General features: G+C 42.7%; 3 long non-coding RNA genes across 5 annotated transcripts in view; all 3 read right to left on the bottom strand.

The window, feature by feature from the left end:
* Nucleotides 1–30997: 30997 nt before the first annotated feature.
* LOC135323027 (uncharacterized) lies at nucleotides 30998–56944 on the bottom strand. 2 transcript variants are annotated; one of them, XR_010384109.1, is made up of 4 exons: nucleotides 56043–56944; nucleotides 43466–43561; nucleotides 32872–33106; nucleotides 30998–32042 (listed from the first exon to the last, which is right to left on the bottom strand). It is a non-coding gene; the product is annotated as an uncharacterized LOC135323027 (long non-coding RNA). The 2 variants fall into 2 exon arrangements; XR_010384110.1 differs by lacking the exon at nucleotides 32872–33106.
* A 7097-nt stretch (nucleotides 56945–64041) lies between these two features.
* On the bottom strand, nucleotides 64042–117073 carry LOC135323028 (uncharacterized). Of its 2 annotated transcripts, XR_010384112.1 has the most exons (5): nucleotides 117010–117073; nucleotides 116506–116730; nucleotides 109710–109833; nucleotides 65008–65193; nucleotides 64042–64260 (listed from the first exon to the last, which is right to left on the bottom strand). It is a non-coding gene; the product is annotated as an uncharacterized LOC135323028 (long non-coding RNA). The 2 variants fall into 2 exon arrangements; XR_010384111.1 differs by having other exon boundaries at nucleotides 116506–117027.
* A 19119-nt stretch (nucleotides 117074–136192) lies between these two features.
* LOC135323029 (uncharacterized) overlaps nucleotides 136193–144179 on the bottom strand; it is a 10962-nt gene continuing 2975 nt past the window's right edge. The window contains exons 2-3 of the long non-coding RNA XR_010384113.1: nucleotides 143094–143324; nucleotides 136193–136504 (exon numbers count right to left, since the gene is read on the bottom strand). This is a non-coding gene — a long non-coding RNA (uncharacterized LOC135323029). The remainder of the gene's footprint in view (nucleotides 136505–143093; nucleotides 143325–144179) is intronic.

Here is a 144179-nt window from a genome sequence, read left to right as displayed (position 1 = left end):
AGCCGAACTTCACCTAGCTTGTTGGGAACACAAAGTTTCTTTTCCGTTGCAAACTCCATTCCATAAATATATATGGGGAGGTACTAGCTCCAACTCGGTTTTACAGTGAAAACTGCAGGAACTTCAAACCGGCATTAGGAAACAGACTGAGAAAGCAGAGAAAAAGTGTCTCCTGCAACCCGTTCCCTTGGTGCTAGATGAACGAACGTCTCTCCACTTGCTCAGTTCCGAGAGATAAGTGTGTGTGAAAGCCGTCCTTTACCTATCTTGTTGGGAATACAAAGTTTCTTTTCAGTTGCAAACTACATTCCGTACATATATATGGGGAGGTAATAGCTCCAACTCGGTTTTACAGTGAAAACTGCAGGAACTTCAAACAGGCACTAGGAAACGGACTGAGAAAGCGGAGAAAAAGTGTCTCATGCAACCCGTTCACTTCGTGCTAGATGAACGAACGTCTCTCCACTTGCTCAGTTCTGAGAGCTAAGTGTGTGTGAAAGCCGTCCTTCACCAAGCTTGTTGGGAACACAAAGTTTCTTTTCAGTTGCAAACTCCATTCCATACATACATATAGGGAAGTACTAGCTCCAACTCGGTTTTACAGTGAAAACTGCAGGAACTTCAAACCGGCATTAGGAAACAGACTGAGAAAGCAGAGAAAAAGTGTCTCCTGCAAACCGTTCCCTTGTTGCTAGATGAACAAACGTCTCTCCACTTGCTCAGTTCTGAGAGATATGTGTGTGTGTAAGCCGTCCTTCACCTAGCTTGTTGGGAACACAAAGTTTCTTTTCAGTTGCAAACTCCATTCCATACATATATATGAGGATGTACTAGCTCCAACTCGGTTTTACAGTGAAAACTGCAGGAACTTCAAACCGGCACTAGGAAACAGACTGAGAAATCAGAGAAAATTGTCTCCTGCAACCAGTTTCCTTTGTGCTAGATGAAAGAACGTCTCTCCACTTGCTCAGTTCTGAGAGCTATGTGTGTGTGAAAGCCGTCCTTCACCAAGCTTGTTGGGAACACAAAGTTTCTTTTCAGTTGCAAACTCCATTCCATACATATATATGGGGAGGTACTAGCTCCAACTCTGTTTTACAGTGAAAACTGCAGGAACTTCAAACCGGCATTAGGAAACAGACTGAGAAAGCAGAGAAAATGTGTCTCCTGCAACCCGTTCCATTGGTGCTAGATGAACGAACGTCTCTCCACTTGCTCAGTTCTGAGAGGTAAATGTGTGTGAAAGCCGTCCTTCACCTAGCTTTTTGGGAACACAAAGTTTCTTTTCAGTTGCAAACTCCATTCCTTACATATATATGGGGAGGTACTACCTCCAACTCGGTTTTACAGTGAAAACTGCAGGAACTTCAAACAGGCACTAGGAAACAGACTGAGAAAGCAGAGAAAAAGTGTCTCCTGCAACCCGTTCCCTTGGTGCTAGATGAACGAACGTCTCTCCACTTGCTAAGTTCCGAGAGAAAATTGTGTGTGAAAGCCGTACTTCACCTAGCTTGTTGGGAACACAAAGTTTCTTTTCAGTTGCAAACTCCATTCCATACATATATATGGGGAGGTACAAGCTAAAACTCGGTTTTACAGTGAAAACTGCAGGAACTTCAAACCGGCACTAGGAAACAGACTGAGAAAGCAGAGAAAAAGTATGTCCTGCAACCCGTTCACTTGGTGCTAGATGAACGAACGTCTCTCCACTTGCTCAGTTCCGAGAGATAAGTGTGTGTGAAAGCCGAACTTCACCTAGCTTGTTGGGAACACAAAGTTTCTTTTCCGTTGCAAACTCCATTCCATAAATATATATGGGGAGGTACTAGCTCCAACTCGGTTTTACAGTGAAAACTGCAGGAACTTCAAACCGGCATTAGGAAACAGACTGAGAAAGCAGAGAAAAAGTGTCTCCTGCAACCCGTTCCCTTGGTGCTAGATGAACGAACGTCTCTCCACTTGCTCAGTTCTGAGAGCTATGTGTGTTTGAAAGCTGTCCTTCACCAAGCTTGTTGGGAACACAAAGTTTCTTTTCAGTTGCAAACTCCATTCCATACATATATATGGGGAGGTACTAGCTCCAACTCGGTTTTACAGTGAAAACTGCAGGAACTTCAAACCGGCATTAGAAAACAGACTGAGAAAGCAGAGAAAACGTGTCTCCTGCAACCCGTTCCATTGGTGCTAGATGAACGAACGTCTCTCCACTTGCTCAGTTCTGAGAGTTAAATGTGTGTGAAAGCCGTCCTTCACCTAGCTTGTTGGGAACACAAAGTTTCTTTTCAGTTGCAAACTCCATTCCTTACATATATATGGGGAGGTACTAGCTCCAACTCGGTTTTACAGAGAAAACTGCAGGAACTTCAAACCGGCACTAGGAAACAGACTGAGAAAGCAGAGAAAAGTGTCCCTGCAACCCGTTCCCTTGGTGCTAGATGAACGAACGACTCTCCACTTGCTCAGTTCTGAGAGATAAGTGTGTGTGAAGTCGTCCTTCACCTAGCTTGTTGGGAACACAAAGTTCTTTTCAGTTGCAAACTCCATTCCATACATATATATGAGGATGTACTAGCTCCAACTCTGTTTTACAGTGAAAACTGCAGGAATTTCAAACCGGCACTAGGAAACAGACTGAGAAAGCAGAGAAAATTGTCTCCTGCAACCCGTTTCCTTTGTGCTAGATGAAAGAGCGTCTCTCCACTTGCTCAGTTCTGAGAGCTATGTGTGTTTGAAAGCCGTCCTTCACCAAGCTTGTTGGGAACACAAAGTTTCTTTTCAGTTGCAAACTCCATTCCATACATATATATGGGGAGGTACTAGCTCCAACTCGGTTTTACAGTGAAAACTGCAGGAACTTCAAACCGGCATTAGGAAACAGACTGAGAAAGCAGAGAAAACGTGTCTCCTGCAACCCGTTCCATTGGTGCTAGATGAATGAACGTCTCTCCACTTGCTCAGTTCTGAGAGGTAAATGTGTGTGAAAGCCGTCCTTCACCTAGCTTGTTGGGAACACAAAGTTTCTTTTCAGTTGCAAACTCCATTCCTTACATATATATGGGGAGGTACAAGCTAAAACTCGGTTTTACAGTGAAAACTGCAGGAACTTCAAACCGGCATTAGGAAACAGACTGAGAAAGCAGAGAAAAACTGTCTCCTGCAACCCGTTCCCTTGGTGCTAGATGAACGAACGTCTCTCCACTTGCTCAGTTCTGAGAGATAAGTGTGTGTGAAAGCCGTCCTTCACCTAGCTTGTTGGGAACACAAAGTTTCTTTTCAGTTGCAAACTCCATTCCGTACATATATATGGGGAGGTAAAAGCTCCAACCCGGTTTTACAGTGAAAACTACAGGAACTTCAAACAGGCACTAGGAAACGGACTGAGAATGCGGAGAAAAAGTGTCTCCTGCAACCGGTTCACTTCGTGCTAGATGAACGAACGTCTCTCCACTTGCTCAGTTCTGAGAGCTAAGTGTGTGTGAAAGCCGTCCTTCACCAAGCTTGTTGGGAACACAAAGTTTCTTTTCAGTTGCAAACTCCATTCCATACATACATATAGGGAAGTACTAGCTCCAACTCGGTTTTACAGTGAAAACTGCAGGAACTTCAAACCGGCATTAGGAAACAGACTGAGAAAGCAGAGAAAAAGTGTCTCCTGCAACCCGTTCCCTTGGTGCTAGATGAACAAACGTCTCCCCACTTGCTCAGTTCTGAGAGTTAAGTGTGTGTGTAAGCCGTCCTTCAGCTAGCTTGTTGGGAACACAAAGTTTCTTTTCAGTTGCAAACACCATTCCATACATATATATATTGGGAGGTACTAGCTCCAACTCGGTTTTATAGAGAAAACTGCAGGAACTTCAAACCGGCACTAGGAAACAGACTGAGAAAGCAGAGGAAAAGTGTCTCCTGCAACCCGTTCCCTTGGTGCTAGATGAACGAACGTCTCTCCACTTTCTCAATTCTGAGAGATAAGTGTGAGTGAAAGCCGTCCTTCACCTAACTTGTTGGGAACACAAAGTTTCTTTTCAGTTGCCAACTCCATTCCATACATATATATTGGGAGGTACTTGCTCCAACTCGGTTTTAGAGTGAAAACTGCAGGAAATTCAAACCGGCACTAGGAAACAGACTGAGAAAGCAGAGAAAAAGTGTCTCCTGCAACCCGTTCCCTTGGTGCTAGATGAACGAACGTCTCTCCACTTGCTCAGTACTGAGAGATTAGTGTGTGTGAAAGCCGTCCTTTACCTAACTTGTTGGTAACTCAAAGTTTCTTTTCAGTTGCAAACTCCATTCCATACATATATATTGGGAGGTACTAGCTCCAAATCGGTTTTACAGTGAAAGCTGCAGGAAATTCTAACCGGCACTAGGAAACAGACTGAGAAAGCAGAGAAAAAGTATCTCCTGCAACCCGTTCACTTGGTGCTAGATGAACTAACGTCTCTCCACTTGCTCAGTTCCGAGAGATAAGTGTGTGTGAAAGCCGTCCTTCACCAAGCTTGTTGGGAACACAAAGTTTCTTTTCAGTTGCAAACACCATTCCATACATATATATGGGGAGGTACTAGCTCCAACTCGGTTTTACAGTGAAAACTGCAGGAACTTGAAACCGGCACTAGGAAACAGACTGAGAAAGCAAGGAAAAAGTGTCTCCTGCAACCCGTTCCCTTGGTGCTAGATGAACGAACGTCTCTCCACTTGCTCAATTCCGAGAGAAAAGTGTGTGTGAAAGCCGTACTTCACCTAGGTTGTTGGGAACACAAAGTTTCTTTTCAGTTGCAAACTCCATTCCATACATATATATGGGGAGGTACAAGCTAAAACTCGGTTTTACAGTGAAAACTGCAGGAACTTCAAACCGGCATTAGGAAACAGAATGAGAAAGCAGAGAAAAACTGTCTCCTGCAACCCGTTCCCTTGGTGCTAGATGAACGAACGTCTCTCCACTTGCTCAGTTCCGAGAGATAAGTGTGTGTGTGAAAGCCGTCCTTCACCTAGCTTGTTGGGAACACAAAGTTTCTTTTCAGTTGCAAACTCCATTCCGTACATATATATGGGGAGGTACTAGCTCCAACTCGGTTTTACAGTGAAAACTGCAGGAACTTCAAACCGGCACTAGGAAACAGACTGAGAATGCAGAGATAAAGTGTCTCCTGCAACCCGTTCCCTTGGTGCTAGATGAACGAACGAATCTCCACTTGCTCAGTTCCGAGAGATAAGTGTGTGTGAAAGCCGACCTTCACCTAGCTTGTTGGGAACACAAAGTTTCTTTTTCGTTGCAAACTCCATTCCATAAATATATATGGGGAGGTACTAGCTCCAACCCGGTTTTACAGTGAAACCTGCAGGAACTTCAAACAGGCACTAGGAAACAGACTGAGAAAGCAGAGAAAAAGTGTCTCCTGCAACCCGTTCCCTTGGTGCTAGATGAACGAACGTCTCTCCACTTGCTCAATTCCGAGAGAAAAGTGTGTGTGAAAGCCGTCCTTCACCTAGCTTGTTGGGAACACAAAGTTGCTTTTCAGTTGCAAACTCCATTCCATACATATATATGGGGAGGTACAAGCTAAAACTCGGTTTTACAGTGAAAACTGCAGGAACTTCAAACCGGCATTAGGAAACAGACTGAGAAAGCAGAGAAAAACTGTCTCCTGCAACCCGTTCCCTTGGTGCTAGATGAACGAACGTCTCTCCACTTGCTCAGTTCCGAGAGATAAGTGTGTGTGAAAGCCGTCCTTCACATAGCTTGTTGGGAACACAAAGTTTCTTTTCAGTTGCAAACTCCATTCCGTACATATATATGGGGAGGTAAAAGCTCCAACTCGGTTTTACAGTGAAAACTGCAGGAACTTCAAACAGGCACTAGGAAACAGACTGAGAAAGCAGAGGAAAAGTGTCTCCTGCAACCCGTCCCCTTGGTGCTAGATGAACGAACGTCTCTCCACTTGCTCAGTTCTGAGAGATAAGTGTGTGTGAAAGCCGTCCTTCACCTAGCTTTTTGGGAACACAAAGTTTCTTTTCAGTTGCAAACTCCATTCCATACATATATATGGGGAGGTACTAGCTCCAACTCGGTTTTACAGTGAAAACTGCAGGAACTTCAAACCGGCACTAGGAAACAGACTGAGAATGCAGAGATAAAGTGTCTCCTGCAACCCGTTCCCTTGGTGCTAGATGAACGAACGAATCTCCACTTGCTCAGTTCCGAGAGATAAGTGTGTGTGAAAGCCGACCTTCACCTAGCTTGTTGGGAACACAAAGTTTCTTTTTCGTTGCAAACTCCATTCCATAAATATATATGGGGAGGTACTAGTTATAACTCGGTTTTACAGTGAAAACTGCAGGAACTTCAAACCGGCACTAGGAAACAGACTGAGAAAGCAGAGGAAAAGTGTCTCCTGCAACCCGTTCCCTTGGTGCTAGATGAACGAAAGTCTCTCCACTTTCTCAATTCTGAGAGATAAGTGTGAGTGAAAGCCGTCCTTCACCTAGCTTGTTGGGAACACAAAGTTTCTTTTCAGTTGCCAACTCCATTCCATACATATATATTGGGAGGTACTTGCTCCAACTCGGTTTTACAGTGAAAACTGCAGGAAATTCAAACCGGCACTAGGAAACAGACTGAGAAAGCAGAGAAAAAGTGTCTCCTGCAACCCGTTCCCTTGGTGCTAGATGAACGAACGTCTCTCCACTTGCTCAGTACTGAGAGATTAGTGTGTGTGAAAGCCGTGCTTTACCTAACTTGTTGGTAACTCAAAGTTTCTTTTCAGTTGCAAACTCCATTCCATACATATATACTGGGAGGTACTAGCTCCAAATCGGTTTTACAGTGAAAGCTGCAGGAAATTCTAACCGGCACTAGGAAACAGACTGAGAAAGCAGAGAAAAAGTATCTCCTGCAACCCGTTCACTTGGTGCTAGATGAACTAACGTCTCTCCACTTGCTCAGTTCCGAGAGATAAGTGTGTGTGAAAGCCGTCCTTCACCAAGCTTGTTGGGAACACAAAGTTTCTTTTCAGTTGCAAACACCATTCCATACATATATATGGGGAGGTACTAGCTCCAACTCGGTTTTACAGTGAAAACTGCAGGAACTTCAAACCGGCACTAGGAAACAGACTGAGAAAGCAGGGAAAAAGTGTCTCCTGCAACCCGTTCCCTTGGTGCTAGATGAACGAACGTCTCTCCAATTGCTCAATTCCGAGAGAAAAGTGTGTGTGAAAGCCGTCCTTCACCTAGCTTGTTGGGAACACAAAGTTTCTTTTCAGTTGCAAACTCCATTCCATACATATATATGGGGAGGTACAAGATAAAACTCGGTTTTACAGTGAAAACTGCAGGAACTTCAAACCGGCATTAGGAAACAGACTGAGAAAGCAGAGAAAAACTGTCTCCTGCAACCCGTTCCCTTGGTGCTAGATGAACGAACGTCTCTCCACTTGCTCAGTTCTGAGAGCTAAGTGTGTGTGAAAGCCGTCCTTCACCAAGCTTGTTCGGAACACAAAGTTTCTTTTCAGTTGCAAACTCCATTCCATACATACAGATAGGGAAGTACTAGCTCCAACTCGGTTTTACAGTGAAAACTGCAGGAACTTCAAACCGGCATTAGGAAACAGACTGAGAAAGCAGAGAAAAAGTGTCTCCTGCAACCCGTTCCCTTGTTGCTAGATGAACAAACGTCTCCCCACTTGCTCAGTTCTGAGAGATAAGTGTGTGTGTAAGCCGTCCTTCAGCTAGCTTGTTGGGAACACAAAGTTTCTTTTCAGTTGCAAACACCATTCCATACATATATATATTGGGAGGTACTAGCTCCAACTCGGTTTTATAGAGAAAACTGCAGGAACTTCAAACCGGCACTAGGAAACAGACTGAGAAAGCAGAGGAAAAGTGTCTCCTGCAACCCGTTCCCTTGGTGCTAGATGAACGAACGTCTCTCCACTTGCTCAGTTCTGAGAGATAAGTGTGTGTGAAAGCCGTCCTTCACCTAGCTTTTTGGGAACACAAAGTTTCTTTTCAGTTGCAAACTCCATTCCATACATATATATGGGGAGGTACTAGCTCCAACTCGGTTTTACATTGAAAACTGCAGGAACATCAAACCGGCACTAGGAAACAGACTGAGAATGCAGAGATAAAGTGTCTCCTGCAACCCGTTCCCTTGGTGCTAGATGAACGAACGAATCTCCACTTGCTCAGTTCCGAGAGATAAGTGTGTGTGAAAGCCGACCTTCACCTAGCTTGTTGGGAACACAAAGTTTCTTTTTCTTTGCAAACTCCATTCCATAAATATATATGGGGAGGTACTAGCTCCAACTCGGTTTTACAGTGAAAACTGCAGGAACTTCAAACCGGCATTAGGATACAGACTGATATATAAGAGAAAAGTGTCTTCTGCAACCCATTTCCTTTGTGCTAGATGAACGAACGTCTCTCCACTTGCTCAGTTCTGAGAGATAAGTGTGTGTGAAAGCCGTCCATCACCTAGCTTGTTGGGAACACAAAGTTACTTTTCAGTTGTAAACACCATTCCATACATATATATGGGGAGGTACTAGTTCCAACTCGGTTTTACAGTGAAAACTGCAGGAACTTCAAACCGGCATTAGGAAACAGTCTGAGAAAGCAGAGAAAAAGTGTCTCCTGCAACCCGTTCCCTTGGTGCTAGATGAACGGACGTCTCTCCATTTGCTCAGTTCCGAGAGATAAGTGTGGGTGAAAGCCGTCATTCACCTAGCTTGTTGGGAACACAAAGTTTCTTTTCAGTTGCAAACTCCATTCCACACATATATATGGGGAGGCTCTAGCTCCAACTCTGTTTTACAGTGAAATCTGCAGGAACTTCAAACAGGCACTAGGAAACAGACTGAGAAAGCAGAGAATAAGTGTCTCCTGCAACCCGTTCCCTTGGTGCTAGATGAACGATCGTCTCTCCACTTGCTCAGTTCTGAGAGATAAGTGTGTGTGACAGCCGTACTTCACCTAGCTTGTTGGGAACACAAAGTTTCTTTTCAGTTGCAAACTCCATTCCATACATATATATGGGGAGGTACTAGTTCCAACTCGGTTTTACAGTGAAAACTGCAGGAACTTCAAACCGGCACTAGGAAACAGACTGAGAAAGCAGAGGAAAAGTGTCTCCTGCAACCCGTTCCCTTGGTGCTAGATGAACGAAAGTCTCTCCACTTTCTCAATTCTGAGAGATAAGTGTGAGTGAAAGCCGTCCTTCACCTAGCTTGTTGGGAACACAAAGTTTCTTTTCAGTTGCCAACTCCATTCCATACATATATATTGGGAGGTACTAGCTCCAACTCGGTTTTACAGTGAAAACTGCAGGAAATTCAAACCGGCACTAGGAAACAGACTGAGAAAGCAGAGAAAAAGTGTCTCCTGCAACCCGTTCCCTTGGTGCTAGATGAACGAACGTCTCTCCACTTGCTCAGTACTGAGAGATTAGTGTGTGTGAAAGCCGTCCTTTACCTAACTTGTTGGTAACTCAAAGTTTCTTTTCAGTTGCAAACTCCATTCCATACATATATATTGGGAGGTACTAGCTCCAAATCGGTTTTACAGTGAAAGCTGCAGGAAATTCTAACCGGCACTAGGAAACAGACTGAGAAAGCAGAGAAAAAGTATCTCCTGCAACCCGTTCCCTTGGTGCTAGATGAACGAACGTCTCTCCACTTGCTCAGTTCTGAGAGATAAGTGTGTGTGAAAGCCGTCCATCACCTAGCTTGTTGGGAACACAAAGTTACTTTTCAGTTGCAAACACCATTCCATACATATATATGGGGAGGTACTAGTTCCAACTCGGTTTTACAGTGAAAACTGCAGGAACTTCAAACCGGCATTAGGAAACAGACTGAGAAAGCAGAGAAAAAGTGTCTCCTGCAACCCGTTCCCTTGGTGCTAGATGAACGAACGTCTCTCCATTTGCTCAGTTCCGAGAGATAAGTGTGGGTGAAAGCCGTCCTTCACCTAGCTTGTTGGGACCACAAAGTTTCTTTTCAGTTGCAAACTCCATTCCATTCATATATATGGGGAGGTACTAGCTCCAACTCGGTTTTACAGTGAAAACTGCAGGAACTTCAAACCGGCACTAGGAAACAGACTGAGAAAGCAGAGGAAAAGTGTCTCCTGCAACCCGTTCCCTTGGTGCTAGATGAACGAACGTCTCTCCACTTGCTGTGTTCTGAGAGATAAGTGTGTGTGAAAGCCGTCCTTCACCTAGCTTGTTGGGAACACAAAGTTTCTTTTCAGTTGTAACTCCACTCCATACATATATGTGGGGATGTACTAGCTCCAACTCGGTTTTACAGTGAAAACTGCAAGAACTTGAAACCAGCACTAGGAAACCGAATAAGAATCCATTATAAGTCTTTCTACTGAACCCACTCCCTTTTGTTAGTTGAACAAATATCTCTCTATATGTTGAATATTGAGTTTTAAGTTTTTGGTAAGTCTTCAATGTTCTAAATTGTTTAGAACACATTTTTTTTCTGTTGTAATCTGCACTACATACATATATATGGTGATTACTAGCTCCAACTCAGCTTTACAGAAAAACTTCATGATATTTGCCCGGATCTAGGATAAGATACTGATAAACCAGAGTAATTTTTTCTACTACAGTCCATTCCATTTATACTGGATAATAGAACTTCTCTTCTCATTCTCAATTCTGACAGATAAATATTTGTGCATGGCATCAGAAAGCTTAATTGTTGGAAAAACCGTTTCTTTTCAGTGGGTAAATACACTACATGCATATATATGGGAAAGTACTAGCTCCAAGTCGATTTTACAGTGAAAACTGCGTGAACTTCAAAGTGTCATTCTGAATCATACTGTGAGTCCAGGGTATGTGATTCTATTTCAACCCTTTTCCTTTTTATATATGAACGAACTTCTCTCCACTTGCACAATTCTGAGTGTTAAGTGTGTGTGAAAGTCTTCAATTAAATTTCTTGGGAACACACAGTTTCTTATGAGTGGTATAATTCACTACATTTGTATAAATGTGGAGATACTAGTTACAACTCGTATTTACACTGAAAACTGCATGAACTTCAAACCAGCACTAGGAAGCATAGTCAGAATCCAGTGTAGGTGTTTCTCCTGCACACCATTCCCTTTATGCTAGACAAATGAATATCTCTCCACATTCTCAATATTCAAAACTGAATGAGTGTTGAAGCCATCCTTCATCTACCTTGTTGATAACCCAGAGTTTCAGTCCAATGGAAATTACTTTTCTTTCATATATATAGGAACTTTCTAGCATGGACTCGGTTTTATACTGTAAACTTCTTTTATTTGAAACCGGCTTTGAGAAACATGCTGACAACTCATAGAATCTGTTTCTGTATATCACTTAACCTTCAATGCTGGATGAAAAAGCTCCTCTCCACAGGCTTACTTCTGACATCTGAATTTGTTTTGGAGACGACCTTCACTTAACTTGATTGAAAACCAGAGGTTCTGTTGTAGGGGAACTGAGCTACTTACGTATCTAAGGGCAGGCGTTCACTCCAACGTGGTTTTCCACACTAAATCGCTTTTACATTGAAAACGGCGTTAGGAAACATGCTGAAATTTTAGAGAATGTGTGTCTGTAATACCTCTGCATTTTATTCTGCATGAAGGAACTCCTCTCAACATGCTCAATTTTCATAACTCTATGAGTTTGGAAGCTTTAATTCACCTAGCTTGTTGGAAACCCAGAGTTTCAGTCCAAGGCAAACTAAGCTGCTTCCATATATATCGGGACGTAATAGTACTAACTCAATTTTAAACTGCAAATCGCCTTTACTTGAAATCGGCTTTGAGAAACATGCTGAGAAATCAGAGTAATTATTTCTGTATGTCACTTAACCTTCAATGCTGGATGAAAGAACGTCTCTCCACAAGCTCAATTCTGATATCTGAGTTTGCGTTGGAGCCGTCCTTCAGCTAACTTGTTGGAAATCCATAGTTTCTGGTACAGGGGAACTACGCTACTTACATATCTAAGGGGAGACACTCGCTCCAACGTGGTTTTCCACACTAAATCGCTTTTACATTGAAAAAGGCGTTAGGAAACATGCTTACAAATCAGAGAATTTGGTCTAGAATACCTCTGCCTTTTATGCTGCATGAAGGAACGCCTCTCAACATGCTCAATTATCAGATCTGTACGAGTGTGAAAGCCGTTCTTCACCTAAGTTTTTGGAAAACCAGTGTTTCAGTCCAAGGTAAACTACTCTGCTTTCCAATATATGGGGATGTACTAGCATGAACTCGATTTTTCACTGCAATCGGCTTTTACTTGAAACCGGCTTTGAGAAACATGCTGAGAAATCAGAGTACTTGTTTCTGTATGTAACTTAACCTTCAAGGCTGGATGAAAGAAGCCTCTCCACAAGCTCACTTTTGACATCTGAATTTCTCTTGGAGCCGTCTTTCACCTAACTTGTTGGAACCCCAGAGTTTCTTGTATAGGGTAACTATGCTACTTACATTTGTAAGGGGGGGCTTTCGCTCCAACTTCGTTTCCCAGATCAAACCGCTTTTACATTGAAACCGGCATAAGAAACACGGTCAGAAATCAGAGAATGTGTGTCTAGAAGTCCCTCTGCCTTTTATGCTGGATGAAGGAACGCCTCTCCACATGCTCAATTTTCAGGAATATAGGAGTGTGGAAGCCACCTTTCACCTAGCTTGTTGGAAACCCAGATTTTCAGTCCAAGGTAAACTTCGCTGCTTTCATATATATGGGGACGTACTAGCACGAACTCAGTTTTTCACTGCAAACCGCTTTTACTTGAAACCGGGTTTAAGAAATATACTGAGAAATCAGAGAACGTGTTTGTACATCTCACTCTGCCTTTTATGTTTACTGTGAAACGGTGGTTTGAAAGAAAAATCACTTTGCTTTGGTAAACTGCTTTGAATCGAGTTCCTCCGCTTTGATATGTAAATTGGGTAGTTCCCGTTTTCCAGAAGCTCTGGTTTTCCAACAGGTTAGGAGAAGGACGTCTCCAACACAAATTCAAGTGTCAGAAGTGATCTTGTGGAAAGGCGTTCTTTCATCCAGCATTGAAGGTTAAGTGACATACAGAAATACTTACTCTGAATTCTCAGCATGTTTCCTAATGCCAGTTTCTAAGGAAGAGTGGTTTGCTGTGGAAAACCACTTTGGAGCGAGAGCCTCTGCTTAGATATGTAATCAGCGTAGTTCCCCTAGACCAGAAACCCTTGTTTTCGAAGAAGTTATGTGAATGGCTCCAACTCACATTTAGATGTCAGAAGTGAGCATGTTGGGAGGCATTCCTTCTTCCACCATTGAAGGTTAAGTGACATACTGAAACACTCTGATTTCTTAGCATGTTTCTGAAATCCGTTTCAAGTAAAAACGTCTTGCAGTGGAAATGAGAGTTGGTGCTAGTTCGTTCGCATATATATGAAAGCAGCGTTGTTTCCCTAGTCCAGAAACTGTTGGTTCCCAACGAGTTAGGTGAAGGACGGCTTCCATACATATACAGGTTTGAAAATAGAGCATGTGTAGAGGCCTTATTTCACCCAGCATAAAAGGCAGAGTGACATATAGAAACACATTCTCTGATTTCTCAGCATGTTTACTAACGCCGATTTCAAAGTAAAAGTAGTTAGCTGTGGAAATCCACGTTGAAGCGAGTGCCTCCCCTTAGACATGTTAGTAGCGTAGTTCCCCTAGACCAGAAACAATGGGTTTACTGCAAGTTAGGTGAAGGACAGTTCCAACACACATTCAGCTGTCAGACGTGAGCATGTGGAGATGCGTTCTTTCATCCAGCATTGAAGGTAAAGTGACATACAGAAACATTTACTCTGATTTCTCAGAATGTTTCGCAAAGCCGGTTTCAAGTAAAAGCAGTTTGCATAGGAAAACCGAGTTGGTGTTAGTACATTGCCATATATATGAAAGCTGCGTAGTTTCCCTAGTCCAGAAATTCTGGGTTCCCAACAAGCTTGGTGAAGGACGGCCTCCACACTTATACAGATCTGAAAATAGAGCATGTGGAGTGATGTTCTTTCATCCAGCATAAAAGGCAGAGTGACATGTAGAAACACATTCTCTGATTTCTCAGCATGTTTACTAACGCCGATTTAAAAGTAAAAGCTGTTTGTGTGGAAAACTGCATTGGAGAGAGTGCCTCCCCTTAGATATGTAAGCAGCGTAGTACCCCTAGACCAGAAAATCTTGTTTTCCAACATTTTAAGTGAAGGACGTCTCCAACACTCATCCAGCTGTCATAAGTGAGCATGTGGAGAGGCGTTCTTTCATCCTGCATTGAAGGTTAAGTGACATACTGAAACACTATCTCTGATTTCTCAGCATGTTTCTCAAAGTCGGTTTCAAGTAAAGCGGTTTGCAGTGGAAATGAGGGTTGGTGCTAGGACGTCCCCAAATATAAGAAAGCAGCGTAGTTCCCCTAGTCCTGAAACTATGGTTCCCAACAAATAGGTGAAAGAAGGCTTCCATACATATACAGATTTGAAAATAGAGCATTTGGAGTGGCGTTCTTTCATCCATCATAAAAGGCAGAGTGACATGTAGAAACACATTCTCTGATTTCTCAGCGTGTTTACTAACGCTGGTTTCAAAGTAAAAGTGGTTTGCTTAGGAAAACCGCGTTGGAGCGACTGCCTCCGGTTACATTTGTAAGTAGCTTAGTTCCCCTAGACCAGAAACTCTGGGCTTCCAACAAGTAAGGTGAAGGACACCTCCAACACACATTCAAATGTCAGAAGTTATCATGTGGAGAGGCGTTCTTTCGTCCAGCATTGACGGTTAAGTGACATACAGAAACACTTACTCTGATTTCTCAGTGTTTTTTTCAGAGCCGGTTGCAAGTAAACATGGTTTGCAGTGAAAAACCGTTTTGGTACTAATGCATCCCCATAGATATGTATGTAGCGTAGTTTCCCTACCCCAGAAATTGTGGGTTCCCAATTAGCTAGTTGAAGGACAGCTTCCAAACTCATACATTATCTAAAAATTGAGCATGTGTTGTGGAGTTCTTTCATACAGCATAAAAGGTGGAGTGACATATAGAAACACTAACTCTGATTTCTCAGCATGATTCTGAAAGCTGGTTTCAAGTAAAAGCTCTTTGGAATGGAAAAGCCAACTGGAGCTTGTGCCTCACCTTATATAAGTAAGTACCGTAATTCCCCGAGACCAGAAACTGGGTTCTCAAAAACCTAGGTGAAAGTTGGCTTCCACTCACATATGTTTCCAAAATGGAACAAGTGTAGAAGAATTCCTTTGTCTCACCTAAACAGCAAGGCTAAATCTCAAGCACTTACCATGATTTCTCTGCATGTTTACTTGAGTAGATTTAAAGCTAAAAGCATTTTTCACTCAGATACCTAGTTAGAGCTTATTCCTGCTGTTATATATATCGGTCGGGCAGTGCCCCAACACCACAATTCTGTTTTCCAGCAGTGTTGGTGAAGGGTGGCTTCCACACATATTCAGTTTACTCTCATCCTCATTCTTCTGCTTAGACATCAATGCAGGTTGTGTATTGTGGAAGCCAAGGAAATTTTTTTTCATTTAGGATCAGCCTCGGAGAAAACTGAGACCTGCTTCTGCTTCTTTTCCCTGCTAGATTTCCTCTTGGTGCATTACCAATCCTCAAGAGTGAGTTCCTTTAACCAAGTAATTATTTCAAAAAAATGAGCAGGTTTCCATATGGCCATTACTTCTTTTATATTCTTGCTTTTTAATACCTCTCTTCCATCTCTTTATCTCCAGGTGTCTTATTTCTATGTCCTTTGGTTTGGGCTGATGGCTAATCAGCATTAGTGTAGAAATTGTTGCTTGATATTACTGATCTATATTCTTTCCATGGATATTTGATTTATCATTGGATTTTAGGGAAGATAGTTTCTTTAAAAATTCTCTGGTAAGTAACTTGCGGAGGACCCTGATTCTGTTGGTCTAGAACTATAATGCTTAATTTCTGAATAAGTGATACTTTCACAGAGCTCAAAATTCCAAAGGTTTGCGTGTCACCTCTGTCCCGAAGACTTTCAAACTTTTCTTTGGGGGCACTCAGAACTGAGTGTGTGTGTGTGTGTGTGTGTGTGTGTGTTTGTGTGTGTGTGTGTGTCCTTCTGGACTTAGTTTAGCCTGAAATGAGCAAAGGCAAGTACCCCCCATTTTACACAATCAATAGACGACTTTCACAATTTGATACCTTTTAAAGATATATGAACTGTAATGTTGTAGAATTTTACAAGAGGCAGTGACCTTCAGGACTGTCAGCAATGGAGGCAGAACAGTTGGAGGGACAGCAGGTGCTCGTGCTCAGTGGCTGAAGTCACACAACATCCACGGCCACCTCTGGTTAATCTTATAGAGTGGGTGCTGTCTGCAGGCTTTCAGGGCTGTGCCCCCTCCCCACCAAACATATATATTAGGAAAAGTGGTGAGCCTCAGTATGAGAAACAATAAAGAATTAGTAGGGGAAATTGAGTTTATTGTTTTTAAAAGAAAAATTAACATCCAGGTAGTTTAATTTCAGCTCCTAATAGACTGATGTGTTGACATTCACAAGGATGCGTAAACACCTGCAAGATCATGGGGCAGGACCGGAGACTCTGAAGCAGCAATCACCACACACAACTTCCACTGCTGTCCTTGATAGCCTTATAGAATTACTTGATTAAGAAAAGGCCATAGATTTTAAATATCATCATTTTGAGAAACCAGTACTTTTGAAATCTTATATACTAATGTAACTGAATTGGATAAAGAAATGTTAAATGTGTAATAAAGCATCCAAAGAGGTAATGATTACTGAAAACACCACAAATTGAAGAGGACCACAGCATAATGTGCATATATATTTTAATGATCTGGAAGAATCAGCTCAGCAGTCTATTCGAGACATCTAGAGATGATGTCAAAAGTGGGTGTCCTTGGATAGCTTTTTGTGAATGTTAGAGTGAAGTCAGGGTCAGGTACACAAAATTAGTTTAAAAACAAAAGGTGAACCAGATTTCTTTTCAAAAATCTATTGTGTCTTGTTAGAAATCATCAAATCCAGTGTCAAGGGAAGGAAAAAAAAACCTAGTGACCACGTGACTGTTTCAGGAGCTGGTAGTAAAATGACAGTTGACAATTGTGTAAATTAGATATGATCTTGATGTCCAACTGACCCAAAGATTTTTAGTCCATGTGCCAATAATATATCAAGGAATAAATAGTGATATATGTTTTATCAGCTCTGTTATCCCCCCTTCAAGCCTGCATTTTGATTGGGAAACTAAGAACTTCTACTGCAGGGAGGGGGATTTTCAAAAATGGAGTGTCCCCCAACCGAGAAAATTAAGAAAATGTAGCCATACACTGTAGAGACACAGGGAGATCTGTTGAGCCAGATGACACTTGCTTTACTGTCAACTAGTGGAGGTGCAGCTTTTTGAAGACTTGGGTACCACGTTGCTGCCTTTCTCAAGGTATTGCCGACGGCTCTTGAGAAGCGATGAAGTGAGGCCAAGGAATTAGCCTCCGAATGCCCTTTGCCATGGATGTTGTCTCTATTCGCCACTTTTAAGCTTTAGCTTAGACAAGTTGCCGTGTCTTGCCAAGTGAGCTAAATACAGTAAGTACATCTTGAAGCACACGACTCTTTCCTCCTCACTGCAGCAGAGGACCTCTGCATTGGAGCATCCTGAGATGTCATCAATTGTCATTTTTTATGTTCGGAATCAGTAAGGATGCTATGTCCACATGGATGAGGAGGGTAAGATTTCATTCTCTAAAGTGGCAATGATGGGTTGACCTTTTCACTTAAAGGGTCTCACATCAACAAATGCATGTCTGTTCTGGACCAAGAAGAAACAAGTGTTTGAAAAAGAATAGCTTGAAAGGTCAGTGGGACATGTCAGGCATCTTCTTCATGTCCTCAAGTTCGGGTATCCAACATGGTTTTCCTATCCTGAGTGATACTGACAATTTGCCGTGCTCTGTGCCACATGTATACCAAAGGCTTTCCTAAATAAAATATCTAGAAATGGTAACATTCTTGATATGTGTTAAACCGGGGGATGTGAAGGATTTAAAATTAGTCCCTAATGTGCATTGATTTTTTTAAAGACATCAATTTTATAGAAACTTTTGAAGAATTAAAGTGACAGAAAATTACAAAGCACCTTTTCCTTCTGGTAAGAAAGGGTTCTGTATTCCTTTATTGATGAATGTAACATAGAATCAGTACTAATATTGTTTGTATTGTACTTAGTGTTTACAGAGTGATTCACAGATATTCTCCTATTTCATCTGTGCAATGACCTCTGGAAGATAAGATTTCCTAGTTATGCTTTTTAATGTCTATTTTTAACTCTGTCTAAAAGCAGATTGAGCCCCATTTGCTCAATTTAGAAGGCTGGACTGATGTTGTGTCAGAACATTCCATGAGGCAGAGGAAAGGAAGAGACTGGGGTTCTACATGATGGAAGCTGCTCCTGAAATGATTTGACCAGCAGTCTTATCCATTTTTCCCAAGGCTGCAAACAAAACATAACCCAAGACAAGGAAAACAAGGATCCCATGTGACTCCAGCCTTGGCACGTAGAGTCACTGCTGTCTTTCTGTGCCTTGGAGAGTAGGATGCTTTGGGACTGTGTTCTACAAACTCTGTTTTGTTTATCTCCACAGTGTCTTGTTTTACTGGCATATGCTGTAACTTGATTTAAATTTCATAGCTTTAAAACAAAAATCAAGATCTCTTTATCATTTATTAACTATTTGGTAAAGAGTTTTTGGTGAATATTGAACTTTATTATTAGGTCTTACCATGGCAATGCACAACACCTAGTTCCCCAGATAACAGCAGTGGCTTAAACATGCTAAAATTGTATTTCCCTCTTACATAAAGAAGTCAAGCAATCGGTAGCCCAGGGCTGGTTTGCATGATGGCCCCTGGGTCAGAGAACAAGATGCCTGTTATCTTCAGCCCATCAACCTGATGGCCCAAAGTGGCTGCCTGAGGGTCAACCATCAGGTCCACATTCCAGGCAGCAGAGAGGAGGGAAGAAAGGTGCTTCAGTTCCCTTTTGGGATGGTTCTGTAAAGTCCCAGGTAGTTTTCCTGCTTTTATCTTGCTTTAGACAGAGGGCTGAGAGACAGCTTGCTATGAGGTAAGCTCAACTCAGGACCAGCCTTCTCCCTCGTGGGGAGGGGAGGGAGTGCGCGGGGAGGAACCGATCATCCTGCACATGGTGTAAGACACCACGATGAGCCGCCGGGGGCCTCTGCAGTCCGCCCATTGCTTTGGGCTGCACTGAGCGGTTGGTAACGGTTGAGATTTTCACGTAGAGGTGCGTGTATGCTTGAACAATTGCTCGGTTCATTTAAACTAGTGGCTACCAGAGCACGTTGGAGAACACATTTGTTCTCACCTTCTAGCCAGTGACCCTCCCGCCAGGTTGCTGTCCTGCTGTTCATTTCCACGTTATTTTCCAAGACTTCCAGAGGAAATGTAAGCAGCCTGATGCTCAAATGCTTTTCTGTGTGATTCCCCCCTTGTTCTTTGAAGGAAAAACAAATTGCCTAGAGAAGAGTGGACAAAATTCCAACCCTCCATTTCTTTAAAGCTCTGAGATTTGGTGTTAGGAAATAGAAGAAAATTCCAGAAACACCCTTAAGAAACATTATTTCTTTCAAATGTGATTTTTAACAGCAAAGGACAATATAATTTATAGAACAACTTTTAAGACAATTGAATTGGCAGTAAGTTCACATAATGAAACTTCCAACAAGTCTTTATATTTCTCCTGGAAATTCCTTGGCTATTGGTGTAAATTATTAATAATTAATATCAGCTTTCTATTCTTTCTCTTCCTGTAGTTGTAGAGTTAATTTGAAAATAGCTTGTTGTGTCACTGAGAAAGCCTCCTGGTCAGCCTTCTAGTTAAACAGCTTGTGTGCGTTTCGGTGGCAGGTGTGCTAAATAGTAGTTTTCAGGCACTTGGGGGATGCCCATCACACCAGCACTGTGGGAGCCTATTTCTCACCCACGACCAGGTGAGACCCTCCTTTCCTCCACTGCCTCGCCCAGCCCCCCGCATTCTGGTTATTTCTCACCACCCAATTTCATCAGATTCAGCCCTGCACAAGCAGAGCAAGTCTTGGTTTCTCAAAGACCAGGATCTTAGTTCTAGGTTTTCTGTTAAAGGACAGTGTATAAAATCAGGCAAATTTATGTGTCTATTGAGGCCTCGGGATCTCTGCAATTAAAACAAGAAGTTGAGTTACAATACTATTCTTTTCCACTTCTGAATTTCTATAACTCCACACAATAGCTTTTTTATTAATTAGCTAAAAATTTTTCCAGAATATATTTTCCTAAGATTCACAAATATCTGTTACTTTATATTTAAAGATGCTATATTTAAAAAATGGAATAATTATTTACTTTTAAAAAGTAATTTAAGTCAAGAAATGTTTGATACTGAAAGTTTACTATGAGTTCAAGTATGTAAGCTTAATTTTTGTGGTACTGTCGTTAAAACACCCAACGTGAGAGTTGTGGGTTAAGTTTTATCTGGGGCAAAATGAGGACCAGAACCCAGGTGTCAGCATCTCAGAGAGCTCGGAGGAACTGCTCTGAATTTGAGGGGGAGTTCAGCATTATATGAGATTTCATTGAATGCGGGCGTGCAGTCAAGTATACGTTAAGTCAGAGGCTGCTGCTATTCGAGGAACAGGTGTCTCTGTTAATGATTTTAGTGCTTTTCTAGATAGGAGGATATGCAAGAATTTGGGCTCATAAAATTTCCTGAAAATGTCTAACTATCTGAAAGATTTTCTGCCCATTTTCCCAGAGCACAGAGCGCCCCATTCCTGATCTCCACCCTGAACTACTTTCAGAGGGTGTTCAAGGTCAGCAGCTGCAGTGGCTCATGACTTAATCAAATCAGAGGCAGATGACAAGTGCCAATTTTTAGTTGACAATATGTATATATTGTAGGAAAAAATGTTACTTTCCAACCCTACCCCTGTTTTACTTTTAGTTAGAGGTCAACTGATAACTGTTAGATGACTTAAGTCAGATGAGGGGTGAAGGAGTCGTCTCGTGAGCCGGCCAGTGCTCTATGTCAGCCTCCTTGATCACATTCAATTTTCTTTCTGTTCAAACAGCATGCATCTGATTTTATGAAGTTTGGAGACTGTCCTGAGCACCTGGGGTCTGGAAGTGGCCCTGTTCCTGTGGTCTTTGTTTATTCTGTGAATTATGGTGTGAATCTTTATGTGCCCAAGCTTCATCATAATTTCAAACTTTAAGGATTTAAATATGGGAGATGGATGCCAAGTTCTGGGAATAGATTTTCAGGATAACAGCCAGGATTGGTAAAAAGTAGGGAGAATGGATACAGCCTTTAAAAAAGAAAAGTTATTTTACAATTTCTGGCAGATAAATTAAAGTCCTTGTTGGGATTCTATCAGGAATGTTTAATTGGGAGACCTACCTCCCATTTTCATGAAATAAAATAATTTTATTATTTGTTTAGTGCCTACTGTCTAACAAATAAGTATCCCCTTTGCATATATTTTTATCATTTAATCTCTACAAAGATTCCCTGGAGAACACACGTGTCACAGGTGAGGGAACCAATATCATCCAGGGTAAGTGGCTGGAAGGCAGATGGGTTGGAGGGCTTACCCTCCTTCAGGCTGAGACAGAGACACCAAGGTTTATTGACAAGCTTGTTGTTGAAGTTGTTTATTTAATACTTTGCTTCCTTGATGAATTGGATCTCTTGAAATTGTTTATGTCTGGCTTATCTTCCCCTCTCTCCTCTGCCTCAGGACTTCTCCTCGTAAGTAGTATGAATTCAGCCTGAGCTGATTCAGGAAAATCAGAAAATAAAAAATTAGCCCACACAAATGGCTTCTTAGTCCTTGTAATTCAGTACTTCCTAAAATTCTCAGAAACGCAAGGAAGGTGTGTTACCTCGGGGACTGAGTGCATTTGAAGAGTGAGAAATGTTAAGTGTGATATGGTAAAGGCGCAGGCTCTATAGACAAAGATCCGGGTTTGGGTACTGGCTCCATCAAGTACTGGAAACATGACCACCTACAGCCTCAGTTTCTTCATGTGTTAAATGGGCTGATGGAGCTCACGTCCAAGTGGTCAGGTCAAAATGAGATGGTACGAGTGACTCTCAGGCAGAATGCTTGGCAAAGTGCTAGTTGCTCTTGCTGGTTTATAATGTCCTCTTAGGTAATTCCGTTGTCCATTGGCTTGAGAATACCTCCTCATTTGATTTAAGAAAAATAGCATACCTTAAGAATTTTAAAATAAGGAATGAAGATTTACTGATTAATGCTGGGTGTATTTTTATAAGTCATTTATTAAAAAAAAAAAGTAGGAGTTCTCTAAAGAGAATTTATTCAGTGTGCCTAGAATATGATTCAGTTAAAAATGGTTTTCCTTTAAATACTTTTCAGAAATTTTCTGTGATATTTTTCTTGAAAAGTACTTGAAGATTTCTGAGGAGGTTTTACATTTAGAAAAGTTTATTCTTGTAACAATTGACACATTAAATAAATGATTCATATCCCTGGACAGCATAAAGCACTGGCTTTTTTTTTTAATATATATAATTTTGGTGGTTAGTTCTATGACATTTTATTGGGTAGAACTATCTCCCATTTCCATTTTACAGGCAGAGAAGATGAGTCATACGATACTCACTATACAAGAGAAGCAGAGGCTGATTAATTTGGGCAGAAGTGTAAAAGGGTGTGGAGAAAAAAATCGTTGACTCACAAACTGGACGCATTCTGTGGTGCTGTGCAGCTGAAACGGATTTGATTTTGCTTCTGGGTTGTCCTAGGTTTTGGCACATGTGCCTGGAAATGTCTGTCGGGCAAAGATGCTTATTTAAGAAGGTTGTCATTGTAAATGTTCTTAAGAGTATTAAACAAATTCCACAGCAAATAAATGAACATGTTTGGAAGGTTTTCCACCCTCATGTAATTTCCAGAAAACAGACATGATTCACTTGCTAAACCAAACACACAGGTACAGTAATGAGCCTGGCTCACATGACTGGACAGCACGGAGGGAGCCTCATCTATTGGCGTGAGTTACGCTGCAGGAAGCGCAACTGAAATTTTAATTAGAATTTATTTACAGCGAGTGCTGCTTCCGCGTTTTTCTCCCCAAAGTAAGGAAGCGCCCTCAATGCCTGGCCATTAGTCTGCAGAGCCCCGCGGCTCACACACTCCCCTGCTCATCAGGAGGCTGATGGAGCCAGTTTGCTTAGACACACTTAGCTACACTCGCAGCGGGGATCATCAGTCTCTTCTGTGTGTTGATCTCCACGTGCAGGGGAGAAAATCGACTTTTGCTGCCGACAAACGCTAATTGACTACCAGTTGTTTCAGAGGGACTGTGATGTTGAAAACTGGTGTCCCATTCATTTTTATATGTTGGATGCTGACAAATTTCACGGCATCACCTTCACGGTAAGTACACCCACCAGGGAGGGTGTCGGAGTTTGAATCTGTGTGTTTTAGTATTCAGATCCTGGCACTGGTCAGTTTACAGTGTTCTCGCTGGGTTTGGGAGACTGTTTCTGGAGCGATTTCTTTGGCTTCCAATAAATTTGCAAAGCCGTCTCCTTCAGTCGATTTCTGATGAGTTGAGTTGGGAGGGGCATGTGAAATTGGGGCGGGCAGAGAGGTGCAATGAAAACTAGCCACCATCTGGTTACCTTTCATTTATTGTGGGCCAAAAATGCTTGTCTTCTTTTCTTTTCTCCTCAATTCATCCCTTCAGGTCAGGGAGTCGTCTTCAAGAATTTCTTCCTAAAATGTAAAGTAATGATGAAGGCAGTGTGTTTCTGTGGTTGATTTCATTTGATTTGCTTTCATTGTTAAAGATTTTCTGGTGAGGTTTTTATGAGCTCTTAAAAGCTGGAAGAGCAGCAATACCAAGGAGAGAAAGTCAGAGAAATGAGTCAGCGGCCCCTGTGAGGTCTGGGGGACGATGGCAGGAGGTGGGGCGGAGGCAGCACCGTGGCCTCACCTGCAGCCCTGAGGGCAACGTGCGCATGTAAAGCCAGAGTCTCTTGTCACCATGTGTTCTAACAGGACTCCCACTAAAGGAATGCGAGGAGATTTGGGGAGGCCTTAACTTTTACCCTCTTGCCAAACATCTTTAATGCTGACTGTATTTATTCAAGATGACACAGAGATCACCTGCAGAGTGTGAGGAAGCGGTGCTTGCTTCCTGTCTTGCCCGCCCCAGGCTCACTCATCAGACACCTGATTCTTGCAGGCACTGCAGTGCCCGTGGGGGGAGCTCTGCTCCTCGGGGAGCTGGGCACGGCAGTGCGCACACTGAAGCCGGCCGCACCATCGCTGATCCCACTCCAAATGGTGAGATGAGCCCTTTGTGTAAGTAGTAGAGGTGGGATCCAGAGTCTTCCTGTGTTTAAGGAGTTCTGCAGTAAAGCCAACTTGGAGGAAAGAAAGAAAATGCCTACTGTTCCATGACTGTGTCCTAAGGGTTTAAAGCTCACTGTGGAGCACACGTGAGATCTCATTCAGTAAACACTCTGGGGTCTTGATTCTGACTTGTCTTGAATTTGGCATTCTCATGTTATTTCTCTTAAAATATGTCTAAGCAATCATTTTTGTTTGATGGTTATGTGTGCATAAGGGTCCTGAAGAAACTGTTGTGGATGGAAGTGTGGGTACCAGAAGGGCTGGTGGCCCTGGGGGCTGCCCGAGCTCCACACCATTTGTTACCAGCAGTCTTTCAGATTGCATCTTATTCCAGAGCTCATCAGGGCTCCCATCTCTCACTACGTGTCTTGAGAGAATATTTGTTCAGAGGGGAGGGGACGGGGTGCTTCCAAGTTTGGGTTCTGGGGATCCCTGTCTAAAGGTGGCACTGGAACAAATCATTTATTCATGGAGTAATGAAGCCCCCCAGTCTCGTGGCTAATTGGGACTCCCTGTCCTTCTTCATTTTAGGAGCTGGAGGGCTTGGGTTAGGCCCCCAAACCTGTTTTTTGGTGAGCTTTCAGTCCTATAACTCCACCTGGGTTGTCCCGTTTCAGTCACATGACTTTGATTTTTGCAGGTAGGTGTTAATCCTGGATAGTGCCTGGGACTTCCTGGTTTCCCCTACAGTAGGGACACTGAAGAAAGTTCACCCCATAAGGTGTGTTCGGGGGCCTCGAGGACAAGTAGGGACCCACAGACAGATGTCTGGATGGGTGGCGATCAGGCCCAAGTCTTGGAAGAACAGAGATTCCATTACTGTTTTAACAGTGAAATTGAAGGAGTAATTCTGGAAGGTCTGATGCAACTGAGATTAAAATTATTATATGGTTTTTATTGTTAGCAGGAGTGGTTTTTAACCCTTAGACCCAGTCCCCCCTATTGACAATAAATATTTTTTAACCTTTCTTTTCTGGTGCCCGGAAGTGAACGTCATAGAAAATGTAAAGTAACTATAAATATGATAAACAAATAGACAGGTAGATGGAAAGATGTTTTGCCTAAATTCTTATATTATGGGGTATTTTATATTCTATGCTAATTAGTGACCACTCAGGACAAAAGGCACATACAAAGGGAGTCACTTCTAATAAACTATTTTTCCAACCCTTACCTAACTGGGAAACAAGTGGCTTCAGAATGTTAGAGCACCTCCCAAGTCCCTGGGGAAATCTCCTTGTCAGAGTTACACTTGCTGATGGTGTCCTGTGCCAAGTGAAAGCAAATGCGGTTCGGAAGCTGCCCGGAGGCTGACTCCGGGGATTCCTTCTCCGTCGCAGCTGTGAGGGAGCCTTGTCTTTCCTGACCACAACCAAAGAGGCGATTTTGAATCTCTTAAAACTGCCATACCAGTGTATATCACAACCCTCACAAGATACATTGAATAAAGTAGAAAAATTTAAGTGTCTCCTTTTGGATAGAAATAGGGTATAAAAGAAATAAATTAAAAAATTCTAGTGCCCGAATAAGTGCTACATTACACTGGCTGCATTATAAGGTTAGAAAACTTCATTACCGCTTTACATACCACATCTTGTATTTAGATTTTATTTATCTTTTTTTCCCTAAAGAAAAAACAATCATTTGATGAGTTCTTGTGTCAGAGGTGATGAGAAGAGAGCAAGTGTAAAACCGGGAATCGTGGTGCTGGTTAGTCTAAGACCATCTCCGTCACTGCGCAGATCATCTTTACTCATTTTACTGCACTTTTTGGAATCACCTTCTCACTTGGAAAAACTCCCGTGTCAGTTGGATTTGCTAGTAAAACAATTATTTTTCTTACCTAGAACATCAGTGATGTTTTCAAGATGATAAAAAAAAATTTGCCCATGGCATTTAAACAGTTGCTTGTTCTCGTAACTCATGGCTCACGGTCTCGTATTTGTCACAATTGGAACTGTGTTTTCTTTCTGCAAATTCTCATTGCTTTGGTGACGCAGGGACACTTGTCCTTACTGGATGGAGTATGATAGTAGTTTTTTGCATTCTCTCCCTAAATCTGGAGTCCTGTGTTATGTTTCCTGTTAACTTAAAAAATAGGAATATTGTTATTTACCTAAATATCTAACCTCACACCAGTGGTGCATATCAAATTGGTCCAAATAGGAATTCCAATATTAAATGAAACAGTAATTTCACAACCCACTTTTCCAAAAATTTGGATTGATGGTTCAATTATACCAGGGACATTAGCTGTTTTAATTGAATCAATCATTGCTTTCTTCAATAAAATTTTCCATTCCATCTGCTCTTTTGGTTTATTGTTCTTCAGTGTTTCATTTGCTTTCTTTCCCAAAAATATATGATTTTGGCTTTTGTCATTGAAAACCCTTACTGGTTTTGCTACCTCTTGCTGGAGAGGAAGGCTTGTGACTGTTTTATAGTCACTGGTTTCATGGTTGTATGAGTGCTTAATGCCACGTTGCAGGGGTGTGGAGACCTAATGAATTGTGTACATAAAAGGCTTAGTCTACACTGAGTGCAGGGTTAGTGTTCGCAGCCCATGTCATCAGTATCATAATCCATTACAATCATCCTCTATTAATCAGTGTTTTCCTTCTAACGTCTCCAGGAGAGGAAATGTAGTAGTCTAAATGCAAATCTTTGCCAAACTTTCAGTCAATTCAAAACCTTTAAAGCTTTGCTGTCAATAGGACTGTGTGCCTTCTATCCCTAATTCTGCTCCTCCTGACCCAGGACGCGGTCTCCACAGCTGATGATCCATGAGACACTGGATTCTTGGTCCCATGTCTCTGTGTGTTCTGGGACTTCTGGGGACTTCAGCACTGTTTTAGGGGCTTTGGGTCCCACCTCTTCATAGCATTGCTGAGATGAGATCTGTGGGTTCACCCTCATTCTTGACTGTATGGTGCATTTTTTCTAGAACCAACACACGCCACCGTGGCAGCACTACTTTGAACACGTGCTGGGGCAGCGTGTGCTTGTCAGTTCTTGGGTTTAAATTTTCTGTTCTAATTTCTATAATGGGGTATATTGACAGATACACTCCATGTAAACAGAAGCTCTGTGGGGTTTTCAGCAACTTCTAAGAGCATAAATATTCCTGAAGCAGCTAATCTTCCTCCCAACAATTGAGGAGCAAGCCGGCAAGTCCTGGGTGCCTGTGGCGGCCAAGCTGTGCAGCCCAGGCTGCTCACCGAGGAACAAGGAGAAAATCTTAAAAACCTACTTCCAAGCTGTCTTTCACAGAATCTCAGAAATGAACGTTTTAATATCTAAAGAGGGGTGTTTTTTTTAAAAAAATTTTTATTTTTTTCCTTTTTCAGTTTTATCAGGTAGAATTTTTACAGTTCAACTTCACATACACATATTGCATGTAAATACATGTATAGAGCATACTGCAGTTTTTAGTTTACATATATGTACTAATTATTGTTTCATAAGAACAGATTAGAGCTTTAGATTTTTAAAATTAGTTACCAGAGGAATAAGGACATCTACAAAAGAATAAACAGAATATGGTAATCCAATCACAAAGGACAGTCAGATGTGCTTGCATATATTCAAGAAATCAAAACAATATTTAGTTCATTTGTGGTCTTATTATTATTGCTATTAATTTTAGATTCCCCATAAATGAAGTCATATGGCATTTTTCTTTCTCTTTACACCCCACTTCACTTAGAATGACAGTCTTCAGGTCCATCCATATTGCTGCAAATGGCATCTTTTATGGCTGAGTAGTATTCCATTGTATATATGTATCACCTCGTCTTTATCCAGTCATGTGCTGATGGACATTTGTGTTGTTTACATGTTCCTTGTTCTATGTCCCTTCTGGCAACAATTACGGATTTTAAATATTTTCCACCTTAAAATCCTTCCTGAAGGAGATGTGGTAACTGGAATCAAAAACAGTTACAGCACAGGGTTGTTTGTGATGGCCTTGGGGGCTTGGTAGAAAGGTTGGCAGAAAGGATTTCAGATTCTGATCAAATGAGTCCTCCTCTTGTAGCCCTGCTGACCGCCTCTCTCACGGCCTGCCCTACAAGTCTGACCAGTCCCTTCTGTGAATCCTACTGTATTGTGCACAAATTTTGTCCAATTGGTGTCATCCAGTAGGGACCTTAAGTGAGGCACCCAAGCTCCTGTGTTGGTTTCTTCCATCAGCCCTTACTTCCTTGGGAGCCAGGACTGTCTCATTGCCCCAAGGATCCCTAATGCCTAGTGAGATGCATGATAAAGCTGGTACTTAATGAGCACATGGGTCAAATGGAAAAACCTGATCAAAAAAAGGCCCTCATTTTTCAGACATGCCTACTTGAGCACATAGGGTAAAATGACATGTCTTCTTGGATTTGCTGTCAAATACTTCAACAAAGGACAAATAAAAGAACAAAGGTCTGAATAAAGGAAATATGGAAAAGTTTGTGAATTCCTTAATCTGGGTGATTGGCTTATTGTACTATACTTACTCATGTATACTTAAGTTAGTTTATAATTTTACTGTCATTAGCTGAATAGCAAGTATTAATACGTATTAATTGAAATCCTTAGAACTGAACAAACTTACCCCACACAAAATCTTTAATATCCTAGTAGTTTGTCTTTCAGAAATCTTTTCCCACAAAGACAGGAAAAAAGGGAAAGGCAGATCCGTGCAGTATTTCCACGTTGTCAAAAGACCAAAGGCCGATACAAAAGAAGAGATTGTAAAAAATATAAAGAGGCTGAAATCAATGTCCGGAAAACCTAGCTAACAATCCTAAATGGCCCAACTTAACTAACCTCAGCACTGCTGCATCAAGAATGGGGCAAATAGCACCTAGTGGATTTTTTTTTTAATAAATAAATAATAATCCAGTTCCTACCACAGGCAATTATGATAAGACTGAGTATAATTTCTAACACCAACTAGTGTACAAATCATAATTTCTACTTGATTCAAACTGCTTCTTCTATAAAATTTGAATCGTTTTATTCTTAAGACAGATTTGTGGCCTATGACCTAGTGATAAAATTTTCAACTGGCTTGTATTAAAAAAGGTTCACCATAGTGAGAGTTTATTACATCAAGTATTCCTTTTTGGGAAACCCATGTGCCTTGTCACTCTCTTTCATAAGATTTCCTATGGAAAATTCAATCCTTCATTCAGGAAAAGGCTGAGCAATATATCTCATGGGAAAACCTTCATAAACTGCAACACAAGAAAATGAAAATGACAGTGAGCAGCCCGTGAAGCCGGCAGACACGCAGCGCACGGCTGTGTTCCCGCATCGAATTTCTGTAACCAGCAGGGAAAATGTGCATTTCAAGAAATAGACATAAACACTTTTCAGGACCTGAGCACACAATTTCCCTTTCAGGGTTTAGTGGGCTTCCATTTAATTCTATGAGAAATGTTTAAAACAACAGAACAACAGCTGAGATAGGGTTTAAAGTAACTATTATGTCTTAGTGAAAATAAAGCCAACTGATAGTTATCATTTTTACTTTATTTGATCTCACTCTCTTACTTTACCTCCCCAACCTCCTCCAGAAAATGATTGTGAACATCCCCTCCTGTGTCAGAAGGCTAAGTAGAAAGTACCAATCAAATGGAGGTGTGCTTTGTTGTTTTATTTTTCAAAACAAACAAGTTTCATTCATGTGATTTAATAATTTACATCAGAAACAAAGTCTACTCAATAAATGGTAGCCAACACATGTCATCATAGCTGCTCATCAGGTTTGGCCCCACGTTACACACTTTTACATGGACATGTGCCATGTGCTGTCATGGGAAATGGTGAGTGGGGACAGGGCCTCTGCTCTCACAGGGCACACAGCCTGGTGGGGGAGGTGGTGTTCAATCATTGCCCTTTTTTTTTTAATATACTTACAAATTATGGGAAATGCTATTTAAAAAGAACAAAATGAGTCAATGAAAGTGAAAAATACAAGGACAGTATTTAGGCTGAGGGAAGACAGGGAACCTCTTTGAAGAGCTGACACTCCACTGAGACCCAAAGGACAACTCCGGTGCTGCAGGTGAAGGGCAGGGACACATTGATAAGGGGCTGATATCGAGAATATACCAAAATCTCTTTAAACTCAACAAGAAGGATGAACAACCTGATTAAAAAATGAGCAAAATTCCGGACACAGACCTCATCAAAGAAAAAATCTAGATGCCAAAGAAATCTATGGAAAGGTGCTCCACAGCATCTGTCATCAAGGGGATGCAGACTGAAACAGCGAGGTACCACTGCACACCTGTCAGAACTGCCAAAACGCAGAACACTGACAGCACCGAATGCTGGTGAGGATGTGGAGCATAAGGAATTCTCATGCATTGCTGGTGGGAATGTAAAATGGCCCAGATACTTTGGAAGACGGTCTGGCAATTTTTTACAAAACTAAACGTACTCCTAACACATGATCCGGCAACTGTGCTCCTTGGTGTTTACTCGACGAAATGGAAACTTATGTCCACACACAAAACTGCATACAGATGTTAATAGCAGCTTTATTCATAATCACCAGAACTCAGAAGCAACTAAGCTGTTCTTCAGTAGGTGAATGGATTAACTGTGGTCCAGCCAGAAAATGGACTATTATTTGGTGCTAAAATGAAATGAGTTATCAAGGCATGGAAAGACATGGAGGAACCTTAAATGCATATTACTAAGTGAAAGAAGCCAATCTGGGAAGGTTCCGCAACTGTCTGATTCCAACTGTATGGTGTTCTGGGAAAGGGAAAACCACAGAAACTAAAAGATCAGTGGCTGTCAGAGGCTAGAGGGGAAGGAGCAATGAATGAGGTGCAGCACGGAGCATTTTAAGGTCACTAAGACAGACTACTCTGTATGATGCTGTGACGGTGGATACATGTCATTGCACATCTGTCCAAACCCACAGAGTGCACACCACCAAGTGTAAATCCTAGTGTCAAGTCTGGGCTCTGGGTGATGATGACGTGTCAGTGCAGGTTCACCCAGTGTCGCAAATGCATGCTCTGTTGAAGGCGTCAATAATGAGGAGGCTGTGGGGACAAACTGCAGTTCATACACTGAATCCAGCCCCAGACACCGCTGTTAATAAAGCTCTGTGGGTGTGTGGAATGTCCGGCTGCTCTGGCGTCTGAACAGCAGAGCTGAGCAGCTGCACCAGAGATCAGGAGGTTTGCAGACCCTGAAATACTTACTCCCAAGCCCTTGACAGAAAAAGTCTGCTGAGCCCTATTCTAAACGAATCAGAATTCACCCTGATGAGACAGGACAGCAGGGCCCAAACCAGGCATGGTTAATGGGACTGAAGCAATGTTTTAGTTCCAACACCTTTGCTGAAGTCCTGCAGATCCAGCGACAGACTGTAGCCAGGAAGCGTCTGCAGAAGGAGTCGGTAGCAGGCCTTCGCGCCAGGCTCCGTAATGCCGGGGGCCACGCGCTGCACGGGGGCCACCCTCTTGAAGAAGGCGGACTTGTGGTGGAAGCCGATCAACTCATAGAGCTCGGAGAGGATGCTGCACTGCTGAATTCTCTCCTAGGAATGCTGAAGCACAGGGAAAAAAGCAACAAGCATCTGAACGAAACATGTAATGGAAAAAAGACCCGTAAAAAATTTTCCCTTAAAACAGAGACCCAACGATACAGGAAGGAAGAGGAAGGCTGACTTCATGCACTGATGGGACCGGATGCAGAAATGCAGGGAAGCAGCGCTGTGCAGATGCTCCAGACCCACTCTGGGCCCCACCTTTCCGCGTTCCGCCTCTCCTTTTACTAGAAAGGTCCGTATTCCCTGAAACAGAGGAATCTGCTACCTAAACATGGGACACAGAGAAGGGAAATAGGAAAAGGACGGGAAAGTAAAGGAACAACAGTTCATCTACACCCTAGGGTTTGGGCGGGACTTTCACCAAACACACAACCTCTCAAAGCACAGAGCACACAGTGAGAGGCTGACAGAGTGACTGCGACTTCTGCTCCTTAAACACCAGCTACCTGCCAGCACACGCTGTGCCCGTTACTGAATCATTACAATCATTTCAGAAACTATTACTACCCCGGCTCACAGGCAAGGAAATCTGAATCTCGGGGAGGATTTATTATCATCCTGGACAAATTCCCATGGCCCAGAAGTGTCAGAGCCTCCGGCAGACCCTGGAATAAAATGCTCCTCATCACCACGGGCCCTGAGCCCAGGCTGAGGCCACGTTAGGTCTGCACGGGCCCAGAGCATGAGTCTGTGGGACAGGGAGTGGTCCCATTTGAAGTGCCAGGCCAAGGCCCTCAGGAACATATGTAATGAAACCAAATACCCAAACTCATTTCCAAAGCACTTCCCTGTCCGGTAGGACTGCTCGGCACATCTGGCTTATCACCTGTGCACAGGCTGTGCAAGGGGCCCAGACAGTGACGTGACGTCCCCATGGAAGTGGCTCAGAGACCGCTTCATCACAGGACAGACTCTCCCGGCTTCCAACGTTAACTCTCCATTCCATTTCCAACTGGAAAGTAAGTTTAGACTTGTTTTCCTCTCCAGAAACAAAGACAGTGGTAACATCAGCGGGAAACTCAAGACTGAGGAAGAGTCTCCTGGACATTTGGAAGGATAGGCTGGGGAGGGAACAGAGATAGGTATCAGAAAGACCCGTGTTCCAGTCCAAAGTCTGCACATCACTCGCTTTGACAGTTTCCTTATTAATACAGGTGATAAAATCTAATTATGATTGTTTTGAAAACTAAAAGAAATAACGTATGCCACTAGCATAGGTGTAAAATCCTCCATGAGTGTTCCAGAAATGGACGTGACCATGGTTAGATACTGTCTGCCAAGTCTTGTGTGCTAAGCTCACATCAGCCAGCCAGAGATGTGCCAGAGAATGCCTCAACAGCCAGCAGCCTTCTCCAACTTGGAAACTCACAGTGTCCGAACAACAGGCAGTGGTGGATGCTTTGGGACACTGTGGAGGTAGCACTCCAGTGATGACTTTAAAGAGCTGGGGAGAATTTAGGGGACCATACAGTTCAAATACAGTAAACTCATTCCATGTCTACAAATATTCATCTGTAGCCATGATGATTCAGAGAGGAAATACATATTCAAACGTACATCATTTTCCCACATAAGTGCATCAAAACAATTTGGAAAGAATGTAACTTTCTTCTCTAGATCACACAGTGGGGATTACAAGGTTTGTACTGACAGCACTACGTGTAAATCATATGCAAACGTAACTGGGTCCATTATCAGTCATCATCATTTGAAGGGAAGGATGGAAAAGAACAAAGCCAAGCTAATACGCTCCGGTATTTTGTTGGGTTACTATGTCACAGAGGAGACGGACAGGTCATCAAGGAACCACTCTGCCGTGATCACGGAGCCAGGGAACGGGATGGGCGGGAAGATGTATGGCGCAGCCGTAGCTGTGCCCGCCCTTCTAGGCAGGTACCCAGTCACTTTGACAAGATGTCAAAAGTGTATGCCCACGTCCTCATCACCTGTCATGCATTAAAGAGAAATGGAAACCTATAAACGGCCAATAACCTCGGTGGGTACACCGTCCAAAGAGCAACGTCACAGTTTGACAACTGGCCATCCCGGTTCCCTGGGCTTCATTCTTGGAGAACCTTAAAAACCACTCCTCCGTCCTCAAGAAGTGCTGCCTACTTGTCCTATCTTTGGCTCAGGGATACAGCACGTTCACGTTGACTTTAATGTCTGCACAGATTTGACTGTCTTTCTCCAGGTTCACTTGTCCATTCTGAAGAGGCCTGAGTTAAGTCCAAACTCCATAAGATCAATTCCCTCCAGTGACAACTCAACGAGCCTGCAATTACAAACCAACTGAACAGGACTGTCCTCAGCTAAAAATGTCACCCGCCCTTCACTGCTTTCTTAATCTCCTCTCCTGGCTAATTGCAACAGACTAAAACCACCCTCCACCAAGTTCCCTAACTATGTCAAATAGAAAGTAAGGTCCATAAAAGAGGTGACAACTCCATAGTCACCTCTGAATTCCTAGCATATGTTAATGTCAATAAGTAGAACTATGATTATGGCTTCTTTCCTTTAAAACCTTTCTGGTTATTTAAATGAGACCATGGAAGGGAGGAGTTTGGGTTCAGTATCTTGATCCAGTAGACTCTGGAGACATTTTTCGGAATGGCTGTCCACTGATTCATTCAAAACACAACTTCTCTTTCCGGGAGGAGCTGTGATTTTCTGCCAGGAGCTTGTTGTCACTCTCATGCCAGAACAGATTTAAACTAAATACATACATTGGATATGTTATTTTTCCCCGCTTCCAAAAAATTTAACTTTCCTTACTTCCTTGCCTTGAGGAATGCTTTTTTACTTTTCATTCTAATTCACCCTTTTATAAAGCAGGATTCTCAGGATGTGCTTGGCCTTACATAAGAACAGCCATCCAACTCCCAGTGTGAGAGGCCTTGGGCTCATCTCCTGACCTCCTGTCAAGGCAACTGAAACTAAGTTCAGGAGCCAACTGGCCCCCCAGGGCTTCTAAGGCTCGCGTATCTCCCAGAATCCCTGCTTTCTGGTTTGACATGTCTTCTGAGGATTTCCCCTCACTTACTTCACAATTAGCTGTGCAGCTTGAAAGATGAGGAAGGAAGGTCTTATTTCTTAATCAGCATTTTAAGGAACTTATGTAATGAAGGTTTTCAAGACTTTCTAGAACCCTCCATTGCCAAGGCAGAAAACACAATAGATATTTTCTAAATTTAGCTATCATGTGCATTTTTTCTTTGCTTTTGTTTTCTTAACTGCTAACAGACATTTTTTAATTAAAAAATAAAATAAGGCCCCAAATAGGATAGAACATTGAAGAGAAAACAAAATTAAAGGGCAAAGACAGAAAAATGATAAGTACTCTACAAAGTTAATAGAAAACATACACTATGGATCAGATCAGCAATTCTCAGTAACAACTAATTGAAAACTGACTATGAGGTAAAATGTCTCTCCTGTCAGGAGACGGCCAACAGAAAGCAGAATTAAATCAACAAACTAAAATTCTAAGTCTGGCGAAGTAGAGAAGTCTACCAGCTAAATGTGTTTTCTTCTGGAAGAGAGGGAGACTCATAAGATCTTTTCTGTGGAGCCTGAGCCCAGGTGAGGACGGTGAAGTGAGGTCTGTAAGTACCCAATTAGCAAAGTGAGTGATGAATAAAGAGACGTGAGCTTTGATGACAGAGATGATACTACTATTCACTTGTCCTTTAAGTATGTCTTCACGTTCAATGATCAATACCTCGGCGTCCTCAGGGATTGAGATTATAGGAAAATGCACAGCCCGGGCCTAGACCTCCTCTGTGATTGTGGCACTGCACTTAGATGTTTCAAGGGCACCTCCAACTCCACCTGCAAAGAGCTGACTTCATGGTGCTCCTCCCATGGCCGTCCTGCCCAGGGCCCCTTGTCGGGGTCAAGGTCTGTCTGCCTCTCCCAGCTCAGTCCCATCACTCACAGATGTGACTGGACCCCTCCTTCAGGGCCCAATTTCCTCAGTCAACGAGTCCCACCACCCACACCTCACCTACCAGGTTCTCACTGGCACTCCCTCAGCACTAACTCTGTGCTGGGGACCACACTGCACACTATGAACACGTTATCTCACTGGATCTCCACAGCAGTCCTGGGAAGTCGGTATATCACTGTTTCAATTAATAAGATAAATGGTTTCACTTCCTTGAGTGTGTCATCCAAAGTGACACGGCTACTGAGACACAAACATGGGACTGAAAATCACTTGAAAATTGAACACTGCTACACCTCAAAAACACCCTACTCTGACTTATCACATCACCTCCTGCCGAGCCTTCTAAATGTTTCTAAGCATTCTACAAGACAAAAGTGATCTACGAGAGCACCCTTCTCCCCTACTTAAAATCTGACAATGACGTTCCACTTCCCTTAGGAGAAAGCCCCACCGGGCCTGAGCAAAGCCCAACAGCCCGGCATCCGCGTTCCCTGCGCGGCCGCGCCGCCTCACCCACCACGCAGCGCTACACGTGCCGTGTCCAGGACAGGGATGCTGACTCCCTACAACCCGGGGATCGTCTCAATCGAACAATGATCACCCTCTTCAGTGGTCACCCTATTCATTGCTGACTCTCAGAAAAATATTTTCTCAGGGTGAATCAATATCTTTTTCCTTACAACTTCCCATCATTGATAATGAGCTCCCCCCAAAAGAGAGAAGACCTAATCCTCAGTCTCCTTATCTGCAATGTATGAATAACAAGGAAATATGAGAGGTTTTAAGCGAAATAATATTGATATGAAGCTGAGGGACAATTTCCAACATACAGTAAGCACTCAATATGTGCTTACTTAATATTAATAAAATAGATTCCATTCCAGCAACCTTAAATCAATGTTTTATGGCTTTGTCCAAAAGACTACTGACAAACTATTGGACGAACCCCTTTGAGCAGATCCGCCCAAGCGTACTGGGATAGGTAAGCCTTGACTCCAGTTACAGCTGCAGCCAACCAGCACTACGGGGCAGGGGCAGTTTGCTCAAACTCTTACATGTTGTTTGAGCATTTAGTTGTAGTTATTGAATAAAGAGAGGTATTATATAGTCAAAGCTCCTGAAACATAAATCTTCAAAGATTGATTCAAATTAGGTTTCAAGTACAACACTCTCACTAGAAATTATTTGAAAATTATTGTCTTAGCTCCTCTGCACATCAAAAGGTCATGTTCTTAATGTATCTGACTATATACACTGAGAGGATTCTTTAAAAGAAATTAAGATGAAGCCATAATGAATAAGCTTTCATTATAATCTGCACAAAGCCCCACCCAAGGGTCTCACTTCTCACTTCCACATAGGAGTTCAGGTAGCTTAACCTGGGTCTTGGTTTCTTATGACACGGGGGTGGGAAGAATTGTGGATAGATTTATGTAGCAAATATAAATCTAGGGTATTTGCTGTGTAGGAATCCTAGAAATAAATAAATTGATATATAGTCCCACCCTTAGGAAGCTCAGCCTTTCAAATTACAACAGCATAAAAAATGAAATGAGAGATACATTTAAGAAAATTTTACAAGATTTTCACATTGAACATTTTGAAGTATCACCAAAAAAAAATTAAAAGATCTACATATATGGAAGGCATCCCATGTTCATGGAATGGTAGACAATATTGTTAAAAATGTTAAGACTCCCGAAAGTGATCTACAAATTAAATGGAGTCCCTATCAAAATTCCAGCTGACTTCTTTGCAAAAATTGAAAAACTGATGCCAAAATTCATATGTAAGTTCAAGGGGCCCAGGACAGCCAAAACAATCTTGAAAAAGAAGAGCAAATTTGGAGGACTCACTCAAAGGTTACTACAAATCTATAGTACTAAAGTCATTATGGTACTGGCATAAGTTTGAATGCAAAAATCTATGAGACACAATAAAAAATCCAGGGGGGAAACTTACATTTACAGTCATTTTTCCAGAAATGTGCCAACAACACTCCATTGAAAGAATAGTCTATTCAACAAATGGTGCAGAGACACCTGGGTATCTGAAGGCAAAAGAATGATTCTGGAATCTGGACCCCCGTATTTTATATAACAAATAAAATATTAATTCAAAATGGATCACAGACAGAAACGTAAAAACTAAATGTATAAATTTTCTAAAAGAAGACATAGTTTAAATCTTTGTGGTCCTAGGATAGGCTATGGCTTCCTAGATACAATACCAAGAGCACAAGTGAAAAACAAGAAAGATAAGATGGACTTCATCAAAATTAAAACCATTTGTTACAAAGGACATCATCAAGAGTGAAATGAAAGGGGAAGGTGGTAGCTCAAGTGATAGAGTGCGTGCTTAGCAAGAAAAATAAAATGAATAAATCTAATTACCTCCCCTAGAAAGAAATTGTTTTAATGTTTAAAAAAAGTAAAGTGAAACGACAATCTGCTGAATAGGAGAAAAATTTTGCAGAGCATATATCTAATAAGAGACTAGTATCCAGGATATAAAACAAATGCTTACAACTGACCAATACAAAGAAAATCGACCCAATTTTTAAATATGCCAAGTATTTAAATAGATACACAATTGGCCAATAAGCATATGAAAAGATGCTCAGCATCACTTGCGAAATCAAAATCAAAATGATATCTGATTTTACACTCACTAGGATGGTTATAATCAAAACATGGACAATAACAAGTGTCGGTCAGGAGGCAGAGAAATGGGAACCCTCAATATGCAGCCGTTGGAAAGGAGCAATGGTGCAGCTTCTTTGGAAAAGCCTGGTGTTTCCTCAAAAGGTTAGAAATATATGGCTCAGCAATTCCACTCCTACATATAGAGTCATCCCTCAGTATCCTCGGGGGATTCGTTTCAGGAACCCCCCACCCAGGAGACCATAATCCAAGGATGTTCGAGTCCCTTTACAACCAGCCATCTGGATCCATGAAGTGGAAACTACAGATATGGCGGGCCAACTGTACAGCCAACAGAATGAAAATATATTCTCACAAAAACTTACACATCAATATTCATGGCAGTATCATTCAGAGTAGCCAAAGGTTACAAACAATATCCATCCATCAATGAATGGGTAAACAAAATTACCAAGAATAGGCCCACAAATTTTTGGTCATTGAATCTTTGACAAAGGAGGTGAGAACATACAATGGAGTAAAGACAGCCTCTTCAGCAAATGATGTAGGGAAAACTGGACAGCTGCATGTAAATGAATGAAGTTAGACTACTCCCTCACAGCATACACAAAAATGAATTCAAAATGGCTTAAAGACTTAAACATGTAGTCAAGACACTATGAACCTCTTAGAAGAAAACATAGGCAAAACATCTGACATACATCTCAACAATGTTTTCCTAGAGCAGTCTACTCAAGCAATAGAAATACAAGCAAAAATATACAAGTGGGATTTAATTAAACTTGCAAGCTTTAGCACAGAAAAGGAAACAATAAGCAAAACAAAAAGACAATCTATGGAATGGGAGAAAATAGTTGCAATAAATGAGACTGACAAGGGCTTAATTCCCAGAATATGTAAACAGCTTTTACACTTCATAAGAAAGAAAAACAAACAATTCAATCCAAAAATGGTCAGAAGTCCTAAAGAAACGTTTCTCCAATGAAGACATACAATTGACCAAGAGGCACATGAAAAAATGCTCAATATCATTATCAGAGAAATGCAAATCAAAACTGCAATCAAGTATCAACTCTCACTAGTCAGAATAGCCATCATTCAGAAGTTCACAGACAGTAAATGCTGGAGAGGCTGCGGGGAATTGGGAACCCTCCTACACTGTGGTGGGAATGAAGTTTGGTGGAGCCATTGTGGAAAACAGTATAGAGGTTCCTCAAAAGACTAAAAATTGACCTCTTATATGACCCAGCAATCTCACTCCTGGGCGTATATCCAGAAGGATCCGTAATTCAAAAAGACACCTACACCCCAACTTTCAGAGCAGCACTATTTACAATAGCAAGACATGGAAACAACCTAAATGTCCACTGACAGATGACTGGATAAAGAGTTTGTAGTGTATTTGTACAATAGATTACTATTCACCCATAAAAAAATAATAAAATAATGCCATTTGCAGCAACATGAATGGACCTGGAGAATGTCATTCTAAGTGAAGTAAGCCCGAAAGAGAAAGAAAAATACCATATGAGATCGCTCACATGTGGAATCTAAAACAAACAAACAAACAAAAAACAAAAAACAAAAAATAAAGCAAAGAAACAAAAAGATAAACTTATCTACAGAACAGAAACAGACACAGAGACATAGAAACCAAACTATGGTTACCAGAGAGGAGAGGGAGTGGGAAGGAATATATTGGGAGTTCAAGATTTGCAGATACAGAGTATGTATAGAATAAACAGCAAGTTTATACTGTATAGCACAGGAGAATATATTTATTATCTTATAGTAACTTATGTTTAAAAAGAATATGAAAATGAATACAGGTATGTTCTTCTTTAACTGAAGTGTTGTGCTGTACAAAAGAAACTGACACATTATAAACTGACTAGACTTCAATGAAAATGTTTTTAAATAGACCAAAAATGAAAAAAAAGAAAAAGGATATTATCAAACTAAAAGAATAAAGTACTGATTCAGGCTACAACATGAATGAACCTTCAAACTTTATGCTAAAATAAGCCAGACACAAAAGGCCAAATAGTGCCCTTTAAGGTGAACTGTATCTGAGTGTTTATTGTACTCTTCCTGTAAATTTTCCGGAGGTTTGAAGTCTATCAATATCAAAAAAAAGTTTTATTCATTAAAATCATAAAACGCTTCCTCACAGGAGGGCTTTAATTATTAAATGCAAAAATGCATGTAAAGCTCTTGAAACAACACTGCACGTCCACACACAGTCACTGCTTTCACTGCCACTCAGAGGTTGGTACCAGCGCTGATGAGAGCTACCTCCACTCGCTCTCCTGCATACAGGAGTGAGGGCTTGAGCTCTAACAGGCAGTGTGAGCGTGAACCTGGGTCAGACACAGCCACATCCCAGACTCTGCGTTACCCAACTTTCTTATACAAACTGCAACATATAATGTAAACACGCTACAGGGATGTATCTTACAACGCAGGGAATACAGCCAATGTTTTACAGTAACTATAAATGGAGCATCTATTGTACACCTGAAATATATCATATTTTAAATCAGCTATATCTTTGTAAAAAATTAAAAAATAATTTAAAAATGTTATCACTTTAATATTCAATTCAGTTTTTAAGTAACTACTAAACAGCTTAGAATGTATAAAAGCATTTAAGTGTGCTGTTTGTTTACATATTTATTTACTTTTAGCCTCCTGCTAAAAGAGAAATTAAACAATTTTTTCAAACACAGCTTAACAACCATAACAACAAAAAGGCAAAACTGAGAGTGAAGAGAAAATGGAGATTCAATACTTAAATGAAACCATGGGGAGGTAAAGTCATAAAAATGGATTCCATGAAGTCAGGGCAAGTGTTAAAGGCCGACTAGAAATTCAGGTGTAAGATTCTTGACAGATAAAGCAAAAAGAAAAAGATGATGGGGAGGGCGGTACAGCGTGTGCTTAGCGTGCACAGGGTCCTGGGTTCGAACACCAGGGCCTCCACTAACAGATAAATACACCTAATTACCTACCCCCCCAAAGAGCCCCAAAGAAAAGAAAAAGACAAATTTCTTTCCCAAATAATCCTGATATTAAATTTGGATTAAATACTTTAAAAAAAAAAAAAAAACAGAAAAGATGAGTGACACTGTGAAGGAAAAGCCCAGCTGGGCTAACAAGCTAAGTCACAAATCTAAGTGTGATAAGTGTCCGTTTACTGATGTAAGTTTTGCTGGGCTAACTCGTAAATCCGATGTCAACAATTGTCAGTAATGTGATCTGTTCCAAATTGATAAGCTTCAGTGTACTGATTCCTTGCTTTTTGTTGTTGGAGCCTTATTGGCTAATAGCCCCATACTTGTAATTAAACCTATAAAACCTCACGTGCAGGTCTTGGAGGTGCTCAGAGCTTCGGAACAGAAGCCCCTCTGAGCCCGCCGGGGTAATAAATCTCAGTACTCCAACCCTCTGTGTGGTGCTTGTTTCTTGGCTGGCCTGTTGTTTCCAAAACAACACAAGCGACGATGCCCGTGAGATAGTTCTGCAGTGGGTGCTGGCAGGTCCCCATGTCTCACGTGGGAAAATCTGAAACATCCTTCTCACCACTCAGAGTCATCATAAGCCCACACCTCACCTCCCGCTGTTAAATGCAGGAGCACAGGCAGGGCCCGGCCTTTGTTCTCTCTGTGTCATCACAGTGAGATAGGATGGAAGGGGGCAGAGCACATCCATTCAAGGAAGGCCACAACAATTAACATCATAATGGTGAAGGATTCAACCCCCAATAGGCCTTGAGGCACAGGATGAAGAGATTTAACTTCTAGCAGATCTTGAGCTTCATTATGCACCCACTGTAATAGTAACATGGTGAATAACATGCCCCAGGCACCATGGCAGTCCCAAGGCTAGCCACAAAAGGTCAAAGGGTGGGAAATGGTCAACTCTCTGGGAATACAAGCCCCTTGCCCTAAGGCTGATCCTTCTACTTATTAGCATATGAAACCACCAAGCCCAAGAAAAAAGAGCAACAAAACACCACCTCGGGGTCACCACTCTCTCTCCCTCTTCAGAGAAGGCCCACACTATGTGGAGTGTGTACCTACTTTTAATCTGAGCATCAAACCCCCACAACTCGTGAAGTTTCTCTTGCCTTTCAATGTATCTCTCTGAATAAATATACCTTTACTCAACACTGGCTTGCTCTTGAATTCTTTACTGCATGAAGCCAAGGAACAAAATCTGGTGGGGCACATCCCAGGGGCTCATCCAAAGCCTGAGACACAGCCCTTCTCATGCGTCACGTTTTTTTTTCTTGTATCAACAGGACTGGGTTGTGAAGGGAGCTCTGAGGCCCCAGCTAAGGGACAGAAGCAGCCCCCAGGGCTCGAATTGGCGGGCAGCCTCTTCCCCAGCAGGGGCCCTGGGGTCTGCCCAGTTCTGTGTGTTTCCCTGTTGTGCTGACTCCCCAGCCTGACAGCGTTCTCCCTAGGCCTGTCCCCACAAAACCCTTCTCTCCAAAATACAAGCACATCATGTCACAGTCCTCTTGTTCAACCAGGAAATGTTCAACCCACTGTTTCCCTCCCCAGTAAAGTACCTAACTGTCCTCCCTCCCATCCCACCACTTCTTTCTTTGTGACAACTCTGCACTCCCCACCCACCATCCTGAACGCAGGTGCCTTGCTGGCTGGGACCGAGATGTTTCAGTCTCACACATCCTGCGTCCATTCACTTTCCCCTTGTTACCTTATAAAAGCCTTTCCTGAGTCACCCACGAATCTGATACTGAACATCACAAAGTGCTGAGTTTGCAGTCACTGTGTGCATACCTCCCAGGTTTTGAGTAGGTTTCCTTCACAAGATCTTCATTAAGGAGCTGCATCAAGAAGTTTAAAGAGTCTTTTCTTACATCTGAGCTGAGGAGCCTGCAAAAAATTTAAATGGCTTTGAAGAGAGGGTTAACCAGGGACAGAGGGTTCGCAGGTCCTATTCAACAGTGTCATGAGGCAAAATGTTCTTCAAAGGCTCAGAGTGGCTTCTGAACGTGGAGTCAGCAAGGAGGAGGTGACAGGCAGTGAGTAGGGTGGGTGACACTGGGTGCGCTTCCCCAGCTGGGGAAGAATTGGATTTTGTCCTAGTTTTCCAAACAATTTCTTACTACCTTTTTCACCTATTGTCACATACCATTTCCTACGAATTAAGAATATCAATGTCAGTCATTTGGGCCACTTGGGAGAAGCAACACGATGCCATTCACAGGGCTGGGACATGACAGCCACACCAGTCTAGGTTGATAGACCAGTGGGGGTATTTCCAAGGTGATCACGGGCATGCAGCAAACTCCCCAGCTTCAATGACCTCATCTCAAAGGTGGGGCCAATAAAACTACCAAGAAAAGTGCGTGATGATTATTGCCGACAACTGTTTACTAGGTAATTGCCCGTGACAGCTGCAGCTTAATGGGTAATGAGTATGATAACAAGGCCCTGTCTACCTGGCCACACGCTCCCTGCCTTCCTGCCTTGGTGCAGCAGCAGAGTTTGTTTAGCCGATATGAACGCCCCCAGAGCAGCACTGATGGGAAAGCTCGCAGCTCTGCACTGCGAGGTGTGTTCCTTTCCTTCTCAGTGCTGATCACAGTTTGCTGTCATCTGTTTTTATGTTTATCCCTTTTATAACTGCCTCCCCCCGGAGTTTTTGCTCAAGCAGCGCAGGGCCAGTGTGTCTTGCGGCCTGCCAGATATTCTGGGCTGGGAAACAGCTGACCCCACATCTGGCTCTATTGCTGAACGGAGAGGGCAGAAGGCCCTGGGGCACATGCTGAACCGAGGCCACTGCACCCAAAATTATGATCTGACTTTGGGCAAATTACAGTCTTCTTTACCCTGAGATTCCTCATCTGTCCATGAAAATAAATGCCCATGGCACACAGAGTTACAAGGATTAAAGGAAATCACCAAATTCATAACCTAGCCAAGGGGCTACCAGTGCGTCCTCAACAGACAAATGCTGCCTTTACGGCTCTGACACACGCGAAGTGGGGCGGCCGCACACAGTGAACACTGATAAATGCCAGTGTGTTAAGTGCTTCATGTGTGCTACAATACTCTTCAGAACTTACAACAATCCCAGGAAGAAACGAATAATATCATGCCCATTTCACAGATTCACCAACAGGTTAAGAGAGGTTACATTCTAGTCCAAGGCCCTATGGTGAGGAAATGGCGATTTAAACCGGATTCTGGGCCCAGGCCTTGTCTCCAACTCTCTCCCAGCCACCTGATCACTTGCCTATGAATTCCACCTGTCCAATACCTAAGTGTGCAGTCGGCCAGCTCTTAAATGCAATGTGTGCCACCGTTTGTCAATGTTGGTTAATTACCATAAACTGTTCTCAGAAACCACTACAGAAAAGAAAGGTGGACTTAAGGAATTCTGCATTGCGTTCTCCTGTAATGTGCAGAAACCCTTCCCTACACCACCAAATCCAAACGTATGCTTCCTCCATGTTTATGTTTGCACACGGCTTATTAAAGTAGAAGGTACCTGCAGTAATTCCATCTCGGCTGCTTTCCAAGGTTGCAGATTATCCATAATCATTCCGTGAATGAAAATACTACAATGTGAATGAAAATACTGCAACCATGTCAGTAAGCAAAGAATGCTGAAACCAAGTCATTAGCGGCTGCTGCCACCCCCCAGCAAGGAAAGGCCTGCAGCCCAGCCGCTGCAGCAACTCACAATGGTGCCCTCTGAGCAGACTCAGAATAAGAAAGGACAGGATACTGGCCCTAGATAGCTAGGTGCTTGTCTAAAGAATGAATTCAGTGAGTCCAAAATATTTTCTTCCTCCCATATATAGAAAAGCACTAAATTATTGAACTTGAGATACCTGGCTTTCTTTAGATAACAAGCAATCTTTTATTGCTCCAACAACCTTGTCTTTGTTGTAAAGCTCCTATATATCCTAGCTCATCCCAAACCTCTTGGGAGCAGTCCCTCAGAGAGATCTGAGAGGCTGTCATCCCGGCTCGAGTCCTCCCGCAAATAAAACATAACTCTTAAATTTTAGGTGGCACATGTATTTCAGTCAACTGTTTTGGACACCATGAAGGGACCCAGAGCAGACTTTCTCCACCTGAACTCTCTGAGTAACTGGGGCCTTTGTACCAGCAGTGGCCCTTTGTGACCATCCGCCTCCTCGGGGAGTCCAGATGAATTTGGGTGAGTCTCTCCTGTTTCTCGGATCTCATATATTGGTTGATAATCCTGAGTTTTATTTGGCAGTGTTTCCAGGTACCTGGCCCTCCAGTTGAAGGAGACTGGGGGGAATTACCCACCCAGTGGAGACATACTGGGTGGGACCTCGTTGAAAGGTAACGGGAAATACCCACATTGAAGAGACGTCAGAAGTGGGCTGGTGGAAACCTATTAGGAAAATACTCACCCAGTGGAGACGTCCTGAGTGGGTCCAAGTTGAAAACACTGGGTTCAGGACTGAGTGGTTAGGTAAGAGGCTGGTCTAATGTTTTCCTCAATTTGGTTACATCCATTGAATTTTTCAGGATAAAAGTAAAACTCTTACGAGGAACCTTTCAACTCCAAAAATGGGACCATCCTCCTGGCTGGTAACAGCTTTCTCGGGTGACAGAGAATCTTGCAGGAGTGGTAGAGACAAAGACTTCATGCCATAGAGTTGTCCCTGCGGGAAATCTTACTAGCAAATTTATTCTGAGTACCCGACCTTACAATGGGGAATAGAACTTTCAAAAAAAATAAAAAAAAGAAAAGAAAAGAAAAAGAAATGACAGATTGCCAGCCTCCAATTAATACCCCAGCCAGGTTTATGTACATACAAAACTTACAACATTAATTGGGAATTAGAAAAGAAAATCTCAATCTGAAAGTAAATAATCAGGCCTGATAGAAACATTTTTTGGAATTCTGAACTTATAAAAACAAAATCCACTTTAGGGGGAACTTGAATTTCTCTTCCTGTGTCCTTGAAATGTAAACGTTTTATCTTTCTCTGGGTCTTTTAAGTGTGTTTATGTATGTATATGTATGTTTACTTTCTTTTTAAAGGAAACCTTGGACTCTACCATACAAAAGGTACAAGTATTGCGTACATATGGTGGCCACGTAAATAAATTGGATTCTAAGCAATTCTTTGTACCAATTTTCAGATATTTTGCCATCTTAAACTTTGTTGCATCAGCCTGGACCACAAAGGCCTTTAGATTTTGGAGAGTAAAGCTTTGAATTTTATTTAGGCAACACCCCTACTCTCATGTGGAAAAGCCTCTTCATCTTATTCATTTAAAATCACTATATATATATATATATATATAAATTGATGGCCATATGATGGATCCTTTAATTTGGAAAAGCTTTTAAATTTGTGAAAGTTGAAAGAGATCTCATGATAAACAGCTGTTTAATTGGTACCTATTAAAATCAAGTTTAAAGATAGAAAAATATATCTAATTGTTAACCTAAGAACTTAGTTAAAAAAAAAACTGTTTTGAAAAGCTACATTTGTGTTTTTCCTTTCCAATAAATGGTTCTAGAGATGTTAATAAAAACTTAGAATAATTATTGGTAATTAAGTTGAATAACTGGAAAAAGGATTGTAAAAATGTCAGAAAAAAAAAGATAAGGGCTTATCCCAAATGGATAAATATTTTTATATGGTTATTTTGAATGAGATAAATAAAATGGACATTTTTGGAATAGATACAAGGTTTTGATACTACACTAGTAAAGTTAAAAAAAAGGGCCAAAGAGATCACCTACTGTCCCCCAACATTAAAGTTCAAACAAGTCCATTTTATTTGCCACAGTTTAAAATATATGTATATATAGACTGATATACTTGATTAATGATTGGGACAACAGACCAATTAATCAAATTAAAAATTGAGTAGGACCTAAGCACTTTGGCTGAAACTTGGGCATCCTAGAGACTTTTCTATAAAATTAGATACAATGAACAACAACAACAAAAAGTTTCTGGCAATCCTTCTAGAAATAAAAATTATTGATTAAACCTAATAAATATAAAAATTAAAGGTATAAGATTTAAAAAATTTGAGATAAATATTTATAAAATTGGTATATTTAAATGGTCTTTATATAAACCTTTTGCTTAATTATGTTGTGGGATAGATCTGTTTCAATGGAAAAACGCTTCCCCTTCTTGGTATTATAAGGCTGGGCACATATCTGTCCCTCAGAAAATATTAATTGAACAAAGTAAAGGAAACCAATAGAGTTACATGAGCCATCCAATATAACGTAGAACTAAAAACTAATATACAGTGGCTAATAAAAAAAATATAATAAGAGGTTTACCCTGGGTTTAACTTATAACTCAAGGAAAAGAGACATCACTAAATACCTTATGCAAGCTTTGGAAGACATGATAAAGTAAACCTTAAAGTTTTAAAACATTGAATTCTTTGTTTACAGCTCTCCTGATTGATAAAAAAAATGCCAATTAAGGAGATACAATTGGTTCTGGGTGACAGAGCAGTTCTCTGGGGAACTGGAAGCGTGTGTCTTTGTCTTGCAGACCAGAAATGTAAATACAGAAACAGTGACCTAGGACTGAGCCTAGTTAGCTCAATGAGATAAAACTTAGGGCCAAGAAATTTTTGGCATTTTAGAACTCAGAACTCTGACGGGTCCTTCAGACTTTGTCAAGAAATCTTAAATATCTGTTTCATAAATAGTAAGCCTTAGTGATTTGAGCAAGCAAATTCAGCCTACTAGAACTATTATTATACCTATATTATAATTAACTTTTAAAGTGAAGCTATGAGATCTCTAGCTTTTTTCTGTTTATAAACCTGCGTACACATTACAGATGTGAGATATTTATACAGCTAAAAAAAAAAAATCAAAGTCAAAGATCTCTGCTTAATTGACGTAAAAAATAAGAGCTTACAAATTAAGTATTTTTAAAATAAAAACTGAACAAATTGACTTTCAGCATCACGTGAACTGGAAAAATTCAATATTAAGATAATATTTGATATTGTTTAGTTTAAGTTTGTTCTAATTAATATAGACATCTTTAAAGTCATCAATATTAAGTATAATACCTTTACTGTACCTAGGTTTAATGAAAGTCAAATAAGATTCTGTTATATCTGGTGAAGATTTGTCAAGAAAAAAATAACAGTAATGTGGTGTGGTAAAATTTTAAGTAAATTAAATGCAAATGAGATGAGAGCTTTGGGTAAATTTTTAAAATATATTTTTAAAATGTATGCTTAACATAATCTCTAAATGTTTGGTATCTTTAAATTCTAGAGTTGTGCTAAATTAAGTTAAATGATAGGATTTTATTTAATAGCTATGCCATTTTCAGATAAAATAAGATTGAAATATGAATTACTTAACATTTAACTTACTCTTACAGAGAAACTAAAGGTGTTTAGATATATTAATAAATGGTTGGTGCCACCCTGAAATAGACTCTATTTTTAAGGGAATGATCTCAGTATCCTAGGAAAGTAAGATAAATGTGTAAAGGAAGATATAAGAATGGAATTATATTTTGTTAATGAAAAATAGTGACTTTGTCCTGAAGCTGGTTATTTCTGAATGGAAGAGAAAATAAGGGACACACTAATATGAGAATAGAAAGCTGTGGAAGGCTTGTGGAAGAGGTACCCTAAGGAAAGAGTTTCGTACGTTGTCGGAATTGGCTAAATTTAGAATCAACTTGGGCAAAGTAAATGAATCTTAGAAGTAAGTTGGTACAAGACTAGATTTGGTTTTCTCGCTGTTAAGAGGAAACATGTTTTTTGAAATGTTAATCCACCTTCAGCAACAGATTGTAAACCTTCTTATACCACTTAACTGATCTGTTCTGCCTTTACCTTTGACGTATTTTCTTGTTAATGAATAAGTACTGCTTTACAGTGACCTATATGTTTATCTGACCAAGTGTTCTGAAATCTTTTAAAAAGATCCCCAGATATCAATTTCTAATTAAAGTTCTTTTAATCTCCAGTTAAGTTTGGGAAGTTACAGATGGCCCCTGAAACATCCCAAAGAGAGATTTTAAAAGAGTAAGTTTCAATTGGCGTGTTAAATAACATGATATTGTCAAATGAATAATAAATCTTCTAAGGTTATATTGTATGAGAAAATATTATTAATATAGATATTGTAGAAATTATATGGACTCCCTAAAATTCTGGTATATCTGAAATGTTACCAGTGATAATTCTGGGTATAGTGACCAGGTTTCTTTATCGATTATAGTGTAACGGTGTTTAACCATGATTTTAAATCTTTTGTCATTTATAGACAGTTAATGGTTGTCTTCTGATGGTTTTGCAAAATGCTTGCTCTTCAAGGAGATTTACTGATTTCTAATAAATTTCAAACTATAGCAGTGAACTAAACTGGGTAAGAAATTTTAAATTTCCAATGAAAACTGTGATTAAAAGAATTAGTTACATGGGACTGAGTAAACTGGTGAATATGTTTATAAATTTTGATTTTGTTTAAAATACTACTGGCTTTTAACCTGTTTCCCAGACATAAAGAATCTCTTCTCTTTAAGCTAGCTATGATTCACAGCAATTTGATAAATTATACCTATGTAATCAGACTTGGAACAGTTATCTTTTCTCTCTATCTGATCCCTCAATAGACTAAAAACTCTTAGGTCCCCAGTGGCTCTATCAGACAAATGAGGAAGATCATCTCCTAACAGATATAGGAATCTCAAGGTATTTTAAGGATTTTAAAGAGAAAAGAATTTACCTAAATTTGTAAGGCAGAAATCCATGACAAGCCATTGACGGGGCTTTCCAGGCCTTAGCAAATCTTATTAACATTCTACCCTGAGACTCCTTATTAAAAGTTCCAACACAGCCAATTTAAAAAAGCCTATATGATCAAATAATCAGACTTGACTTGTAAAGAAATTAATCTTGATTTGGCTTTGAGAAAAATGAGGGTAATTTTAGAGAGAAAAAATCTTATATTTTACTGGATATTAAGTTCTAGTTTTGTTAATTGAAGTCTATATTTACTAAGACACTTCCCAGATCATTCCTTGCTTTTATGTCATATTGCTGTACAGTTTAATTTAATTATGAAAAGGATACTCTAGGTTTGTTTCCGAAGCTCAGTAATCTATCCTTGTGTAAATTTCCAATGCTCCATGACCTAAGCCAGGGGATTATACATACTGGAACATGCATGACTTAAAGAACTGTCTCCAACCTGAATGGAAAGACCTTTTATCAAGTACTCTTAACTAGACCATACACACAAAAGCTGAAGGAAACGGAATTTCGGATTCATTTCCTATCAGAAACAGCCACTGCAATGCACTGGCCTATAGAGCACTTGCTCACCTGAAAACAATGCCAAAATGGTGAAAAAGCTACCAGGCCAGGATGAGAAGAAGACGACATCTGAGCTCGACAGCTGACCCAAGACAACGGACCAGGCTTGTATACCAATTACTTTGACAATTTCTCCTACCTTTGATTATGAACTACTCCAATTGTTAAGTTTATGGTAAATTACCTATGTCTAGTACTTCTGTGTTACCTTGGTGGGTTTCCCTACTCCAAGGCTCTAACTAGATAGCCCTCAGAAACGTTATTCTAAAAATAATTTATAGTTCTGTTTAGGCCACTGTTGATCTTACAACGTGGGAGAACTCACCTGGCCAATTAATACCTGCTCGGAGCCTGACCATAAATATGAACTTTCTCATAAGATCACTCAAACTCAATCAGAAATACAAGCAAAATTTTAACCCAAATATACAACTTCTCTACTATTAAATTCTAACTCGTTACTTAAAAACGTTACTAGCTATATTAGTTATATGATCTCTATTTTATTAAATTGTTGTCTGTTACATTTCCCAACGTGTAACTAGGCCTACAAGATTGATGATGGCTAAACATCCTGAAGAAATAGATAAAATTTTTAACCCTGCATAAAATAAATGTAATAGTGTGATTCTAGGTATGGGAATGAGCAACGAAGGGCAAACATTTCCTGGATCATAATAGACTAGTAAGACAGGCGATCCAGAAAACTTTTAGTATCAACAGGCCCTGATAAAAAAACCTAACACCTTGAATGGCAGCTCAGAAAATTCTTCACCTGAAATAGGAATGAGCCATCCTAGCACCGTGGGACAAAATTGGTCATGAAATGTCTCTCAAAATATAGGTCGAATTTAGGACCAAGGGGGAGCACTGTGAATGAAAATACTACAATGTGAGTGAAAATACTGCAACCATGTCAGTAAACAAAGAATGCTGAGACCAAGCCCTCAGCAGCTGCTGCCACACCCCAGCGAGGATATGCCTGAAACCCAGCCTTTCAGCCACTCACAGTGGTGCCCTCTGAGCAGACTCAGAATAAGAAAGGACAGGATACTGTCCCTAGATAGCTAGGTGCTTGCCAAAGGAATGAATTCAATAACCCATATGTTTGCTTCATCCCATACATAGAAAAGCACTAAATACTTGAACTTGAGATATCTGGCTTTCTTTAGATAACAAGCAATCTTTTATTGTTCCAAGTACCTGGTCTTTGTTGTAAAGCTCCTATTTATCCAAGCTCCTCCCCTACCTCTTGGGAGCAGTCCCTCAGAGATCTGAGAGGCTGTCATCCAGGCTCGAGGCCTCCCGCCAAATAAAACATAACTCTTAAATTTTAGGCTGAACGATTATTTCAATGAAGTCCCAGAATAGACACAACTCATCAATTCTGTAATGGAACACACTGAGTCAGGAACCAAAAGCATGTTCTAGTCCCGAAAAACTACGGTTTCCTCTTTCTTCCTGTCATTATACAATCCCACCAGAACTCATTAATTTGCTGTCTGCACGCTTGGCAACCAAACTCAGAGAAGATTCAACTTAACAGAGCTCCATGCTGGGGAGAACCCCCCGCAGAAGCACAGCGGTTGGCCTGCCCTCCCGCACGCTCTGCTGACCCCTAGTGTCCTCCGTGGAGACCAGGCCAACAGAACTGCTCCAAACAGCTACAAAGTCCCACAGATTAAATAAAAGCATTTTATTTTATACTATATGTTATGTATATACTCATCTCTGAAAACAGCTTTGCCAGAAGCCCAAATCTTCAACATTAATCTGCAAAGGCAAATCCGGTCCCCAAGGGAAAACAAGTTTTAAGATGATGCTATGGCCTCCAAAGTCCTCTCCAGGACCATCAACCAAACTGCCTGCAGGCCTGCAGCTGCAGGCGGCTACATGTCTGCTTTTAAAGCAACCCCTTCCTGCCCTCGGGCACTACAATGTCCCTCTACGCCCTCCCTTCTCAGGGTAAGAGCAGCTGCTGCAGAACCTTGCAAGGCAGCACTGACAGGACTGGACTAAAGGATCAGAGCTAAACTAAGCCTTCTGATGACACGAGCTGTGTCACTTTACAAATGAAGATATATATAGAGAGGGTTGGGGTGATATTGCTCAAAGTCACACAGCTAATAAGTGGCAAAGTCCATACCTCTGCTCCTCCCTCTGGCGTGATGCCCCAGCTGGGACGCCCACAGGGTTCTCTCGTGCCTGCCTGACCAGTCCTTTACTGTCACTCATAACCCACAACACGGTCTGACCCTAGCCTGCTTTTTCAGCATCTTTTCCTTCCAATCTCGCAGGAACAAGGCTGCTTGGGCCACTTTATGACTTCCGGCTTCCCAAAACCTCCATGCTCAGGCTGGTCTTGCCTGTGCATCCTTCCCCCTGCTCAGAGGCACTTCTTCCCCTGCAGGAGGACTTTTCCACTCTCCACAGGGACACCCCTTCAGGGGAGCCCTCTTCTTGCCCTCAGAAAGGCAGGTGTCCCAGGCCACATCCCGAGCTGCCCCATTAGGTCTGCGGGTGCTCAGGTCTGCTAGTCAGACCAGCAGCCTCAGAGCCAGGAATTATGCCCGGGTCACCCTGCAAACCTACTGCCCGCCTCACAGCCCCCAGCCAGCAGGCCACCTGGAAGTCACAGCAAGTGCCCCACCCAATCCAGAAGTCTCTTCATTTGCCAGCACCGCTGATGACTTGTCTCCAACCTTTGGTCAGTTTTGCAAAAAAAAGCACCTTCCACAGTGAACAGGGGGTTTTCGCTTCTGCTCCCATCCTTACTGCAAATGTCAAGGGAAACCAAAAGGCCTTTTCTCAACACTTTTCTGATGACACCCTTCCACCCACTATACTCATATGCTTAAGAAAATTGGGTCCACGTGATTTTGTTTCCCTTACGCTAAGTGGCTCAAAACACTTTGTGATTTTTTTTTTCCTTTTTTGAGGGTATTTGTACTCAGTTTCTCGGCTTTAATCGGTTTTCGTCTCTCTCTTCAGTATCCCAAGCAGTTACCACTTCTTAGCCCCTTCAGCAGCCTCCCTCCCAACATCTAGTCTAGGAAATCAGCTGTGATGAGGGGCCTGGAGGCAGTCACAGAAGAAGTAACTAAGGGACAGAGAGGCGACATAGTTTGCCCAAGGTGATCAGCTTCAACCCCCAACAGTGTGTTTCACGTCCCTCTGTTTAACTCTTATGCTAAACAAGCTAACTTTTTGTAGATTATGGTTATAAACAGATGAGGTATCAAAATACATACAAGGACACACATCAACTCTAAGATGTTCATTAACTTCACTATTTTGTTTCTATTTTTTTATTTCTATTAAAAAATAATTAAGAACCTCTGTAGTCAATATAGAAAAATGTTACTGGGTTTTAATCCAGAATATAGAGGTGTTGTGTGTCATTACTCATACTTATTTGTATGTTCAGAAGACAAAATGATTTGAAGGTCTCTCTCCCCTCCTCCTACTCAGTACCTGCTCTCACCAGATCTCCCAGTCCACACATCTAACAGCCTTTCACTTCACCCACAGCTGAACTCATCAGTTTTCCCCCAGAGTTCCCTCTGCAGCTTTCCCTCCTCACAGCACAGCAGGACCATCACTTACCTCATTAATCCACCCAGAAACCTGGGCCTTCCTCCATCCTACCTTCACAGACAGCATTCATCCTTTCATTTTTACCATCTAAACATGCCTTCAATCTGTTCGCTTTTACACACTGACCGTCCCACCGCTCAAGTGGAAGCCACCAACACTGCACACCTGGACTCACGAGTCTCCCAAGTGTCCCCACAGCCGCTCTCACGTACTTGAGACAAAAGGGATTGTGTCACTCCCGCGGTTTTAGGACTCTTTTCAAACCCACTCTTCTTAGAAGAAACTCCCAGTTCTTCACCTGATAAAGATCTTTGCCATCAAATTGTCAGCTCAGGGAGGGCAGGACAAGCCCTCTCCCCTCGGCCCCTCCCTCTGGCAGAGCATCAGATTGGGAGGACCTGCTGAGCTACACCAGCCTGTATTCGAACCCTGGTCTTGAGTTCTTAGCAAACTGCTTCACTTATCCATACAAACCCAAGGTAGATTAGAAAGATTTTAGATGTTGAGCTAGACTATTGATTTGGGGATTTTGCACTAGCAACCTGCAAGTACATGTTCTAATGATTCTGTCTTCTTAAAACCACACCCAGATTTAAGGAGTATTTGTGGAATGTCTTCGGAGTAAAAGGGACTGTACTTTAACAGACTATATGTTTTATAACATGAACAACCCTGACAGGGTCACAAATGGAACCACCTCACAAGTGACAGAAGACAGGTGAGAGGCACAAAGCAACAGGTCACAGAGATGGTAAGAGCAAAGTTGTTTCTCCAACCCCCAAAAATTTTTTTGAAAGAACCGAAAACTCTGAATTTTGAAAGTAAAACACTATCATATAAAGAAATAAAATAAATAATCCTCTTCATCAGTGTTTCAAGATCTGACTGCAGAATTTTTAGCATGCCATACTGAATCCTAGCACAGAAAAATCAGATGGACTAGTGGTGAGTAAGTTCCAGGGAAACGGCAGCAATTCCTCCACTTGTAAGAGGACACACACTCAATTGTCGAAGGTGATTTTAAACCACATTCTGGAGAAATTCAGAAGATTCAGGCACCGATTCTAGATGGTGATGACACGGAAGGACGGGTTGGATGCATGCTTCTAACTGAGTCACCGGCATTCTTACACTGCAGGGGGAAACGGAGGCTCTCAGTTATGAGCAGAGATGTTCCTGTCATGTCTCCCAGGCCGTGCCTCGGGGACTCAGTGTCCTGCAGCAGCCTGGCCCCAGACGAGGACCCGCAGCGTGGCCCACTCAACCAGGAGGGGCACTGTGCTTGAGAAAGCCCATCCCCGATGGGAGAAAGAGGGGCTGGTGGGGTTGTGTGTACCTATAAATGATCATAGAAATACACGTGCATACATTCATTTGATACAATTAATATTAGCAGGCTATTTAACAAAATTTCAATTGTCAGTGTTAATTTTACCATTCCTTTCCTCTTGTCCCCTGCACTCTGAGACAGGCTTAGGCTCTCTCACACCTGCAGCTCTGATGCAATAGTTGTGAAGTCATTTTACTTTGCTGCAAGTGTCCTCGCTCCCCGTGTCGCTGTGACTGTCGTCTCTTAACAGAGTCAGATGTCTTCCTGGATCTCTCCCTGAGTTCCTTGCTCCTGCTTCTCAGATCCTGAGATAAAGAACAGGTGAAGACACATGACTAGAAAAGGCACTGTGGACTTGACCAAGTCCTCAGTGACCCCCTAGGTGAGTGCTGCCCACACCTTACCTTCGATTCTCAACGTTCTGCCCAGGGTGACATCCAGACAGGAAAGAGTCTTGGGCCCAATTAAAAGCTGTGAGGCTTGGGTGCAGGGAAAGGTGCAGGAGCTGGTTCTGGAGCCGGGCCCCTCCCCACCTCTGCTACTCTCTCTCCCAAGGCCCTGCCCCCAAGCCCCCAGGCTCCCTGATCTTCTGTCCTTCTCTTCTACACTACTCCAAGCCCTTTTCCCCTTCCTTTATTCCCTGATTATCCCCAGCTGGAGTGATTTTTTCATCACAGCATCTAAAAAAAATTTCCTACAGCTGAAAAAGAAGTCTCCAGAGGTCAATGCCCACATGGTGGTTCCTGAAGAGAGCCCCTGGTTAGGGGGACTCTCACCAACACTCACAGGGCATCAGACATGTTGCAGGGTCGACCACCCCCAACAAGAATTTGCTGTGACCCCTATGCCCGCACAGCATCCCTGTTCACAAAACTGTAGTTGGGCCACTTATCCGTTATTAAGAAGCAAAAGTAAAAAAATTGCTCATGTTTCTTACTAAAATTATCTATGAGGTGGAAAAAGAAATTGTAATAGAAAAGAACAAATTTGACTCCATGTTAGATGTGTTCGTTTGTCTTTAAACCTGTATCCTGTTTTCTAGGCTAAGACTTGTTATCTCTGCACCTTTTGTAAAAGAAAGTTGCCTTTAGCCTGAAATATCCAGGACGGCCTATTTTGCGGGCTCTGATCTTTAAGGATGTTAGCTCTTCTACACTTATGTAGAGATGGCAAGTTGCAAAATAAAGAATAAACTTTGTTTTTTTGAGGTTTTACAGGGGTGCCATGATTTGACCCACATGGACAGCTGCAAGAACAAAGGATTCCAAGGAAATCAATTCATACAGCAAGAAGTTTGCAACAACCAACCACACCCCCGCCCCTTTTTAGTAAAAAAGGAGACTGAATTCTGACTTGGGGAAGAGGGTTCTCCAGGATATCAGTATGCCATCTTCTGGGTCTGCCAGCATTTCAAATAAAGTCACTATTCCTTGCTCTAACACCTCATCTCCCGATTTACTGGCCTGTCATTCAGGAAGCAGAACTAGTTTTGACGTGGTAACTAAATGACTTCATTGGAGGTAGTATGTCTCCACTGTTTCCTCATTTCCAATATGTCACAACCTATCAATTTTATATGCTGTTTAACAACACAACCAAAAAACCTTTGTTAGGGAATTGATCCTATGGAAAGAAAGTTATTTCTACTCCTTCAAACCTTTTTTTTTCTTTTCTATTTTATTTTGTTTTGCTTATTGAAAAGAAAATAAAAGTGAAATCATTTTATTTCACGTATTTTTGTTACAACTACATATTTTAAATTCTACAGAAAGATTTAAATTGCATTATAAATTTGTTCATATATTAATATAAAGATATATACACAATCAATGCGGATTAGGAAAGGAATGGATATTTACTAAAAATCCACTGCACATCCAGTCTTTTACAAGCATATCCTGGAATATAATAAGCTCTAGAATCCAGGGGTCCCCCACCCCCTTTCTCCCTGCCGAGTGCCTTAGTAATCAACAACCAAGGCACCATCATAGAGCCACGCGATATGAATTTTAGGTATAAATGAGGAAATTAACTCATTCAACTCTAAATCAAAAACCTTAAAATAAATACTTAACTTATTTACAAACAAAGAAAATTGAACACAATTAAGTACAGTTTCTTCCCCAAGGTCACTAAGCTAATAACTGGTAAAGGCAAGATTTGAGCTCATCTGCCTGATTCTAAACACTAAGGTGGAAAACACATTTGATTGTGGAGGGTCCAGCAGCAAAGCCTATCACCCTATCTTTATTCAGATCTAGCCTTAGACAGCCTGAGACAGCACCCCATTCCTATGGAACTCGAGGATAACACAAAGGATTTTATATCCAGTAGTTTCTTAGGTCTCATTTATATAAAGTGTCAGCAGGTCAGCAGAAAAAACTCTGGGAAATATGAGTGGGTCCAGAGCTTTTTGCTGATTAGTAACTTTATCAGAACAGCGTGACCTTCCCATGAGAGGCCACATGGACCTTAACTAAAGGCAGGTGAGCAATGAAAACTAGCAAGACCCTGGAACTCAAGCAAGAAGGATCACTGCCATCCCCCACCAAGTTGCCTCTTCACCCTCGTGGGCACGATGGCAGAAGATCCAGGTTCTTGTCCAAGTTACACTATCATGGATTCTCACCCATAAACAGATACGACTCTATGCTGTCTTAAGTCCTTCCCAACTCAAATATGATGACACCAATATCTGAGCAGAATGTCTATGTCTCCACTTCCTCTCTTCTGTTAGGAGAATAATTCTATGGCCACAAAGCAGAAATCCAACTAAAAACACCATGCATGAAGCCAGGTGAAAGTCTGCATAAGACACTTTGCTCTCACGGACAGTGAATGAAAACTCAGAATAAGTGGTTCTTCTTCCTCTGTAAGTGGGAGGTAGCCTGATTGTGTGTGTGTGTGTGTGCGCGCACGTGTGTGCGTAAATCAAATACAATGAATTCTGGGATGTGTACAGATTTTTTTATGTTACTGTCATTTCATGAGGATGAGACAACCTTTAAAGTAATTTGAATCTAGTGTTCTGAGATATTCTCAGGTTCTTTTGGTGGAGGAGGGGAAAGGGGAAATGAAAGGAGGAAAGAAGTAAATGAAGCAAAGGAGTAAGAATACTGCTAGCGAAAGGCAAGACATTAATTTTTTTCCTACTTGCATCACACACAAATTAGGGACTGGCTTTCCCCAGGTGTGTTGTCGAACACTGAGTTGCAGAAGAGGCAACAGCCCATTTCTCACTGAACTTGTGACAGTACGTGGCATCTTATAGACACAAATCATTTACCCTGATCAAACACTCTAGCAGCAGGCCGTAATTCTCCTATTTTGAGACACAAGAAAACAGGAGTTCAAAGCGGATATATAACTTGACAAAAGTCAGAGGACCAATAAACAAGAGAGGATGAATTCAAACTCAGATCTGAATGCAGAGTCTGCTCTTCTCACTCCCAGGACTGGAAAATCCTTAACACACAGGCTCCCCAGCTCCCCTGCAGTGTTCCTGGCGCCAAGCATTTCCCATGTTAATGGTCGCCAGTTCTCACAGTCACAGCGCTCTGTGCAGCCAATGGCCTCCATCGGACCTTGATCATCTACCTGTCACGCCCAACAGGCTTCTCCACAAAGGCAGGAATGCTGGCTTTCAAGTGCATAAAAAGCCATCCCTGGTCTAACCTGGGCTCTTCGGAGGCCTCTCCAGCCTAAAGGCAGCCATGAAAATGCTCACAGTTTGTACATGAGCCACACTACCTCTCTCCATCAGTCTCCCCAAATACACTACTTAGCTACGACCACTTTGATAATCTTGGAAACAAATTTTGAAAAACAGAAAAGAAAGGATTCTGGAACAAGTATTTAATACTTACAATTTTAAATGACAAGTTACAAAGTGAGTATTGACAATCCGAATCTGCCTTCCTAGGTGTCAGTTTGAAGAGTTAAAAAATATAATTGCAAAAAATTCTCACTTACAAAATTAAGTAAAACATAAACAATAATCTGGTCTAAACTCAAAAATAATGCCCATGTTGTACATGGAGAAAAATACAGGACTATACTGAGGGGTAAATTAAGAGATGTGAATGTAGAGACATCAATATATTGCATGGAGGAAAGCAGCTTTGTAAAATGAATGCTCTTTTAAAGATAATTCAAAACTTACTAAAAAATCCTATGAAAACCCTTATCTGTTTTTATTCTTTAACTTGAACAAAGAATTTTAGAATTCTTCAGGAATAATAAAGTCATAATACTAGCCAAGAATAATTGGGATGGAAGAAAAGAATCAAAAAAAAAATCACACTGTCAGATATTAAATAAATTTTTACAATATGTAAGTTATGGTGCTGGAGTAATAAAGTAAGATTGACAGAAATAAACCATGAGCTCAAAAAGAGACTTTAGTGTACATAAGTATTTTGTGCATGTGGGATTTCAAATCAAAGAGCAAAGTATGAATTCAATAATTGTCCTGGGAAAATCAGAGAATCACCTGGAAAGAACAAATTCTATTCCTGTCATAATGACCAAAGAAAAATTACAGAGAGTGATGTAAATATTAAAAAGTACTAATAACAGCAAATGCAACTCTTTGCTCATATTAATTCAACTTCTCCTCACTATAACAAGTACTATTATCATCTCCATCTTAGAGATTAAAAAACCTACAGAAGAGATTTGTACCATTATAAGAAAGTATTTCTAAAATAATACCAAAAATAAAACCCAAAAAGAAGACATTTACTATCTTAAGTATATTTTGGGCCACAACAAAAGTAAACCTACTGAACAAAATGAAAGGCAAGAAATGACAAGTAAAAACTGCGTGATACATATTGATGAAGTCAAGGGGTTAATGTTCATAACATACAAAGAGCTGTCACAAAGCAACAAGAAGCTCCCTCACTTAACTGTGTGCGAAGGACAAAAGGGATCATTCACGTTTTAAAAGTCAGATGGCTAATAAGTGAAAAATGCTGAATACCTCATTGGTCATCAAATGCAAACTAAAACAATGAAAAAGCACTTTTGCTCATCATATTGGCAAATATTTTTAAAAGTTGTTCTAGCTAGTGTCCATCTGTGAGAGAACAAACTGTGAGCAACGTGTTTGGAGGACGACATGTCAATGGATATGTAAACTCTGATAAACGTGTGTACACACAGATTCAACTCCCCTTCTAGGAATCGTTTCGTTTAGAAAAAAATCAGTTCAAAAAGATTTACTCATCAGAGCATTTACACAGCACTTTTTACAATGGTGGGAAGAAAAGCTGAAGTGAAATCATATCCAGCGATAGAGAATTGGTTACATAAGTTATTCTACATCTTTTCATTCCCCGCAGGAGAAGGAATTTCTAGAGTCACTTGAAAGGAGCCTGTGATGTATGTAATTGTCACATCCAGGGACTAAATTTCCAGAAACCTTAACTAAAGGAATACTCATACAAGATCACAGGAATGTTTGTACAAGAAGGACGCCAGTCAAACACCCTTTCTGACAGTGGAAAATGGAGAAAACTTAAGTATCCACCATCAAGACAATGATGCGGTAAATCAAGGCGAGCTGTGGGCACTAAGGGGCAGGCGTTTTGGCGTGGTCCAAGGCCTTGTCCACAGTACTCTCCCACCAAAGGTGTTCTTACACAAGAGACCAAATCTACTGCACATCAGGAGACCCCTCTACTCTATCTGAAAGGACCGGGTGAGTCTGGAGTGGGAGGACGTCTATGATATACACCTCAGTGAATAAACCGAGCTGCACAAAACATATAGTGTGGCCTTATTTTTCAATACAGCATATATACACACACATATACATAGATTTCTCATATACATGTATGTATGTATGTGTATATATATATGACAGGCATAAAGGTCATGAAATATATACACCACATTGTCAGCAGTTTTTACTCTCAGGAAAAAAAGGGGAAGGGATGTAGGGGCCTTTCGGTACCACCACAGTTCTCTTTTCAGTATTTCAGTTAAATATACTTGGAATTTAAAAGTTTATTTAAGTCCGAAGTAAAATGGACGATGCCTCCACAAGACAGAATGCTATACTGGTCATTAAAAATCATGCCAGGGGAGAGAGAATACTGTAGAAAAACGTGTAATAAGCCGAATGGAAAATGGATGTCTCCACACAGTAAACAGGCACAGAGTGCTCGCTGGTTTTTATGACAGATGTAATACACACTGATGAAAAGAACAGAAAATAGATGTAAAAGTGTTAATTATTATCTCTGAGTAGTGGGACCAGGATAGACACTTTTGTCCCTTTTTTCAGACTTATTATATTAAATACACATTATTTTTCATCTGAAAAAAGCATTTTTAGATGTCTAGTACCACACATTGAAAAAATTACACTAGTACTTACAGAAATAACTAGGAGACACGGCAGCAGCGTCACAAAGTGTAGAACGGGCGATCCTGAATAACACCGCGCAGTTACATAAGGACCCACAAAGTAAGAGCACCTGCTGTCTTAGGGCGTAGCCCCCTTCTATTTGTCAGTTGTGTCTTCAGGGTTAAGGCAGTTGTGAGCACGGCCAGTGTCAGTGCTGGTGTCTGGATGGATGCCACTGGAGGTGAGGGCACCTGCAAGCCGAGAGGAAGAACAGAAATCATCCTCTGCTTTTTCTGTCTTGTTTCTTTGTTACTTTTGAAGAGAGGTGTAAATAAGATAAACTAAACCTTCCCTATTAAAATTTCAGTAATGAAACCATTTTTAAAGGGTTCACAACTTATATTCTGCCTATAACTGTCTTTTCAACAAAGCATCATATTTCTTAAATGTTAATTAACTCAGTTAATTAACTACCTGTTGAAACCTATTAAAGAACATGAAATGCACTATGTAAAATCACCACGCCTGCAGTGACTGGCACATCTGTCTTGATAGCAGTGCAGTCAGCCCCCACCATCCCGTGGCCCTGAGCTCCTTATGCTGCTAAGAGAGCACGCTGCCACCTCAGATGGAGAGAAACGGTGAAAGCGTTTTCTGAAATCTACAGCACTGACAAAACATAACTGACAAATCCCAGGCTCCTTTGAGGCTGTCATTTTCTGTTTCTGGCCTACACCCGTCAATGAGCAGAACCACCCCATTCCCGAGCCATGGGACTCACGTGGGAAGCAGTTTTGGAGAAATTTCCAGGTATAGAATGTAACCAACTATACATAGAACTCTGAAAAAAGAAAAGATGCAATACTCTGATTTTGGAAGAAACTCAAAATATTCTCCTAAGCCTTAGTAGCTGGAAAGGCTGGGCATCTCCTAAGCCACTTATTTATTTCACAGCCAGTGAGCATCTCCCACAAACCCTGTTTCCCTGTGTCTGCTGGGAGCCTCAGGCACACTGTTGCTGTCGATCTTATAAGTCACAGGCCTGAGGCGTGTGTCTCACGCCTGCAACTCTCACACAGGCTCGCCTCCTAGCCTCACTGTCTGAACTTGGCCCCATTTTCTCACCTGTTTATTTGGTATCTGTTCTTCTGTAAGCTGCCTGAAATGCTTTTTGGAACAAGTCAGAAGAATCAGTGGGTAGAGAAATGGACAGATGGACAGGTGAGAGTTGGGGAGACAGAGTGACTCCAAGAAAAGGGGAACAAAGAAAATTTCCTATGCAGAACCCTCTTCTAGTCAGGGAAGAAAACCACCACGGAGAAGAGTGAAGAGGCAGGTGGCTTAGGACTGTTTCCTGGATTCCATGAAAAGTCACACCAAGAGATGAGAGGGTAGAACTATAAATAATAAAAGAAAAAAGCATGCATGCTTGAAAAATATATCTACAATATGTACTTTCTAAAGAATAGATTCAAATCAGCACGGCCCAATAACACAATCCTTGGGTATTTACAGAAGTGAGAATCCCATCTCCAAACCACAAGGCATCCCTTCGGAGCACTAAGAGTCTACACGGGACGGTCATAAAGCTGTCATCGCAAAAGCGATGCTTTCCTGCCCTTACGAGGAATGAGCAGCTGTGCTCGGGCTGCCCACGCGCGCCATTTACACCCCACAGCACCTCTACGGGAGAGGGACGCCTAGCGAGCCCCATCTCTGCAGGACAGAAAACAAGTCTGGGAGAGGCTAAGCCGACCTACCAGTTCTCCATCTCACAGGACTGGTCACTCCAGAGCAGGACTCGAACTCGGACCCACGTTTGTAACCGCAGTACTACCGTGATTTGTGTGCTTTTTGTGTGTATAATACATTTGTTTCCGGCATGAAAGGATATTTAACAAATGTTCGGTTGTCTTGTCTATCTCATTAGCTCACAATCTTTATATTTTTGAATTGTACTCTTTTCCCCTGGAGAAAGGAACGGAAAGAGCGGGGGTCAGAATTAGATGGGGCTCCATTCTTTATCTGTTACCTCATCTCATCCAGTCCCCAACCAGGGAGAAGGTGCAAATGTTCTCTTCATCTTTAAAGAGAGAGCTCCACTGATGGTGACTTACTCAACTCCAAAACCAAGTCTGGGGGAAGGGCACAGACAGCAACCAGAGAAGTATCACCCGTAGGAAGGAGAAAAGAGCTCAGGGTGTCAGCCTGATTTAATTTCAATGGATAATATAATACCACAGACTAAAAATACTAGCATGCAGTGAATTTGCTATTTCTTGACATCTAGCAAGTTTTCATAGCCCGCATGAAACATTATCGTGAACTAGTTAAAGGAAGAGTCCACACTCAGGGAAAATCAATGCCACAGGCAGGCTGAAACCGAGGCTGGAGGAAAGGAAGAGAAAAGGCATAGTTAAGAAGAGGGGAAAGTCTGGGAAAAAGACATCATCACAAGGACTCTCCAGCATCATCCAGCTATCATATAATCATTCATTCAAGAGAGAGTTACTTAGGTCCTATTTTGTGCAAGATTTTACACAGGGCAAAGCAAGAGTGCAGCATACATGGTGGCAGCAAGTGGCGGGGCTATAATACAATTCTGATCCTGGTACCTTGCACAATTGTACTCAGTATAAAGGCAAAAAAATAAGGTAAAATAATACTATGTAAACTCTACGCATTGTTGAAAAAAATTAAAGAAGACCTAAATACCTGGACAGACACACCACGCACATTCCTGGATCAGATGACAGCGCTCTTGGGATGGCAGTGCTCCCCAGAGTGATCTGTATACTCAACGTGGTCTCGATCACAATCCCAGCGGGCTCCTCTGCAGTAACTGACTAGCTGCTGCTACTATTCATATGGGAATTCGAGGGACTCAGTAACCAAAACGTACTTGAAAAAAAGAAAAAAATGAGAGGACTTGTAATTCTCAATTTCAAACCTTACAACTGTATCTCCAGGTGAGATTAGAGGCCATTTTTAAGTTATTACTGGGTTTATCCTTATTTTCAAAATTCTCTACAATGAATATACCTGTTAGAATAAGAAAAATAAAAAGAAAGGTATCTTGTAAAATATGCACAGTGATTCATTCATTGGGAAAAAAATTATTTTAACTATAAAGAGGTAAACAAATATCTAGTGAAAAAGGACTACTTAAAAACAAGTGTGCATTTACAATTTTCATAATTTGAAAACTGAAAAGCACAAAAACATCAAGTTACTAGGGAGACTAGTGAAACATATTAATAGTTATTTTCAAAAATTCTAATTGAACAATGAAAACTCAAGAAAGGGAAAATTGTGATTGACACCCAAGTGCAAACACATGGAGAGCAAACGCCTAGAAATCACAGTTCCTTTAAATCTGCTTCTAACTCAATAGGAGAGGAAATTCCTCACTTAGGGGACAGTGGAATCCCATACATAAGACAGGATACACAGTACAAACTGCAGTAGTATCGGGAGTGAATTTCTTAGAATTCTAATGTTACAACATTGCTGAAAAACTATAAAAACACTGACAGACAGATTAAAACACACAGTCATATATATTATATAGAAACATATGAAGTCTGCTCCCATGTTGCATAGAAATACAAACATATTTGTTCATTTATAGGCACTGATTACTTTATCACAGATAGAATATTTCAAATAAAACAAAAAATCAATAATACACTCCTCTTGTCAAATCTACTTGATAAGTTACTCTGCTATGCAACCATAATGTGTTTAAGATAGATCTAAAATTAGTGAAAAATCTTTGTATGGTTTCTTGAATTGTTCTCAAAATTCCAAGCTTAATATTAAAATAGATCTGAGCAGTATTTCTATATTATCTTTTCCCTTGTGAAATGAACAACACAGTCTGTTGTCAAAATTCTGTCCTTACAATGATTCACGAGCACCGTTTCCTAACAAAACTGCTGAACAGCAAGGCACTATCCAGACACTGTGACCAAATAAATGAAACACAAGGAAGACAGTGACCCTATCCTGGAGGGCTTATAATCTGTGTCAACAGAGGGTTTTTATTTGATTGGTTTGATTGGGTAGCAAAATAAAATCAATCAAGTACTTTCTGCTTTTAGCATTCTGTAAGTCATGACTGTTTTTAGTGTCATGAGAAGGAAAGACTTAAGCATGACTTGATTAGGTCAACTAGCAACAATCATCACTGGAGAGTGAGTAATAAAGAAGTTAACTGATAGAAATACTTCTGACTACATGAAACCTAAAATAAATCTACACTGATATCCGAAAGGAAAATGAGGAGATGAGGTCCCCAATGAGAAAACAAACTAACAAGGAATCAAAAAAGGAAAGACGTTTTCATTAACGATTCCAGGCAGTAGTGGAGCATAGTGGTGAGGATCACAGATGTTTGGGACGAACATGAGTGCCTGAACTCCCACAGCACTGGGTAGCTGTGAAACTGATATTTCAGAGAAATTTTCTGCATCTCAGTCTTCTATCCATACACTGGGGACAACAACCGCACCCATCTCCTAGAACGGTCCTACGAATTAAGTTATTTTATATATAAAATTTTAAATAAAATACCTCAGATTTTAAATAATACCCCAAAAGCACAAGGAACAAAGAAAACAGAGATAAATTGGAGTTCATCAAAATTTAAAACTTTGCTTCAAAGGGCACCATCCAGAAAGTGAAAAAACAACACACAGGAGAAATTTTTTTCAAATCATTTATCTGATAAGGAATTTGTATCTATAAAAAAAAAAGTACCTCCTACAACTCAACAATAAAAAGGCAACTCAATTAAAAGGTGAATAAAGGATCTGAAATGGTATTTTTCAAGGAAAATATACAAATGGCCAATAAGCACAAAGAAACGATGTTCAATATCTTTAGCTGTAAGGGAAATCAAGTCAAAATCACTAGGAGAAACCGCTTCACACTCACAACAATAGCTTATAATAAAAAAAAAGTGTAACAAGCACTAATAATGACACAGAGGAAGCGGAGCGCACAGCCCTTTCTGGTGAGGACGTAACACAGCGTGGCCACTTTGGAAAACAGCCTGGCAGGTCCTCAGAGAGTTGAACATTTGGTTTCTGAATGACCCAGCAACTCTGCTGTCTGGGCACAGACGTAAGAGAACTGAAAACAAATATCCACATAAAAACTCCTACAGGAATATTCATGGCGACATTACTCATCACAGCCAAAAAGCAGAAACAACCCAATTGCCTATCACCTGATGAATGGGTAAACAGTGGGGCCCAGCCATACAGTGGAATATTAGTCAGCAATAGCAAAGCATAGAGTACTGACCCAGGCCACAACGTGGACAAACTTTGATAACGTTACTCAGTGTGAAATAAGTCAGTCACAATAGACGGTTAAACTTACATGAAGTGACTCGATTTAAATGAAATGTCCAGCACAGGCAAATCCACAGAGAGAGAAGAGTGGCTCCTTGGGGCTGGGGGAGGATGGGGAAGATGGGAATGACTGCTTATGCATACGGGGCTTCCTGTTGGGGGAATGAAAATATTCTAAGATTAAATGGGATGCACAATTCTGGGCATAGAGTAAAAACGACTGTATATTTAAATGGTTGAATTGTATTAAAACTGGTAAGAAAAAAAGCACCTCGGGCCAGTACCTTCCCTAGTAAATGCAAATTGCTAACTTTTATTAGAGGAAGAAGAAACTGCCCTCAGCATGAAAGTAGGAGATAAGCAAATGTGAGTTAACCGAAATTGGACAAGAGCATTTCACTTGAAACAGTTGCTGAGTGTACACGAAATATTCAGAAATAAGAAAATCTGTTTCACATCAGGAAGAAGCATTCTGCTTCAAATGCAGATCAAGGATTCGGCAAGGCCAGCTGCTACAAATGACCAGAGAAGAAACCTGGTTCTTAAAACAAGCACCAGAGCCAACAAGGAAATGGTGGTGAGGAAAGCAGGCGGCCGAATATCTGGAACAGTTTGCTACAAATAATTTCTCCACTGAAAATTTAAAAATAAAATGAAAGTGATAAAATTCTCTGTTGACCTCACGTGAATGGGCTTCCTTCGGTGCTCGACTGTTCTGTAACCCCGATTGAGAGACTCAGGAGAATCAGCATGTCTCCTGGGAGTCCCCAAAGGACTGCCCACCAGCACGCTGACCACCATCACATCTACCAGGGTTGAATTGCAGAGAAGAGACCAACTTCTGAAAGGCACAGGAAATGTTGACAAGGGAAGAAAAAGCTGCAGTCAGTCCTGGGACAGAGGCCCTCTGAGCAGAGGCCAGAAGGCTGCAGGTGAACTGCAGTGGCCGTGGGACAGGAAGGGACCATGGGGAGCATATCTCAATTCTCTCCTCTCTCTCCATCGGGTAGGAGAGATAAACCTGCATCCTTCTCACCTGGAACTGTGGGTTGGCTGGCAGAATTCTTACCGACATGGAATGATTATTCAAGTCTCTGTGGAAAAAGTCAATAAATCGAGAGGGAGTAGGGAGCCAACTCCACGAGCCTCTCAATTGCACCCTTATTTATTGTGTATAATCAAAGGAAAAATTCATTAACAGTTGTGTGATAGTAATAGGAACTTCGGGAAAGACAGTATGAAGCAGAGATTGTAGAATACACAATGAGTACAAAGGATTAGTGTATCTTTAGGGAAGTCATGGTGTGAGGGGAGCAAGATACATTTTTAGACATGTGAATTACAAAGCAGACCACCAGACCAGCCAGGTCCTTGTTCTGTGGATCATAGACTATCTAACAGCACACAAGCTCAGCGTTTATAGCTGAGGGCCTCGGTCCTTGCTTTGCAACCAGCAGAGTGCTATCTAAAAGCTCAACTATGCAAGCAAAGCATTGTCTCTGCTTTTTAAGGCAAGGAGACTGGAGTGAGGATGTACAGGCACTTGCTTGCAAAGCAGTTTTTAAGCATATATTTTTCTTCTTAAAGTTCACAGGAGGCTGGAGTGTGTTACAATTTGTTAAACCAATCATGGGGTCCCACATGGAACCATTATGGAGGACACCCTAGGATGACAAATCCTGCCTCTGGGTCTTTTCCTGCCATCTTCAGCCACTCTAGCAGGGTCTAGGCACATCCGTGAATAACGATCCTACAGAACTACCCACAGTCTTAACTCCTGGTGCTTGAAACTTAATTTTAGCTCTACACAACTTACCGTAGAAAAGTTTCAGAAATAAAAGATATAATATTCCTTTTATATCTCATCATATTACTGATTTTTCTGATTGCTCTAAGTTGCTTCTACTTGGTAAAGCACATAATTCTGCAGGTGAATTCAGTAATTTCCATTGGGCATATCTAGCCATTTTGGGCTCTCTAACTTCTATTGGTCAAATACCGATACACTTAATTGATTTCTTTGTTTATCAATTTCAGCCGGGAGGAGAGGGAGTGTCACTCTTTTCCTCAGCCCACCCTCAACCCTTTTCTCATCAACTCAGGCCTCCTGAAAACAAAACAAAGGATTTGTTTCCCTTCTACTCTTTCCACAAAAGCAACAGGAAACATCAGCCTGGAGAAAGAATTCAACACAAATGTTAAAACAAAAATCTATAAACCTGGAGCAACTCCATCTCCGAATCATGATACACAATGACATGAGAGTAAGTGTGTCAGGCACAAAGCATGCGTGAGCCTGACCACCTGATTTCTATTCTTCAAAGGAAGGAAGGTTTTCATATTTTTTATTATCATACTTTGTCATTGTTTCTGATTATGCCAAAAAATAGTTTATGAAAGAATTATGCACTGCAATAACAGATTACTATTGTATCAATTATAGAAGGCATTCAGAGGGGATAGGAAAAGCCACCTCTGTAAAAAATGCAAAATTTCTTCCCCTGTTAAGAACACGTATACAAAATGCAACAGAGAATTCAAATTCTTGTGGAGAGGAGCAAAAGCCACAGAACCAAAGCAAAGTCAATAGAATGAGTTAATTCAGAATTCACTGGACAAACATGCTCAATGCATTCAAATAATTTTAAAGGCACACTGCAAACCATTCACTTAATGATCTGCAGGCTAGAGGAAGCATTTCCCGCTTTAACAGACAACAGAAATCAATAGGGTGCCCCAACAAACAAGGACCAAAGAACAATCAGGTTTTTAACAGCTCTGATAAATCAGCATGTTCTAAAGATCAAAATCCAGAAATTTTAAACATTCATTCACACCACAATGAAACAAGCACTTAAAAAAAAAAAAAAAACAAAGAAACTAAGCACATAGATCATGTACATAGATCAATGAGGACTTCATGTACCGCTGGAAGAACAGGCTATAGCCTTCTACTTGAAAAATAAAACTACTTTTAATGATAACTGCTAAAACACATTTCATCATTCATGTTGCCTTGAAAAATCTGAGGCACTTGTATCTGATCAGAAAAGCAATTCTGGGTAATAGTAGGTTACAATTCAGTGCCAGTTTGCTTTAGAAGAAAAGAGAAAAAAAAGCTACTGTTTCTCATATCCTGCACAAAGTGTGAAGTGTCTCCCTGCCTCTTTCTCCTCCCGTTTTCTGAGCTCATGCTCCCCAACCCTTCTGAAACAAGTATGAGAAACTCTTATTCCCACCAATATGCCAAATGACAAAAGAATATCAATTTATTTGTGTAAATATATGCCTATACCTTGAACTGTAGGAGAAAGGTATCAGAAGTCCATATGAAACTTATTTCTAGATTCCTGAAGTCACACACACAAACGTTCACACAGACACAGACACATACCCCCTGGATTACTGGGCACTTCACAAGTTTAGGAATTCCAACTTCTAGAAGATAACTTTGTAGTTAGTTTAAAATACAAATCTGTCAGCTTTTGAAAGCCTTGATCATCTGCTAAACCATCCAAATATCAAAGAGATCCAATTAGCTTTCTCTGTAGAATGTAATTTCACTTGATGGCAAAACAGACCCTAAGAAGTACTGGATCAAAGATTCGTGTTTATCACTACCTATGATCGTTTTTAAGCACATTAACAGATTCAGAAATGTATGTCTCAACAACATTTATTCTTATTGAAAAAGCATACGTGTTCAACTCTCTATACAGTGACTAGGTCCCATGATGGTGTTTAAGAGCTATTTTGTGTATTGAAATATTTATTTTCAAGTGCAGACAAGGAGGGTGTGTATTACTCAGTTGTAGAGCACCTGCTTAGCATGAACAATGTCCTGGATTCAGTCCCCAGTACCTCCAAAAAAATAAATAAAAATAAGTGCATATTTAAAAATAAGAATAAAGTTATATAAAAAAAAAAGCAGACTAAAAAGCACTGCAATCTATGTGCTACAATTATAGTAAAAAAAAAGTGTTTCTTTCAAATATTGACTATATGCCAATCACAGAGACAATCACAAATCACACCTGATAACCATCACGTGTGATTCTCAGCAACACTACTAAGTAGACATGGATGAGAATCCCGGCACTGCGGATGAGGAGACGGAGCTCGGAGGAGCTGCGGACCCTGACCGTCCTGCTCCCCGTGACACCGCGTCTACCCAGGGCAAGCTCTGACAGACCTGCTCTGAGGGGACACCCAGCTGCATGGAACCTTGGGGCATTGGGGAGTCGCAGAAAACACTAAAAATTGTTCAGTGAAAAACCAGCTCAAATATATTACACTTTGCCACATCCTTTAAAAAGGGAAAATGACTGAGACCTTTTTGATGCCTCCGTGTCCTTTCTGCCATCATCAATTATTTGCCCTCTCAGGGTGACCAGTGATGAACTGGACCCCATATGAAATGCACTCATATGGAAGAGCTTTTAAAGTTATTTTAAGAAGTTTGTAAGACCCTGTCTATGCCTCACACAGGTGGTCATCCATCACTTCTCACCGGTGTGGACGTACCACCTGAAATCACTCCTTTCTGCTTTTTAAAATCCCTTCATCTAATCCAGGCTTTTCAACAGCAAAGAAGCACCTCAACCACAGACACTGGACAGCTTTTCACCAAACGGACTCGAACAGCCCATTGGACTACCTGGAAACCCTTTTCTTCTATTAAAACCACTTCCAGGTACTTCATCATTTTCTGATTGGTGGACTTGGCCTCTGACTGGCCTACTCAGAGAGCTCCCAGCCTCACATGCGGGGGTGGGAGAGGACCCTGCTGTTGGGGGAAATCATTGAGGAAGGCGGACATACTCCCGCCAGGTCTGCAAGGGTAGAAGTGCCACAACGTGCTCAGAAATTATACCGTCATCACCCCTGGGCTCCCATGGACTTGTTTCACATTAACCAAACTCATGACACACTGATGAAAGAAAACCAGAAACTTAACTTATTAATGTAACAGAAGACGTGAAACTATGAACCAGACTGAAATATCAGAGTTCAACCATGAGTACATTTTCTCAATGGCCTAATCACGGGGAGGCAGTCACATGGCAAGCATGGACAGAAACAGAGCAGGAAGGGTTTCTAGATTAACTCAATGGACTAAATTTCTGTTATAAGAACTGATCTACTGCCTGGAAAACAAATAACGCCAATCACGATGCACTCTCTGTGGACAGTGGCCAAGACATGACTATGAGCATCTGTGTAACTCTCCTTTCCCTGTCCTTTCTGGGCTAACATATGCACAGAGGTACAAAGATTCAGGGATGCAGATAACTCTAAACACCCAAAGCCCATCTCTGGGAGCCTCAAACCAGTAAGCCAGGGTTTAAATACCAGCTCTGCCACTTACTATTTCTGTGATTTTGGCCAACTTACCCTCTGTGTGCCTCAATTTCCACACTGTAAAACTGGGATAACAATCAAACCTTCCTTACTCGCTTGTTGAGAAGATTGAAGGATTCATTTCTGTAAAACTCTCAGAAAAGAATGTAGCACATTTTGGGTGTTCAACAAATGTCAACTTAATATCAAAGTGATTTACAAGTCTCCCTTCTAATCATCTTATGTGTTTCCTGGCTAGTCTAAGTCCCAAAGAAAATCCTTATTTCTCCTTTTATAAACTCTTGGGGAGGACCCTTCTCTTCCATCCCACCACCTGTTTAAACCGAGGGAGGGAATGCCTCCTAACCACTCCTCTGGGCCATGGAGAGTGCTTCTCCATTCACACCCCTGGCCCCTGGCCAACAGATAGCCCTCGTCACACTAACAGAGTGAGGTGTGAGTCCGGGAAGACAAGCAGGGCATTTGAAACCCTTCCTTTCCCTCCAGTGTTGATCACCATTGGGAAGCACTTGGGATGCTCGGCTCCATGGCAGGACAGCCTTGTGCATGAATGGGCAGGTCCTCTCAAGGGAAGGTTCGCTGTGTCACAGAGCTACATGGGACAGGGTGAGTCTCTAATTCTGGGACACAGTATCATGACACGCATTTTCCCACAGCCCTGAAGTTCATGGAGAACGTGGCTTCATCAGTAACAAATAAGACATTTATCGCCTGCCTACTCTTATGTGTCATCTCTCAGTTGGCCTCTGGAGACAACATGTGTATAAGTATTGGATCCCTTTAAGCCCCAAAATATATGAAGTAACAAAGAATTCTGTGGCTTAACGTTGGTTCAGGGCGACTGTGTAACAGTTCTGACTCTGCTGATGCTTAATTATGGGTATAGGAACTAAGGAACCTCCTCAAATATCTCTCAGCATAAAACCAGCTTTTCTTATATTCCTGTTTCTTAGTAATTGCCAAAGACTCTCAAATGATGGCTTCACACAAAAAAGCAGCTAAAGTTTATGAGCCCTCTTGACATACCCACTGTGGTAAACACTTTGCATAATTTCTAATTCTCACAATTCTGCAAAGCAGATACGAGCGTCCCCATCTCACAGACGAGGGAAAAACTCAGAGCAAACTGACTCAGGCTCACGTGGCTCAGTGGCAGCACGTTCACGCAAACCCAAGACAAAAAACTACACCCCTTCTTATATGTACAAAATCACCTCCCAACAAATGATACACAGCTGCTGGGTCAATACTCAGGGAACTCAGTACACTTTTCAGCTTTAAGGTGCTCCAGTGGCCGCTCTTAGCTGCTTTATAAAATTCCGGCTCACTGGTTGCTAACACTGGAAGAAAAGACCGATTTTGCCATTGTTTGCACAGCAAGTCTGAAATGTTCACAGCGAGATGACAGAATAAGTCTAAGACATAAGCAGAATAATTTTTCCAGGTAGACAGACACAATGGACATTGTGCTATTCTGAAGCACTAAGCAACGGAATCAAAACAAAATAACATTTGTTAAGCCTTCTTTTGCAAAAGGAATATTAAGACTGTTAGAAGGTGCAACAGCGCCACCTATGGCTAAAATGACCTTCCAGGTTGCCGGGAAAGATGCAACACAAAAATTGCCTGTAGGATCAGAAAAGAGAATCAGATAACTAAAAGCTTATGTAGCACATACTGCACTTTGCTTCGGGGGAAGGGAAGGGTATTTAGTATTTAATCTGATATTGCTAATACTCCTGAATATAAACAAAAGACTTAGGTTCATGGAAACTCATCTTAGAAGAGGAAAGAATCCAGTCCAGCCACTTCATTTTACAGGAGGGGAAACTGAGACATGGGTTCTGACCTGCAATCGGCAGCAAAGCTCTCCCAGGCCTCATGTCTTGCACTGTAGCATAAACCAACAGATCTGTACTAGGCCTATATTCATAAAAGTCACGTTTGTATTTTTCCAACATTAGGTTATCTAAGTATCTTGCAAAATAATTCTCAAAGAGCCAGGATATCATACAAGATTGATGAAATACAAAAACATTTATTTACATAATAAAACAGCATGAGCTTTATTCTATTAAAAAAGTGACTTGTTAAATCAATGTTTTGATATTTTAAACCTGTTAAGAGTGCAGGAAAAAAAATCAAAATTTTGCTTAATCACAAAAGAGAGAAGCTTATTCCCTGAAAATGATCAATGTGGATTTTACTAAACTTAATGAATCTGGTCAGAATCCCACGAATTTAAATGTCTGTGTGGATGGTTACACGGCAACATGAATTCTGAGTTGTAACAATACATATTCTGTGTAAATAATATTCAAGGTCGTCTGATTAAGGCAATTTAACTAGTCCCTGTCTCACTAGTATGATACAGATTTCATTAAAACTTCATACTACACTAAAAAAAAAATGAATCCTTGTTACTTTAAACCATATTCAAATATATCATATATATGAATATTATAAATATTGAATATGCATCAGAAATAAGCGACACTCTTTAGTATTCAGAGTTGATCCTTCTAAAATATCTATCATTCTGACAGCACATTTTTATTAAGCACCTCTTGGGTTCTTTGTATACAAGGCGTCTAACTCTCACAGTCAGACAAGTTAAACGATATTACTCAAATTTCACAAATAAGGAAATGTACTTAAGCCATGAAAACAACTTACATATTCACCATCAAGAAAGAAAAGAGTAAAGATTTTACTTATAATATTCACTGACAATCTTTTCTTCCATATTAAGACTACATAAAACCAATTCAGTCTTTGTAAGTATTTCTGTCAATAAGGGCCACTAGAGAAAAGCAAGTAACATCATTAACAGTGGTTGGACTTTCAAAGCCCACTTCTCTTTGGCACTATAATTGTTTTTAATGATTTTTTTTTTGTGCTAACAGACCACTAAATTAAAAAAATTAACTTTTTAAGTAATTACCTGAGAATTAAACATTTGTGAAAATGTACAATTTTAATATATGACACTCTGTCTCACATTCTCACTGGTGTCTCTCCTTTGAAGGCCTCATCAGGCTGAGATCACAAAAATCGGCCATTTATGGAGTCACAGCAGTTCGGGTAACCACTCAACAGGAGGCTGATTAGAGGAGCAATTAAGAATGCATCCTGTGCAGCCTGGGTTCCAGCACCGAGCTAGCCACCGCCAGCTGGGTGTGATTTAGGACAAGCTGCTCCATCTCTCAATCCCTCAGCTGCAAAAAAGGAGACACTGATACCTACCCTCAAACACCTGCTATGAAGTAAAACATGAGGAAAGCATTTTAGTGTTAGGTAGGTGTCCACTCAGAGCGAGTTTGGTCATTATGATGATGAGGATGGCTGTTAATAAATTAAGCTAGACCAAAAAGGAGAAATCACCTTAAAGGAGAAACATTTTAATTCAATCAGCATTTCCTTTTGGATGGATTGCAGAAAGTTCTATTGATGTTTTTAATAAACCAAGTTTTGTCCATTAATTATAGATTTACAGGTTCATGGACAAGTCTCCAGAAAAAGAATTAGAGGCCTCTAACTTCTGAATACTAAGAAAGTAAATTAAAAAAAAAAATCATTTGGGAGATTATACCTCATTTGGGAGAGTATGTGCTTAGCATGCATGAGGCCCTCACTTCAGTCCCCAGTAACTCCATTTAAAAACTTTCTTTTTTAAGAAATGGAGAATTAAAGCAAAAAGATGGAGGAATACAAAATTTTTTAGAGACTCATCTCAGATTTAAGATGGGGAGAAAACATCCATTTCTCAGAGGAAATCTTGAGAACTATGTAAACAGGATCTGAGATGTCTAGTCTTCTAACATTATTCATGAATTCATAATACCAAGTCTTAAAACTACCTGATAACCCACAGAGGTGATACTGATCTTAACACCTGCCAACACGGATCGAGCTCCCGCTAGGACTGCTCTGTTCTGACATCTCTGCTCCTGAGGCCTGACCAGGCTGAGAGCACTAAATTCGGTCATTCATGAGCATCTCGTGTAAGTCCTCCATGTGTGCTTCTAACTCTCCCCTCACCAGCCCCTCTGAGGGAAGCACTGTTATCATCATCCCCACCCGCAGATAAGGCCACTGAGGCACAGAGACTAAACCTTTCCAGGTCACATTGGCATTAAAGGACGTCTGTATTTCTGCTGTTTTCCTTTTGACAAGGTAATCTGAGATATCAATTCAAGGGAGACTGTTAAATAGTCAAGTCTGTCAGGTCTTCACCTCAAAGAGCAGATACTATAAATTCCTGATGTAGGATGAGGCTGCCGCCACAAACTGACTCAGCTTGAAATTAATATCCAAGATGAAGCAGCGGATTCATGTAAATATTCACGACTGTCAACTCCGCTCTCGGGTCTGGGCCCTTCACTGCCTGAACGGGGGTGAAATCCCCACCCGTGTCAGGGAGGGACGCGCAGCTCTTCCGGGACTCACCCAGGATTCACGGGCTGTTTCCCCCCACAGGCTGTCCTCAACGATTAAAAAGCTCTCAAGATTTTTACACCATGCAAAACTAAAAGACATTTCTGCAGATGGAGCACTTTCTCAGGCTTAAACCTTTTTTGCCTACAATCAGCAAGGGGCAAAAAAAAAAGAAACATGACTCTACAAAGTCTCTGACCCTCACCACTCACGGGAGTAGAACGGCCACAGCAGCAGATGAGTCTTCTCATTGCACGATGAGAACAAAATAAAGCCGCCCCAACAACAGGCACTCCCAGAGACAGAGCTCAGCAGTCTTCTGCACACTCACAGTTGTGCAGCCCTCACCACCATCTATTTCCTGAACACTTCATCACCCCAGAAGAAACCTCCTGTCACTAACAGTCACTCCCTAATCCCCCTCCACCCAGCCCCTTTCAACCATCACCTGCTCTCTGCCTCTGCATGTGCCTTTTCTGGGCATTTCAGATCACTGAAATCAACAATATGTGGCCGTTTGTGTCTGCTTCCTTTCACTTAAAATGCTGTTTTCAAGGCTTGTCCATTTTGAAGTGGTATCAGCATCTCTCTCTCTCTTTTTTTTTTTTTTTGAAAACGTTAAAGTTTATTAGAAGGTAGTAAGTACTATCAAAAAGAGTACGGTGGAGCATAAGTGATTGGGTTTCAAAGGGAAAAGTGCGGGTTGAACAGTCAGGGAGGAGTTCCCAGAACAGGTGGCCTTTTTCATTTTCCTCTTTATTTGTTTTTTCTTTTTTATTCACTCTTACATGTGAATAATGTTCCACTACATGGAGATACTACATTCTGTTCTTCCATTCAGCAGCTATTTATGAATGAAGTCCAGTAGAATGAGTGTAAGAAGTGACTACCATGGATGGCATTTAAGCAAAGGGCAAGACGTGCTTTCAAAAAACAAGCCAACAAACAGAGGCACAAGGAAATTCAGTGCGTTTCTGAGCAAAGAACATGCTTGCTTCGGCAGGACTACCGTGCAGGGCTGGGGCGGATACTGGCAAGAATCACGGTGAGGGAGTCACCTGAGAAGACTCCCCACTGCAAGCAGCTCAGCCAATTCTCCCTCACCCTGTATTGTTAGAGCCATGTTTCTAGGTTACTCTTATTTCAAGTAATAGTACTTTAACTGCACATCTGATCATCTGCCTCAGACCACATTACCTAGAAGCCACAGAAAATCATTCACTGTCCGGAGCAGCTCCAGGACATAACGGTGATGGATCAGGGAGTCCAGCAGCATTCCAGCCTGCAGGCACAAACCCCACATGTGCCCTGGTGATGTCCGGAAAATAAAATGCATGGAAATATCTCATTGCTGGTGCACGACATCTGCCCTCAAATTGCCCCAAAATCATGCTGGCAAAGCACTACTCAAACTTTTCACTCCAAAAAAAAAAAAAATGCTAAGAAGGCAAATTTAGGCCCTTCCATTAAAAACCAGCAACCATCACTGCCAGTATCTGAGCTGGAATTCTCCTGACTTCAAAAACCACCGCGCAGTTACTTTTCAAAAGTGAAAGTCATATATGTATTCCACGTAGATGATATTACAGTAGGATTTTTCTTTTCAAAATTTCCAGTTGCAACATTAGCACAAGAAAGTTTATGTTTCAGCTTTAAAAAAATCAATTATCCTCCACTTTCTTAATTTTGAACCTATTATTATTTTATAAAGGGAGCTATGCTGCATATTATAAACCAACTGTTTGGTTTCTGCAAATAAGACCTTTATGGCCTCACTATTTCAGAGCAAACTTTAATGATGTTTTGAGAGGTGGGGCCTGGGGCGCTCACTAACAGCTCTTTAAATACTGACAAGTATGTGCTCTTAAGTAATGCAAAGGCTCTAACTCCACACTAGCTCAGAAAGCAAAGAAACTGCACCAAAGACTTACTTTAAAATTTTAATATATTCCTATTGTTTTGAATATTAAAGTTCTTAAAAGATATGATTTTTTTTGAGAAAGCCAACAGCTGTATTAAATTTCCTCTCACCAAGAAAGCAATCTTTATCAAGAATAAAAACCCCTATAGAAATCAAAATGACGGGACGTTTCTAGCTAAGTGAACATGCAGATCTGAACACAAACCTAAATCCTATCAGATCTCACTCGAACGAGCTCAACAAAGTCCTGGGCTACCCTGGAACTTAGCTCTTCTTTTCCAAAAGCTGGCTGAGCTAAGATCATCACACAAGGCAGGGAAGGAGAGAAGACGAAAGTCCACCTGGCAGCCTCCATCTGTTTTCTTCCAGCCAAAAGTCGCCTCTAGGGTCGCCCTGCTAACAAGCCCTCCCCATAAGGAAATCCGGCATCCACACTGCCCCTGCCGTCCCCAAGCAGTCCCGACGCCTCTCTCCCAGCCTGTGAATGTTCTTCTAATGACCCCCCCTGTTGGTGGCACCCTTCCCCTCTTCCCTGCTACACACACACACACACACACAGAGCCACAGCAGTCTTCCCAAATCACAAATTTGATTACATCACCCCCACTTCAAACCCTTCAGAGGCTCCCTGGTGGAATTCTAGCCCCACCCCAGACACTGCTTGCCCAGCCTCACCTCAGTACACAGGTCCCCAGTGACCTCAGGGGCCCCCTGACTTGCTCCTACTTCCCACTTGTCTCCAGGCTCATTTTGACTGTTTCCCAAGGAAGCCTTCCCTCCTTCCAACTACCACAATTTGTTCCTCTATTCCTAGAACATTCTAGGCTAAGTCAACTTCTGACAATGCTAAGCTCACAAGAAGCAAATACATTTTGCTTACTAATGTGGCTCCACCCTCTCTCCCCTAGACACACAGAAGTGCACGTGTTATGAATAAATGAATGACGGGGTGGGTCTCAAAGGGACAGACATACCTACTCTCACCCGTCCCGACCCTTGTGTCTGTAGAATATCAGAAGAAAAACCAGAATTAACTTTCCTGAGGGTCACTTCCTGATGACACCCTTCACTGACTACTGTGTCAGTTCTAGTAAAACCCAAGCTCTTCCAAAGCCCTCCATCCCGGACTCTCTCCAGTGTCCTCACCAGCAGGGGCACCTTCCACCCTGGACCACACAGGGCACTCTCCCCGTTTCCCCACGCCAAAAGCCTCCAGGCATCTGCCCGGGCTGCACCTGCCACCTGAGCCACATTCTTGACTACTTCTCCTGGCTGACACTCTGTCCTCACAAATGAATGTAGAGTCCATTTCTTCCAGGAAGTCCTCTCTGATAATGTCCTTTAGGTCTTGGTTGGGCTTCATCTATAGCAGCAGTACATGGTGACCAACTGGGTGTTTGCCCGCTCCTTTGAGACCACGAACTCTTGGGGGCCACGTGGGAAGGAGTGAGAGATTACAAGAGGGGTGCGGGAAGCAAAAAGCAAAAATCACAGCCCAAGTCCCAAATTCAAGGGTACTTTCTCAGGAAAAAGTATAAACAATTTCACACGTGTGCAATTTGGCTACTGTTTTTGTGGCTTGTGGACAGCAAGAACTTGGTGTTCTAGTCCAAAACCAAGATTACATGCAAAGAAATGTATATATTCATATCCAAAGGAAACCAGAGCTGCTCAACAACTGTTTGCAGTTAGAATTGAAAGGAACTTTGATAAAGGCAATCTCTCTCTCTCTCTTCCTTCTTTTCTGGCATCATATAATTTTAGAAGTATTTGCATGACCAAGAGATGGCTACAGCCCGTGATTCTTCACTGAAGTGTTTGGGGCTGAGGAAGACCAGATTACATTCACTGCATAAATGCAATCACACCAACACACTGATAGGTGCCGTGGTGGTGGAGATGATGTTCCAAAGCAGGCAACCTTATTCTGTAAGAGAGCTCTAAATAGAAAGTAAGAAATGCAATGTTCTGTAGTCAATTTCATTTGCTATATGGGTCATTAATTGATAGTATATCTTGTCTAATGAAACCCAAAAATAAATTGTCAAAGTCGATTTTCTTCATCTGACCATTTTATGCTAATTTTGGATATTAAACCCTCACTCCATAAGTAAAACTCAGGCCTACGCTGCAGCATAGTTACATCCCGTGGAAGAAGGCCGATCAAGGGAGAACTGGAGAGTTTCCCTTCAGAAGCTGCTAAGTCTGGTTTTGCACCTGTACGTGATTTGCAACCACGTCATCGAGAATGGAGAAAACCTAACAACTCTGGGGCGAAAAGCACTGCGGTGCTTCAGAAAAATCAAAGAACGCTGAGCTTTGTGAAACAGTCCTGAGGCACTTAAATCGTACTTTTTCTGAAAGGCTCCAAAACTGACCCAATTCACCATTCCAGGTTCAACAGGGAGGTACCGGAATTAGTAGAGAAAACATGCCCTTGAAGTCTGACAAGGCCTTGCTTGAATTCTGCTGCAGCATTTACTAGCCACTAAACGGACCAATTCCTTAACCCTCTGAGAATGCTTCCCGATCTGCAAAAGGGGGCTGCCACCGCCCACCTGGGAAGCATGGATGTGAATTCAACACGCAAGTAGGGTGGCCGACTGGTACCTGACACGGGGCCTGGCTAGTTTCCCTCCGCTGCCCTTCTCCCCCTTTAAACTTGCACTGTTCCCCCGGTAAGGATCAAAACCACGGAACAGAATGCCCGATTTTTCTGTGTATCCCCGGATACATGACTTACCCTTAGGAGGCCAGAAAAACTGCTTCCTCCCCAGTCACTATCAACGTTCTTAAGATTCTGGGTATTTTTAACTCTATTTTCCAGGGAGACTATTCCAAACCTTTCCAAGCACCATTCTCCAGGTTGGCTCCCCTCCCAGCACCCATCCTTTCTCACTTCAGATACTCTGTATGATTGCCTTCTGTTCATGGGAAAGCGAGTCCGGTAGGGTGTGGAATCCCAAGGACTCCACCCTCCCTCACAGGTGAGTGTGACTACCTTCTGTCCACTCCTCACTCCAACTCCAGCTTCTAAGAACTCTACCCTCCAGGACCCTGCAGACTCTGCATCTTCCCAAGACACACACGTGGCCACGACCCTCCCTTCAGATTTCTTCCTGGCTGGCCCTGCACACACCCCAGCCCCTTAAAGATAAATGGCATTAGGCTGAAAATCGCAAATGCCGCTGACTGACACACCAAAGCTGCATGGTCTGGGCTTTCCTCCAACCCAGGCAGGGCCCTGCCCCGCCTCAGCCTCAGTCTGCAGCTCTCGAGATGATGTAATTCACATGCAAGGCTATGAACACCAGCTAAGAATGACGATTCCCAACGTGTATCTATAGTCCGGCTCCTTCACCTGAGCCACAATCTCATAGACACGAGTGCCTCTTTGAAGTCCTAACTTGGATGACAAATGGCATCTTAAAAATGCCTCATGTTCACCATTTAATCTGGAATTCGATTCCTGGCAGGTACCTCCCAGACTCCCCATTTTAGTAACAGCCCCAGCACCCAACTATGTGTTTGAGGTCACATTCAATTTCCAATGTTCCCTCCCCTAATCCCTGCCCTGGAATCAGTCCTATTATTTCCGTCACTAAGCCCATCTCAAATGTGGTTCTACAGGGACCATGGCCGTAACCCCCCAAGTTCACAGCATGGTACACTGACTAACAGTCCTCCGTAGGGTGCTCCCTGGAGGGGGAGGCATCTCCTGCCGCTGGTCACCTCAGAAGGCACTGGATTCTCACAAAGGAGGCCCAGGAGAAGGGACTCAAGGTTCTCCCGTGGTCTGAGCTTTGAAGGGCCCGAGGTCTGGGGGAGCTCCTAATTAGCAGACACACTTGCCAGTGAGCAGATGAGGATGGAGGAACCCAGGCAAGGCTGTTCTCACTCCAACCCCTGGGCTCTCGGGAGCCACGGGAAAGGCCTGTGTCCAGGGCACAGCCCGGCCATCACAGATCCCAGCCAGCATTAGCCAACACGGACAGCCTAGACTCCATCTAATTGTGACACTTACTTCTGTTCTGTTCCCCACCCAGAATGTGATGGACTCATTCAGATATTATGGCCTGTCTCAAGCGATACAAATTCAGTGATAAATGAAGTGCCCACATTTGGACCAGAGCATGAAAGGAGAAACAAGGCCTCATGTTCAGCATGATGGTGGTGGCCAAACCCTTCCACCGAGTGAGATGAAGCATGATGGGGGTGAGAATCCAAGGTCCTAAGTCGGCCAAAACATCTTCCTTCAAGGTTGGCTGGGGTGTTGCAGACTCCCTACCGCAAACTAACTACACGGCCGTCAGTGGTGTACATCAGCTGCAACAGACACGGAGTCAGCTATTTATGCCAACATGGGTTAAAAGTAAAGGCCGTTGCAGGGAGGCCTGCACGGCTGCTGAGGCAAAGCACAGACCCGGCTCTGAATGCCCACTGGCTGGAGAAGAGAGGAAGCTACGGTCCCCTTTAGCGGTCGCTGTGTCAACAAGATCCAGGTGAGCCAGCTACTTAGGAGAAGGCCATGTTTTCCTGATACTCAGAAAAACCAGCCTCGTAAAGGGAACACAAGAGTGGCATGGATTTTAGACCCCCCTAAGCCACTTTATGAAGGCAAAGTAAAGTAAATGGCACAGGGATGTTGAATGCAAAAAAAAAAAATTAAATAAGTAAACGGTGACTGCTTCCTCCAACAGCGTCCCCTGCAGCTGCACACCCATGAGCCTGCCACTCTCTCACCAGTGACCGCTGGCCAGGAAGTGCCATCACGCACGTCACACAGTGACAGCCAGGAACCGCGTGAAGAGCACGTTTGTGTAAAAGCAGGAATCGAGCAAGATGCTGCAGAATTTGACTTTACAAGTTTAAATACTCCATGAAAAGAATCCCTCAGCAGCCGCCTAAATCAATTCGCATCTCACTTCTTCAAAACAATCAAACAAATTTAATAAGGGCGCATTTGTCACCAAATATAAGGAGGACCAAACAGGTTCCTCAAAGCAAGGATTTTAACAGGTATCAAACACCAGTGGGTGATGTGCTAACAAAGCAAATATTCCAAAAAATTAGAAAATAAAAAATGACTAGGATAATACATGGATCAAGGCAACTGTTAAGTTTTTGCTCTTTAAAGCGATGGAGACATTACGGAGGGCAATCTGGATATTTCCAATGCAGGGTGTGCACAGCCCACATTTTCAGACGCAACAACATGCTCACTTGGCAGTACAAGAGAAAAAGAATAAAGAAAAAGGAAAAGAGGAACAAGAGAAAATTAGAAACACACAAGAACAAAAATGATTTTGACAGCATATACAAGAATTTATGTGAGTGTGTGAGGCCAGGGATGCTGGTACGGTGAGACCCACACTCACCTCCTGCTCCGGGGAAGGCAGGGGCCTGAGGGGAGTGGTGCTGCCGGGGGACCCCAACATGATCAGCGCCCCTAACCAAAACTCCACCTATATGCGTCTAGGCAGATTTTGAGCTACAAAATGTGGTCGCATTTCAGGCTGGACAGTTTTACTCACTTCCACCAAGAGTAGCAGGAGAGAATTAGGCTGTTCCTGTACCAAAGCATTGTTTAAAAAATTAATGACTGTGGTATAGTAAAAGCAAAAATTCAGTAAAAGTGACTGGAGGAGAATGTGCTTGACCCGAGCTCACTGGCCACGTTATCTCACTGACGTTAAGATGCTGGCTGAGCCCTTATGGTACCAAAACAGACAGACCCACCAGGAGGGAGGTTTAATGCGCTGCTGTATTTTGATGCCGAGAGCCATGCCTGGTACACGAGGTTCTGGGTAAACAATGGTGACAGTGTCAACCACTATGGGCTAAGCACATATCCAGCTACTCCTCCAAATCCCAAGGGCAGGCTTCAAAAGGCAAAAACAAGTTGGCATTCTCTGGTGGGTCTGCAGAGTCAGAGCCAAGCAGTTGCTGAGCAAAAATGTCACCAGTGCCTCCTATGACAAAAGAGGAGGCACTGGCCTGGGGCTGGGGCAGGGCTCTAGGCTTCCACTGCTCACCAACCAATCTGTCCAGGGGGAGAACGTGGTCTCTGCGTATGTTGCACCTATGCACCTACCTTGACTGACGCCTGGGGGCTCAGCAGGAGGTGACATGTGAGGTGAACGGAGCCAGCCTCGGTGTAGCACGGTGCTGGCAGCTATGCCCTCAGCAGCGCCCAGGCTCCTAAACCTGACACCTCGTCTCCAAGGAGCAGAAGGGGAGTGCGGGCATGAAGATCACAGGGCCCTGTGAGGACAAGTACAGGCCATGACATGCCTTGCCCATTCCTTAAGCCATAGAGTTATGTCCGGGAGGAACAGAAAATTCATCCAGAGCCCGCTAGGCACCTCACACACGTGGGGGACTCGGGTCCCCTGTGCCTATCACTCACAGGGCTGGTCTGGACTTTCTTTTTATCAATTCTCTGGCATCTTCTCCTCCAACTTACCAACAACCAGAAAGTAGAATCTGATCTTAGTTAATTTCAAGAATCACAGAGCACCGCCTCCACAGTGGGCCCGGCAGCCGTGCCAGGTCCTCCGACCGTCACCTGTCAGACCGCCATGAGTACTCTCCAGACTCAAGGCCTGAGGCCGTAGGCCGTGGGCACACAGCTTCCCTCACTCTCCCCAGCAAAGGGGGACCACCTCTCGGCAAAGGCATGTCACCCTCTTCTGCACGAAGGACAGCACTATAGATACACGGGGAAACAGAGCAGATGGTGGGGGGGGTAGGCAGCCCAGAAGAGCTCGTCTGTAATTCCGAGACAAAGTGGGGCCGTTGACTTAATCACAGGGACAAAGTGAGGATGAACATTTCCCTGCTCTTTCCCATACTCCGTGATACGCCTTTCCCTGCATAAGGAGTTCATTCGGAGGTCCCTGGCGATGATTCTGATATCCTAACATGGCATGCTGGCTGTCGGGCAGAAATAGAGGGCCTGAGCCGAACAGGTGCTGGGCCTGGGAGGCAGGAGACACCGGCTCCAGCCCCAGCTCAACCAGCGCCTCGTTCTGCCTCTCGGGATTCAGCATCTCATCTACAAGCAAAGGGATGAGACTATCTTAAGACAGGCTGCCCAACATAAATGAAATGGGAGCCATGTAAAGAAAGTTTCCCAGTTGCCACATTTAAAATGGTAAACAAAGAAACAAACCAAGAAACAAAAAACAAATACTAGAAAATGATTTTAAGAACAAATCTTAACCTACTGTATGTAAAATACTATCATTTTGACATGTAATCAATATAGGAAGTGATAAGATAGTTTACATTCTTTTTACTAGACAAGTCTCAGCGTCTGATGTTCATTTGACCTACAGCAAATCTCAGCTCAGAGCAGCCTCCTCCCCAGCTCTCCTAGCATCAGTGGCTGTGGCTACTCTATTGGACAGCAACTCCAGGGGTCCCACCAGGGTCCTGGCTGAAAACCTGGAGTAAGTGTCCACAATAACCCTAAAAGGATCTCTCTGAAACAAAGGCGGATTCACTTTTAAATGTCTGTAAACCGGCGGGCTGGACCTCCCTCCACCCTTGGCTACAAGAGAGTCCTCTTCCTTGCTGATCCCTTTCTGGATGTAGGGAAGAAACCCGGCACACAGCCAGGGTGGACTGGCCTCCAGGTAAACTTACCTGCTTTCTGTGTCCAGTCCCATGATGTCCTCCTTCTCAAATGGGATGCAGAGAAGGAGGATCTTGTCCCCAGAATTGTCGGATGCACAGTCCAGCCTCTTGGACTTGGGCAAGATGAAGAGTGACTCAGTGAAGTCCTTGATCCTCTTATCCACCACCCTGCAGTCCTCGTAAATTGAAGGCCACTTTGGTGCGCGGCTGCTCGGCCACCTCCCCATGCAGCAGAAAGTCAAAGAGCTGAGAGTCATAGAGCGTGGTGCCATACAGCTCCTCTGCACGTGGAGCTTTTCGAAGCCTTGGCCGAGAGGCAGTCAGTAATGATGACAAGGCCCAAGACCTTGCGGTGGGTCTGGAAGTCGCTCCACCCATTCTTGGGCGCATAGTGGTGCCTGTAGTGGATACAGTTTGCCCACTGGGAGCCGCACGGACTGATCTGACTCACCAAGGTGATTCACTTATAGATGCAAAAGAAATTCTCCTCTGAGATGATCCCCACCTGTTCGACCACCACGGGGAAAGTCTGGTGGTCCTCAGCACACTGCTCGTAGTCAGGGATGCTCATGTTGCAGGCCCTGACGAGAGGGGAGAGGAGATCGAGGTACATACTGTACTGTGGGCTGCAGGCCCATCTGGGTTGTGGTGACCTGGTGTGTACCAACCAGAAGGCAAGGGAAGCTCAAGTAAATCCGGGGGTACAGTTTGTCCTCAGAGTCTTCAAATGGCTACCGTAGCTCGGATCACATTACCCAGCTTTTGGTCTAGGCTTTCTGCCCTGCAGAGAAGGGTCATTTCTTGTTTTCTGTTTCCAAGCACCTACCAAGGCCCTGATGCAAAGTCACTGCTGAAAAATGCTGAATAAGGAAGTGAACAAAGGAAGTGCTTTCCCCAACCTCCTTCAGCAGAATATAAAGAAAAGGACTACAGTGGGATCAAAAGATCTGGTTTTCTATCCAATTTATTTGAACTACTAAGCTTCAGAATAATGGATAAGAAAACTTGCCTTGGGGAGGAGGGTACAGTTCAGTGGTAGAGCACGTGCTTAGCATGTACGAGGTCCTGGGTTCAAACACCAGTACCTCATTTTAAAAAATGAAACAAATAAATAAACCTAATTACCCTCCTGAAAAAATATTTTTTAATTCAAAATTCAAAAAAAAACCTTGCAATTGACACAACATTGTAAACTTGACTATACTTCAATTAAAAAAAAAAATCTTTGTCTTACATGAATATATCTGGATTACAGAAGTTTGCAAATGTAAAATGCCTAGGGTACCACCTGCATAAAAAGGGGTGACTGTACAAATTTAGTATCGCTCCTTTATGAGCTATATTTCATTTGGGGGGTTTATAACTTCTTAGAGCTAATTTTCTCAGATTAAAAAATATAAACAATACCTGATTCTCAGGACTGCTGAAGAATCAGATAACCCTATGAAAACATCTGACCCACAGAGGTTACTCAATAATGTTTGTTGAATGAATGAATAAACCAGCAAAATGAATGCTGCTCCCTGCCACAGACCATCATAATGGTACTGCCTGGAAATCCCAAGCCCACGTTCCACCCGTCTCGACACTAACCATGTGGGTGACCTGGTCAGGCCTGTGTGATTCTCTAAGCCCCAGTTTAATCGTGAATAAAATTAGGGCAATAAAACAAACCTCAAATTGTTAGTGAGTCAGTAATGAATTGTACCCCAAACTTGCAAGTTGGAACCATTAAGGAAAACTATACAAAGGGTCCATAGGCCCTCTCCATATTATCTCTTACAACTACATGGGAATCTACATTATATCTCAAAATAAAAAGTCTAATTTTTTAAAGAGGCTATTGAGGTTAAATGAGCTCACTGTCTCAAATAAGGAACACAAAGCACAAATAGGACAATGCCCAGCACATGAGATACACTCAGTTAACATTCCCACTCAACCCATTGTTCCCTCCAACTTCAGAGCAAGAGGATGGGTCCTCGTGGCAAGAGGCCTCTGCACCTGAAGCTAACAAAACTAATGGTGCCCACTTCCAAGAGCTCCTGTCATCACCCTTGTTCTAATTTTCTATTAGTAATTTTTTTCTTTTTATTAAATAGAAACTCCCAATTGCATAGCCTTCACCTGACTAGACATCATGATGGCAGCCCTTCAAAACCTGACCACAGAGATCATGATGGCAGCCCTTCTTGGTGAAACAATAAAATGAAAAGCCATTTCCACAAGACCTCTGTGTAAATCTACTAGGGAACTTAATCCTGGACTGAGGAAGAGGACTGGGGAGGAGGGGGCAATCAGGTGCACAGAAAACTATGGGCCACCTGTCCCACGATGGACTATAGACTCAACCCTCACCCTCCAGGAAATTCAAAATACACACCGACAGATTGCTATGGACAAGATTTTTTTTTTTTTAAACAAATCCCTGAATCCCTAGCAGGTCTTATTTCTACCGAAACACCAATGGATTATGTGTATAATGTTTCACAAAAGCCCTAAAATATTATCACGCCAACTTGACACATCAAGAAAAACTGAGGTAGAGAAGTTTATCACATTGTACATGATTAGAGAGAGGCCACGTCAGACACCGTATTTAAATCCAAGCCACTGCTCCAGTGCTCACACTAGAAAGTGTGACATACTGCACCTTTCCTGCCCTCTCCCTGCAATAAATCTCTGAAGAGTCTTTTCTGTGCCACCTGGAATCACAATCACATCAATTTTCCACAAAGTGCTTTGTCACTCCTTGGAGGCTGTATCAAAATCTAAAGGGTTGGGATTGGAGGAGTGATTTGCATTTTCTGTTTCTCAAAGGAAACATGGCTTTAAAAGAAACTGAAAAGCACATATCTAGTCTAAGACCTCATTGTGCAGAGAAAAAAATGGAGGCTCAGAAGAGATGAAGAAAGGTCCTTATTAATAAATATATCCTCAACGCAGCACCAAGCCAGCCCTGGGCACTGCTGGGGGAGGATCTGGGAGACCCAGGAGAATGAGTGTTAGAAAAAGGAAAGAGAATAAGCATAAAAGGCCCTGTCTCTACACCACCATACAATGGAATTCCACCAAATTACCAAGTAAGGGTGCAGCCAATATTAAGGTGGGCTAAGCAGGTTATAGAAACCTGGAAGTCTCAACCATATTGGAAATTCCAACATTTACTATGTTTTTTTCCCAGTTCAAGCATCAACTCAGTGGGAACTCTGTACCAGGGACTACACGAGGCCTGGAGTTCTCCCAAATACAGACCTATATTACCACGTGTACAAACCACATAAAGGCCACCAGAAGAAAAGCACCCACAGATGGAATTACTGAAACTGAAAGCAGCCAACCAGCATATATTACTAAGAAAAATGATGCTCCTAGAAATGGACTCATGGACATAGAAAGCCAACTGTGTTTAGCAGGCAGGAAAGGGGGGATTAACAGATACACGTTAATAAATATAAAATAAATGACAAGGACCTACTATATAGCACAGGGAACTATATTCAATTTCTTGTAATGAGTTGTACTAAAAACAATCTAAAACATATTTATACACATATGCATATGTTTATAACTGAATCTCTGCTGTACACCTGAAACTAACATTGTAAATTGACTACACTTCAATAAAAATTAATTTAAAAAAATAAGTAAAAATAAAAGCAACGCCATTAAGAAAAAATAAAAGAACACTCTAATCCCCTTAGCTGTAGCTGCTGAAGAATTTTGGTTGCAAGCACCAAGTCCACTAGATCACTCCAGCACTGGCTGTCACTCTTTCTGACCATCAGAGAGTCACTTGGCTTCACTGAGGTTAATTTTCTCTTCTGTGAAAGGCTACAGTTGCAACTAATGATGTATAGAATCTCATCATTCACAAGCCCAACAATTAGTGAGGACTTCCCATGGGCCAGGCTCTGGAGAGATGAAAATATAGGGTCCCAGTTATATTCATGGGTAGAAGAAGTTTATGCCATAAAGACATTAATTCTTCCTATTTTGATAGACAGATTCATTGCAATTCTGATTAGAATTCCTACCAGATTTTTCATGGAATGTAACAAGTTAATTTATGGTCAAGAATAGGCAAGAAACTTCTTTAGAACCACCACTGGGGAGAGGTGGATTGGTCATTCATTTCCACTGGTCTTTCTGATGTGATGAAAATGTTCTGGAATAATAATTGTTGCACAAGTGTAAATATGCTAAAAGCTGCTGAATTGTACCATTTAAATGGGTGGAATTCATGGTGTGTGAACAATATCACAATAAAGCTGTTATATGAAAAAATATTTCTTGACAATTATTTTTCCCTCTATACTACTTAGTCTGCCCCACAATTTAAGAAAAACAAAAAACCAAAACAAACCAAACTGTGCCAGGAGCTCTTTAGGACTGCAATGTCCCTGGGTCTCCAACGCCTCTGGTGGTGCTGTTCCTGTTAACACACCAAGCTGGGCTGGGCTAGTTAGGGAATGTAACTGTCTTTTTAAAATCGATGGTCACACGTTTCACCCTGGGAGAGGGAAGGAAGGAGGATGACACAGCCTTATGCCTTCAGCTCATTTTTAACTGAACCAAGCCCTGCTATCAACACTGTAATCCCTCTCACTATAAAAACACATGACACCAACAAGCATCGCCATCATAACACCTGAAAGTGTTCAAGGTACTTACCTGGGGCAGAAACACTGAGGGAGGAGACAGAAGCTCGCTTGGCACTGAGGATCCCTTTTCCCAACTCCACCAGTAGCTGGGCTTTACAGCCAGAGTCTCTCAGCCCAGGGAGCAGCGCAGACGCCACTGAGCTGTTCCTCAGGGAGCGGGAAAGGAAGACCAGGGCAGCCCCGGAGTCGTGGGGCAGGGAAATGGGTGGAAACGCGGGCTGCAGCCCCGCTCGGTGGCCATCCCCAGCCCCAGCCCCAGCTGCCCCGTCCGGGTCCGCAGACCCCGCCCGCCTGGGACGCAGCCCGCCCAGTTGTGGGGACGGGCCGGTGGCCGAGGAGAGGAAGCCCGGGAGGAGAGGACTCGCGGGCGAGAGAGGGGAAGGGGACGCCAGCAGCGGACTGAGTGGAGGCCGGCTGGGTGAGAGGCGGCAGGTGCACACCTGGCCCCGGAAGCTGTGGCACTGGGGCACTGGGGCAGGTGGCGCGGGCAGAGGGGTCTGGCCCGAGCAATTCAGCTGAACACAGGCTGACTCGCGCCCTCGTGGTCTGTGACACGCGGACCGCCCTCCCGCAGCCACCTGACCCCTTTCCCGGGAGACCCCACATTGCACTTCCACAGCCAGAGGCACCGGCCCCAGGCAGGAGCTAAAGGCCTGCCGGGCGACAGAGCTGAGAAGCCTTTGGGGCTAATCCCCGGCTCGGAGCTGGAGCTTCCAACCCGCGGTCCAGCTGACACCGACCGCCCATGCGCAGGAGGGCCAGCAATCCGCTCTGGGTTCTGCGAGAGAAGGTGGGGCAGTGAGGGAGGGAAAAGATGGGAGGGGGAGGAGAGGAGGGAAAAAGTGGAGGGAGACAGATGGACAGGAAGAGCAGAGAGAAGGGAGGGATCTGGAAAGGGTAAGGTCCTAGCGGGGATGGAGAGAAAAAGCTTTACCTCTGGTGGCACCCTGAAGAAGGCGGCAGTCCTGCCTCTGTACCCTTCTGTAACACTTCAAGGCCCGCAGCTCAAGTTTTACCTCCCTGATCCAGCCCTCCATCCGATGCTGCTGCAGAACCCCTACGGGTATCACACCTGTTGCCCCCACGCGGAGCAGGGTTTTCTGTTGGTCTGGGAACCAAGCACCCGCAGGTGTTGTCGCTCAGAACTACCTTGGGAAGAGTACATATTCCCCTTTTACACGCTGGGAAACAGGCAGGCACGATCTTTGCCTTAGCTCCACTGTCCCAGGTGTTGGGCTGGCAGGGAGCGGGGTGGTTCAAGATCAGAGCCCCAGACAGAGCAGACTGCCTGAGTGTTGGTGCATAGTCCCCATCCATCCTGGGTAAACCACACTCCACCCTAGTGGAACCATCAAGGGCTCACAGTAGTTCCCTGGGTGTGGGAGAGCTGTCCTCATGTGAAGGAAAAGCCCAGCTGGGCTAACAAGCTAAGTCACAAATCTAAGTGTGATAAGTGTCGGTTTACTGATCTAAATTCTGCTGGGCTAACTCGTAAATCTGAAGTTTAGTGTCAGTTTACTGGGCTAACAAGCTAAGTCGTAAATCGAAGCTCAACAAGTGTCTATTACAAGTTGACAAGCACCAGTGTGCTGATTCCTTGCTTTTTGTTGCTTGAGCCTTATTGGCTAATACACCCTTACTTGTAATTAACCCTTTAAAACTTCATGTGTATGTCTTGGAGGTGGGTGCTCAGAACTTCGGAGCAGAAGCCCCTTTGAGCCCGCCGGCATAATAAATCTGAGTACGCCAACACTCCGAGTGGTGATTGTTCCTTGGCTGGCCTGTTGTTTCCATAACACTCAGTTCCAGTGCCCAGCTTGCTAGGTATATAGGAGTGCTACCAAATCCAAATTCATTCTCTTCAGTGCAGGACAGGCCAATAAGTTGGGAGACCAGGTGTTGGGGCATGGAATAGCAAGTTTCTGTAGACCTAGAAGGCAAACTAATGTCCTGGAAAACCATCTCCCCAAGTCAGAATTCAGGCTCTTTTCCTACGTGCTTGGTTGTTGCAATCTTCTTGGTGTAGGAATTCCTTCTTGTTAGAATCCTTTGTTCTTGCAGCTATCTGCCTGGGTCAAATCTCTGTAAACCTCTAACAAAACAAACGTTATTTTCTATTCTACAATTTCTTATCTTTTTATGAATGAAAATGTGTTAAATATACTTAAAGATCAGAGCCTTCAGAATAGGTTCTCCTGTATATTTCAGGCTCTAAGCAACATTGTTTTACAAGCAAGATGAAGCCTAGGAGACAGAGCATAGGGTTAAAGTCAAAGGAAAAGATCTAATATGGAGTCAGATTTGTTCTGTTCTATTACCCAGGCAGAAGCCACTTGAGGATTTAAATCACTTTAAGTTAAAAATAACTAAAACTTTAAAGGAATTTACATACATAGGTGGGAATGTGCATAGCATATCTGGAAATGCACCCAAAGGATAGTAAACAGTGGCATCTCCAGGGAGGGCTGGAAGAACAGAGGATGAGGGAAAACTTCTTTCACTTGTGTATTTTTGTGCTCTGTTTGAATTTTTTTTAACCATTTGCATGTATTTCTTTTTCAGTTAAAAAAATGTGTAATGGAGCAAAGGAGTAACTAGCTCAGCAAATACAGCAGCCATGGAATCACTGAGTCATCACTTTTGATTTAAGCCAGGAAGCATTTATTGACTCTCACCTATGTGCCCAGTGCTGTTTTAAGACTTCTTTTATTATTATTATTATTATTATTATTATTATTATTAATTATTATTATTATTATTATTACTATTACTATTATTATTTTTATTATTACTATTTTTATTATTATTATTATTTTATGAAATAATAACAAGGTATCCCTCACCCCTGCCCATGGCTGGTGGAAAACCAACTGAGTTTTTATTGAGTTGTTTTCCAAGGAGTAGAGATGAGTTATAAACTGAACACATCTTCAGGGCAAAACAGTCGGAGTGGTTTTCCAGCAGGCCAGACAGCTATGAAGGGTTTTCAATAGAGGACCCCAGAGGCTGAGAGAGAAATCCTCGAGGACCCTACAAAAAGCTGCCCAAACTGTCTTCTCCATGGCAATACTGAAATAGGAAAGAACAAATCTGACTCCATATTAGATCTGTTCCTTTGACTTTAACAAAGCCAAGTTAATACTCTCCGGTCTTTTCATGGGTTATGATGTCACAGAGGAGATGGACAGGTCAACAAGGAACCACTCTGCCGTGATCACGGAGACGGGGAGCGGGATGGGCGGCAACATGTGTGACGCAGCTGTAGCCGTGCCCGCGTTTCTAGGCAGGTACCCAAAGTCGCCTCGACAAGATGTCAAACACTTGTGCCCACGTCCTCATCACCTGACATGTATTAAAGAGAAATGGAAATGTATAAAAGGCCAATACCCTTGGTGGGTACACCGTCCAAAGAGCAAAGTCACAGTTTGACAACTGGCCATCTCGGTTCCCTGGGCTTCATTCTTGGAGAACCTTAAAAACCACTCCTCTGTCCTTAAGAAGTGCTGCATATTTGTCCTATCTTTGGCTCAGGGATGGAGCACGTTCAAGTGAACTTTAATGTCTGCACAGATTTGACTGTCTTTCTCCAGGTTCACTTGTCCATTCTAAAGAGGCCTGAGCTAAGTCCATCCTCCATAAGTTCTATTCCCTCCAGTGAAAACTCATCGAGCCTGCAATTAAAAGCCAACTGAACAAGACTCTCCTCAGCTAAAAAGTTCACCCACTCTTCACTGATTTCTTAATCTCCTTTCCTAGCTAATTGCAACAGACTAACAACTCCCTCCACCAAGCTCCCCAACTATGTCAGTTTGTCTCCCCAAACAGAAAGTGAGGTCCATAAAAGAGGTGACTCCATAGTCACCTCTGAATTCCTAGCATACAGTAATGTTAAGAAATAGAACTATGATTATGGCTTCTTTCCTTTAAAACCTTTCTGGTTATTTGATTGAGACCTTGGAAGACAGGTGTTTGCAGTCAAGTATCTTGATCCTCAAGACTCTGGAGGCCTTTTTCGGAATGGCTGCTCACTGATTCATTCAAACCACAGCTTCTCATTCCAGGAGTAGCTGTGATTCTCTGCCAGGAGTTTGTGGTTACTCTCATGCCAGAAGAGCTTTAAACTATATCCTTACATTGGATTTGTTATTTTTCCCCTCTTCCAAAAAAATTGACTTTCCTTACTGTCTTACCTTGAGGAATTTTTTTTCATAGTTAACCCTTTTGTAAACCATACTTCTCGGGATGGGCTTGGCCTTACATATGATCAGTCATCCAACTCCCAGTGTGAGAGGACTCGGGTTCACCTCCTACCCTCCTGTCAAGGCAACTGAAACTCAGTACAGGAGCCAACAGGCACCCCAGGGCTTCTAAGGCTCGTGTATCACCCAGAATCCCTGCTTTCTGGTTTGTCTTGGCTTCTGAGGATTTCCCCTCACTTTCTTCACAATTAGCTGTGCAGCTTGAAAGATGAAGAAAGAAGGTTTTATTTCTTAATCAGCATTTTAAGAAACTTGTGTAATGAAGGTTTTCACGAGTTTCTAGAACCCTCCATTGCCGAGACAGAAAACACACTAGATATTTTCTAAGTTTAGCTATCATGTGTATTTTTTCTTTTCTTTTGTTTTCTTAACTGCAAATAGACATTTTTTAATTAAAAAAAATAAGGCCCCAAATAGGATAGAGACTTCAAGGGGCATACAAAATTAAAGGGCAAAGACAGAAAAATGATAAATACTCTACAAGGTTAATATAATACTTACACTATGGATCAGATCAGCAATTCTCAGTAACAGCTAATTGAAATATGCCCATGAGGTAAAACGTCTCTCCTGTCAGGAGATGGCTAACAGAAAATAGAATTAAAAAAACAAACTAAAATTCTAAGTCTGGCGAGGTACAGAATTCTACCAGCTAAATGTGTCTTCTTCTGGAAAAGAGGGAGGCTCACCAGCTCTTTACTGTGGAGCCTGAGCCCAGGGGATGGCGGTGAAGTGAGCTCTGTAAGTACCCAATAGCAAACTTGTGATGAATAAAGAGATGTGAGCTTTGATGACAGAGATGATAATACTATTCACTTGTCCTGTAAAGTATGTCTTCACGTTCAATGATCAATACCTCGGCGTCCTCAGGGATTAAGATTATAGGAAAATTCACAGCCCGGGCCCAGACCTCCTCTTTGAGCTCATGACAATGCACTTAGATGTCTCAAAGGCAACTCGAGCTCCACCTGCAAAGAGCTGACTTCACGGTGCTCCTCCCATAGCCGTCCTACCCAGGGCCCCTGGTCGGGGGGCAAGGTCTCCCTGCCTCTCCCAGCTCAGGCCCATCACTCACAGATGTGACTGGACCCCACCTTCAGGGCCCAGATTTCCTCAGTCACCGAGTCCCACCACCCACACCTGACCTACCAGGTACTCACTGGCACTCACTCAGCACTGACTGTGTGCTGGGGACCACGCTGCACACTGTGCACACGTTATCTCACTGGATCACCACAGCAGTCCTGGGAGGTCGGTACATCACTTCTTCAATTGATTAGATAAATTGTTTACTTCCTTGAGTGCATCATCCAAAGTGACACAGCTACTCAGCCACAAAACTGGGACTGAAAACCACTTGAAAATTCTACACTCCTACACCTGGCAGCCACCCTAATCTGACTCATCACATCACCTCCTGCAGAGCCTTCTAAATGTTTCTAAGCATTCTACAAGACAAAAGTGATCTACGAGAGCACCCCACTCCCCTACTTAAGATCTGTCAATGACGGTCCACTGCCCTTAGGAGAAAGCCCCACCAGGCCTGAGCACAGCCCAATGGCCCGGCATCCGCGTTCCCTGCGCGGCCTCGCCGCCTCACCCACCACACAGATCTACACGTGCCGTGTCCAGGACAGGGATGCTGACTCCGTACAATCCGGGGCTCGTCTCACTCAAACAATGATCACCTTCTTCAGTGTTCACCCTCTTCACTGCTGACGGTCAGAAAAATATTTTCTCAGGATGAATCAATATCTTTTTCCTTACAACTTCCTGTCATTGATAATGAGCTCCATCCAAAATACAGAAGACCTAATTCTCAGTCTCCTTATCTGTAAAGTGAGAATAACAAGGAAATATATGAATTTTTAAGTGAAATAATATACATGTGAGGCTGAGGGACAATTCCCAACATACAGTAAGCACTCAATATGTGCTTACTTAATATTAATAGGAATATATTGCATTCCAGCAACCTTAACTCAATGTTTTATGGCTTTGTCCAACAGACTACAGACAAACATTTGGACAAACACCTTTGAGCAGATCAGCCCAAGCGTGCTGGGAGAGGTAAGCACTGACTCCAGTTACAGCTGCAGCCAACCAGCACTACGGGGCTGGGGCAGTTTGCTCAAACTCTTACATGTTGCTTGAGAATTTAGTTGTCATTAATGAATAAAGACAGGTGTTCTTTAGTCAAAATTCCTGAAACATATATCTTCAAAGATTGATGCAAATTTGATTTCAAGTACAACACTCTCACTAGAAATTATTTGAAAATGATAGTCTTAGCTCCTCTGCACATCAAAAGGGCATGATCTTAATGTATCTCACTACACCAAAAGTGTTGTTTAAAGGAATTTAAGATGAAGCCATCCTAAATAAGCTCTCAGTATCATCTTCACAAAGCCCCACCCAAGGGTCTCATTTCTCACTTCCACATAGGTGTTCAGGTAGCTTAACCTGGGTCTTGGTTTCTTATAACACGGGGGTGGGAAGAGTTGTGGATAGATTTATGTAGCAAATATAAACCTAGAGTATTTGCTGTGTAGAAATCCTAGAAATAAACAAATTAATATATAGTCCTACCCTCAAGAAGCTCAGCCTTTCCATTTACAACAGCATTAAAAATAAATTGAGAGATACATTTAACAAAAATTTACAAGATTTGTACATTGAATATTTTGATGTATCATCAAAATAATACTTAAAAGATCTACATATATGGAACACATCCCATGTTCATGGAATGGTAGACAATATTGTTAAAAATGTAAAGACTCCCCAAAGTGAGTTACATATTCAGTGGAATCCTTATCAATATTCCAGCTGACTTCTTTGCAAAAATTGAAAAAGTGATCCCAAAATTCATATGGAAGTGCAAGGGGCCCAGGTCAGCCAAAACAATCTTGAAAAAGCAGAGAAAAGTTGGAGGACTCACTTTAAAGGGTACTAAAGCTATAGTACTAAGTCAGAATGGTACTGGCATAAGTTTGGGTAAATAAATCTATGAGACATAATAAAAACCCAGGGGGAAAAACTTACATTTACAGTCAGTTTTCCACAAGGGTTTCAACAACACTCCATTGAAAGAATAGTCTATTCAACAAATGGTGCAGGGAGTGCTGAGTATCTGCAGGCAAAAGAATGAATCTGGAATCTGGACCCCCATATTTTAAATAAATAAAAATTAATTCAAAATTGATCACAGACAGAAACGTAAAAACTAAACCTATAAACTTTCTAAAAGAAGACACAGTATAAATCTTTGTGGTCCTAGGATAGGCTTTGGTTTCCTAGATACAATACGAAGAGCACAAGTGATAGAAGAAAAAAGCAGATAAACTGGACTTCATGAAAGTTAAAACCTTTTTGTTACAAATTACATCATCAAGAAAGTGAACTGACAGGGGAAGGGGGTATATCAAGTGACAGAGTGCATGCTTAGCAAGAAAAATAAAATAAATCAATACATCTAATTACCTCCCCTGTAAAGAAATTGTTTTAATGCTTAAAAAAACTAAAGTGAAAGGACAATCTGCAGAATAGGAGAAAAATTTTGCAAAGCATGTATCTAAGAAGAGACTAGTATTCAGTATATATAAAAAATGCTTACAACTGAACAATAAAAAGAAAATTGACCCAATGTTTAAATTTGCCAAGGATTTAAATAAATACACAAATGGCCAATAAGCACATGAAAAGAAGCTCAGCATCACTAGCCAAATCAAAATCAAAATGAGTTCTCATTTTACACCCACTAGGACGGTTTTAATCAAAACATGGACAATAACAAGTGTCATTGAGGAGGCAGAGATAGCTCATTTGCGGCCAGTGGAAAGGGACAATGGTGCAGCTTCTTTGGAGAAGTCTGGTGTTTCCTCAAAAGGTTAGAGTTATATGGCTCAGCAATTCCACTCCTACATGTAGAGTCATCCCTCAGTATCCTCGGGGGGTTGGTTTCAGGAACCCCCCACCCTGGATACCATAATCCAAGGATGTTCGAGTCCCTTTACAATCAGCCATCTGGATCCATGAAGTGGAAATTACAGATATGGCGGGCCAACTCTACAGCCAACAGAATGAAAACATATTCTCACAAAAACTTGCACATCAATATTCATGGCAGTATCATTCAGAGTAGACAAAGGTTACAAACAATATCCATCCATCAATGAACGGATAAACAAAATTACCAAGAATAGGCCCACAAACTTTTGGTCATTGAATCTTTGACAAAGGAGGTGAGAACATACAATGGAGTAAAGACAGCCTCTTCAGCAAATGGTGTAGGGATAACTGGACAGCTGCATGTAAATGAATGAAGTTAGACTACTCCCTCACAGCATACACAAAAATAAATTCAAAATGGCTTAAAGACTTAAACACGTAGACAAGACACTATAAACGTCTTAGAAGAAAACATAGGCAAAATATCTGACATACATCTCAGCAATGTTCTCCTAGAGCAGTCTACTCAAGCAATAGAAATACAAGCAAAAATATACAAGTGGGATGTAATTAAACTTACAAGGTTTTGCACAGCAAAGGAAACAGTAAGCAAAACTAAAAGACAACCTATGGAATGGGAGAAAATAGTTGCAATAAATGAGACTGACAAGGGCTTAATTCCCAGAATATATAACACCTTTTACACTTGATAAGAAAGAAAAACAAACAATTCAATTCAAAAATGGGCAGAAGGCCTAAAGAAGCTTTTCTCCAATGAAGACATACAAATGGCCAATAGGCACATGAAAAAATGCTCAATATCTTTATCAGAGAAATGCAAATCAAAACTGCAATCAAATATCACATCTCACCAGTCAGAATAGGCATCATTCAGAAGTTCACAAACAATAAATGCTGGAGAGGCTGTGGAGAATAGGGAACTCTCCTACACTGTGGTTGCAGTTTGGTGGAGCCATTGTGGAAAACAGTACAGAGGTTCCTCAAAAGACAAAACATTGACCTCCCATATGACCCAGCAATCCCACTCCTGGGCATATATCCAGAAGGAATCTTAATTCAAAAAGATACCTACACCCCAATATTCAGAGCAGCACTATTTACAATAGCAAGACATGGAAACAACCTAAATGTCCACTGACAGATGACTGGATAAAGAGGTTGTAGTATATTTGTACAATAGACTACTATTCAGCCATAAAAAAAGTAATAAAATAATGCCATTTGTAGAAACATGAATGTACGTGGAGAATGTCATTCTAAGTGAAGTAAGCCAGAAAGAGAAAGAAAAATACCATATGAGATCGCTCACATGTGGAATCTAAAAAAACAAACAAACAAAAAGATAAACTTATCTACAGAACAGAAACAGACACAGAGACATAGAAACCAAACTATGGTTACCAGAGGGGAGAGGGTGTGGGAAGAAATAAATTGGGAGTTCAAGATTTGCAGATACTGAGTATGTATAGAGTAAACAGCAAGTTTATACTGTATAGCACAGGAGAATATATTTAATAACTTATAGTAACTTATGTTGAAAAAGAATATGAAAATGAATACATGTATGTTCCTATATAAATGAAGTGTTGTGCTGTACACAAGAAACTGATGCAAAATTATAAACTGACGCAACATTATAAACTGACTAGAATTCAATGAAAATATTTTTAAATAGAGAAAAAACGAAAAAAAAAAGAAAAAGGATATTATAAAACCAAAAGATTAAAGTACTGACTGAGGCTACAACATGGATGAACCTTGAAAGTTTATACTAAAATAAGCCAGACACAAAAGGGCAAACAGTGCCCTTTTAGGTGAACTGTATCTAAGCCTTTATTGTACTATTCCAGTAAATTTTCTGGAAGTTTGAACTCTCAAAATCAAAATAAAATGTATTATTCATTAAAAACCTAAAATGATTCCTCACAGGAGGGCTTTAATTATTAAATGCAGAAATGCAAGTAAAGCTCCTGGAACAACACTTTGCACGTCCACACACAGTCACTGCTGTCACTGCCACTCAGAGGGTGGTGCCAGCGCTGATGAGGGCTGCCTCCAGGTGCTCCCCTGCAGAAAGGAGTGAGGGCCTGGGCTCTGACAGGAAGGGTGACCGGGAACATGGGTTAGACAGAGCCACGCCCCAGACTTTGTATTACCCAACTTTCTTATACAAACTGCTCCATGTAACATAAACACGCTACAGGGATGTAACTTACAACACAGGGAATATAGCCAATGTTTTACAATAACTATAAATGGAGCATAACAATAAAAATTGTGCAACTATTGTACACCTGAAACTTATATCATATTGTAAATCAGCTATAATTTTATAAAATGTTAAAAAATAATTTTAAAATGTTATCACTTCAGTATTCAATTCGGTTTTTAAGTAACTAATAAACAGCTTAGAATGTATAAAACATTTAAGTGTGATAAGTTTGTTTACATATTTATTTACTTTCAGCCTCCTGCTAAAAGAGAAATTAAACAATTTTTAACACAGCTTAACAACCATAACAACAAAAAGACAAAAGAGAGTGAAGAGAAAATGGAGATTCAATACTTAAATGAAACCAGGGGGAAGAAAACTCATAAAAACGAATGCCATGAAGTCAGGGTAAGTGTTAAAGGCCAACTAGAAATTCAGCCGTAAGATTCTTGGCAGCTAAAGCAAAAAGTAAAAGATGATGGGGCGGGTGGTAGAGCTCAGTGGTAGAGCATGTTCTTAGCGTGCACGGGGTCCCGGGTTCAACCGCCAGGGCCTCCTCTAACAGATAAATACACCTAATTACCTACCCCCCCAAAAGAGCCCCAATGAAAAGAAAAAGAGAAATTTCTTTCCTAAGAAAACCTGATGTTAAATTTAGATTAAATACTTGAAAAAAAAAAAAGAAAGAAAAATAGAAAAAGATGAGTGACACAAGCGATAATGCCCGTGAGATAAATCTGCGGTGGCTGCTGGCACGTCCCCATGTCCCACGTGGGAAAATCTGAAACATACTTCTCACCACTCAGAGTCATCCTCAGCCCACCCCACCCCTCTCCCTGTTAAATGCAGGAGCACAGGCAGGGCCCGGCCTTTGCTCTCTCTGTGTCAACACAGTGAGACAGGATGGAAGGGGCCAGAGCACAGCCATTCAATGAAGGCCACAGCAATTAACATCAAAATGGTGAAGGATTCAACCCCCAGTAGGCCTTGAGGCTCAGGATGAAGAGATTTTACTTCTAGCAGATCTTGAGCTTCATTATACACCCGTTGTAATAGTAACATGGTGAATAACACGCCCCAAGGCACCATGGCCATCCCAAGGCTAGCCACAAAAGGTCAAAGGGTGGGAAATGGCCAAATCCCTGGGAATCCCAGCCCCTTGCCCTTAGGCTGCTCCTTCTAATTATTAGCATATAAAACAACCAAGCCCATGAAAACCAGCAACACAGCGCCACCTCGCGGTCATCACTCTCTCTCCCTCTTTGGAGAAGGTCCAAACTTTTTCTGTGGAGTGTGTACCTACTTTTAATCTGAGCACCCAACCCCCACACCTCGTGGAATTTCTCCTGCCTTTCAATGTGTCTCTGTGAATAAATCTACCTTTACTCAACAGTTGCTTTTGAAACATTTTCTGCATGAAGCCAAGGACCCACGTCTGGTGGGGCACATTCCAGGGGCTCAACCAAAGCCTGGGACACAGCCCTTCCCATGCCCCACATATGTTTTCTTGTATCAACAGGACTGGGATGTGAAGGGAGCTCTGAGGCCCCAGCTAAGGGACAGAAGTAGCCCCCAGGACCAAAATGGCGGGCAGCCCCTCCCCCAGCAGGGGCCCTGAGGTCAGCCCGGTTCTCTGTGGTTCTCTGTTGTGCTGACTCCCCAGCCAGAGAGCGTTCTCCTAGGCCTGTCCCCACAAAACCCTTATCTCCAAAATGCAAGCACATCATGTCACAGTCCTCTTATTCAACCAGGAAATTTTCAGCCCACTTTTTCCTTCCCTAGTAAAGAATCTATCTGTCCTCCCTCCCATCCCACCACTTCTTTTTTGTGAGAACTCTGTACTCCCCATACACCATCCTGAACGCAGGTGCGTTGCTGGCTGGGACCGAGATATTTCAGTCTCACACAGCCTGCATCCTTTCACTTTCCCCTTTCTACCTTAAAAAGCCTTTCCTGAGTCTCCCACCCCTCTGATTCTGAACTTCACAAAGTGCTGAGGTTGCATGCAGTCACTGTGTGCATACCTCCCAGGTTTTGACTAGGTTTCCTTCACAAGATCTTCATTAAGGAGCTTCATCAAGAAGTTTAAAGAGTCTTTTCTTACATCGGAGTGGAGGAGCCTGCATAAAATTTAAACGGCCTTGAAGAGAGAGTAAACCAGGGACAGAGAGGTCATAGGTCTTAGTCAACAGTGTCACGAGGCAAAATGTTCTTCGAAGGCTCAGAGTGGCTTCTGAACACGGAGTCGGGAGGGAGGAGGTGCCAGGCTGTGAGTGGGATGAGTGACACTGGGTACGCTACCCCAGCTGGGGAAGTATTGGATTTTGTTCTAGTTTTCCAAATAATTTCTTACCACCTTTTCTCTTATTGTCACATACCATTTCCTACGGATTAAGAAAATCAATGTCAGTCATTTGGGCCACTTGGTAGAAGCTACACGATGCCATTCACAGGGCTGGGATGTAACAGCCACACCAGTCTAGGTTGAAAGACCAGTAGGGGTATTTCCAAGGTAATCACGGGCATGCAGCAAACTCCCCAGCTTCAATTACCTCATCTCAAAAGTGGGGCCAATAAAACTACCAAGCAAAGTGCGTGATGATTATGGCCGACATCTGTTTACTAGGTAAGTGCCCGTGACAGCTGACACTGGATTAGGAATGAATATGATCAACGAGGCACAGTCAGCCTGGTTACATGCACCCTGCCTTCATGCCTTGGTGCAGGAGCTGAGTTTGTTTAGCTGAAATGAACGCCCCCAGAGCAGCCCTGAAGGGAAAGCTCCCAGCTCTGCACGGCGAGGCGTGTTCCTTTCCTTCTCTGAGCTGATAACAGTTTGCAGTCGTCTGTTTTTACATTTATCCCTTTAGTACCTGCCTCCCCTCCGGAGTTTTTGCTTAAGCAGAACAGGTCCAGGTTTGTGTTGCTGCCTGCCGGATATTCTGGGCTGGGAGACAGGCGACTCCACGTCTGGCTCTGGTGCTGAACGGAGAGGGCAGAAATCCCAGGGGCCCATGCTGAACAGAGGCCCCTGCACCCAAAATTATGGTCTGACTTTGGGCAAATTACACCGTCTTCTTTACCCTAAGATTCCTCATCTGTTCATGAAAATAACTGCCCATGGCATGTAGAGTTTCAAGGATTAAAGGAAATCACCAAATTCACAACCTATTCAAGCGGCTACCAGTACGTCCTCAACAGGCACATGCTACCTTTACGGCTGTAACACACGCTAAGCGGGGCGGAAGGACACAGTAAACACTGCTAAGTGCCTGTTAAGTGTTTCATGTGTGTTATAATACTGTTTAAAACTTACAACAAACCCAGGAAGAAACGAATATTATAATGCATATTTCACAGATTCACCAACAGTTTAATGGAGGTTACACTCTAGTCCAAGGTCCTTTGGTGAGGAAATGGCGATTTAAACCTGAATCTGAGCCCAGGCCTGGGCTACACCTCTCTCCAATCAACCTCACCACTTGCCTATGAAATCCACCTGTCCAATACACGTTTGCACAGGTCAGCTCTTAAATGCAAAGTGTGCCACCGTTTGTCAATGTTTGTTAATTACCATAAAGTGCTCTCAGAAACCGCTACAGAAAAGACAGGTTGACCCACATCCCTGCCAACAAAGAAGAGATATTCTGCCTTGCGTTCTCCTGTAATGTGCAGAAACCCTTCCCTACACCACCAAATCCAAATGTATGCTTCCTCCATGTTTATGTTTGCACACGGCTTATTAAAGTAGAAGGTACCTGCAGTAATTCCATCTCGTTTCCTTTGCAAGATTCCAGATTATCCACAATCAGTCTGTGAATGAAAATACTACAATGTGAATTAAAATACTACAACCATGTCAGTAAACAAAGAATGCTGAAACCAAGTCATCAAGGCTGCCGCCACCCCCCAGTGCGGACAGACCTGAAGCCCAGCCTCTACAGCCACTCACAATGCTGCCCTCTGAACAGACTGAGAATAAGAAGACAGGATAATTGCCCTAGATAGCTAGGTGCTTGTCTAAAGAATGAATCCAGTGAGGTCAAATGATACATACAAAGGCACTAAATTCTTTAACTTGAGATGCCTGGATTTCTTTAGATAAAAAGCAATCTTTTATTGTTCCAACTCCCTGGTCTTTGTTGTAAAGCTCCTATATAATCCTAGTTCCTCCCCTACTTCTTGGGAGCAGTCCCTCAGACAGATTTGAAGGCTGTCATCCCGCCTCGAGTCCTCCCGCCTAATAAAGTGTAACTCTAAACTTTCAGGCTACACATTTCTTTCAGTCGACAAGTCCCAGAATAGACACAACTCATCAATTCTGTAATGGAACACACTGGATCAGGAACCAAAAGCGTGTTCTAGTCCAGAAAAACTACGGGTCCCTCTTTCTTTCTGTCATTATACAATCCCACCAGAACTCATTAATTTGCTGTCTGCTCATCTGGCAACCAAACTCAGAGAAGAGTCAACTCAGCAGAGTGCTCTACTCGGGAGAACACCCCGCAGCAGCACTGCAGGCTACCTGCCCTCCCGCACGCTCTGCCGACCCCTAGTGTCCTCCGTGGAGACCAGGCCAACAGAGGTGTTCCCAACAGCTGCAAAGTCCCACAGATTAAATAAAAGCATTATATTTTCTACGATATGTTATGTATATTACCATTTCTGAAAACAGCTTTGCCAGAAGCCCAAATTTTCCACATTAATCTGCATAGGCAATTCCGGCCCCCAAGGGAAAACAAGTCTTATGACGATGCTAAGGCCTCCAAAGTCCTCTCCAGGACCATCAACCAAACTGCCTGCAGGCCTACAGCTGCAGGCGGCTACATGTCTGTTTTTAAAGCAACCCCTTCCTGCCCTCGGGCGCTACAAAGTCCCTCTATGCCCTCCCATCTCAGGGTAAGAGCAGCCACTGCAGAAACTTGCAGGGTAGCACTGACAGGACTGGACACAGAGGATCAGAGCTAAACTAAGCCTTCTGATGACACGAGCTTGTCACTGTGTCATTTTACAGATGAAGGTATATATAGAGAGGTGGGGTGATCTTGCTCAAAGTCACACAGCTAATAAGTTGCAAAGTCTATAACTCAGCTCCACCCTCTGGCGTGACGCTCCAGCTGGGACACCCACAGGGTTCTCTCGTGCCTGCCTGACCAGTCCTTTTCTGTCACTCATAACCCACCACAGTGTCTGACCCTAGCCTGACTTTTCAGCCTCATCTCCCTCTAGTTTCTCAGGAACAAGGCTGCTCGGGCCACTGTGTGACTTCCGGCTCCCCAAACCCTCAGTGCTCAGGGTGGTCTTGCCTGTGCAACCAGCACCCTGCTCAGAGGCTCTTCCTTCCCTGCAGGAGGACGTTTCCACTCTCCGCAGGGACACCCCCACTGGGAAGCGCTCTTCTCCCCCTCAGCACGGCAGGTGTCCCAGGCCACATCCCGAGCTGCCCCATTAGGACTGCCTGTGCCCAGGTCTGCTAGTCAGACCAGCAGCCTCAGAGCCAGGGTTTATGCCCGGGTCACCCTGCAAACCTACTGCCCTCCTCACAGCCCCCAGCCAGTAGGTCACCTGGAAGTCACAGCAAGTGCCCCACCCAATCCCGAAATCTCTTCATTTGCCAGCACCGCTGATGACTGGTCTCCAAAGTTTGGTCAGTTTCACACAAAACAGCAGCTTCCACTGAAGCTGAGGGTTTTCACTTCTGCTCCCCATCCTTAATGGAAACGTCAAGGGAAACCAAAAGACCTTTTCTCAACCCTTTTCTGATGACACATTCCCACCCACATTACTCACATGCTCAAGAGTTTTGGGTCCACGTGATTTCGTTTCCCTTATGCTAAGTGGCTCAAAACACTGCAGGATTCTTTCTCTTTTGAGAGTATTTGTTTGTACTGAGTTTATTGACTTTAATCTCTTTTTGTCTCTCTCTTAAATGTCCCTAGCAGTTGCCACTTCTTAGCCCCTTCAGCAGCCTCCCTCCCATCATCTAGTCTAGGAAATCATCTGTGATGAGGGGCCCGGGGGCAGTCACAGAAGATGGAACAAAGGTACAGAGAGGCTACATAATTTGCCCGAGAAGATCAGCTTCAAGCCCCAAAACTGTGTGTCACGTCCCTCTGTTTAACACTTATGCTAAACTAGTTAACTTTTTATAGATTATGGTTATAAACAGATGAGGTATCAAAATACATAGAAGGACACACATCAACTCTAAGATGTTTATTAACTCCACTATTTTGTTTCTATTTATTTTATTTCTATTAAAAAATATTAGGAACCTCTGCAGTGAATATAACAAAATGTTAATGGGTGTTAAATCCAGAATATAGAGGCGTAAGTGTATCATTACTCATAATTATTTGTATGCTCACAAGACAAAATGATTTGAACGTCTCTCTCCCCTCCCCCTACTCGCTACTGGCTCTCACCTGAGCTCCCAGACCACACATATAACAGCCTTTCACTTTATCCACAGCTGAACTCATCAGCGTTCCCCCAAAGCTCCCTCTGCAGCTTTCCCTGCTCAGAGCACAGCAGGACCATCATTTACCTCATTAATCCACCCAGAAACCTGGGCCTTACTCCATCCTACCTTCACAGACATCATTCATCCTTTCCTTTTTACCATCTAAACATGCCTAAAATCTGTTCGTTTTTTCCCGGTGACTGTCCCACTGACTGTCCCACCGCTCAGGTAGAAGCCACCAACACTGCCCACCTGGACTCACGAGTCTCCCAAGTGGCCTTCCAGCTGCTCTCCCCTACTTGACACAAATTGGATTTTGTCACTCCCGTTCTTTTATGACTCTTTTCAAACCTAGTGTTCTTAGAAGAAACTCCAAGTTCTTCACATGGTGAAGGTGTTTGCCATGAAACTGTCAGCTCAGGGAGGGCAGGACCCCCCTCCTCCTTGGCCCTCCTCTTTCCCTAAGCCCCGCCCTCTCCCTCGGCCCCGCCCTCTGGCACAGCGCTGGCTCAGGAGGACCTGCTGAGCTACACCATCCTGTATTCTAACCCTGGTGTTCAATTCTTAGCAAATTGCTTCACTTATCCATACAAATCCAAGGTAGATTAGAAAGATTTTAGATGTTGAGCTAGACTTTTGATTTGGGGATTTTGCACTAGCAACCTGCAATTACATGTTCTAATGATTCTGTCTTCTTAAAACAACACCCAGATTTAAGGAGTTATTTGTGGAATGTCTTCGGAGTAAAAGGGACTGTACTTTTACAGACTTTATGTTGTATAACATGAACAACACGGACAGGGTCACAAATGGAACTGCCTCACAAGTGACAGAAGACAGGTGAGAGGCACAAAGCAACAGGTCGCAAAGACGGTAAGAGCAAATTTGTTTTGCCAACCCCCCCAAAAATGCCTGAAAGAACCAAAAATTCTGAATTTTGAAAGTAAAAGATTATCATATAGTGAAATAAAATAAATAATCCTCTTCATCAGGGTTTCAAAATCTGACTCCAGATTTTTTAGCAGGCCATACTGAATCCTAGCACAGAAAAATCAGATGGACTAGTGGTGAGTAAGTTCCACGAAAACTGCAGTAATTCCTCCACTTGTGTAAGGACATACACTCACCTGCCGAAGGTGAAAGTAGACTGCATTCTGGAGAAATTCGGAAGCTTCCAGGCTCCGCTTCTGGATGCCGAGGACACGGACAGCTTGGAAGCATGCTTCTAACTCAGTCACCGGAATTCTTACACTGCAGGGGGAAAAGGAGGCCCTCAGTCGATAGCAGAGATGTTCCTGTCGTGTATCACAGGCCGTGCCTCAGGGACTCAGTGCCTTGCAGCAGCCCGGCCCCAGGAGAGGACCCGAAGCGTGGCCCACCGAAGCAGGAGGTGCACTGTGCTTGAGAAATCCCATCCCCGATGGGGGCAAGAGGGGCTGGTGGGGTTGAGTGAACCTATAAATGCCCACAGAAATATGCCTGCATTCATTCAAGTGATACAAGCAACAGTAGCAGGCTATTTAACAAAATTTCAATTTTCAGTGGAAATTTTGCCATTCCTTTCCGCTTGTCCCCTGCACTCTGAAACAGGCTTAGGCTCTCTCACACCTGCAGCTCTGAAGCAATAGTTGTGAAGTCATTTTACTTTGCTGCAAGTGTCCTCGCTCCCCGTGTCACTGTGTCTGTCCTCTCTTAACACAGTCGGATATCTTCCTGGATCTCTATCTGAGTTCCTTTCTCCTCCTCCTCAGATCCTGAGATAAAGGACAAGTGAAGACACATGAACAGAAAAGGCACTGTGGACTTGACCAAAATCTACAGTGACCCCTAGGTGAGTGCTGCCCACCCCTTACCTTCGATTCTCAAGGTTCTGCACAGGGTGACATCCAGCCCAGAGAGGTGGCCCAATTAAAAGCTATGTGGCTTGGGCATGTTGACAGGTGCAGGAGCTGGTTCCGGTGCCAGGCCCCTCCCCACGTCTGCTCCCCTCTCCCCCGAAGCCCCGCTGCCAAGCACTCAGGCTCCGTGATCTGATGTCCTTCTCTTCTACTCTACTCCAAACCCTTTTACTTTTCCTTTTTTCCCTAATTATCCCCAGCTGGAGTGATTTTTCAATCACAGTATCAAAAAAATTTCCTGCAGCCGAAAATGAGGTCTCCAGATATCAATGCCCATATGCTGCCTCCTGAAGAGAGCCGCTGGCTAGGGGACCCTCACCAACACTCACGGGGCATCAGACATGTTCCAGGGTCGGCCACCCCCAACAAGAGTTTGCTGTGACCCCTATGCCCGCACAGCATCCCTGCTCACAAAAATATAGTTGGCCAACTTATCGGTTATTAAGAAGCAAAAATACAAAATTTCTCATGTTTCTTACTAAAATTATCTATGAAGCGGAAAAGGGAATTGTAATAGAAAAGAACAATTTTGACCCCATGTTAGGTCTGTTCCTTTGGCTTTAAACCTGTGTCCTGATTTCTAGGCTCAGACTTGCTATCTCTGCACCATTTGTAAAAGAAAGTTGCCTTTAGACTGAAATATCCAGGACAGCCTCTTCTCCTGGCCGTGATCTTGAAGGATGCTAACTAATCTGCACTTATGTAGAGATGGCAAGTTGCAAAATAGAGAATAACTTTGTTTTACTTTTGGAGGTATTACAATGGCAACATGATTTGATCCACATGGACAGCTGCAAGAACAGCGGATTCAAAGGACAAGCAATTCATACAACAAGAAGTTTCCAACAACCAACTGCAGCCCCACCCCTTTTTAGTATAAAAGGAGACTCAATTCTGACTTGGGGAAGATGGTTCTTCAGGACATCAGTCTGCCATCTTCTGGGTCTGCCAGCTTTGCAAATAAAGTCACTATTCCTTGCTCCAACACCTCATCTCCCAGTTTATTGGCCTGTCATTTGGTGAGCAGAATGAGTTTGGACTCGGTAACAAAATGACTGCATTGGAGGTAGTATGTCTCCACACTTTCCTCGTTTCCAATATGTAACATGCACATTATTTATGATCTAGTGCAAATAATTCATCAAAGACAACCACAAAAAGAAACTATACTCACCCAGCTATCAACACTGAAGTCAAAACCTGTCAATTTTATATGCTGTTTAAGAACACAACCGAAAAACCTAACATAGGGAGTCGATTACACGGAAATAAAATTATTTCTACTCCTTCAAAACTTTTTCTTTTCTTTTCTATTTTATTTTGTTTTGTTTATTGAAAAGAAAATAAAAGTCAAATCATTTTATTTCACGTATTTTTGTTATAGTTACATACTTTAAATACTACAAAAAGACTTATATTGCAATAAAAAATTGTTCATATATTAGTATAAAGATATATACACAATCAATGGGGATTAGGAAAAGAATGGACATTTACTAAAAATCCACTGCAATCCAGTCTTTTACAAGCATATCATGGAATATAAGCTCTATTATCCAGGGAGCCTCACCCACATTCTCACTACTGAGTCCCTTAGTAATCAACCACTAGGTCACCAGCATAGAACCATGTGATCAGTATTTTAGGAATAAATGAGGGAATTAGCTCATTCAATTCTAAAACAAAAACCCTAAAATAAATACTGAACTTATTTACGGATAGAGAAAATTTGTCCCCAAAAAAGTAAAGTTTCTTCCTCAAGGTCACAAAGCTAATAACTGGTAAAGGTAAGATTTGAACTCATCTGCCTGATTCTAAAAACTAAGGTGGAAATCCCATTCGACTGGGGAGTGTCCAGCTGCACAGCCTATCAAACTATCTTTGTTCAGAGCTGGCCTTAGACAGCCTGAGACAGCACCCCATTCCTGTGGAACTCGAGGGCAAATGATAACAATAAGGATTTTATATCCAGCAGTTTCTAAGATCTCATGTATATAAACTGTCAGCAGGTCAGCAGAAAATCTCTGGGAAACATGAGTGGGTCCAGACCTTTTTGCTGATTAGAAACTCAATCTATCAGGATAGAGTGACCTTCCCATGAGAGGCCACATGGACATAAACTAAAGGCAGCTGAACAATGGAAACTAGCAAGACCCCGGAACTCAAGTAAGGATCCCTGCCATCCCCCACCCAGTTGCCTCTTCATCCGCGTGGACATGAAGACAGAAGACCCGGGTTCTTGTCCAAGTTACACTATCATGGATTCTCACCCATAAAAAGGTACGACTCTATGCTGTTGTAAGTCCTTTCCAACTCAAATATGATGACACCAATATCTCAGCAGAATATCTATGTCTCCACTTCCCCTCTTCTAATAGGAGTCTATTTCTGTGGACACAAAGCAGAAATCCAATTTAAAAAACCATGCAAGAAGCCAGGTGAATTTCTGCTTAAGAGACTTTGCTCTCACGCTCAGTGAATGAAAACTCAGAAAAAGTGGTCCTTCTCCCTCAGCAAATGGGAGGTAGCCTGATTGTGTGTGTGTGTGTGTGTGTGTGTGTGTGTGTGTGTGTGTGTGTGTGTAAATCAAATATAATCATGTCTGGGATGTGTACAGATTATTTTTAATTTCACTGTAATTTCATGGGGATGAGCCAACATTTAAAGTAATTTGAATCTAGTGTTCTCAGTCTCAGTCTCTTTTGGTGGAGGAGGTGAAAGGGGAGAGTAAAGGAGGAAAGAGGTAAATGAAACAAAGAAGTAAGAATACTGCTAGGGAAAGGCAAGACGTTAATTTTGTTCCTCATTGCATCACAACAAATTAGGGACTGGCTTTCCCCCGATGTCTTATCGAGCACTGAGTTGCAGAAGAAGAGGCGACAACCCATTTCTCACTGAGATTGTGGCTGTACGTGGCATCTTATAGACACAAATCATTTACACTGATCAAACACTCTAGCAGCAGGCCGTAATTCTCCTGTTTTGAGAGACAAGAAAACAGGAGTTCAAAGAGGATGTATAACTTGACAAAATTCAGAGGACCAGTAAACTAAAGAGGATGAATTCAAACTCAGATCTGAATGCAGAGTCTGCTCTTCCCACTCCCAGGACTGGAAAATCCTTAACACACAGGCTCCCCAGCTCCCCTGCAGTGTTCCTGGCGCCAAGCATTTCCCATGGTAATGTTAGCCAGTTCTCACAGACACAGCGCTCTGTGCAGCCAATGACCTCCATCGGACCTTGATCATCTACCTGCCACGCCCACTAGGCTTCACCATACAGGCAGGAGAGCTGGCTTTGAAGTGCATACAAAGCCACCCCCGGTCTAACCTGGGCTCTTCTGTGGCTTCTCCAGCCTAAAGGCAGCCATGAAACTGCTCACAGTCTGTACATGAGCCACACTACCTCTCTCCATCTGTCTCCCCACCTATACTACTACTTAGCTATGACCATTTTGAAAATCTTGGAAACAAATTTTTAAAAACAGAAAAGAAAGGATTCTGGAACAAGTGCTTAATACTTACAATTTTAAATGACAAGTTACAAATTGAGTATTGACAAACAAAATCTTCCTTTCTAAATGTCAGTTTTAAGCATTTAAATATATAATAGCAAAAAATTCTCACAAAATTAACAAAAACATAAACAATAAACTGGAATAAATTCAAAAATAATGCCCATGTTCTAAATGGAGAAACTTCAGGACTATACTGAGTGTTAAAGTAAGAGGTATGAATGTAGAGACATAAACATATTGCATGGAGGAAAGCAGTTTTGTAAAGATGTATGTTCTCCTAAGAATAATTCAAAACTTACTAAAAACTCCCATGAAAATTCCAATCTGATTTTTTTAACTTGAACAAAATATTTTGGAACCCTTCAGGAATAATAAAGTCATAATAGTAGACAAGAAAATTTGGGATGGATGAAAAGAATAAAAAAAAAATCAGATTGCCAGTGATTAAATAAATTTTTACAATATGTAAGATATGGTGCTGGAGTAAGGAAGGGAGATTGACAGAAAGGAACCATGAGTTCAAAAAGAGACTCTAGTGTATGTAATTATTTTGTACAGATGGGATTTCAAATCAAAGAGAAAAGTATGAATTCAATAATTGTCCTGGGACAATCAGAATCACCTAGAAAGAATAAATTCTATTCCTGTCATAATGACCACAAGATAAATTGCACATAGTGATGTAAATATTAAAAAGTACTAATAACAGCAAATACAACCCTTTGCTCTTATTAACTCAACTTCTCCTCACTATAACAAGTACTATTATAATCACCACCTTAGAGATTAAAAAAACTTACAGAAGAGATTTATTCCATTATAAGGAAGTATTTCTAAGAATGTCAAAGATAAAACCCACAAGGAAGACATTTACTATCTTAAGAGTAGTTTGAGCCACAACAAGAATAAATAACTTTCTGAACAAAATGAAAGGAAAGAAATGACAAGAAAAAGCTCTGTGATACATTTTGATGAAGTCACGAAGTAAATTTTCATAACATACAAAGAGCTGTCACAAAGCAACAAGAAGCTCCCTCACTTAAATGTTTGCAAAGGACAAAATGAATCATTCATTTTAAAAAATTCAAAAGGCTAATGAGTGAAAAAAGCTCAAAATTTCACTGGTCATCAAATGCAAACTAAAACGATGAAAAAGCACTTTTGCTTATCATATTGGCGAATATTTTTAAGATATTCTAGTTAGTGTCCATCTGTTGGAGAACAAATCATGAGCGACTTTTTCAGAGGATGACATATCAATGGATATGTAAACTCTGAAAAACGTACATACACACTGACTCAACTCCACTTCTAGGAATCGTTTCCTTTAGAAAAAAAACAATCAGTCCAAACAGATGTATCCATCAGGGCATTTACACAGCACTGTTTACAAAGGTGGGAAGAAAAACTGAAGTGAAATAATATCCAGCGATAGAGAATTGGTTACATAAGTAATTGTGCATTTTTTCATTCCCCAATGGAGAAGGAATTTCTAGAGTCACTTGAAAGGAGTCTGTGATGAATGTAAGTGTCACATCCAGGGACTAAATTTCCAGAAGCCTTAACTAAAGGAATATACATACAAGATCACAGGAATATCTGTACAAGAAGGATGCAAGTCAAACATTCTTTCTGACAGTGGAAAGTGGAGAAAACTTAACTGTCCACCATTAAGACAATGTTACGGTAAATCAAGGCGAGCTGCGGGCGCTGAGGGAGCCGGCGTTTCACCGTGGTCCAGGGCCTTGTCCACAGCACTCTCCCACCAAATGTGTCCGTGGACAAGAGACGACACCCGCACATCAGGAGACCCCTCCAATCTATCTGAAAGGACCGGGTGAGTCTGGAGTGGGAGGACGTCTATGATATACCCCTGAGTGAATAAAGCGAGCTGCAGAAAAACATATAGTATGGTCTCATTTTTAAATAAAGCATATATACACACACCTATACATTGATTTCTCATATGTGTATATATATGTATCTCATAGGCATAAAGGTCATGAAATATATATACCAAATTTTCCACAGCTTTTACTCTCAGGAAATAATGGGAAGTGAGTTAGGGGCCTTCCTGTACCACCACAGTTCTCTTTTCAGTATTTCAGTTAAGTATACTTGGAATTTAAATGTTTATTTAAGTCCGAAGTAAAATGGACGATGCATTCCTTAAGACAGAATGCTACACTGGTCATTAAAAATCATGCCAGGGGAGATAGAATATTGTAGAAAAACATGTAATAAGCCGAATGGAAAATGGAGATTTCCGCACAGTAAACAGGGACAGAGTGCTCACTGGTTTTTATGACAGAGCTGATACACACTGACGAAAAGAACAGAAAATAAATGTTAAATTGTTAATTATTATCTCTGAGTAGCGGGACCAGGATAGACTCTTTTGCCCCTTTTTTCAGACTTATTATATTAAATGCAAATTATTTTTCATCTGAAAAAATCATTTTTAGGCGTGTAGTACCACGCATTGGGGAATAATACATGAATACTTACAGAAACAAGTAACTAGGAGACACCGCAGCAGCGCTACACAATGTAGAACGGGCGATCCTGATTAACATGGTGCAGTTACATAAGGACCCACAAAGTGAGAGCACCTGCTGTAACAGGGCGTCGCCCCCTTCTATTTGTCAGTTGTGTCTTCAGGTCTGAGGCAGTTCTGAGCACGGCCAGTGTCAGTGCTGGTGTCTGGATGGATGCTACTGGAGGTGAGGGCACCTGCAAGTGGAGAGGAAGAACAGAAACCATCCTCTGCCTTTTCTGTCTTGTTTCTTTGTTACTTTAAAAGAGAGGAATAAATAAGATAAACTGTGTATCTTCCCTACAGAAATTTCAGTAATGAAACCGTTTTTAAAGTCTTCACAGCTTATATTCTGCCTATAACTGTCTTTTCAACAAAGCATCATATTTATTAAATGTGAATTGACTCAGTTAATTAACTCCCTGTTGAAACATTCTAGTAAAGAACATGAAATGCCGTATGTAAAAGAACCACACCTGCAGTGACTAGCACAGCTGTCTTGACGGCAGTGTATTCAGCCCGCACCATCCTGTGGTCCTGAGCTCCTGATGCTGGTAAGAGAGAACGCTGCCGCCTCAGATGGAGAGATACTGTGAAAGAGTTTGAACTCTACAGTACTGACAAAACATAACTGACAAATCCCAGGTACCTTTGAGGCTGTCATTTTCTGTTTCTGGCCAACCCCCGTCAATGAGCAGAACCACCCCATTCCCGAGCCATGGGAATCATGTGGGAAGCAGTTTTGGAGAAATTTCCAGGTATAGAATGTAACAAACTATACATAGATCTCTGAAAAAAGAAAAGATGCAATATTCTGATTTTGGAAGAAACTCAAAATATTCTCCTAAGCCTTAGTAGCTGGAAAGGCTGGGCATCTCCTAAGCCACTTATTTATTTCACAGCCAGTGAGCATCTCCCACAAACCCTGTTTCCCTGTGTCTGCTGGGAGCCTCAGGCACACTGTTGCTGTCAACCTTATAAGTCACAAGGCAGATGCGTGTCTCTCATGCCTGCAACCCTCACACAGGCTTGCCTCCTAGCCTCACTGTCTGAACTTGGCCCCATTTTCTCACCTGTTTATTTGGTATCTGTTCTTCTGTAAGCTGCCTGAAATGCTTTTTGGAACATGTCAGAAGATTCAGTGGGTAGATAAATGGACAGATGGACAGGTGAGAAATGGGCAGACAGACAGAGTGACTCCAAGAAAAGGGGAACAAAGAAAATTTCCTATGCAGAACCCTCTTCTAGTCAGGGAAGAAAACCACCACGGAGAAGTGTGAAGAGGCAGGTGGCTTAGGACTGTTTCCTGGATTCCATGAAAAGTCACACCAAGAGAGAGGGTAGAACTATAAATAATAAAAGAAAAAAGCATGCATGCTTGAAAAATATATCTACAATATGTACTTTCTAAAGAATAGATTCAAATCAGCACGGCCCAATAACACAATCCTTGGGTATTTACAGAAGTGAGAATCCCATCTCCAAACCACAAGGCATCCCTTCGGAGCACTAAGAGTCTACACGGGACGGTCTTAAAGCCGTAATCACAAAAGCTATGCTATCCTGCCCTTACGAGGAATGAGCAGCTGTGCTCGGGCTGCCCAAGCGCCATTTACACCCCACAGCACCTCTAAGGGGGAGGGACGCCTAGCAAGCCCGTCTTTGCAGGACAGCAAACAAGTCCGGGAGAAGCTAATCTGACCTAACATTTCTCCATCTCTCAGGACTGGTCACTCCAGAGCAGGACTCGAACTCGGACCCACGTGTGTAATCACGTTACTACCGTGCTTTGTGTGCTTTTTGTGTGTATAATACATTTGTTTCTGGCATGAAAGGATATTTAATAAATGATCGGTTGTCCTGTCTATCTCATTAGCTCACAATCAATGTTTATAGTGTTGAATTGTACTCTTTTTCCCTGGAGAAAGGAATGGAACGAGAGGGTGTTAGAATGAGGTGGGGCTCCATTCTTTATCTGGTACCTCATCTCATCCAAGTCCCCAACCAGGGAGAAGGAGCAAATGTTCTCTTCATCTTTTAAAGAGAGGGCTCCACTGATGGTGACTTAACTCCAAAACCAAGTCTGGGGAAAGGGCACATTCATCAACCAGAGCAGTATCACCTGTAGGAAGGCGAAAACAGCTCACGGGAGGGCTCAGGGGGTCAGCCTGATTTAATTTCAATCGATAAAACAGCAACACACTCTAAAAATACTAGCATGCAATCGATTGGCTCTTTCTGGACATCTAGCAATTTTCCACAGCCCACATGTAAAATGATCGTGAACCAGTGAAAGGTAGTGTCTACAGACAAGAAAAATCAATGCCACAGGTAGACTGAAACCCAGGCTGGAGGAAAGGAAGAGAAAGGGCATAGTAAAGAAGTGGGGAAAGGCTGGGGAAATAAAATCATCACAAGGACTCTCAAGCATCATCCAACAATCATACAATCATTCAAGAGAGAGAGAGAGTTACTGAGGTCCTATTCTGTGCAAGATTGTAGAGCGGGTGAAGCAAGTGCGCAGTGACCATTGTGGCAGCAAGTGGCGGGGCTCAAATACACTTCTGATTCTGGTACCTTGCACACTTGTCCTCAGTATAAAGGCAAAAAACAAAAAGTAAAATAAAACTCTGTAAACTCAAAGCATTGTTGAAAAAAAAATTAAAGAAGACCTAAATAACTGGACAGACACACCACGCATATTCCTGGATCAGAAGTCAGAGCTCTTGGAATGGCAGTGCTCCTCAAAGCGATCTGTATATTCAACGTGGTCTCGATCACAATCCCAGCGGGCTTCTCTGCAGAAACTGACTAGCTGCTGCTACAATTCATATGGGAATTCAAGGGTCTCAGTAACCAAATCGTACTTGAAAAAGAACAATTTAAGAGGACTTGTAATTCTCAATTTCAATCCTTACAACTGTATCTCCAGGTGAGATTAGAGGCCATTGTGAAGTTATTACTGTGTTTATCCTTATTTTCTAAATTCTCTACAATGAATATAACTGTTACAATAAAAAGAATAAAAAGTAAAGTTTCTTTTAAAATATACACACCGATTCACTCATTGGGAAAAAAATATTTTAACTATAAATAGGTAAACAAATATCTAGTGAAAAAGGACTACTTAAAAACAAGAGTGTATTTACATTTTTCATTAATTAAAAACTGAAAAGCACAAACACATCAAGTTTCTAGGGAGACCGATGCAACAAATTATTTTCAAAAATTCTAATTGAACAATGAAAACTCAAGAAAGGGAAAATTGTGATTGACACCCAAGTGCAAACACATGGAAAGCAAAGGCCTAGAAATCACAGTTCCTTTAACTCTGATACTAACACAAGAGAAGAGGAAATTCCTCACTAAGGGGACAGTGGAATCCCATGCATAAGACAGCATACACAGTACAAACTGCACTAGAATCTGAGGTGATTTTCTTAGAAGAATTCCAAAGTTACAACATTGCTGAAAAACTATAAAAACACTGACAGACAGAATAAAACACACAGTCATATATATTATATAGAAACATATGAAGTCTACTCCCATGTTGCATAGAAATACAAACATATTTGTTCATTTATGGGCACTGAATATTTTATCCCAGGTAGAATATTTCAACTAAAACAAATAATCAATTATACACTCCTCTTGTCAAATCTACTTGATAAGTTACTCTGCTATGTAACCATAATTTGTCTAAGATAGATCTAAAATTAGTGAAAAAGATCTTTGTATGGTTTCTTGAACTCTTCTCAAATTTCCAAACTTAATTTTAAAATAGATCTGAGCAGTATTTCTATATTAACTTTTCCCCCGTGAAATGAACAACACAGTCTGTTGTCAAAATTCTGTCCTTAGAATGATTCACAAGCACCGTATCCTAACAAAACTGCTGGACAGCAAGGCACTATCCAGACACTGTGACCAAACAAATGAAACACAAGGAAGACAGTGACCCTATTCTGGAGGGCTTACCGTATGTTTCAACACCGGGTATTTATTTGATTGGTTTGATTGGTTAGCAAAATAAAATCAATCAAGTACTTTCTGCTTTGAGCATTCAGTAAGTCATGACTCTGTTGTTAGTGTCATGAGAAGGAAAGACTTAAGCATGACTTGATTAGGTCAATTAGCAAAAGCCATCACTGGGGAGTGAGTAATAAAGAAGTTAACTGATAGCAATGCTTCTGCCTACAAGAGACCTAAAATAAACCTACACTGATCTCTTTAAGGAAATGAGGAGATGAAGCCCCAATGAGAAAAAAAAAACTAACAAGAAATCAAAAAAGTAAAGACTTTTTCATTAACGGTTCCAGGAAGGAGTGGAGCATGGTGGTGAGGATCACAGATACTTGGGACAAACATGAGGGTCTGAATTCCAACAGCACTGTGTAGCTTTGACACTGATAAGTCAGTGAAATTTTCTGAATCTCAGTCTCCTATCCATAGACTGGGGACAAAAACAGCACCCGTCTCCTAGAACGGTCCTAATAATTAAGTTATTTTATATATAAAAGGTTAAATAAAATACCTCAGATATTAAATATTACCACAAAAGCACAAGGAAAAAAGAAAACAGAGATAAATTGGAGTTCATCAAAATTAAAAACTTTGCTTCAAATGACACCATACAGAAAGTGAAAAAACAACACACAGGAGAAAATTTTTTCAAATCATTTATCTGATAAGGAATTTGTATCTATAAAAAAAAAAAAGGACCTCCTACAACTCAACAATAAAAAGGCAACTCAATTAAAAAATGAATAGAGTATCTGAAAAGTATTTTTCAAGGAAAATATACAAATGGCCAACAAGCACAAAGAAACGATGTTCAATATCATTAGCTGTAAGGGAAATCAAGTCAAAACCACTAGGAGAAACCGCTTCACACTCACTACAATAGGTTATAATCAAAAAAATAGTAACAAGCACTAATGAGGACACAGAAGATGCAGAGGTCGCAGCCGTTGCTGGTGAGGATGTAACACAGCCTGGCCACTTTGGAAAAACGCCTGGCAGGTCCTTAGAGAGTTGAACATTTGGTTTCTGAATGACCAGGCAATTTTGCTTCCTGAGCACACACGTAAGAGAACTGAAAACAAATGTTCATATAAAAACTCCTACAGGAATATTCACGGCGCCATTACTCATCACAGCCAAAAAGCAGAAACAACACAAATGTCTATCACGTGATGAATGGGTAAACAGAGGGGCCCAGCCATACAGTGGAATATTATTCAGCAATAGCAAGGCATAGAGTACTGACCCAGGCCACAACTTGGACAAATATTGAAAACGTTACTCAGTGTGAAAGAATTCAGTCACAATAGATGCTTCCACTTACATGAAGTAACTCGATTTACATGAAATTTCCAGCACAGGCAAATCCACAGAGAGAGAAAAGTGGCTTTCTGAGGCTGTGGGAGGATGGGGAAGATGGGAATGTCTGCATATGCGTAAGGGGCTTCCTGTTGGGGGGATGAAAATTTTCTAAGATTGACTGGGATGAACAATTCTGGGCATAGAGTAAAAACCGCCGTACATTTTAATGGGTGAATTGTTATTAAAACTGGTAAGAAAAAAAGCACCTCCAGCCAGTTACCTCCCCATAGTAAATGCAAATTGCTAAATTTTATTACAGGAAGAAGAAACTGCCCTCAGCATGAAAGCAGGAGTTCAGCAAATGTGAGTTAACCGAAATTGGAAAAGAGCATTTCACTTGAAACAATTGATGAGTGTACACAAATTATTAAGACATGACAAGGAAAATCAGTTTGACATCACGAAGAAGCATTCTGCTTCAAATGCAGATCAAGGATTCGGCAAGCCCAGCTGATACAAATGACCAGAGAAGAAACCTGGTTCTTTAAACAAGCGCCAGAGCCAACAAGGAAATAATGGTGAGGAAAGCAGGCGGCCGAAAATCTGGAACAGTTTCCTACTAATACTTTCTCCACTGAAAATTCAAAAACAAAATGAAAGTGATGTGATGTTGTGTTGAGCTCACGTGAATGGGCTTCCTCCGGTGCTCGACAGTTTTGTAACCCCGAATGAGAGACTCAGGAGAATCATCATGGCTCCTGGGAGTCACCAAATTACTGCCCACCAGCTCGCTGACCACCATCACATCTGCCAGGGTTGAATTGCAGAGAAGAGACCAACTTCTGAAAGGCACAGGAAATATAGACAAGGGAAGAAAAGGCTGCAGTCAGTCCTGGGACAGAGGCCTTGTGAGCAGAGGCCAGAAGTCTGCAGGTGAACATGAGTGGCCCTGGGGCAGAAAGGGACCACGGGGGAGCAGACCTCAATTCTCTTCTCTCTCTCCCTCGGGTAGGAGAGATAAAGCCTGCATCATTCTCACCTGGAACTGTGGGTTCTGGCTGGCAGAAGTCTTACCAACATGGAATGAATTACTCAAGACTGTGGAAAAAGGAAAGAAAGCGAGAGGGATTAGGGAGCCAACTCCAAGAACCTCTCAAATGCTCCCATATTTATTGTGTATAATCAAAGGAAATAGTCTTTAACAGTTGTGTGTTAGTAAGGAGGAACTTCGTGAAAGATGGGATGAGGCAGAGATTGTAGAATCCGCAATGAGTAAAAAGGCTTAGTTTACCTTTAGGGGAGACATGGGGAGAGGGGAACAAGATAAATTCTTTAGATATCTTCATTACAAAGCAGACCACCAGATCAGCCAGGTCCCTGTTTTGGGAATAATGTACTATGTAACAGCAAGCACGCCCAGCGTTTATAGATGAGTGCCTGGGTCATTGCTGTGCAGAAATCTTCCACGCAGGTCCGCACAGGTAGAAGTGCCACAACGTGCTCAGAAATTATACCGTCAGCACCCCTGGGCTCCCATGGACTGGTTTCACATTAACCAAACTCATGAGAGACTGATGCAAGAAAACCAGAAATTTAATTTATTAATGTAACAGGAGATGTGAAACTACAAACCAGACTGAAATATCAGAGTTCAACCATGAGTACAGATTCTCCTCAACAGCCCAATCACAGGCAGGCAGTCACATGACAAGAGTGGACAGAAGCAGAGCAGGAAGGGTTTCTGGATTAACTGAATGGACTAAATTTCTGTTATACGAAAAGATCTGCTGCCCAGAAGACATTTAACGCCAATCACAGTGCACTGTCCGTGGACTGTGGCTGAGACACGACTATGAGCACCTGTGTAACTCTCCTTTCCCTTTCCTTTCTGGGCTAAGTGATGCACAGAGGTACAGAGATCCAGGGATGCAGATACCTCTAAACACCCAAAGCCCATCCCTGGGAGCCTGGAAACCAGACAGCCAGGGTTTAAATACCAGCTCTGTCACTTACTAGCTCTGTGACTTTGGCCAACTTACTTACTCTCTCCGTGCCTCAATTTCCACATTGTAAACCTGGGATAACTATCAAACCTTCCTTACTCACTTGTTGTGAAGATTGAAGGATTCATTTCTGTAAAACGCTCAGAAAAGAATGTAGCACATTTTTGGTGCTCAACAAATGTGAATTTAATAAGAAAGTGATTTACAAATCTCCCTTCTAATCATCTTCTGTGTTTCATGGCTAGTCTGAGTCCCAAAGGAAATCCTTATTTCCCCTCTTATAAACTCTTGGGGAGCACCCTTCTGTTGCTTCCCACCACCTGTTTAAACTGAGGGAAGGGATGCCTCCTCCACAATCTGGTCCATGGAGAGTGTTTTTCCCTTCACACCCCTGATCCCTGGACAACGGCTAGCCCTCCTCACACTAACAGATTGAGGTGTGAGTCCGGATCTACAAGCAGGGCATATGAAACCTTTCCTTTCCCTCCAGTGTTGGCCACCATTGGGAAGCACCCGGGATGCTCAGCTCCATGGCAGGCAGCCCTGTGCATGATGGGGCAGATCCTCTTAAGGGAAGGCTCACTGTGGCCCAGAGCTAACTGGGACTGCATGAGTCTCTAGTTCTGGGGCACAGTATCATGACACGCATTTTCCCACAGCCCTGAAGTTCATGGAGAACGTGGCTTCATCAGTAATACAGGAGCCATTTATCGCCTGCCTGTTCTTCTGTGTCATCTCTCAGTTGGCTGCTGGAGAAAACATGTGTATATGTATTGGGTCCCATTAAGCCCCAATATATATGAAGTAACAAAAAATTCTGTGGCTTAACATTGGTTCAGGGCGACTGTGTAACTGTCCTGACCCTGCTGATGCTAAATTATGGGTATAGGAACTATGGAACCTCCTCAAATATCTTTCAGCATAAAACCAGCTTTTCTTATTTTCCTGTTTCTTAGTAACTGCCAAAGACTGTAAAATGATGGCTTCATACAAAACAGGAGCTAAACTTTATGAGCCCTTTGACATTCCCACTGTGCTAAACACTTTACATAATTTCTAATTCTCACAATTCTGCAAAGCAGATACGAGCGTCCCCATCTCACAGACGAGGGAAAAACTCAGAGCAAACTAACTCAGGCTCACGTGGCTCAGTGGAAGCACGTGCACGCAAACCCAAGACAAAAAACTACACCCCTTCTTATATGTACAAAATCACCTCCCAACAAATGATACACAGCTGCTGGGTCAATACTCAGGGAACTCAGTACACTTTCCAGCTTTAAGGTGCTCCAGAGGCCGCTCTTAGCTGCTTTATAAAATTCCGGCTCACTGGTTGCTAACACCAGTGAGAAAAGACCGATTTTGCCATTGTTTGCACAGCAAGTCTGAAATGTTCACAGCGAGATGACAGAATAAGTCTAAGACATAAGCAGAATAATTTTTCCAGGTAGACAGACACAATGGACATTGTGCTATTCTGAAGCACTAAGCAACGGAATCAAAACAAAATAACATTTGTTAAACCTTCTTTTGCAAAAGGAATATTAAGACTGTTAGAAGGTGCAACAGCACCACCTATGGCTAAATACACCTTCCAGGTTGCTGGGAAAGATGCAACACAAAAGTTGCCTGCTGGATCAGAAAGAAGAATCAGATAATTATATCTTATGTAGCACATACTGCACTTTGCTTCGGGGAAGGGAGGTGTATTCAGTATTTAATCTGACATTGCTAATACTCCTGAATATAAACAAAAGACACAGGCTCATGGAAACTTCTTAGTAGAGGAAAGAATCCAGTCCAGCCACTTCATTTTACAGGAGGGGAGACTGAGATCTGGGATCTGTCCTCCTGGCAATCAGCAGCAAATCTCTCCTAGGCCTCATGTCTTGCACTGTAGCAAAAACCAACAGATCTGTACTAGGCCTATATTCATAAAAGTCACGTCTGTATTTTTCCAACAGTAATTAATCTAGGTATCTTGCAAAATACTTCTCAAAGAGCCAGGAAAGCATACAAGTGTATTGAAATTCAAAAACATTTATTTGCACATTAAAACAGCATGAGATTTATTCTATTAATAAAAGTGACATGTCAAATCAATGTTTTGATATTTTAAAACCTATTAAGAGTGCAGAAAAATAAATCAAAATTTTCTTTAATCACAAAAGAGAGAAGCTTATTCCCTGAAAATGATCAATGTAGATTTTTCTAAACTTAATGATTCTGGTCAGATTCCTACGAATTTAAATGTCTGAGTGGATGGTTACAAGGCAACATGAATTCTGAGTTGTAACAACACACATTCTGTGTAAATAATATTCAAGGCCGTCTGCTTAAGGTGATTTAACTACTCCCTGTCTCACTAGAATGATAAAGATTTCATTAAAACTTCATACTGCACACACACACACAAAACCCTGAATCCTTGTTACTTTAAGCCATATTCATATATTCATAAATATGCATATTGAATATGCATCAGAAACAAGCCACCCTCTTTAGTATTCAGAGTTGATCCTTCTATACTATCTGTCCTTGTGACAGCATATTTTTACTAAGCAGCTCTTGGGTGCTTCATATACAAGGCGTCCACATCTCACAGTCAAACAAGGTAAAGGGCATCACTCAAATTTCACAAATGAGGAAATGTACTTAAGCCATGAAAACAACTTACATATTCATCATCAGGAAAGAAAAGATTAAAGATTTTACTTACAATATTCACTGACAAAACTTTCCTCCATACTAAGACTACATAGAAACAATTCAGTCTTTGTAAATTTTTCTGTCAATAAGCACCACTAGAGAAAAACAAGCAACATCATTAGAAATGGTTTGACTTTCAAAGTCCACTCCAATTTTGCAGTATAATCATTTTTAATGTTTTGATTTTAGTGTTTACAGAGCACTAAAATAAAAAAAATATAAAGTTTTTAACTCATTGCCTGAGAAAGCAACATTTGTGAAAATGTACAATTTTAATTTATGCCACTCTGTCTAACATTCTCACTGGTGTCTCTCCTTTGAAGGCTTCATGAAGCTGAGATCGCTAAAATCGGTCATTTATGGACTCACAGGAGTTCGGGAAACCACTCAACTTGGGGCTGATCAGAGGAGCCATTGAGAATGCATCCTGTGCAGCCTGGGTTCCAGCCCTGAGCCTGCCAACGCCAGCTGCGTGAGATTTGGGACAAGCTGCCCCGTCTCTCAACCCCTCAGCTGCAGAAAAGGAGACACTGATACCTACCCTTAAACACCTGCTATGAATTAAAACATGAGGAAAGCATTTTAGCCTTAGGTAAGTGTCCACTCAGAGCAAGTTTGGTCATTATGATGATGAGGATTACTTTTAATAAGTTAAGGCAGACCAAAAATTAGAAATCACCATAAAGGAGAAACATTTTATGTCAATGAGCATTTCCTTTTGAATGGATTGCAGAATGTTCCATTGATTTTTTTAATAAATCAAATTTTGTCCACTAATTATAGATTTACAGGTTCATGGACAAGTCTCCAGAAAAAGAATTAGAGGTCACTAACCTCTGCATACAAAGAAAGTAAAGTTTAAAAAAAATCAGGGGGGAGATTATACCTCACTTGAGAGAGTATGTGCTCAGCATGCATGCGGCCCTCAGTTCAGACACCAGTAACTCCATTTAAAAACTTTTTTTTTAAGAAATGGAGAATTAACTCAAAAAGGTGGAGGAATGCAGAATTTTTTTAGAGAATCAACTCAGATTTAAGATGGGGAAAAAAATATCCATTTCTCACAGGAAATCTTGAGAACTATGTAAACCGGATCTGAGTTGTCTAATCTTTTAACATTATTCATGAATTCATATTACCAAGTCTTAAAACTGCCTGATAACCCACAGGGGTGATCCTGATCATAACAGCTGCCAACACGGATCGAGCTCCGGCTACGAATGGTCTGTTCTGCCATCTCTGCCCCTGAGGCCTCACCAGGCTGGGAGCACTAAATTCGGTCATTCATGAGCATCACGTGTAAGTCTTCCCTTTGTGCTTCTCACTCCCCCCTCAACAGACCCTCTGAGGGAAGCACTGTTATCATCTTCCCCAACCGAAGATAAGGCCACTGAGGCACAGAGACTAAACCTGCTCCAGGTCACATCGGCAATAAAGGACGTCTATAATTCTGCTGTTCTATTATTGACAAAGGAATCTGACATATCAATTCAAGGGAGACTGTTAAATAATCAAGTCTGTCATGTCTTCACCTCAAAGAGCAGATACTATAGATTCCTGACGTAGGATGAGGCTGCCGCCACATACTGACTCAGCTTGAAATTAATATCCAAGATGAAGCAGCAGATACATGTAAATATTCACGACTGTCAACTCCGCTCTCGGGTCTGGGCCCTTCACTGCCTGAACGGGGGTGAAATCCCCACCCGTGTCAGGGAGGGAAGCGCAGCTCTTCTGGGACTCACCCAGGATTCACGGGCTGTTTCCCACCCACAGGCTGTCCTGAACGATTAAAAAGCTCTCAAGAATTTTACACCATGCAAAACTAAAAGACGTTTCTGCAGATGGAGCACTTTCTCAGGCTTAAACCTTTTTTGCCTACACTCAGCAGGTGGGAAAATAACACATGACTCTGCAAAGTCTCTGACCCTCACCACTCATAGGAGTAGAATGGCCTCAGCACAAGATGACTCTTCACGGATGAGAACAAAATAAAGCCGCCCCCAACCACAGGCACTCCCAGAGACAGCGCTCAGCAGTCTTCTGCACACTCACGGTTGTGCAGCCCTCACCACCATCTATTTCCAGAACACTTCATCATCCTAGAAGAACACCCCTGCCACTAGCAATCACTCCCCAACCCCCCTCCACCCAACCCCTTGCAACCATCACCTGCCCTCTGCCTCTGCATGTGCCTATTCTGGGCATTTCAGATCACTGAATTCAACAATATGTGGCCGTTTGTGTCTGGTTCCTTTCACTTAACGTGCTGTTATCAAGGCTCGTCCAGGTTGAAGTGGTATCAGCATCTCTCTTTTTTTTTTTTTTGAAAGTGTTAAAGTTTATTAGAAGGTGGTAAGTACTATCAAAAAGAGTAGAGAGGAGCATAAGTGATTGGGTTTCAAAGGGAAAAGTGCGGGTTGAGCAGTCAGTGTGGACTTCGCAGAGCAGGTGGCCTTTTTCATATTCCCCTATATTTATTTTTTCTTTTTTATTCAATTTTACGTCTGAATAATGTTCCACAACATGGAGATACTACATTCTGTTCATCCATTCAGCAGCTATGTATTGACGAGCTCCAGACGAATGAGTGTAAGAGGTGACTAGGCAGGGATGGCATTTAAGCAAAGGGCAAGATGTGCTTTCAAAAAAAAAAAAAAGCCAACAAACAGAGGCACAAAGAAATTCAGCGCGTTTCTGAGAAAGTGCATGCTTGCTTCACGATGACTGCCGTGCAGGGCTGGGGGGGGGGAGTGACAGGAGACACAATGAGGGAGTAACCTGAGAATATTCCCCATGCAAGCAGCTCAGCCAATTCTCCTCCCTCATCCTGTATTTTAGAGCCATTTTTGATAGGTTTTCTATTTCAAGTAACAGTACTTAGTTACACATCTGATCATCTGCATCAGATCACCTTACCTCCAAGCCACAGAAAGTCATTCACTGACTGGAGCAGCTCCAAGACATAAAGGTGATGGACCAGGGAGTCCTGCAGCATCCCGGCCTGCAGGCACAAACCCCCACATGTTCCATGGTGATGTCCGGAAAGTAAAATGCATGGAAATATCTCACTGCTTGTGCACGATATCTGCCCCCAATTTGCCCCAAAATCATGCTGGCAAAGCACTACTGAGCCCTCTCACTACCAAAAAAAAAAAAAAAAAAAAAGAGAGAGAGAGAACAGAAAAGAAAAGAATAAAGCTAAGAAGGCAAATTTAGGGTCTTCCATTCAAAACCAGCAACCATCACTGCCAGTAACTCAGCTGGAATGGTCCTGACTTCAAAAACCACTGCGCAGTTACATTGCAAACGTGATAGACATATATGTATTCCACGTAGATGATATTACAGTAGGATTTTTCTTTTCGAAATTTCCAGTTGCAACATTAACACAAGAAAGATTATGTTTCAGCTTTAAAAAAATCAATTATTTTCCACTTTCTTAATTTTGAACCTATTATTATTTTATAAAGGGTGCTATGCTGCAAATTATAAACCAACTATTTGGCTTCTGCCAACAAGACCTTTATGACTTCACTATTTCAGAGCAAGATTTAATGATGCTTTGAGAAGTGGGTCCTGGGGCGCTCACTACCAGCTCTTTAAATACTGACAAGAATGTGCTATTTAAGTAATGCAAAGGCTCTAACTCTACATTAACTCAGAAACCAAAGAAACTACACCAAAGCCTTACTTTATCATTTTTAAATTTTGCTATTCTTTTGAATATTAAATTTCTTAAAAGATAAGATTTTTTTTGAGAAACACAGCAGCTGTATTAAATTTCCTCTCACCAAGAAAGCAATCTTTATCAAGAATAAATACCCCTATAGAAATCCAAAAGACGGGACGTTTCTAGCTAAGTGAACATGCAGATCTCAACACAAGACTAAATCCTATCAGATCTCACTCTAACGAGCTCAACAATGTCCTGTGCTACCCTGAAACTTAGCTCTTCTGTTCCAAATGTTGGCTGAGCTAAGATCATCACAGAATGCAGGGAAGAAGAGAAAAGTCCACCTGGTTGCATCCGTTTTCTTCCAGCCACAAGGTGCCGCTAGGGGGTCCCCGTTAATAAGCTCTCCCCATGAGGAAATCCGGCATTCACACTGCCCCTGCCGTCCCCAAGCAGCCCCGACGCCCCTCTCCCACTGGTGGCCCCCCAGCCTGTCAATGGTCTTCTAATGACCCTCCCAGTTGGTGGCACTCTCCCCCTCTTCCCTGCTTCACACACACACACACAAACACACACACACACACACACACACACACACACACACGAAGCCAGGACAGCCTTCCCAAAGCACAAATTTGATTACATCACCCCCACTTCAAACCCTTCAGAGGCTCCCTGGTAGAGTTCTAGCCCCACCCCCAACGCTGCTCGCCCAGCCTCACCTCAGTGCCCAGGTCCCCAGTGACCTCAGGCGCCCCCTGACCTGCTGCTACTTCCCACTTGCCTCCAAGCCCATTTAGACTGTTTGTCAAGGGAGACTTCCTTCCCTCGAACCTCTACACTTTGCGTTAGGTGCCCCTGCTGTGTTCCTAGAACATTCTACGCTAAGACAACTTCTGACAATGCTAAACTCTCAAGAAGCAATACATTTTGCTTACTACTGTGAGTCCACCCTCTCTCCCCTGGACACTCAGAATTGCATGTGTTATGAATAAATGAATGAAGGGGTGGGTCTCAAAGGGACGGGCAGAGCTGCTCTCGCCCACCCCGACCACTTCTTTCTGTAGAACATCAGAAGCAAAACCAGGAGTACCTCTCCTGAGGGTCACTTTCTGCTGACACCCTTCACTGCCTCTTCTGTGTCAGTTCTAGTAAAAAACCAAGCTCCTCCTAAGCCCTCCATCCCTAGGCCCACTCCAGTGTCCTCCCAAGCAGGGGCACCCTCCACCCTGGACCACACAGTGCACTCTCCCCGAGTCCCCACCCCACAAGCCTCCAGGCCTCTACCCGGGCTGCTCCTGCAACCTGAGTCACCCTCTTGATTCCTTCTCCTGGCTGACTCTTACTCTGTCCTCATAACTGAATGTAGAGCCCATTTCTTCAAGGAAGCCCTCTCTGATGATGTCCTTTAGCTCTTGGCTGGGCTCCCTCTACAGCAGGACTGCTTGGCGACCAACTGGTGTTTGTCCACCTGCTCCTCTGAGACCATGACCTCTTGGAGGCCACGTGGGAAAAAGGAGTGAGACGATAAGAGGGGTGGGAAGAGCAAAAAGCAAAATCACAGCCCAAGTCCCAGATTCAAGGATTCTGTCTCAGAAGAAAAGAATAAAATGTTTAATACGTATGTCATTTGGCTATGATTTTTGTGGCTCATGGAAAGCAAGAGGTTGGTGTTCTAGTCTAAAATCCAAGTTACATGCAAAGAAATGTACATATTCATATCCAAAGGAAACCAGAGCTGCTCAACAACAGTTTGCAGTTAAAATCAAAGGAAATTTGATAAAGGCAATCTCTCTCTCTCTCTCTCTTTGTTTTTTTTTTTTTTTTGTATCATATAGTTGTAGAAGTATTTGTATAACTAAGTGATGGCTACAGCCTATGATTCTGCACTGGAGTTTTTGGGGCAGAGGAAGCCCAGATTACATGCACTGTGTAAATGCAATCACACCAACACACTGACAGGTGCTCTAATGGCTGAGCTGAAGTTCCAAAGCAGACAACCTTATGATGCAAGACAGCTCTCATTAGAAAGTAAGGAATGCAATGTTCTGTACTCAATTACATACGTTATATGGGCCATTAAGCGATAGTGCATCTTGTCTAATGAAACCCCAAAATAAATTGTTAACGTCGATTTTCTCCATCTGACCCTTATTTGCTAACTTTGGATATCAAACCCTCACTCCATACAGAAAGCTCAGACCTACGCTGCAGCAGGTTACATCCCGTGGAAGAAAGCCTATCAAGGAAGAACTGGAGAGTTTCCCTTCAGAAGCTGCTAAGTCTGGTTTTGCACCTGTACGTCATTTGCAACCACGTCATCGTCAAAAGAGTAAGACCTTACCTCTGTGGGGCGAAAAGCACTGCGGTGCTTCTGAACCATTAAAGAACACTGAGCTTTGGGAAAGAGTCCTGAGGCACTTAAATCGTACTTTTTGTGAAAGGCTCCAATACTGACCCAATTCACCAATCCAGGTACAACAGGGAGGTACCGGAATTAGTAGAGAGAACATGCCCTTGAAGTCTGACAAGGCCCTGCTTGAATCCTGCTACAGCATTTACTAGCCGCGAAATGGACCAATTCCTTAACCCCTCTGAGAAGGCTTCCCAATCTGCAAAAGTGGGCTGCCACCGCCCACCTGGGAGGCACGGATGTGAATGCAACACGCAAGTAGTGAGGCCGACTGCTACCTGACACGAGACCTGGCTAGTTTCCCTCTGCTGCCCTTCTCCCCCTTTAAACTTGCCCTGTTCCCACTGGTAAGGGTCAAGCCCCGGACCAGAATGCCCGATTCTTCTGTGTATCCCCGGATACATGTCTTACCCTTAGGAGGCCAGAAAAAGAACTATCTCCTCCAACGTCACTATCAATGTTCTTAAGAGTCTGGGTTTTTTAAACTCTATTTTGCAGGGAGACTATTCCAGAACTGTCCAACCACCATTCTCCACTTTGGCTCCTTCTCACCTCAAATCTTCTGACTGCTGGCCTTTTGTTCGTGGGAAAGAGAGTCCGCTAGGTGGAGACTCCCTAGGCCTCTGTCCCTCCCTCACAGGTGAGTGTGACTACCTTCTCAACACTCCTCACTCCGACTCCATCTTCCGAGGAGGTTCCCCTCCTGGAACATGCAGCCTCTGCATCATCCCCAGACGCGCACGCGTGGCCACAACCCTCCATTCAGATTTCTTCCTGGGTGGCCCTGCCCACCCCCAAGACCCTTAAGTATAAATGCCATTGCTCTGAAAATCCCAAACGCCACTGAGTGACACGCCAAAGCTGCATGGTCTGGGCTTTCCTCCAACCCAGGCACAGCCCTGACCCGCCTCAGCCTCAGTCTGCACCTCTCGAGATGAGCTCATCCACCTGCACGGCTGTGAACACCAGCTAAGAATGACGACTCCCAACGTGTATCTCTAGTCCGGCTCCTTCACTTGAGCCCCGGGGCCATAGAACCGAGTGCCTCTTTGAAGTCCTAACTTGGATGACAAATGGAATCTTAAAAATGCCTCATGTCCACCATTTACTCTAGAGTTCGATTCCTGGCAGGTACCTCCCAGGCTCCAGATTTTAGTAACAGACCCAGAACCCACCTAGGTGTTTGAGGTCACATTCAATTTCCCCTGTTCCTCCCCCCGGCCCTGCCCTGGAATCAGTCTTGTCATTTCTATTGCTTAGCCAGTCTCAAGTCTGGTTCTGCAAGGACCACGGATGGAACCCCACAAGCTCATAGCAAGGTGCAGTGCATCACAGTCCTCCAAAGAGAGCTCCCTGGAGGGGGAGGCATCTCCTGCCTCTGGTCACCTCAGAAGGCACTGGATTCTCACAAAGGAGGCCCAGGAGAAGGGACTCAAGGTTCTCTTGTGGTCTGAACTTTGAAGGTCCCGAAGTTTGGGGGAGTTCCTAGTTAGCAGACACACCTGCCAGTGAGCAGATGAGGATGGGGGAACCCAGGCAAGGCTGTTCTCACTCCGACCCCTGGGCTCTCGGGAGCCACGGGAAAGGCCTGTGTTCAGGGCACAGCCCAGCCTTCACAGATCCCAGCCTGCATTTGCCAACCCAGAGAGCCTAGACTCCTACTTGCGATTCTTGTGATCTGTTCCCCCCCAGAATGTGATGGGCTCTTTCAGAACGTCTGGCCTGTCTCAAGCGAGACCAAGTCAGTGAAGGATGAAGTGTCCACAATTGGACCAGGGCATGAAAGGAGAAACAAAGTCTCATGGCCAGCATGACGGTGGTGGCCAAACCCTTCCCCCGGGTGAGATGAACCAGGGTGTGGGTGAGATTGCAAGGTCACTTCACAGCTGAATAGGGTGTTGGAGACTCACTACCGCAAACTAACGACACGGCCGTCAGTGGTGGACGTCAGCTGCAACAGACACGGAGTCAGCTATTTACTGCCATCATGGGTTAATAGTAAAGGCTGGTGCAGGGAGGACTGCATGGCTGCTGGAGCAAACCACAGACCCGGCTCTGAATGCCCACTGGCTGGAGCAGAGAGGAAGCTACAGTCCCCTTTAGCGGTCCCTGTGTCCACCAGATCCAAGTGAGCCAGCTACTTAGGAGAAGGCCATGTTGTTCTGATACTCAGAAAAACCAGCCTCGTAAAGGGAAAATAAGAGTGGCATGGAGTTTAGACCCGCTCCTGCCTCTCTATGAAGGCAAAGTTAAGTAAATGGCACCGGGAAGGTGAATGAAAAAACAAAAAACAAAAAACCGGTGACTGCTTCTTCCAACAGCATCCCCTGCAGCTGCTCACCCCCGAGACTGCCACTTTCTCACCAGTGACCGCCGGCCAGGAAGCTCCGTCACGCACGTCACACAGCGACAGCCCTGAGCCGCGTGCCAAGCACGTTTGTCTAAAAGCCAGAATCAAGGAAGATGCTGCAGATTTTGACATTCCAAGTTTAAATACTCCTTGAAAAAAATCCCTCAGCAGCCGCCTAAATCAATTCACATCTCACTTCTTCAAAACAATCAAACAAATTTAATAAGGGCGCATTTGTCACCAAACATAAGGAGGACCAAACTGGTTCCTCAAAGCAAGGATTTTAACAGGTATCAAACACCAGTGGGTGATGTGCTAACAAAGCAAAAATTCCAAAAATCTAGAAAATAAAAAAATGACTAGGATAATATATGGATCAAGGCAACTATTAAGTTTTTGCTTTTTAAAGCTATGGGCACAGCACGGAGGACAATCTCGCTATTTCCAATGCAGGGTGTGCACAGTCCACTTTTCAGACGCAACAACATGCTCACAGGGCGGTACAAGATAGAAAGGGAAATAGAAAAAGGAAAAGAGGAACAGCGAAAATTAGAAACACATGAGAACAAAAATAACTGAGAGCAATTACAAGAATTTACGTGAGTTTAGTGAGGACAGGGACGAGGGGACGGTGAGACCCACCCTCACCTATTGTTCCAGGGAAGGCAGGGGCCTGAAGCGAGCGGCGCTGCCGGGGGACCCCAACGTGGTCAGCGCCCCAAACCTAAACTTCACCTAGATGCGTGTAAACAACTTTTGAGCTACAAAATGTGGTCGCATTTCAAGCTGGACAATTTTACTCACTCCCACCAAGAGTAACAGGAGAGAATTAGGCTCTGTTCCTGCACCAAAGCATTGTTTAAAAAAGTAATGACTGTGTAATAGTAAAAGCAACAATGGAGTAAAAGTGACTGGAGGAGAACTTACTTGACCCGAGCTCACAGGCCGCGTTATCTCACTGACGTTCGGATGCTGGCTGAGCCCTTACGGTACCAAAACAGACAGACCCACCAGGAGGGAGGTTTAATGCACTGCTGTATTTTGATGCCGGGAGCCATGCCTTGTACACAAGGTTCTGGGTAAACAATGGTGACAGTGTCAACCACTATGGGCTAAGCACACAACCAGCTACTCCGCCAAATACCAAGGACAGACTTCAAAAGGCAAAAACAAGCTGGCATTCTCTGGTGGGTCTGCAGACTCAGAGCCAAGCAGTTGCTGAGCAAACATGTCACCAGTGCCTCCTGTGACAAAAGAAGAGGCACTGGTCCGGGGGCTGGGGCAGGGCTCCAGGCTTCCACTGCTCACCCACCATTTTGTCCAGGGGGAGATGTTGGTCCCTGCTTACGTTGCACCGATGTACCGACATTGACTGACGCCTGGGGACTGAGCAGGAGGTGACAGGTGACGGGAATGGAGCCAGCCTGGGAGTGGCACGGTGCTGGCATCTGTGTCCTCAGCTTTGCCCAGGCCAATACATCTGCCAGCTCATCTACAAGAAGCAGAAGGGGAGAAAGCAGTGTAGATCACGGGGCCCTGTGAGGACAAGTCCTGGTCATGGCCACGACATGCCTCGCCCCTTCCTTAAGATATAGAGGTATGTCCGGGGAGGAAGTGAAAATTCATCCAGAGCCCGCCAGGCACCACAAGCAGGTGGGACTCGGGTCCCCTGTGCCTGTCACTCACAGGACTGGTCTGGACTTTCTTTTTATCAATTCTCTGGCATCTTCTCCTCTAACTTACCAACAACCAGAAAGTAGAATCTGATTTTAGACTCACAGAGAATCGCAGAAAACCTCCTCCACATCAGGCCCGGCAGCACGTGCCAGGCCCTCCGACCGTCACCTGTGGGACCGCCATGAGCCCTCTCCAGACTCAAGGCCCGAGGCCGTAGGTCGGGGGGGCACAGATTCCCACACTCTCCCCAGCAAAGGGGGACCACCTCTCGGCAAAGGCATCTCACCTTCTTCTGCCCAAGGGACATCTCGATAGATACACAGGGAAACAGAGCAGAATGTGGGGGGGTAGGCAGCCCAGAAGAGCTCGTCTGCACTTCCAAGGCAAAGTGGGTCCGTTGACCTAATCACAGGGACAAAGTGAGGACGAATCTTTCCCTGCTGTGCCCCATGCTCCGTGACACGCCTTTCCCTGTGTAAGGAGCTCATTTGGAAGCCCCTGGCAGTGTTTCTGTTGTCCTAAATTGGCATGGTGGTTGTCAGGCAGGGAGAGAGGGCCTGAGCCGTGCAGGTGCTGGACCTGGGAGGCAGGAGATACTGGCTCCACTCCCAGCTCAACCAGCACCTCATTCTGCGTCTCAGGATTCAGCATGACATCTATAAGCAAAGGAATGAGACTGTCCCAAGACATGCTGTCCAACAGGAATGAAATGACAGCCATGTAAAGAAAGTTTCCCAGTTGCCACATTTAAAAATGTAACCCCCCCAAAAAAAACCCTAGAAACTGATTTTAAGAACATATCTTACTTATTCTACAGTATGTAAAATACTATCATTTTGACATGTAATCAATAAAGAAAGAAACAACATAGTTTACATTCTTTTTACTAGACAAGTCTCAGCGTCTGATGTGCATTTGACCTACAGCACATCTCAGCTCAGAGCAGCCTCCTCCCCAGCTCTCCTAGCATCAGTGGCTTTGGCTACTCTATTGGACAGCAACTCCAGGGGTCACACCAGGGTAATTGGCTGAAAAGCGGGAGTAAGTGTCCATAATAACCCTAAAAGAATCTCTCTGAAACAAATGCGGATTCACTTTTAAACGTCTGAAAACCGGCGGGATTCACCTCCCTCACGCCTTGGCTACAAGACAGCCCTCCTCCTTGCTGATCCCTTTCTGGATGTAGGGAAGCAACCCTTCATATAGCCAGGGTGGCCGGGCATCCAGGTAGACTTTCCTGCTCTCTGTGTCCAATCCCACAAAGTCCTCCTTCTCAAACAGGATGTAGAGAAGAAGGATCTTATCCCCAGTCTTGTCGGATGCACAGTCCAGCCACTTGGACTTGAGCATGATGAAGAGAGACTCAGTGAAGTCCTCGATCCTCTTCTCCACCACCCTGCAGTCCTCGTAAATTGAAGGCCACGTCGGTGCGTGGCTGCTCGGGCACCTCCCCATGCAGCACAAAGACAAAGAGCCGAGAGTCATAGAGCGTGGTGCCATACAGCTCCTCTGCACGTGGAGCTTCTCTAAGGTCTTGGCCAAGAGGCAGTCGGTAATGATGACAAGGCCCACGACCTTGCGGTGGGTCTGGAAGTCGCTCCACCCATTCTAGGGCGCATAGTGGTGACTCTAGTGGATACAGAGTGCCCACTGCGAGCCGCAAGGGATGATCTGCCTCACCAAGGAGATTCGCTTATAGATGCAAAAGAAATTCTCCTCTGAGATGATCCCCACGGGTTGGACCACCACGGGGAGAGTCTGGTGGTCCTAAGCACACTGCACGTAGTCAGGGATGTTCATGTTGCAGGCCCTGACGAGAGGGAAGAGGAGACCGAGGTACATACTGTGCTGCGGGCTGCGGGCCTCACTGGGTTGCGGTGACCTGGTGTGTACCAGTCAGAAGGCAGGGGAAGCCCAAGCAAAGCCGTGGGTACAGTTTGTCCTCAGCGTCTGCACATGGCTACCGCAGCTCGGATCACATTACGCAGCTTTTGGTCTAGGCTTCCGCCCTCTGCAGAAAAGGGTCATTTCTTGTTTTCTGTTTCCAAGCACCTAGCCAGGCCCTGATGCAAAGTCAATGCTCAAAACTGCTGAATAAAGGAATGAATAAAGGAACTGCTTCCACACCCCTCAGCAGGATATAATGCAAAGAAACACAGTAGGATCAAAAGACCTGGATTTCAACTCCAATTTATTTGAACTCCTAAGCTGCAGAATACTTGATAAGAAAACTTGCTTTGGGGAGGAGAGTACAGTTCAGTGGTAGAACACATGCTTAGCATGTATGAGGTCCTGGGTTGAATCCTCAGTACCTCATTTTAAAAAAAATGAAACAAATAAATTAACCTATTTACACCCCTCAAAAAATATTTTTTGAATTCCAAATTCAAGAAAAAATAAACACCTTGCAATTGACACAACGTTGTAAACATGAGTATACTTCAATTAAAAAAAAAATCCTTGCCTTACAAGAATATATCTGGATTATGGAACTTTACAAATGTAAAATGCCTAGGTTACCACCTGCATAAAAAGAAGGAAATGTACAAATTTACTATCCCTCATTTATCAGCTATATTTCCTTTGGGGGGTTTATAACCTCTCAGAGCTAATTTTCTCAGATTAAAAAAAGAAGGAAACATTACCGGATTCTCCATAGTGCTGAAGAATGAGATAAACCTTTGATAACATCTGACCCACAGAGTTTACTCAATAAATGCTTGTTGAATGAATGAATAAACAAGCAAAGTGAATGCTGCTCCGTGCCACAGAGCATCATGTTGGTACTGCCTGGAAATTCCAAGCCCACGTTTCACCCGACTCTACACTAACCATGGGTGACCTGGGCAGGCCTGTGTTCTCCTCTTAACCCCAGTTTAATCATGAATAGAAATGAGGGCAATAACACAAACCTCAAAGGGTTAGAGAGTCATTACTGAATTGTATCCCAACTTTGCAAGATGGAACCTTTAAAGAAATTTGGGCAAAAATTCCGTAGGCCCTCTCCATATTATCTCTTACAACTACATGGGAATCTACATTATCTCAAAATTAAAAAGTCTAATTTATTAAAGAGGCTATTGAGGTTAAACGTGCTCACTGTCTCAAATAAGGAACACACAGTACAAATAGTTCAATGCCCAGCCCATGAGATACACTCCGTAAACATTCCCACTGAGCCCACTGGTCCCTCCAACTTCGGAGCACGATGATGTGTCCTCATGGCCAGAGGCCCCTGCACCTGAAACTAACAAAGCTAATGGTCCCCACTTTCAAGAACCCCTGCCACCACCGTAGGACTAATTTTGTACTTGTAATTTTTTTCTTTATATTAAATAGAAAAACGTAATTGCATAGCCTTCAGGCCACCAAAAGCTGACTACAGAGATCATGATGGCAGCCCTTCTTCGTGAAACAATAAAATGAAAAGCCATTTCCACAAGATCTCTGTGTAAATCTACTAGGGAACTTCATCCTGGACTGAGAGGAAGAGGACCGGAGGATGAGGGGGCAATCTGCGGCACACAGACCCATGGGCCACCTGTCCCACGATGGAGTTTAGACCCAACACTCACCCTCAAGGAACTTCAGAATAGACACAAGACAGAGTGCTGTGGACAAGATTTTTTTTTTTTTTTAAAGAAATCCCTTATTCCCTCGCAGGATTTGTTTCTACTGAGAAACAAATTTCTTATGTGTATAATGTTTCACAAAACACTTAAATTATTATCACCCCAACTTGACGCATTAAGAAACTGAGGGAGAGAGGTTTATCACATTGTGCAAGATTAGAGAGAGGCAAAAAAAAAAAAAAGATAGAGAGAGGCCACGTCGGACACCGTATTTAAACCCAAGCCCCTGTTCCAGTGCTCACACTAGAAAGTGGGATATACTGCCCCTTTCCTGCCCTCTCCCTGCAATAAATCTCTGAAGACTCTTTTGTGTGCCACCTGGAATCACAATCACTTCAATTTTCCACAAAGAGCTATGTCACATTTTGGATGTGTCAAAATCTATATGTTGAATGGGAGGAGAGATTTGTATTTTCTGTTTCTCAAAGGAAACATGGCTTAAAAGAAACTGAAAAGCACTTTTCTAGTCTATGTCTTCATTGTGCAGAGAAGGAAACGGAGGCTCAGAAGAGATGAGGAAAAGGCCTTATTAACAAATATTGCCTCAGCGCAGCACCAAGCCAGCCTTGGGCACTTCTGGGGGAGGATCTGGAAGGCCCAGGAGAATGAGTCTTAGAAAACGGAAAGAGAAGAAGCATACAAGGCCCCGTCTCTACACCATCATACCATGAAGTTCCACCAAATTACCCAGTATGTGTGCAGCCAACATTAATGTGGGATAAACAGGTTATAGAAACCTGGAAGTCTCAACCATAGTGGAAATTCCAACATTTACTTTGTTTTTTTTCCCAGTTCAAGCATCAGCTCAGTGGGCACTCTGTACCAAGCACTACACGAGGCCTGGGGTTCTCCCAAATACACAACTCTTATATCACGTGAGCAAACCACACACAGGCCCACCAGAAGGAAAATGCCCACAGATAAGGTGGAATTACTGAAACTGAAAGCAGCCAACCAGCATATATTACTAGCAAAAACGGTGCTGCTAGAAATAGACTCATGGACATAGAAAGCAAACTGTGGTTAGCAGGCAGGAAAAGGGGGATTAACAGATACACGTTAATAAATATAAAATAAATGACAAGGACCTACTATATAGCACAGGGAACTATATTCAATTTCTTGTAATGAGTTGTACTAAAAACAAACTAAAAGATATATAGATACATATGCATATGTTTATAACTGAATCTCTGCTGTACATCTGAAACTAACATTCTAAATTGACTACACTTCAATAAAAAATAATTTTAAAAAATAAGTAAAAATAAAAGCAACGCCATTTAGAAAAAATAAAAGAATACTCTGATCCCCTTAGCTGTAGGTGCTGGAGAATTCTGGTTACAAACACCAAGTCCACTGGATCACTCCAGAACTGGCTGTCACTCTTTCTGACCATCAGAGAGTCACTTGGCTACATTGAGTTTATTTTCTCTTCTGTGAAAGGCTTCAGTTTGCAACTAACGATGTATAGAATCTCATCATTCACAAACCCAACAATTAATGAGGACTTCCCATGGGCCAGGCTCTGGAAATATGAAAATATAGGGTCCGAGATATATTCATGGGTAGAAGAAATTTATGCCATAAAGACATTAATTCTTCTTGCTTTGATAGACTGATTCAATACAATACTGTTTAGATTTCCTACCAGAGTTTTTATGGGTAACAAGATAATTTATGGTCAGGAACAACCAAGAATCTTCTTTAGAACCAGCACTGGGAAGGGGTGGATAGGTCAATCATTTCCACTGGTCTTTCTGAAGTGATGAAAACGTTCTGGAATATTAATGGTTGCACCACTGTGAATATGCTAAAGCTGCTGAATTGTAGCATTTAAGTGGGTGGACTTCATGGTGTGTGAACAATATCACAATAAAGACGTTAAATGAATAAATATTTCTTGACAATTATTTTTCCCTCTATACAACTAGTCTGCCCCACAATTTAAGAAGAACCAAAAAACCAAAACAAACCAAATTTTGCCAGGAGCTCTTTAGGACTGCAATGTCCCTGAGTCTCCAACGCCTCTGGTGGTGCTGTTCCTGTTAACACACCCTAGCTGGGCTGGGCTAGTTAGGGACTGTAACTATCTTTTTAAGATCGACGGTCACACGTTTCACCCTGGGAGAGGGAAAGATGGAGGATGTCACAGCCTCATGCCTTCAGCTCATTTTTAACTGAACCAAGCCTTGCTTTCAACACTGTAATCCCTATCACTATAAAAACAGTGACATCATCAAGCACAGCCATCATAACACCTGAAAGTGTTCAAGGTACTTACCTGGGGCAGAAACACTGAGGGAGGAGACGGAAACTCCCTCAGGACTGACGCTCCCTTTTCCCGACTCCACCAGCAGAAGCTGGGGTTCACAGCCGGAGGCTCTCAGCCCGGGGAGGAGCGCCCACAGCACTGAGCTGGCCCCCAGGGAGAGGGGAAGGGAGACGAGGGCAGCCCCGGGGTCGCGGGGCAGGGAAAGCCGGGGGGGGGACGCGGGCATTAGCCCCGCTCGGAGGCCAGCCCCAGCCCCAGCCGCCCGCCCCCATCCGTGTCCGCAGACCCCGCCCGCCCGGGACACAGCCCTCCCAGGGGCAGGGATGGGCCGGCGGCCGAGGAGAGGCAGCCCGGGAGGAGAGGACTCGAGGGCGGGAGAGGGGAAAGGGACTCCAGGCGCGGACTCAGGGGAGCCCGGCTGGGGCGAGAGGCGGCAGGTGCACACCTGGCCCTGGACAGCTGTGGCCGTGGCGCCGGGGCAGGAGCAAAAGTCCTACCAGGCGAAAGAGCTGAGCAGAATTTGGGGCCGATCCCATGCTCTGAGCTGGAGCTTCCAACCCTCGTTCCAGCTGGCACCGACTGCGCATGCGCAGGAGGGCCAGCGATCCTCTCTGGGTTCTGCGAGAGAAGGTGGGGAAGCGAGGGACGGAGAAGATGGGAGGAGGAGGGGAGAAGGGGAAAAGTGGGGGGAGAGACATGGACAGGAGGAGCAGAGAGAAGGCAGGGATCTGGAGGTTGGAGGAGATTAGCAGAGATGGAGAGAAATAGTTTTAACGATGGGGGCATCCTGAAGGAGGCAGCAGTTCTGCCTCTGCACACTTCTCTAACCCTTCAAGGCCCGCAGCTCATATTTTACTTCCCTGGTCCAGCCCTCCACCCAAGGCCTCTGCAGGACCCCTACGGGGATCACACCCGTTGCCCCAAAGTGGAGCTGGGTTTCCTTTTGCTCTGGGAACCAAGCACCCGCAGGTGTTGTTGCTCAGAACTACCTTGTAAAGTGTACCTATTCCCCTTTTACACGCTGGGACATAGGCAGGCAAGATCTCTGCTTTACCTCCACTCTCCCAGGTGTTGTACTGGCGGGGAGCGGGAGGTACAAGGTCAGATCCCAAAAGGAGCATACTGCCTGAGTTTTGGTGCATAGTCCCCATCCTTCCTGAGTAAACCACACCCCACCCTCGGGGAACCATCAAGGGCACACAGTATGTCCCTGGGTGTGGGATAGCTGCCCTCAATTCCAGTGCCCAGCTTGCTAGGAAGATAGGAGTGTTACTGAGTCTAAATTCATTCTCCTTAGTGCAGGACAGGCCAGTAAGTTGGGAGACCAGGTGTTGGGGCATGGAATAGCAACTTTCTGTAGACCTAGATGGGAAAGTAATGTCCTGGAAAATCATCTCCCCAAGTCAGAATTCAGGCTCCTTTCCTACGAGCTTGGTTTTTGCAATCTTCTTGATATAGGAATTCTTTGTTGTTAGAATCCTTTGTTCTTGCAGCTATCTGCCTGGGTCAGATCCCTGTAAACCACCAACAAAACAAACGTTATTTTCTATTATGTAAATTCTTATCTTTATATGAATGGAAAA

This window comes from Camelus dromedarius, chromosome 15, assembly GCF_036321535.1.
Source record: "Camelus dromedarius isolate mCamDro1 chromosome 15, mCamDro1.pat, whole genome shotgun sequence".
Lineage (NCBI taxonomy): Eukaryota > Metazoa > Chordata > Mammalia > Artiodactyla > Camelidae > Camelus > Camelus dromedarius.
The sequence above is the reverse complement of the archived record's forward strand: the minus strand, read 5'-3'. Positions and strand labels throughout refer to the sequence as shown.